The following is a 144,179-nucleotide window of genomic DNA, read 5'->3' as shown; positions in this document are numbered from 1 at the left end:
CTGCACATCCTGTCATGATGGGTCAAATTCATAACCACTGGACATTAAAATACAATTTCTGCACTGTCCCACTTTTTCTGTGGCTACTCCCCTAGACAAACCTGCCAGAGGACCTTGGCAGAAATTAATTTGAACACTGTCCTGATGAGTTGGAGGAGTTGTTGATATTATTTGGATACAAGATGATTTGCAACACTATTTTGAAATATAAGCTTAATAAAGAAAACAGTAATTGCATGCTTATAATTTCACTGATTACAGAACACAGCTTGCAGCCTTCCAAATTATAGTTTACAGAAATGGTATCCTGAATGTTTTAATCTGTGCTTCTTTCTAAGCATTTATTCATGTGACTTGTCCCCTACTGCAGAGCATGAATTTTCCAAAGCTGCTTTTTATACAGTCTGTAATGCCTGAAGAAAAAAAGAAAACTATTTTCCTTCAAAAGTCATATTCTCAGAGTAGATGACATTCTATGGGAGGATCAGCTAGTTGCAGTCCATCAGAGCCACATCCTGTTCTACCATCTTTGATTTAGCCAAGTAAACCTCATGAATCTAACAAGTAGCATCCAAAAATATTTGATGTTTGCAACAGCATAAATTTAGCAACAGTATTGTCTAATTATAGATTAAGAAGAAACTGGCAAAGAAGTGACTAGCCGCACATTTTTCCCCTTCAATAGTGGAGTTAAAAGCACAGTCAAGGAATCCAATCTGTTTCCTTGTTCAAAGCACAAAATAATTCTTGTTTTAAGGTTATTTAATGTATGCTCTTGGTACAAATATTCCTCTTCTACAAATCTATTTGCTTTATGAAGTGACAAGGCAGTAGTATTTTTAAAAAAGCCCATCTTTGTCTTTTATTTGGAACTACAATGTACAAATCAAAGCCAACACTTGGAGTTCCAACAGTTACATTTTTGTTTGTTTTTAAAATTGCATCCCTTCTCTTGGAAGGATGAAAGCCCTTTCCCTGCTTGGAATTACTTTTATCAGGAAATACAGACTAAATATTACATGCCTCACTCATCACTTGTAGCCAAATAAATTACAAAATGACATAAATCCATAGAGCTTACAAAATATGCATGCTTTGTTAGAAATTCTCTGTCTCTTAAGGTAATTTATTTCTTTCTTCTTAGTTTAAATAATTACACTAAATGCAGAGATTGCATTTTCCTTTCTTACAGTTACCAAATCCTACATTTTGGGTTCAGGCAGGTAGTCATCATCAACTCAGGCTCATCATCAACTAAAAACCTCCTGGAGATTAGCAGGAGAGTTTTTATAAGGTATAGCATCAAGAACTTTGTCACCATCTTTCTTGAAGTAGCAAATGAAACTTCACCATTCCTATTCTCTTCAGCACAATTTCCTCCTAAAATCTGGTCTACCAAAGCTCCCTGGATAACAAAGTTCAATTAAGATTCAATGTTTGATTCTTAATTGAAGGATTCTTAATTTTAAGGATCACTCCGTCTCTAGGCTCCATTCAATCCCCAGTCTTTCCATTGAGAATCCTTTTAGAATTTCCAAATTACTTTATCATAGTCTCCTAAATACATCCCCAAAGGATACTCATTACAACATGAAAACCAAAGAAGAATAGGATTCTTAATGAAACAATCAAAAAAACCTCCCATAAAGGTAAATTACTCAATCCAAAGTAATAGCAAGTACCAACATCACAATCAGCACCCACCACAGCCCTCCTACTCCCTGCCTTTCCTAGTCCTCTCTTTGTTTCACATGCAGAACCATTCCCACCACCCACCTGCTTACAAAACCATCCTCATTAACTCAGCATCTGTAGCTAATTGACAAAGCTCCTCCTACAACAGCAGAGCAAGTTCTTGTTCCAAACTATCCAGGATTTTAACTTTCTCATTTATTCCGTTATTGGCTCAAGCCAATTATTCAGGAAGAATATCAACAGACAGGAAATAAATAAAGTAATAAATTTTAAAATAAATTTTGAGGGAAAAAAAACAATGAATGAACAAAATGAGAGCTTTGTTTAGAAAATATCAAAAAAATATGTTATTAGGATTTCTTTGCAGGATTATTTTGGGCTGAAGCACCAAAAGCATTAATCTTTAAATAAAAGGATCAGCTAAAAATATGTGTATGTTCATTTCTGTGATGCAGAGTATTTATCTCATGAGAGAAAACTGAATTGACTGGCTTCACACATCATCTATGATAGTGAAATAATGTTAAACATTAACTTGGTTTCAACAAGCACCTCCTTCTGTTCTTCTGAGTGCAATCTCCAAACAAAATACAGGCACAGACTCCCTTTCTGGGGAGAAGTAACAGAAGCACTGCTGTACTCTCTGCTCATGTCATGGACATGAGCTCATCCAGATCTCAGTGTCTACAGATCATTCCTATTAGTACTGCTGAGTATTGGAAGCACCTCTGGAAGAGCAAGTGGCTCTTTCATTTCTGTTAGTCTATGAGACTTTTTCATTAATCAAATATCCAAACAGAGATGTACACAAATATTTTAATAGGCTATTTTATAGTTCTGAATTTTTGTTAAATAATAAATAGCTCATTATGTCCTAATGCACAGTGATAATCTGTTTGTGGCTGCTAATGAATTGTATCTATGGCATTTCAAACAATATCTACTTACAAGTAAATAATTAAATTAGCATAAGAAACTTAGAACTAATATACTGAGACACTACCCAGTGCTTTAGATGGATCCTTTAGGCCATGCAATACAATCAGAACTAGAAATACAGTGCTGCCAAATGCAGTGCTTTGCCCCAAGCCCTGTGGCTGCAATCCAGCCTGACAAGCACAGAGCAGGGGCACAGCCCCTGGACAAGCCCCTCATATGGATTTTGCCCTGAATCAGCTAATCCTTCCCCAAAAGGCCAGAATTTCTCATTGCATTACACCAGAAGAGTTCTTAACACAGAAATGTCCCCCAAAACTAGAAATATCAAGCAGTATTTACTGGACTGACATTGAAGCTATTCAAAGTCCTCTGTTGTGAGGGCAACCCTGCATCCACTGCTAAACAAGATTTTTGAATTTCATTCCCAGAATTCTAAGAGAAACAACATCCCATGCAGCATCATCTGACACCACAGGTTTAATTATTTGTCTTATGTATTTTATATTCTTGGACTTCTCTAGTGCTGTATTTTTTTCAATTTCCTTGTGTTTAAAATTCACCTTCTTTGTAAACAGAGTTGTGGCAGGCAGGCAGCTCTGTCTTCGGGGCTCTAACCAGGAATATCTGAAGTTCTGACAAGAAATGCTCACAGATGTCATCACAGAAGAAAAATACAGCTAAAAAATTTCTGGATCATATCATCTCATCTTAACATTGCAATACAGTTCAGTTTTTCTGCAGGTGAGGAAACTGCAGCTGCTGAATCATTTGCCCTGCAGTCCTTGCTCCAGGACTGTGCTCACCTGGCTGTCATTGGGATGATCCTGCAGGACTGAAAAGCAAAGATGGATAACAATCTCAGCAGGACCACTGCTGGCAATGAAGTGCACAGGACAGAGCCACAGCCAGGATGGCAAACAGAGAGGTGAAATTATAGGATTAGCTGTGCATAAGTTCTGGAGTCCTGTCCCACAATGTGCAGCTATGCTGAAACAAGGTTGTGAACTGATCAGGTAGAAAAGCAGATGATAAGTGATATGAATACATAAATAGAACTTGTTCAGGGCTACAACTGAGTTCACTGGTGTGAAAGAAGATCCTGTTCATACCTGAACAAGCATTTAATGATTGCTGTGAGCATATTATCTAAAGTACAAACAGGGGTAGAGAGATCAGTTAATCTGATGCTCTTGAGCAGACACTGCTGTGTTTGTACACATTCAAATCAGTATGAGCATGAACAGGACTCACACGAACAAGAAACCAACAGTGCCACAGGTTTGCCAGGAGTGTAAGCCTTTATTTTTAATATGTACACATCTATATAGTATTACCTATATTGTTACTTTCCTACATCATTACCAAGACAATTTATTACACTACGTTCTATTCTAGAGGCCTCAACAGTGTCATTTAAATGATGCAGCATTGTTGCATTTTAGAACTGTCCATGTACTGGATTAATTGCTAACAAAAAGCTCTGTGATTCCTCCTATAATCTATTTGATGTGGTAAAATAATGAATATGTAATTCTGTAGACACTTGTTACTGTTACAAGTCTAACTCAGCTGAATTGATACATTCTAATGGTTTCCTGCATGTGTCAGTAGAGCTTAGCCTGAAAAAAACATCATTATCTTTATTAACACTTGGTAAGATTTTGTGTGCAGGACAGATCTGCTGCAGCATTGGACAATGGGCTCTGAGCTGAAACTCCTGACTAATACATTTCAAGAAGCTATTAAATAAGCCATGTTGGCAGTCTGGGCATTCATCTTCATCAATTACAATTTTTCTTTTATGGTATTTTTAGGCTTAGTTTAGTCAGTATGACAACACAGAACACACATATAGATGCAACATAATTAATTGAAGACACACTGTTGTGCAAGAAGGATGTCAGTTGACCTAGCTTTAACCCCTCATGTCTTTGAAGACAAAATTAGTTCTGTGAAATTTATTGAAGGCACAGTATTGTAATCATGCTTGACTTGGAAATTAGCCAGATATCCACCACAAATTCAGAGGAGTTTAGAATAAAAGTGTGTCCCAGTTTCACATGACTGGACAGCAATACAGGGATTAGACATTTTGAAATCACTATTAAGGAGAATCACTGTCTCCTCCTTTAAGCAGAGGACATTTACATTATCCTTCTCACTAAAATGTTCTTGGCTCAAAAGAAAGCCCATCTATACTCTCTATTTAATATTTTTGATATATGAATAACACCTGTTATTGATTTTTTCAGGAAAAAAATTGACAAGGAAAATTGAAAGACTATCATCAGTTTCTACTAATGGTTCCTGACATCCGTCTGACATACTGACACCATGGATACTGCTTCAATATGCATCATTAGAAAATTTTTTAATTAATTATAAAAACAGTCTGATTTTAGCCACCATCACAGGAGCATGCTGCAACACTAGCTATCTGGAAAGGGACTTTAAAAAATACTCACCACAGAAACGTCAACACATGAAAATACTGGCAATGTGATTTTTGTCCAGGTAATATCATTAAACTGCATTTCAAATGCACTTGCTTAGTTCACCACTATGAGATGTGATGTTGTATCAACTGCTAAAACAGCAAATAACCTTGCCTACTATAACAGAAGATCTTCTGAAAAATAGATATATTTATTAGGGTCTAAAGCTCTTGCAATCCCTGTGGAACATCCACCGATCTGCAGCAGCTGCTAGGTTACAAAACCAAAACACTTTAGGCTACCATTATCTTTGCTAGAATTCTTTCATTTGACTACTCTTGGAGCTGAGAGGTTCATTACATTCCCAAGAAGACATTTATGATGATAAGGCATTAAATTGACCAGAACCTTCATGTGGACCTTTCACAATAAACATACAAAGACATTTTTTAGCTCAAAAGAAAGAAGATCTCTTGGATGCTATTAGACTGCTTTACAAAAATGTATTAATTTTGAAGCTGAGAAAGATGCTTTAGAAGGATGGTAAAGTATTCCTGGATATTTCCTCTAATGACATTCATAAACTAACAAAATACTTTGTAAAGACAGGTGCTGACTGAATAAACCACTGAACATCTGTTTCTGCAATAAGAAATTAAATACTCAATACACAAGCCCAATATGATAGTCCAAGAAATCAAATTTAATTTTATGGTTTTAAATCTGAAGGATGGTTAATTATTTTAGTCAGATGTTTAAAAAATTAAATGGATATCTGCAATAAGAAAATGAATAAATTTAAGGAAGTAAATAAAGCACTAAAAAGTGCTCAGAATGTATCACTTGCAAGGAGAGTAACAGGTAGAGAAGCAGCAATGCCATTGTACCTCTTGCTTTATTCCGCAGAGCACTGTAAGGCCCCTGTGCCCTCTCATGTTCTGGGCTGAGAAATCAACAGAAAGGAGCAAACCATGAGAGCAGCTGCCAAGTGACACTCAGGAGAATGTCTCAAAGACTGGCCACCTTCCTTCAGTTTCTAGTTTTATATCTTACTCTTTTCCTTTCTTCTGCCTTTCTTAGGTCTACAAACTCATCATATTTAAGAGGAAGCTGGTAGCTGGAGAAGGTGGAAAGAAGGGTAAAGCTTATTGTTCAGAAATTACTTAATCTAGCAAGAAAAATCTCATATATCCAAAAAAATGACTGAAGTACTGGACCTCGTGCTCTACTAACAAGATCCATTTCCATGTGCAGATCTCTATAAAGATGTGCCATTTATCTGCCAAGCTCAATGTTTAATCCGAGAACTTTATTTGGCCTACAGAGCCCCCACAAACTCTTTCACACAGTTGGTGATTTTCCAGCATCCTAAATGCCTGGGTACCTATTGGACAAATGCAGTGCTAGACCAGTGCCCACCAGTGTTTCCATGAGGTACCATTACAAAAGTTCCTACAGGTTCTCTCTGTTTTCCAACCCCTTAAACACACAGTTCTGATTTCTTTAAAAGATGAAAAATATTGTATTCATCTTCTCAATTCCTATTACTTGTGTTAGACCATTTACACTCTGTTTTCTGACATTACCTACAATATATGGGATTATAAAAGCTACACTAGACCCTCAAAATGCATTTTGGAAACATGAGGAAAATAGTCTTCCAGGTTGTGTTCATTATCAGAAACTGCAAAACCCTGATAAAGAAAATTGGGAAATAAATAATCATTATATGCAGTTTCTGTTTTCACCAGAGGAAGACGTTTGTCAAGAAGCACAGCCAGAAACAGTACCCAATTTATATGCAATGGTGAAGGGATTTAAGCAAGGCTTGACTTTTTTCAAATCCAAAGAAAAAGACTTTTATAACTTACAAGGTTTTCTGCTTTCTTCAACTATGTCCGTTAGTTCAATGAAAGATATCATGGCTGAAAACCTTAGTGAACCAGACAAGAGGAAAAGGAAAGGAAAGCTCTGGAATCCTTCTAGAAGCAAATTGGAAGCATGGTATATCTCAGGCAGTGCATGCCCTGCAAGCAGAGCACAGTCAGGAGGCAGCCTTAGCACAGCAGCCCTGACTGGCTCTACACACACGTTCCAGTGGGAGGCACTGAGTGCTGCCTAAGGCACCGAGACTGCCATGGTGGCACAAAATGTTCTTAAAGATTAAGAAAGTGAGGCTTAGGTTTGTTCATATGGAATCATTTTGTCATATATCCTTTTTATGGGATCTTACAACCATCCCTCAGCCACTTCAGTGTGCATACATTCCACTTTTGCCAGGGAAAGAAGTTTTATACTGATAAAAACAAAGTACAAAAATATGTGGTCGTTTGCCCAGAGCAGTAAGAAACATTTTCAGCCAAGCCATTCATACAAATATGCCTTAAATACAAATATCCCCTTGATCCTGAGCATGATTAAGAAGGAAAATGAAATGTCACTGCTTTATTGAAGTCACATCTTCATTTATAATTTTTAACTAATTTGTTGTAATTTACCCACATAGTACTTTCAGTAATATACAATAAATAAACTTTTATACAGTTAACAATGCTTTTTCCCCTGTCACATTCTGTTCCTTCACTGCAGTGATAAGTTGACCTGTGATGCCCAATAAAGAAAAACATAGCAAGCACATGTGGTTGTATTGTGCAGATCTGCTGAAGTCACAGAGGGTCTTAGACAGGCACATTATTAACAATTAGCCACTTACTGTAAATTCTAGCTGACACATCTCATTAAATATAGGCCAAAATAGACTTTGGTGATCGAACCTCATTTTTAATAGCTTTTCCCAGCATTCTGCCAATTGTTGTCAGGAAGCTGAAAATTACTCCTACCACTAGGATGCCCACTTTATTCTTGCTGACTGCTGAGAAATTTCAAAAGGCTGGCCTGCCTCCTCTGTGCCTGATAAAGGTAAAACCCAACCATGTGCCTATGATGGAGATAGGCTTTTAAAAACCCCTCAGCAGGCAGCATGAAGTAAAGAGAAGCAGGGGGTAAAAGGAAAAATATTTTCTTTTGTTGTTTCTTCTACATAAGAGCCCTGAGTGACTTATAACATTGACTGCCCCCTTCTAACACAATTTTGATGGGGGACTGAACAGCTGGTCTAGTGACCAGAATCTAAATGGCAACTTATTGTTGAAATATCTGCAATTACTTTCCACCCCCACAACCAATCAGAAAATAAAGTAAATTTTTCATAACTATCAAACTTAGCGAAAGATACTTTTTTTAGATTTTTTTTTCTTTTTTTTTTCTTTTTTCTTTCCCTCAAGCCAGTTTTACAAACTGAGCAGGGATTCTGTCTATGTTCAAAAGGAAGAAAGAAATTGCAGAAAAATTTAACTTATAGCAGAGTCCTCTGTGAGTATCTTAAGATCTCATTACCCAAAGATAATTATCTTAGCTCCACTAATCTCTTCAGTCTTAATGTTTTCCATCTTTGAACAAGTATCAGAACCAAACTTGTGTCCTCTGGCTTAGTACTGGGGTAGTTTCAGCAAATATTTTATAGACAACATTTCAACAAATCAAATGGTGTGGCAGAGCACAAAAATTCAAGAAAAAGCACTTGTTAAGCTCTCTACACAGGGAGATAAATGATAGCATCTTACCTGTCAAGATTTTGGAGTTTCTTCTTTGACCCTAATTGTTTTTATGCAAAGTACTCATGGCTAAGAATCTGCTTCACCATGAGCACAAGCAAAATATAAGATCACGTGTTTGTTCTGGCTGGAAGGAACTCACTGAAGGCCCCAAATCCAATCTCCTGCTGAAAGCAGGGTGAACTACAAGCTCAAACCAGGCTTTTTCCCAGCCAGGTTTTGAAAATCACAAGAAATCCACAGAATCTGGGACTACACAATCTTTCAGGAAGCCTGTCCCAAAGTTTGACTGCCCTCAAAATGAGAAGTGTTTTGTTTTTTTTTTTTTTTCTATCCAGTCAAAATCAATGTTTCAACTTCCAGCTTAGGCAGATGTGTATAGTTTACCCAAAATCAGCCAGAGAAGGCAGGTAAGTATCCAGCTTGTTCAGAGTGACCGAGCCACTGACTGAAATATAAAGGGTTATAGCCTTGATTTTACCCAATTACTGAACTCTTATAGAGCGCCAGTGCCCACCAGCTCCCATTCTTTACAGTTTGTAATTATGTCTGCATAAATCCCCCGTCAGACCAACAATGCACTGATCCCTGTCTTCCAAATATGTTATTCTGACTCATTTGGCAAATACATTCAGTGAGCACAGCTTTTTTAGTCCCAGTATTCTCCCATTTGTCTGTTTAAGAACACATTTTTGGCAAAAACTTCTGGATCTATAAAAAATAAATAAAAACACACACAAAAAAATAGAGAAATAGCTTAGTAAGCATGGGGAGTTTGTTTAGCTAGGTTGCTGCCACGTTTAAAAAACAATGATCTTGAGAGAGGAGTTAGTTATCTACCAACCAGCCCACTGAATGGAAAAATTAGGAATAAGGCTTCAGAAGCCTCCCACATCTTGCTTCATAAGTATTCAGGTGTGAATGTGAAGTCACTCACCTATGTTTCCCTAGCCTTGATTCAGCCAAGACCTTTTAATGATGTGTTTAATTTTAAGCATCACATAAATGTGACCTTCTCATGGGAAACTTCCTTTACAATCATTCTTCAGTGATCTTGTGAAACCATCTATCTAAATAGAAATGATCCTCATCAGGAAATCTGCAGCAGAAATTGGCTATTAAAGCATTTCCAAGTATCCTCTGGGATACATTTACAACAAGGGCAAGAAACCTTGTGAGAAATGGATCCCAGAGGAAATTTTACCCACAAGGGCTTCTGTCTTTTTACTGATAACTTGATGTTTCAGATCAAAGACTGCATCTTCACTCCATTTTCTGCTTATTCTCAAGATAGACAGGAGCAGATTTTGTTAAGTGATGCACTAAGGGAAAAAAAGGAGAATAATCACAGACAATATATACAATCATTAAAACAGTTTCCTGTAATGAATCTTGAGAAAACTGCCTTTTGGATTCTCAGCTTCAGAAACATAAGTGGTAAAACCAGCAAAGAAATTTTAAGTCACACACAAAGAATTCTAATGTTCTTTCAATATAAAATGTTTTTTTACTTGTCCAGTATTGTTTTTTCTATATCTACCTCAAAATAGAAAAAGATTAAAAAACTCTTCTACTTTCTTCTTCCACAATGTGTACTACAATGAAAAATGCCTCCTTCACTTAGCCTGTCTCCCAAGGGTCTTGCACCCTGTGTGGTTTAGTTGTCACTACCAACAACTCCCACCTGTGCACATGTGCAGGAGGCACAGCTGGGCTGCTGAGGAACACAACCAATCCATGCTCACAGCACCTGGGGAACCCTAACACTGTCTTAAAAGGAAGGAAAGTGAAGCAAAATAATAGTGTAAACTCAGGTTGATTTCCTGTATGCAGCTGGATTCTTGAATATAAGAATCATGAGGTGGGCCAGGAATATTGTTTTTAATTTTATTTTTTTTTTCAGAAAATGAAGCATTTAGAGAAAAACTGCCTAATCATACCAGAAAACAAACCCAGACATTCTGCCATATGGAAAGATTCTCAAATTCTCTAATCTGATTCACATGGGCTATTTAGGTAATTAACTTAAGCTGTTTAAAGAAAGGTGAAGAGGGAATATCAGAAAGGGAAGCCAAGCAGCTCACAGATAGAGCAGCTACATCCTGCAATCACCAAAGGAGACATTATGGTAATGATGATCAGGGTAGAAGCTGGGAGGAGCTCAGGGGCTGAAGGAATCTGGCTGTCTCCCCAGGATGGAAATCTCTGGAACAGAGGAAGGGCTGAATGACCTTCCCTGGAACAAGACCCATCTCTCCTTGCCTCTGCTGTAGAGGAGCTGAGGTAGCTCACCACCACAGCCCCCCCCCCCAGGCAATCTGGAAGTTGGATAAGGCAGAACGAACCCTTGTCCACAGCAGCCCATTTTTTCTATCATTTTTGCCACTGTGAAAAGCCACTTACTGCCTCAAAATGATTTCCTGGCCCCAGTTATGAAACAAACTATTGCCACTCGCAGCCAGAAACACTTAAGGACTGTTTGCCATCCACAGCCTTAAGAAATCTCAAAAGATAAGGAGTAACTGCTCTACTGAATTTGAAAATCAGAATCTTTAATGGCTGTACTTTTCTTGTGAGGGGGTGATGTTTGGGACCAGTTCAAGCTGAGTGAGCCATAAGGATCTTCAGCCCAAGCACTAATTAATAGAAGTCATGCACAATACTGTTTTCTTCAATAAAAAAAAAGGGCTTCCCAAAGCCTCCCAAAGCTCTGTCAGCAAAGCTCTACATGTGGCATTGTTCTCTGAACAAGGAAATGAACTAAGGCTTCTAATTTTTTGGCTAACTTCATTTAAAGAAAGAATGAGATTGGTGCCAAAAAGCAATCAATGGATTCCCACTCAAACAAAACACTTAAGACTGTGATTTGAATCCAGTTACTCATGTATTTAAAGTTATGAATGTGTGCAAGGGCCTCACTGGGTGAAGGTCTAATGACCTGGTTTTTTGGACTAAACTCCAGCTAAATCCAACAATTAAATGAACATGCACTTGAAAATTCAAAGTTTATTTAATGATAAACTCCAAAATACTGGTTTCCTCTTTCTTTGCAGCCACACACATCGTCTTGGAAACTGTTCTTCTTCCATAAAGATGTTTGAAAGAACTGTTTTAATCTGGGTTCACTAATCTAAAAATGGCCCAAAATGTTGTGATACTGGGAGATATGTCATCAAGAGTTCTAACAATAAGTCAATATCAAATTAGGGCTTGGGTAAAATAATTAAACTTTCTAAAATGTATAATGAAACAGGACGAAACAACTGTACCTCAGGAATCCAACCAAAGTGCTTTCCTTCAAATTTTCCCAAATAGATTATTAGATATTGCCAGAAAACTGTGACGAATTTTTTTCTACCACTTCTACAGCCGTTTAAGTATTTATCACCAAAACTCATTTAGCTATACTGACTGAGACTTTTTGGAACTTTCCTTAATATTTTTATTTATTTTTAATTGCTTTTAATAGCATCCTAAAAAAAAGTAAATTCTCTTAAGTTATATACTTGAAAATGGATTTACACCCATCCTAGTTTCACTCCAATGATCCTCATTAGCAATGTACATATGAATTACATATTTTCAAAAGAATTTTTTTTAATCATGTGGTTTTACTTTTTCCTCAAATAAGAGAAATTATGAACCATGTATTCAGATACTTTTAAGGCAACACCTCCACTGATATACACAAGAAGAACTTTTGCACTTAAAGTCTCCCATTAATTATCAAAGAACTATAATCAATGATAATTATCACTGCATCCATGATGCTAAGATCAATAAACTAACACATAGTCATAAGCCCTTTGAAAATTTCAAGTTATTCTGGCACCTAGTGTCCTGTAGGTTCAGGTTCTTTATGCTTCTGACAATGTCACCCCTTTTTTGTGTTTAGGCTAATGTTTAATGTCATGTCTTCAAAAGACCACATTTTAGGGAGGGATTAATCCCTTTTGAACAAGAGCAAGATTGAGAAACTATACTACATCTTGATATTTATATCAAGATAACTTGGCTAAACAACTCTGTTTAAACAGTCTTTGCATATGAAGGAGATTAAAAAACCAAAAATGCAATGCAGGCAGGCAAGTTATAATTATCTAGTAGCAACTGGTAATAGTTAATGAAATAAGACATCCATTTTTATTAAAAAAGTTTGAAACAAAAGGATCAGTTTCCCATGTTCCCAGGGGAAATAACTAAAATTCATCTCTTACTTATGGATGGTAATATTAGTTTGCTTAGTTTTTTTATTTATGAACTTCTTGTTGGTACAGGCACCATATAGGACTTTTTACTGCTGCTAGATGAAAGCAGGTTCAAAGTGAGATTTGACTTTGTATCTATCTTTCAAGATCTGCTGTGTATAATACACACTAAAAGCTTCACCTAGTTTGGCCTCATTAAATCTTCCTTAATTGAGTCTTAATAAAAAGACTGTGTTCTAGTGTGAAATTTATTAATTGGTTTTCAAGAAGAGAGGCTTGAAGCAATATAGACATCTCAATTAGGGATGCATTTCAACATAAATACAAAATTAATGCCTCCTGTGATTGCCAAAACGACTTAGAGCTAAACACAGAGAACTGACGCACCAAGTCTCTTGATATATTTTGTACCTGGGTAGGAAAAGCAAAGTATTTCTATAGTAGATTGATTTACTGCTGCTGAAGACTAAAGTAGGGCTACATCTTGAGTGTGTGAAAGGCTGTCACAGAGGGAAAGCTTAATTTATCAATTTGCCAGTTTCTCAGGGGAAGCCATTAATGACAACAGTATGAGGCTGCCTTTTAGCAAGATTCATTGGACTTATTTTCCTAACTTAAAAAAAATTATAACTTTTCTCCCCACAAAATACCAGACCTGTCAGACACACAAAAGGACAACAGGAAATGGTGCTCTAAGCACCAAGAGCACCATCTGTTCACCCCACAGCTTTCTGCTTAGATTCAGAACTCTGAGTGCCATAAAAACAGTATCTTTAAAAAGCAACAAAACAAAAAATCCAAACATTCCAACACCTACCTGACCCAGCCTATGAAATGTTACACACTCACTTTGCACATAATAAGTATGATTTGCTTACCCATTTAGCTGCCCAAGCCAAGGCAACTGCAACAACAGATCACAAATCAACCAGTAACTAATTCCTGTAAGTAGCATGGAGCATCCTAGTAGCAACTATTCAACTCACTTCGAACTTCTTAAAATAAGACAACTTTTGGTGCCAACCATGGAATCTGTGCAGCATGGCCACAAGCAAAATCTTACCTGTATATACAGTTTCAGGCCAGAAAAACACATATAAAAATAACCTGAGTCTGTGTCTCCCTGGCTCCAACTGAGTTTAAACCTATCTGCAGCTCTAACAAATAGATCTAGGAAATACACTAAACTTACACAGAGCACTACCACTAATCACCATGGGCTCTGCTTCATCAAAAACAAAGTCTAGAAAACATTTAATAAGTAATAGCATCTGAGAGAATAATTGTAATAATGATTTACACACAGATTTTTACCTCTAGATCAGAATTTGTAGCTTGTCAGATTAGTGTAATTTTAATAAAACCCCTGGTTAGGGGTTAGCTGCAATAGGTTTCAGCAGAGCTCCTAGTGAGAAAGGTGGAGAGCTGAGCCTCCTTCAAGGCACTCCAGTGCAAGCTCTCCTTTCAGCTTTGTACATCTGTGGCAGGGTCAAGTGGCTGACCTCACCTCAAAGAAGAAGGGTCACTGAGCACAGGGAACCTGTGCTACTCTGCTGCTTTTCCATTGCTGAGCTTGCACTGCAGCAGATCTCCCAACCAGTGACCCCTTCCTTTGATCTCACAACAGGTTCAGGGAAATTAAAAACTCACAATGGCTCAGTGGAAGAAGAAAAAGCAAAGGTTTGCTTTGCTTGCAAGGACAGGAGAGCTGACCAGGATAGGAGACAAGAGTGCACTTCCTGGCATTTCTGCCCTGCACAGGTGACAGGATGAAAATAAAGGAGCAAACTCATATTCGTATTCCTTACCTTTCAAAAGACTCTCTGTGTTGTCCTAAATGTTGTTAAAAGGGGAAGCAAAAGGGTACTGTCACTGTGAGAATGATCCTCTTTTAGCAAGAAACTGTCCTGTGGTTTTGGTGACAGTTGCTGTGTTTAACTCATGGACAGAGGTGACCTAAGTATGTTAGTCCCCAGCTATTTCTGTCTACTTCTGTTGGCTCCAATAAGGGTTCTTTCACCCTGTGCAATAAGCTGGTCCCCACACCAAGCTGAGGTATTTGATTTCATTTCACATCTGCAGAGATGGGTGTTAAATGGAGGCTCCAAAAAGCTAGCACACCTCCATTATGCCATGTGCTCATTTTTACAATACAAATTTGGTGTTTCCCATATGTGTAACAACCTAAAGCTCTGGTCATTGCCTCTGCAGCCTCATCTGTTTAAAAATACAATGCACACTTATTTTGCCACTCTCACTCAATGAGGAAGATGTTTATGTGAGTAAGGGCAACCTGTGGTTGGGTATTTTCACAGAATAAGCTGAGTTTGAATGGATCTTATGTTAACGAGCACAAATTTCAAGCAAATTTGTTCTTTGGATTTATAGTTTGATTTATCATGTTTTCCTATTCTTACTTCTTGGATCGTGGCTCTTGTTTCCTGCAGGTTTGGTGTTTCCTGCAGGTTTAGTTATTAATAAGTTCTTTTATTTGTCCTGCGCTATATTTCAGTCAATTATTAACCTTTTCATGGTACTTTATTTCAACACTTCCAGACTAGGCAAATGCTCCCCTGAACCACAAAACACTCTAAGATATTTTGAGGATTTACTAAAGGAACATCCCTGCAGGAACTCTAACTCCTGAATGCAAGGTGAACATACTGAGCCTAAAGAAAAATTCAGATATTTGCATTCACGTGCCTTCTCTTTCTTAACAGCCATCTAATCCCCTTCTTCCTTTTGCACATAATGGAAGAGGGGAAAAAAGGAGCTTTTTTGCAAGCTAGCTAGCAAATGCACATGTAAAGCCTGTTTGCCCAGTACAGAATGTGCCTGAATTCCATCTGTATCACACTGCTACATGCCAATTACTTTAATTAGGGTGAGATCCAAGATTCACAAGAGAAAGTTCATAGTGTAATTAAGAAATAGTTTTTCTCCTCAGTGCTCCCTTTTCATCTTCTTCTTTGCTCATTTTCCTGCTTCCCTCCCACTCCTTCTCCATTCAGGGACTTTTTCATTCTGATTCTTTAGTCATTTTGGCATTAGCATTGTTGCACTTACATCTTCAGACAGGCATGAAAGCCAAAAAGCTGGTTGCCTTTAATGCTTCCAAGATAAGGTGTAAAAAAATGAAAAGCAAAGAAATGAAAGTGAAAGGTTTTATGCTGTTTTCAAGTGATATTTGGTCTGGTGTGGCACAATGCTTTGAAGTGTATCTTATTAAAAGCAATGTCACATCCTGCCGAGAAATGGCACTGCTCAGCACTCAGGGAGCTGGGTAATCTCACAGAAACACAAAAAATGGACTTGCCAAGGAAGGAAAGAACTTATTAGGTTATGTAGATGTTGTGCAGGACCTATAATCAGCATGATAATACTGAATGAATCAATGAAATGAGTGTTGTCTTAATAACACCAGCAAAAGACATATGTCTGTCAAGGTTTGCCACAACAACAATTTTCATTTGAAGAGCTACCTAATCTCAATCTTTTTTGCAGCTGGCATGGATTAACACCAACAGTGGGCAACTTTCAACAATTCCTGAGTCACACAACAGCCAAGGCTATTTGTTCCCCTCTCTTGACACTTAACCAGAATACATCAGTCATTAAGAGCTTGACATTCATGCATCTTGTGGCAATAGGGATGTCATCACTGATTATAGAGATTAGTGTGGAAACATCTGGGTTTAGAATTATACAAAATAGTTTCTCAATAAACACTTGTTTGCATCTGTGCTAAACCAGAATACAATTTATTTGTTTTCCTGGAGAAAGTAGCTTAGTGGAATTTTAGAGCTGGTATTAAATAAGAAATAAGTTTATTCTTTAAACAAAAAGGGATTGATTCCTAGTCAGGATAAATTATTCAGAACCAGATTTATGTCAAATGAGAGCTAGCCCTTGCCTCATTAAAAGAATTATTCAAGCCCCTTGTAGCAGGTGGCAATATCTCACTGACCTCATCTCAACCCAGACCAGGTTATAGATGCTTTAAAGGCAAAATGTAGCAGTGTGAGCTCAGTGCACCTGAAGCATTGTATTTACAGTGTGAAAAGCTCTCAGTTGAACACTCATTAGTCACCTCTGAAGGGCTCTTTTGTTTTGATGAATTAAAACCTGTTTCCAGTTGATTTCAGGTAAGCTGAACAAAATAAGGATCTTCCACATTTGGATTTCTATCAGGTCAGTTTGGGAAGTTTACAGCCATACCTTGGTTTGCTGGAGCATCTTTCCCACAGGGGCTAAGCCCAGCCACTAAAGACAATGCAAAATCATAACTGCTGCCTTATAGCCCTTAGATATTCCTCTGAGAACATCTTTCATATTGACCAAGTTGTGTAGGCATACAATGAATTTGCAGGTTTTCAACTCCTTTTCCATTGATGTAAGTGAATGTGATATGGTGTTAGAGCAGGGCTACATTTTGGATTGACAACATAAATAATCCTGGAACATGTGCACATTTAAAATTCAGGAATGCTCATGTGCACATCCATTATGATGAGAGTCAACTTGTGATTAAATTGATCTTTGCCTCAATACAAAAGTAGTACAATAAGTGCAGCATATGTACTTCTAATTGAGTACTCAAGCATGCATATGAGAGAGTAAAGCCACACTTAGGATCAACAATGACATTATTTACATTTCCAGAAAAGTGTATGTCCAAAGTTTTTTCCACTGTACTGTAGCATAGGAATTACATCATTATGTCATTAAATGGAAATAAATAAAATGTCCAAGATTTTGTTTGAATTTTCTTCAATTCTCTAAGTTTTCTTTAGTGCAAGTTATTCTCCCAAAAAGTACATTTTGCTCCAGAAATATAAATATTAAAAAAAAATGATGCACTGTGGAACAGAAGTACTGACTTAATACTCAGTTTCAGGGTCCCACGTGCCCTATCATTAGTGGCAGACTGATTGTTTTCTACATTTCAGCAAAACACACTGGACTAATTATAATTTCACCAACACTGGAGTTGAAGAACGCAGATTAATGATCAGCAATTAAAACATCAACAACATCACAAACAATAATGCTTCATACTGTTAATTTCTGTTGCCTGAAGTCACGCTATTTCTCTTTGGGCATGAAATACATAATGCAGTCATTACTTCCAACATGAGTAAAATGCTATCACATTACATGCTGAGATTCATATACTGTAGCTAATTTACAGCACCTAGACAGGAATGTGCACTTGGTGGATTGTGCATATGAAATAAGAAGCTAAATCAGTGTTAAGATCTGAAATACCAGAACTCAGATTGCTCTATCCAAACATATGCAGCACCAAACTCAGATTTTAAACAACCATAAGCTCAATGTAAACAAAGTACATCAGACTGGAGTCTTTACCTTCAGAAGTTTTTCTGGCAGACCAATGCTGTCAGATTCAACTGACAGAGGTACAGCCTAGACTTTCGTGCTACATTTTCTTAGAAAACTAACATTACTGTAAACCTGTCTGGTGCAGCATTCAATTTAATCAAGTCTCTAGCACAAAGCTCATCTGATGTCATTTCTCATTTGCACCAGGAAATCAATGGCTGCAGCTGCAAGTCACTGCAGTAGGTAACTGCGGTTTGCCCTTGCCCTTTGAGCATTTGCCTGCAGAGTCTGGAGGCTGTCACCCTGCAGTCAGCATGGCTTGTGGTAGCACAACTAGGGCAGGACTTAAAACAGCCCTTTTGTCAGCATATCTGCAAGGGCATCCCATTAGCTATGGTACAAGTGATTGTGTGAACTCGCTGTAGCGCTGTTTCTCTTATGCTCAATATTCTCTGTTATCTTTTTCACCTACTGAAATTTATGTTGGGAGATGCATTCAGTAAACTGAAAAATAAACAAATGTACTATCTCTGTATTGAATGTCAGCACCTTTATGCGATCTGAAACACTAAAAAGCAAGCTGGGGACTGCTTTGTTATAAAAGAATGGTGAGCAGAGGCAGACACACAGAGGAAACGAAAGCAAACACACGAATCTCACTAGTCATTTTCAGATTGGAAATATTCTGTTCACTCAGATGCAGCCCTATTATGAAAATTGAAATGGATAATAAACCCAGAAAAGACAGGCATTAATTAATGTTTGCTACAATTAAAATTTTCTCTATATGATTCAACAGGATAAAGCAAGATGCCAGCAGCTGATGTGTTCTTTATTAATTGTTTATCAAGGACAGCTTGATAAACATGCCAGCTTGTTATTCATGACAGCTAAGTCATCTCTTACCACGGGTAGACACTCCTGATGACTATGGAAGTGCTAGACGGATATGGAGTAAAACTGCCCATCAAGAGGAAATATCAACACTAGTTATGTCCAAAACTGAAACAGGTGCAGAACTGTGAAAGGACATACAGATAAAGAGTTTGCCCATCAGTTCACAGGGATGATCTGCCTGGTATAGCAAATATCAGATCACTAGAAATGTCATGGAAGTGAAAGGCAAAGTCAGGTGTTTCATGTAATTGTAAAAACTTTCCGATTCATGTCTAACTTCAGACATTTCTTGTTCCTTTCTAAGCAGCTGGAATTAAAGTTGTTCTTGAGCTGCCACCCATGAATAAAGATTCTGCTACCCTGACTGTCTGCATCAATATCTCACAAGTGTCATTAAAACCAGCTGGTATGTTTATGAACAAAAATGTTACATTGTAGAAAGCTTGGCAGAATTTTTCCCTAATACATTAGGAGCCCTGGAGGCATTGTCACAGAGCTGCCAGAAAAAGGTTTGGTTTAACTTCCCAAATCCAATTCCCAGGAGCAGCAGGGATTACAGCAAGAAAGGTCTTTAGCAATTGAAAGAGACTTTCCTTATGCCACTTAATGGGATGCCCTCTGGCCAAATGAGCATACTCTGTGGGTTCTGAATTCAGCCAGGTTGAAATTCACGGTGTTTCTTGCTATGATACAGAGAAGTAAGGATGCTTCCACCTGACACCTCACACATGGCATATGGGCAACTATCACAAGTGATAAACAGAATGTCTGTTACCATTTCTCAAACATAAGCATGGATGGCTGAAGGCCCAATTGAAGAAAATTCCCCTTTTAGAGCCAAACAACAGGTGGAACAGAATTATCATCATTTTCTTACGATACTTTATCAGCATTGTCAGATGCTCAGACAACAGAGCTGATCTGCTCAGCTGCTCTGCTTGCAGACTAAGGAGTTGGGATATGGACTTTATATAATTTAAAAACAAAGAGCTATGATTCACAAATAATTTTGCCAACTGGTGGATAGCCAAAAACACAGCCAAAGAGCTATGCATGGGCTTTATATACCAACTCAGGGAAACAGTTGTAAAGCTTTTTCATTACCTTCTTCATTAACCTTTCCTTAAGCATTACAATACCTATTACCTTCTCTTGAGCAGCATGTTCACACACCATTATTTTTCATCATTCATGTTCCCAGTATGGTGGCACCCAGTTCAGATCATCTTCAAAATGGCAAACAAAGTGAGCCATTCTGGAGCTTAGTGTTGTCATTACAGTTTCAGACAATTTTGCTTCAAATGCTTATGTGGGAAGAGTCTTATATTAACCTTATATCCACCATAAGAGAAATTTTGCATAACAGTAGATGTTCTTAAACATATTTTCTTCATTTTGCTTTTTTCTCTTTACACAAACTTTTATAGGCCTTAAATTCTATACAAGGATCCTGGTAGAGGTGCTAAAATCACAGACATTGTGGTGCTGATGTTTCATCACCTCATTGTGCTGGCCTGCCCTGTCATAACCAACACTTCCTCCCTGAACACAACTGTAAGATACATCCAAATCCTGCAGAAAAGCCCAGACCATTCTGCAGTGCAACTCATAACCAAAACCACCTCTTTGTGGCAGTTCTACAAATTATATCTGGTGATACTGGTTAGAAGAGCACAGGCAAGCTACATTCATCATGGTAGCAGTGTTTTTTCTTTTAAATATTATCTTCCGCAATATGTAATTGGAAGAAATATCATGGTAAGAAGGAACTATTTCAGAGGCACTCTCTCAGGAGGCCTGTGTTTGAAAGGTTTAGAAGTACCTGTACAGCTTGACCTGATATCAATAGCATCAGCAAATGCTCAGTTCCACACCTGGATATAAAGGAGTCAAACAAGCCACTAACAACAGCCCCCCAACACACACCTCCCCCACCAGGCACTGACTTTTTTTTTTTTTGTCTTATGATGAAGCTAAACTCCAGCTCAACAAACCCACAAAATGAAATCACTTTCCATTGCATTATTCATTTTGGATGTAAACTTACTGTGGCAGATATCACCAAAGGATTTCAGAAATAGAGAGGTGTTCTTACATGGCTTTCAGCAGCAAATAATTAAGTATTTGCTCTCAGAATAATACAGTGAACCTTTTGAGAAATATGTAAGCAAAAAGGAGGTTTTATACAGCAGTTTCACAGTAAATCAAACACATCTTATCAAAATGTGACCTATTCAAACTGCAAGTGATGTAGTGAAGAAAGATCATCCCTTAGCTGAGTACATGTTAAGTTCAGCAAAACTGTCAAAGCCCTTTAAGGCAAACAGCCCATTACAGCCCATGAACGTTGTAAACTATTACCACTGCCGAGGTAATGTGGGATAATTTCTCCAGAACTGCAAAGCTGACATATTGTCATTTGACTTTTCCTCAGAACTCTACAGATAGATCATCTCTGCAGATAACATGCTTAGCAGCAGGAAGGTTTTCTCCCTTCTCAGAACAGCTAACAGAAGGGATGGGAAAGGCAAGTCTGCACAGGCTACAGTAGCTACAGCAGCCAGAAATAATATAGCAACAAATTCTCTTAATAATTGCATAATTATATATTGTTCTATGGCACAGAGCTTGGAAAAAATCAGCTGGCAGATAGGCAGAAATCAGGACTGATTTCTGTGTCAGGGATAGAGAAATATTGCAGCACTGACTCCCAGCAGTAGAATCCTCGGTCCACAAGTTTACATGATTAAGCTGCGGCCATTTAACTCACCAGGCATTTGATCGATATCTCTGTCACACAAGAAAGGACACAAATTGCTTTGGGAAATGCTAATGGACATCCTAAGGTGTAACTGCCTTCCAAAAGCGTTTTCCTATGTTTGTACACTAGGGGGATCTACAGCAGGAGCAGGGCTGCAGTTGCACGGAGAGCACACAGAGGAGACATAATTAAAAGATAGAGATAACAATGTAGAACATAATACTAACCATGAGGCAAAAAGGGTTTTCCAAACATATATGGCTGTTAAAAGCAAATACAAAACCTGAGGTTCTTTAATAAAAAGGGCAGCAGATTATCCACTCTCCCTACCAGAACAGGTCTTTTGGTACTTGTAACAGTGCAGTGTCAATGACACCTTTAGGATAATTAATGGTTTATTCTGAGGTCCTAAATACATAGTCACTTTATAACAGTTGCAAATAGATTACAAAATCCAAACAGGTATTCCATAGGAAACAAATAAAACACGAGCAACTAATGGAAAACCAATATTCATTTAGACCTTCAAATCACAGTTGTGATAGAAAATACTTCAAGAAATCAACTAATCTGGCACTTTCTACTCTCAGTGACTTTCTCACAAATTATCACACCTTATTGAACTCTCACTGATTTGATATCACAGCAGCCCTGATGAAAAATGGCTAAAGAGAACACAGAGAATTTGCTGTGTTCAAGTGGCTGAAAACAGATGGTTTGTCCCTCTGGAGTTTCAAAACAAATAGAAGTTTAAAAGAACATACACCACAAAGTTGGGTTAAATCACTTACTGAGTAAAAGGTCACAGGCCACTGCTTTTCAAACTGAAATGCAGAGATCTGTACTAGAAGTATGGATAATAGCCCTAGAAAAGGAGGAATTTTTTGGTAACTTTTATTATAAGCAGTATACCTGTCCCTCATATGCCAATCAACAAAAACTCAAATCATGTTTAGCTGCTGGAACTTGAGCTCATATCCTAAAGATGCACAGGTCTAGGTGCAAAAATTAGTCTCATTCAGACTTTAACCAATTTGGAAATAAACCCCACTCACTGGACAGGGATTAGACTGAAAAAGTGTGGCTCAGCCAAAACAAAAAGAAGGAAATATCAAAACCATGCTGAACTAATTTCTAACAATTCTAAGTACAAATTTTATTTTTACATGTATTATTTGTTCCAAAGAAAACATCTCATATTTCTATTTCTTTAAAGACCTGATCTTCACAAAAAAGTTGAATTTGTTTTTGTTTAAATTAAAAAATCCCCCCAAAACCCTGCATAATATCTGTCTGTTTCACATCTGCTTTTCAGTATTGCCAAATAACAAAGAATTTCACAATTCACACTGTTCATTTCCATCCTAGTGATTTCATTTAAATGCCATATTGCTCCTAAAATACTGATAGCCACAAAAATGCCAAAGGTTTCTGCATCAAGGTGCAATTCCATTAAGCCTCACTTTGAACTTTCTAGGATATCCTCTGGCTGAATTTTACACAGATCAAGTTGGCTTTGAGATTCAGATTGAACACTTATCATGACTTTGTTTAAAAATACACTATTCAAAGATTTTTCTGCCCCAAGGAGCCCCTTTAACCTTCAAGCTGTACTTACTGTAGGAATTCATGTGAGCCTTGAGTAGTCCCAGCTCTCTCTTCTCACAGCAGTATTGTTTATGTTCATTGATATCTGTTCTCCATATCTTGAAATTGTTCCCCAACTGAACTATGCCTCTGGAGGGTATTGATTCATCCATTTCCTGATTAACAATATGTTCTCCTTGGATTTCTAAGAGAGATGGCAAATACTGCAAAAGGAAAAAAGCAGAAGAAAGGATTTTAAATTTTGAATACATTTGAACTTTCAAAAAATTACTTGTTATTTTGTGTTTTGCTTAAATGAGTGTTCATTTTATTGAGTTTCATCAGCATGAAAGAACAGAGAAAGTGAATTCTTAATTTTCTTCTTTCAGGTATTCATACCAGCCACTAGACAGGTTAGACACCTATGCATAATGAGGAGAACCACAAGTTTATTAGTAAGACCTGAATAAAAATCATGCATCCTCATGCTTCAAAGCATTACAAAAATAAACCTAGAACTGATATCCCTTTGCTCTATAAATAGCATTTGATGGAGACGAAAGAGAAACTTTTCTTCCCCATATTAGTTCCATAATTGCCTGATAGTACTACATTCTGAAGCAATTTTATCAGAGAGACAATAGACACATACACACTTTGCTGAAGAGAAAACTAATTTGCATCACTTATTCTATGGTAATTGTGCATGTTTTCAGCTCATAAACAAGTGAGGGTGCTTATCTCTCAGTATAAAAAATGCCATTTATCTTGTTGGGTATACCAGGGTATGAACACACACAGGAAAGTTTCCCATGTCACAAACAAAGTGACAATTTCCTCAGAGGGCCTTGCCCACGAGCTCATACCCCAGGATAAAAGACCTTCCTGTCCTGCACAAACCAGCAGCTCAAAGCTCTGTGGCAATTTGTAAACTCAAACACCCACTTCAGAGCAGTGAGAGAGTGCCTGTACTCAGCTCAGAGCACACAAACACTTACAGAAAAAAACCTTCATCAGAAGAAGTAGCACATCTTACAATGTATTAGACTAAGAAAAAGTTGCAATTCATCAAGCAATTTTTTCACTGTCATTTATCAGCAGTAACCATTAATAGATGTCTGCAAAGTTGCAGATGGCTCCATTTCAGCAAGCTTATCGGGCCACTGTTTAGAATATCATGGCATTTAAGCAAAATGTTAGGAGGTGACATCTCAGGATGTTATTTGACATTGCATATGGATGGATAAACTCCCTTCCACCTGCCCATCAGCTGGCAGTTCCAAGCCAAAGAATCAGTCTGGAAGTTCAGAGTTATGAGTCCAGAATGAAAAACTCAGTGAGTAGAAGCAGTTCTCAATGGAAGAAGGAGGGGTGCTACAAACTTTACACGCTCCTTTTTCCATTGCCAGCTGTGGGAATTTGTGAATTTACACAGCATTTTATCTTCCAGGCATGTACTCATTTTTAATGTAAATTATATAGAAAAAAAATATTTATTGACCATAAACATCTCCAAAAATAGTTTTTGTGAATAATGGACTTTTTCCCAGATACTTTCATTTAGTATCTTTGAAATAGCAAAGGCCTCAATAAATGATTTAGTACAAGTAACTGCAAATAAATGATAGAAATATTTTATGTCTTTTCTTAAGGGGTAATTCACATAGCCATCCCAGACAAGTGTTACTACTCAGAAAAAATCATCTACAGCATAAGTAAGACAGCACTGTGTGACAGACCTTACTGAATCATACCACACTTTCCCAGGAGATCTGGAAATTTTCATCACAGCCACTTGCTATTAAAGCTCAAACAATTTTATAATGAGAGCTGACACATTTTAACAGTTGGTGCCATCGTGACATTAAATTATATGATGGACTGCCCCAAAATGATAAGCTTTAAATTATGAAAAAGTTTATGATGCATAAACTCCCCATCCTCTGTTAACATCTTTTACCAGTTCCAATTTCTTCCACTTACAGTAAGTGTCACCAAATCCTTTTATCCTTTTAGAAAACCACACTATAAAGTTGGAAAAAATTATAATAGAAAAAACTACATTTTCAGTCTCTTTCTTCCATTTATCGTGGTGTTAGGGTACATTTTGATAATAGCAAAACCCAGTATGCAGACAGAACAAAGCAGATCCTTTCATGAAGTAACAACTAATGAGCAGAGGAACAAACTTTTAGTAATAATTCTGGAGGACAAAATGCTACATTTAGGTACACAGAGAGCATAGAACAGACAAAGTTTGTGCATTGTCTTCAATATATAAACCCACCAAAAAGCTCAAAGATATGGACCCTGTGGGGAAGTGAGTCAGCTTCCACATCCTGTCATTGCTCTGTCTCAGTGAAACGTGGTGTCACTCAGTGCCAGGTGATCTGGTCCCCATGAGGTGGCTCTGCTCAAACTGCAGACCAGGAGCATCACCAAACTCACTCACTGTCAGCCATGCCTAAACACGAGGCTGTGTCCAGGAACAGATGCCCATGCATCCCATTGCCAAATCTTCAATCTGCACTTGTTACATAAAGGATTTTTCAGTCCTTCTTGTGCCTCCAAATTCTTTGTGCTTACTCTGGCTTTCTTGCTATTCCAAGTCCAAGGAAAGACAAATGAGGTTATATAGAAAAAAATTTAATTTATAACTGGGAGTTAAAAATCTATTGTATTTAATATCTTTCCATAAAAGTGTTTCAGATATTTCACAGAGGTAGTGGAGCACTGACTGTTTTGCACAGCCACACGTGGAACAGCACATGCCACACCAGCTTGCTGTACTCAGTTGTGTTCATTACAGTAGAAACAAGCTAATTTAAACATGTATACATACATATTTTCAATGCAACTGTATCTAGGAATGATTTCAAGTGTTCCTAGAGTGAAAGCAGAAATTCTGGACAAAGGTGCTATAAACAAATCTAAAATTCAGATTAAAAAAAAATCTTTTCCAATATGACCTTTAACATTTTCTAAAATAACTGATAAATAATGACAGTCACTTGGTTTTTAATGAAATATAGACAAGAGGACAAATTCTACCTTGAAAGAGACTGGGGAAAATGCAGTTCTTGGTTATATAGCACAGCATTTCACATCAATTTTGCTGGCTTGCAAATGTAAACAGTTTTACACAAAGCTTGGCAACCTAATAATCAAGCTGAGCTCCTCCCAGATAATAATAATTTTTACTTGAAAAGACTCCGATAACAAAGTTTCCTCTGCTGAGTTTCAAATGGAACTGTGAAAGTCAGACACAGTCAAGTGTTTCCATGTCATTGCTTGCTTACTGAAAGATGAAGAGAAAAACAAGATTTAAGGAACAGGTACTACAAGTAGAAGAATTAAGAAATAAACACCTGCAGAAAAAGACAGAAAAAAAACTTTCTCTGGCAGAATAGAATTCAGTGAAGGTTGACACAGTGTCCCTAGTAAAGACCCTGTTCTCAAGCACTTGCACCATTGAGAAAGCTGCAATCATCTGAGTGATGTGTCCCCCTAGCCTGAATTTCCCGGAAAATTTCAGTCAGAATACAGCAGCAGTTCCTGAGAAAAAGGCAATGGGAAATAGCATTTGCTTAGAAAGTTGAAAGAGTCTGAAGACCTTTCTTTAAAAAGTGCCATGCTTTAGAATAAGGACTTGCCAAGTTGGCAGAGATCTTGTGCCTTTTGCTCTCTCAATGAAAAGCCACTCAAAGTCCAACTTCAAGCCCTGTGGTCTGTGCACAGCCAGTACTTCCTGGACTTGTATTTCCAACCTTTCTGTCTGTACTGGACATGCTCCAGGGGCCTGAGAAGGCACTGAGAATTACAGCTCAGTGCCAAATCCGAGTTGAACAATCTGAGCTAAGGCAAGAGGTCTTTGCTGCTATTTCAATACTTTCCTTACTAAGTCCAAGCAACACTAAAGAGGCAGCTCTCAAACTCAAATATCCAGGGAGAGCACCAATCCTTCAGGGAACAGACTGGACAGAGGAGGAGCTGGAGGAATGAAAAAGAAACTGGGTAAACGTAGGGAAAAGAGAGATTGAGACTCAAAAATCTTGGATTAGAAGAAAGAAGGAGAACAAGTGGTGAGCAAGTAGACTGCTGGACAGAGAGACTTGAGTAAAATCCAGGATAAGGAAAAGAAAATTCTGTTGAAGAACAACTCCCAGCTAGGAGAGATATTTAGGAATGAGGCTGGAGGAGCAAGAAACACAGAAGCTGTGTCTCCTACTGTACCCCCTCCACTCCCCACCTAAACATCCTGCAACTTAATATCACTATGTAAAGTTAAAGCTTTTGTTCTAAGGTGATTTTTTCCTTCCTTTCTCCAGCTTCTGATCATATTCATTATGTATAAAGTCCTACTACCTTCCTCTGAGGCAAACAGCATTTGCATTTTTGGCTTACCTTTTAAGGATATAGGTATTTGAATATTTTCCAAAGTCTTTTACAGTTTCCTGACAATTTTTTTTACTATTTTTTTAAATGAAAATACAACATTCAAATTAAAAATAAGCTTTCAATAACATTTTTTACTTCCATGAGTGTACACAAACTCAGCTCAAAGGAACTTCCAAGAACACACCAAATCTTTTTTTTTTGTTTTCACCTTTATAGATCACCATTAATTTAACAGTAGATCTATTTAGCTCAAATGCAGTGTTTGAACTGCTTTGGGAGAGAAAATTCAACTGCTTCTACAGAGCCATTTGATACAGAGTAGTTATTTGCAAAACACTCCAATATTTCCATTCCTTTTTTATGATTCCTTAAGCATCATAGTAGGTATGGTGTAAATACATGTGATAACTAGTTGACTGAATTTTTATTTTCTATAGTTTGGTTATAACTAAAACAATTCCCAGCTTAACAGTATCTGACCCACCTAAGACAAATTCCACCGGGTTTGATGTGGAGTATTAAAGCACTCTGAAAAAAAATAGACATTAAAGTAATGAGGAGTGTTGCAAGTAGTTTGAATATCAATATAAATTTTGAGAGATTTTGTTCAACACTGAACAAAAATTCCAGTAAAAAATTAGCTGTAGAATCCTCATCTACCAATTCCCAGCACAAGAATACATCTACATCCAGGAATGGCTCACATGTCAAATGTTCTCAACTTAATCAACAGGATTTCCTCTAGGATTATTAGAATAAAATATTCCAATAAGGAAATGTTCTTCAAAATATAAAAAAAAGGCACAAAGCTTTCTCAAATATTTTTCATTCCATTCATTGCTTCTGGCAGTCATCAGAAGAGCTGACAGCTGCATTTCAATTTTCAGATTTCAATATTGCTTTTGATAGACATTATTCTTTGAATATATCTGAAATATTTCTGAGCCTTTTTCTTCTAAAAGTCCCCACGCAGTTGGATTTAGCTTTCACTGTCAGTGGCCTGAACAAGATGATCACTTAATGTGATAAGACCCATGAAGAAGCAAGAGAGAAGGACATGTAACAGTGTCAAATTCTGCAAGATTGTTCTGTATAACTTAAGTTCATGTGACTGAATCAGTGTCTGGAAAACTTAATTTTGGAACTCAGTACTAAGTTTTGGAAGGCAGTTCATAATTGAAAAGTTCGTTTCTAATGAAAATATGAGGTGATGAAAGGTTGGACTAGCAGACTAGATCATTTGAGTCTTTATTAATAATATGAGTTCATTTTAATTCAGCGAAGCACATAATTGGCATCAAGCTTTCCAAGATCAGCACTCTTTCCTGTGACTTGAATCTGTAATATTTTAAGACATTTTTAATGTTATGGTAGATGTTTTTATTATTTGCATTTCTAAATTAGGTTACTGTCAGATGGCTCAGAGGAATCATAAGCTCATTGATTTTATTGAGCCCAATGATATCCAGTGGCTAGTGACAAATCTTTGTAAGCCTAAACCCGAATTCCTTGCAATGACTGCAGTCATCTGGCACTGCGGGGCAGAGATGAACAGGTTCCCCTGAGATTACTCCACCTTGAACCACCAGAAAAGGGCAATGGGGTGAATTACTCTTGCAGTTTACCCCACAGCTGCTGCATATAAATCAGTTTTTCAGAAGCTCTTAAAGTGCTTTAACAACATTTACTTCAATGCCATTATCTCTGTAATTCCAGGCATTGTCAATGAACAACAATGAAATCCAGAAATAAAAATACACCAAACACAATGGAAATACTCTTGGCCATTTAGACTGAAATCACCTCTCTGAAAAGTACAGAAACTTTCTGACATTTGCCCTGCTATCATGCATTTTATTGAGCTACTTGTCTACAGGAAAGATATGCTTTAAATAACCTCATGTAATAAAAATCACTCAGTCACACCAGAAAGTCCCACTCTATTTGATATGAATTTTAATCAATAAGGTCCTTAGTACTTTTGCATTCTTAATGTTAGCAATGTCAGGAATCTCTGAATAACTGAAAATTTTTGCAAATCCATAATCTGATTTTTAGTTTAACTTTTCAAAAGAACCTGTGATTCACAAGTCTAAATTATATCACATTATTCTTTGAAGTATAACAAACTTAGGCCCAAAATGATTGACAACTAAATCTTCAGCTAAGTGATTACCAATGAAATTATTGATTGGCTTTTTTTTTCATAAACTGGTTATTTAAGTTTTTGGAAATTGAGAATCTGCAGGTATAGTTATAAAAAAAAAAAAAAAAAAGCTTAGAACTCAGATAAAGATAAAAGCAATCTCACAGGACCAGTGGGTGAGTTGAAATTTACCATTATGCATCTCTGCATAGGTTTACAGCCCTCATTACCCAAATCATCTCCTTTAAACAGGAGTAAGATATTGCAAAGTCTAATTAAATACTCTATGGTTTTTTTAGGTTTACAGAGGCAGAAATAAGAACTAGCTACCCATCTAGCAATAGAAAAGCACAAGTCTGAATTTTCAGAAAGCCTCAACTTGCCATGGTTGAGCAATAAGGTGAGATTTTTCATATTTTAGCTAGGCTGATAAAGCTGATGAAGGTGGCAAGCAGAAAGAGATGGGGTGTGGCTGATGCACGCAGCAAGTTCTGGCTTTCAGTTGTGCCAGGGCTGAACAGCAGCTCACATGGCTTTGCAGCATTTTCCTGACTCAAAATACAGATTTGGACCTCAAACATAGCAACAGAAGCTGAAGCCTACAGAACCTGTGGAATCATAAGGTCTTTCAAACCAAGATTTTCCTTTCTGGAGCAGCATCTCACCAGAGCAGGATCCGAGGTGGATCCCTTCTCATACACACTCTCTCTTTTGCAAGGGTGTATAAAAAGCATCAAACAGGCAACCTCACAGAACTTTCTTGAAATTAACATTCAGAATGAATTATTTTCCTTGTGTTTTTAAATAACTCCGGAATACAGAATATCTTAATAATATATATTAAGCTGGTATTCTTCAAAAGGAAGAAGACAGGAGGTGCCAAAAGGACAGACAGTATCTTGGCACAGAACTTAGCACAGAGGAGGATTCAGCCAGTCTCTCAGGTCCTCGAGGTTTGCAGCCATAACCTATCAAACTGCTCTAGGATGCTTTCTCACCCATTCAAAGCACTGCATAAGAAATTGATTGCAAAATCATAGCCCTGTATTTTAACACCATTTAAACAATGGAGATACATTTCTTTTATCTGTTCAAAAAAGTCAACTCTGAAAGAACCTGCAGAACAAATACCATACTGCTTTCTGCCACCCTTTTGAAAATATTATTTTAAAAGGGCTTACCCAGTGTTTTCCTTATAATAAATTAAAAAGCACCATTAAAAGTTTTCTACTAAATTGTTTTATTTGATGGATTTAGTCTAAATTCTGGATTCTCTTGCTGTGCCAGCAGCTATCATACTTCATGGCACTTCTTTAGAGAACATGTCTGCAGACCAGAACTCTGTAAAAAAGAACAAAACTAACTTTGCAGACTGTGTATTCCACATAAGAAGCAAATGGATGTCTGCTGAGGGCAATGCTCTCCACTGTGATAGTGAAAGCTTTGAAGCTTGGTCAAACTTCCAGGACACTGCAATCTGCTTCGAGTAGATGACAGCACAAGCTGCACTCTGGCAGAAGCAGATGAGGGACAGAACACACTGTCACCAATTATCTGAGCTTTTGACTGCTACAGATCAGCTTTGCTCCTTTGTACAAGAATCCCAGCCCCACCAGTACTGTTCACTACTCATTCATCTCTTTTGTAAAAGTCTCTAGAAAGAGCCCTTCAATCCTTCATTTCAAAACCTCAGCAGACCCCTGGGTGGCTGTTAAACACAGAGTACTATTATGAAGCACTGTCAGCTGATGCCACCTCTAAGGGCACAGCGGAAGGGACCAGTCCTGGATGCCCACCAGCTCCCTAGCAGCAGAGTGGGGGATGCAAGCACAGACATGAAGCCCCTCAGTCTTCATGGGATGGGAAGCTCTGTTTGAAGGCAGCTCACGAACCACGCAGCATCACAGATGCAGTAATTTTTTGATAAGCTCACTCTCACCTGTCCACCCCTATTTGTCTTTTAGAAGGAGACAATTTCTACATAATTGTGCTGAGGAGTTAAAAATGAACAAAACTTCAGATGTGAGGGACATGACATGGGCAAGCACACTGGTGGGCTGTGCACCTCTACTAAGGGAAACTCCCATTACAACTGCTGACTCCAACAGAGCTTAGGATCCTGCCAAAAAAGGCAGCGCACTGATAGTTATCTATACATACAATATTACTCCTAGATTCCAATTTTAAAATCCTAATTGAGCTATTATTTCAGCATCCCAAAAGAAAGTATTACCTGGGCACTTTGTGTGGGGATTTAGAGCCTAAAATAACTATTCAGATAAGTAAGTGATATTGGAAGTCATCCAAGAATTGGTGACAAATGACAGTATGGTTTGTGATGCTCTAGGATGTTCCTTTCCTACAAGGATAGGATATGCCAAGTTCAAAGGAATTCAAACACAAAAAGTAATGCTCTAGAAAACTGCATGCAAACTGACAGCATGCAAAGTGATATAAATAAAGAATATTTTTAATCAAGCCAATTATTTTTAAATTTAAACAAAACAACAACAACATTTACAAAACTTCCACTCAGACCAAAAGGCACAATAGTTCTCAGGAACCGTAACTTGCAATTTCCACAGAATTTTGCTTGTGTCTTGATTCAGGTCCCTTTATAATACAGAAGATTAATAAAGAAGATCAACAACAAAGTTACAAGGATAAGACAAAAAACCAGTAGCAGTTGCAGCTTCCTTATGTGATAACTGCTGATCAGGAAAACTTTAGATACTGCCTCTCATGCAGTGGGGCACATTTCTACTCTACCTGTGATTCTTAGCGGAGTTCATTCAATAAATCTGTGTCCTCAATTCTTGACAGCTGCACATTCTGCCTTCTCCCTTTTCCTCTGAATTGCCTTCACTCCTTCAGCACAGATTGAATGACTGATTAATTGTAACAATTTTAGCATTGCCTTTGTTGCTCACATTAGAGATGCCATTCATCTATGTGAGAAAGCAGAGATAAGCAGGGCTTGGTTCACCTTTCTGTCCTTGTACAGGGCCTAAAAAGGAGGAAGCTCTGAGTGTCTTCAGGGTAATTATGCTGGTATTTGTTACTGTGGGTAACTCTGAGTGCCTTGAGGTGGAAGAATCTTGTTACCACAGCATGACCACCAACAGAAACATTCAAAATGCATGCATGTCTTGCAGATAAAAACAAGCAGAGAATTTCCAGAAAGAACAGTTGGCAATTTTATGATAACTGGAAATTGAACATGTTTATGCTCCAATGGCAAAATATCTTTCTTCCTGCCTACAAACAAAGCTCAGAATTGCAGAAATGAAGCAGGGGAAAAAAGGGTTTTCAATACCTTTGTTATCATCCTGCCTTCCTGTATCCTGCCCCTCGTCCCTGGCTCTGCTGCATTAGCCTGTGGTCATGAATGAACAATTATAAAGATAAAACATTTTCATTAGCAGCTTTTATTTTGCATTTTGTATGACTTCAAGTGAGGGCAGATTTGTTTTAATTACATCTTGCATTTTAGTAGCATACATTCTCATCAGGCACTTTTGTCACTCGTGAGCAGAGTGTGTGATCTACATGAGCACATGGCTGCTCTGTACTCAGACTGAACAGGCATGAATGCAACAGAAAACCTTACATAGAGCAGGAAGACCAAAGACTTTTTTAATCCTACCATGACTTAACCATGGAGAAGCTGGCTGATTTTTATTCTCCTGTACCACCCAGTCCTGTCCAGATTCAGGACCAAAAGCTAAAACATTCAGATTTTCAGTCTTGTCAGCTAACACCAAAAGGTACTGACAGATGCCTCAGAAGATTCTCCATGTCATGGCCCTTGAAACTTCTCTACCCTCTGCATTATCACTCTGCTTGCTAGTCAGGAATTGAGAAATTATGCTTTGCTTCCTTTGCATCTAATTTACATCTCAGACAGGGCTGTCATTCTAAGACAAAAATGAACAATCAAGGAAAAAAAGAATGGCTGCAAGAACACCAGTAAAGTATACACCATTACTAATATAGCTGTTTTTAAATACACAAAAATTTTTGTAAGGCTTTGACGAAACCCCCTCACAAACTACCACCTCTAAAAACAACTTTCTGACCCTATGCTGATGGTAGGAAGAAAGATTGAAAAGCACCAGGAAACAATTCTGCAGTGTGAAATTCAGTGTGTAATGAGGGGTGCAGGTTCCCTCACCCTGGGCATGCTTTGGTCAACTTCATCAGGCAGCACTGCCATGGCTGAAGTACCACTGTGATTTGGGCAGTAAGGAACAACTCTGTTCACAGAAGCAACATCAAATTGAAACATGCTTGGAATACATAGAATCTGAATCATGCTGCCATTTAATGACTTTTACATCTTATGAAAGTGGGGTAGAAATCTCTTACATTCTTTTGTATCTGCAGTTCTTTGATACTATGAAAGACCTGCTGCATTTCTTCCACTCTTCTCCATCAACCTCTTCCCAGGCACACCAAACCTAGCACATCAGACATGGGAACCCCATTCCTTCTATTTAACTTCCCCAGTGCTGTTTAAGACCAGAACAAGAACTACTGGTTTCAGAAATTGCCAGGGGAGGATTCCATAATGTCTTTAGAAAAAAAATTAGATTGTTTGAGCCTGCATATAAATAGGTAAAGACTGGAATTATATCAGGAAAAGATACACAGGTAGATCCTAGCATCAGAAGGGCAAGAGCAAACATTTTTAATCTAGCAGATGAGATGTTAGATCACAAACCTAACATTCAGTTAATCAAATTCTCATGTGGTGAGAACTGACTTCCTAGACTGAACAGAATTATGTCAGTCAAGGATGATGTTCATTTCCAACTGCACTGGCTTTGTAAAATTTAGGGCCTGATTCATCAATATTCAAGGCACTTTGCAAAGGCCATCTTTTCTGTGAGCTTTTGTGGCAGAGATAGACTGATACATCCCAGTGGGTTTGTGATTCATAGTTGTAAGGTGGATTTGTTTTGGCATTAGCCTAGTCAATGATTAAATGAATTTCATTTATTAAATAAATTCTCTATCAAGTGCTACATTGTAAATAAGATGAGGGGGCTAGAAACTGCAAAAATATCAGAAAACAATCAAAATCTATGTCAAATATTAAGAAAACTACACAGAATGCACATTCCTTCTCTCTATGACAGGGGTGATTCTATTCTTTTCCTATCCTGTCTTCTCCTTCATCCAAGTTCCAACTTATTTCATACAGCTACAGTATTTAAAGCCATGTAACATACAACACATCCATTTATTATAGTCACTTGTTCACAAGATACAACCTAAAGAAGAATTTTCTTTCACTAGAATGCTGTTAACATCAGATTGTGTCATACATTCATGAGTTAAGGAAGGCATTTGAAATACTTCATAATTTTAGAGTAATGTTAGTAGGCAGCAAAGTTTGTTAACATGAATGTGTTAATGAATTCCCATCTCAGCAAGGAATGAGCTAACTACTCTTTGCTTTTAGATTATGATTGTCTTGAGCTTCAGACAACTACTTTGGTCATGGAAACAAGCACCTATTTGCAAAAGCACATAGAATAAGATTGCATTTAACTCTGTATCTCTTTGGTTCTTGATAAATTTAACTTTAGGAAAGAAAGAGCAGGGGCAGATTCTTTGGATTTAAATTAGTTTTATAATTTAATTTGAATAAAATAAAAATTAAAAGCTATTGGCCATCACATCAGATAAAAATACTGCAAACAGATACCAGACCATGAACACAAATCTACCCAAGGACAGTTCAATATAAATTCAGCAACCTCCATCCTCCAGTCTTTTCCAAACATCAGAATTATGTCTCCTGTTCCTCTACCAGGGCCAGTCACAAAGTTTTCTGTGAACTGCACTGACTGAAGTGAAGATCTCCAGCAGCTGACCAGGTTATTAGGTGACCAAATGTGGCAGCTCAAGCTGTGGGATATGAGCAAGCCCTGGGTCACCCCCAGCTGAAGGTCCCAGGCCTCCCAGCTGTCTCACCAACATGAAGGGCTGTCCATGTCATCCAACAGGAAGGTTTGATTCAGTCAATAGATCATCAGGCGGCCACACATGAATTTAAAATACTAGATTTTAGATTCCTACATGGTTATCAGTCTGAAGGAAACTGGAGATTTATAGATGATAACACAATAAAACTCACAGTTTGAGACTTATAGATCACCATTAAGGTCATTTAAGCATAGCTGTAAAATTCTGTTAACAGGTTGTAGGTTTTTCTCACCCTGGGCACCGTTCAAGATAAACAGAAATGTAGTTAAAAGCCAATAGAGTTTAGTAATTCATCCTAAAGTAAACATTTAAGAGTAGCTCAGATGGAACATTCCTTCAGTGTATCTATCAACACAGAGACTGATCAGATTTGAAGGATTTATCTGGAACACGAAGATTTGTGTCAAAGATTTTTGAACAAGGCAGAAATAACATGGTTTGGTTCCAGAGCCCGCAAATGATCATCCTAACTGAAAACTACAAGGTACCCTGACCTGCCACCTACCATCTCCCTCAGCTTCTCACCTACACTTGCACTGTGCCTTTAAGACATTCTTCTGAAAAACAGTTTAGGTTCTTACTATAAACCTTTGTTTAAAACAAACAGCATTTTTACTGTGATTTTTGAAACATAAAAAATTAATCATCTAAATATCAAGGCAGAGATTTGTTGTTACAAGATTTTTTTTGAGCCACAGGAAGAGAAGCCTGATTTTAGCATTCCCAGTGTTCTTATCAGTTGAAAAATCAACATGTCAAGTTAAGTAAATTGTCACAGCATTCATTTTACTGGACCAAAGCTGTCTTAACAAAAAAAGAAAACCCACGAAAAAAACAACCTGTATTTACTCAAATACAAATGGATCATCACATATGCATTTACTTTCCCTTTTCTAGTCCTTGGCCCAAAATAAACATTAGAGAATGTCTAAAAAGAAGAGATTGAAGCAAACAAAAAAACACAACAACAAAAAAAATATCTACATCAAACAAAACCAGCCAAGCAAAAAAACCCTTTCCTGACAGCTTTTCAACTTTTTCTTTGTCTCAAATTTGTGCTTGAAGTGCTAAGATTAAGTATTGGATAGAATATCATTTGAATTCACTTTTCATTAAAATATGCAGCATTTTTTTAGGTATTTCTAGCTTCAAAAACAAAAATGATTGTCCTCCTTTCCCCTGCAACTCTTAGTGTAAAGATGAGAATTAAGTAGTGAATTAGGAAAAAATGTCCAAATAGATCAAATAAGAACTAGAAAATGAGATGAAGCAGAAATTCAAAATTACATTAATCAAATTCCACTATTAAGAAAAAATGTACATTTTTCCTGGAGTTTATAAGTCTTTCATTACCAAAATCCTGGATTTACAGATTATATTTTACCATTTTTCAACATGAAATTTTATGCAATCTAAGCACATAAGCGCTTCTTAGTAAATATCAGTCTTATTTTATGAGTTGCATAGCAAATGCATGGATATGTCATAAATAAATAACATTTTTTATTAATAAATTATTATGGCAATAAATAAGTAATGTTTCAAATTACCCACTAGCAAAGCACAGATACTGAGCAATTTGCTTATTTTAAATTCAGATTTCCTAATACACTCCTTATTCCACAACAGCATTACAGAGTTCTGATCCGCAACTTTCCAAACTCTAAAGATTGTGTTAACTTTAACTGTCTCTCCAATTGACTGGATTATGAATTTATGGAATGAAGATATTTATGCAATGATAAACAAGAAAAAAACAGCAAAAGAAAAGACCCCCAAATCACACACAAAGATAAATCCAATGAAACAGAAATTGAAATTCTAAACAATATGTACCAAAAGTCAGTGGTTGTTTATACCTCAGATATTATCCCAAAGTACTAGAAATGAAACATTTTTAATTATAAGTAGGGGCATATAATATGAAACAATAAAATGGAAAAATATAATGAAAGCTTTGAATTATTAAGATGAACACAGGTCCACTCAGGTATTTACCACATATTCCTTGTGTGGCATTATTTTGACAGACTCATACTTTCAGTTTCCTTTTAATACTCTAGAAAGGAATAAAACTCTGCAGAGCAGAGCAGAAGAATTCCTGCTGCAGCCAGCAGTAAAACCCAATCTACACTTCAATGGATAATCCCTCCTCTGGCTAAATACTGAGATAGCAACTCATTGTAATATCAATATTCTTGGACTGCCCTGGGTGCTTTCTTCTGGGAGACAGCATTTTCCTGGAATGAACATGTCTGGAGGTGGAAAAACTGAACCAACCCAAATATGTGATGAAAAAAGGAAGAGCAAGGATGACTTTAAATATCATCTAAATTGTGAAATCGTTCTCTAGAAGGATTTGAGTCAAACCCAAAGTGGATTGAGTGAGGATTTTGTGCAGCTGCTTAAATCTGTATGGTGGCCCAGAAGTGCTGAACTAGAAAGAGGCACATTATCCTCTGTTTCATCCTCAGCCTCACACAAAGCTGCTATTGAGCAACACTGACTCTTCTCTGAGTCTTCCTGGCACAGGGAGAATGGTAAAGAGTTTTGGAGCTATGAACAATTTATCCTGAAACGTTTTGGGAGAGGAGGAAAAAAGCATTTCATAAATGCAGTATATGCCATTAACAATCATCAAAGCTATTTCAGCCATAAATAATTTCCTCTGTGAGGGAAAGCAACCTCAAGGGAAATAATGCCTTAGGAGGCAAAACTTGCATATCTGCAAAAATAAATGCTTAAGGAGAAAACCTGTCCAGTCAAAATGATCTGCTGGGCTGTGGGGATGAAGTGACCCAAGGGACAATCTCACACAGTGTTTAGGGTGCAAATATGTAGCTTAGTGTCTTTAATGCAGTAGAATCTGCATATTGAACAATAAGCAAATCACAGGCACTGTTTTCACAATCTCAGAATGTTCAGACCTCCATCCTTAATAATCTCAATGAAGATCAGTGTCACAACCCAGCAACAACAGGTATTTCTATGAGGACAGAGAAAAGGATGAAAGCCAAGCTCAAATGTTCACCACTGTTGGTTGAACAGCTAAAAGCATATGGCCCCTGTCAAGTGCCAGGCTGGCTCACACTGGGGAAGGGCAAGGAAATGGGCACAGGGAGGATGAACAGGATGATGGTTATTAGGCATTATCAGGTACTAAATACAGAACATACCCAGAGAAATATTTCTTCATACAACATAAAACTGAACTGAAAAATTGCATCTGTGCCACAGGTGTTGCAAGGGCTAAACTACAAATGTCTTAAAAAGGTTTAGGCAGCCTTGTATTTAAAATTAACAGAAATAGGGTATCAGAGGGAAATCTTCCTATGCTACATTTATAATCCCCATATTAAACAATATTAATATAAGATAACCCATGTACAATTAACATGAAGCTGTTACATATACGATACAGCTTAACTGCCTTCTCAAAATCTCTAGCCTTGACATTTCATGTACAGGGAGCTGACATGAAATGAAAACCCCAGGATCTTTTCCTTTTGGTAGTGTAGGGGGTATTATTCTGCAATTTTTTGGCTTTCCAAGTCTCCTACAAGGTTAGACAAACATTTCATGAGTTAACAGTGCCTCACTACACTGTGTGGCTATTTCCACAAAGACACCCTTCTATTGATCAAACTTATTAAAATGTTTGTTGACTGTCTCCATCTGCCAGATACATGACTGCTTCATGTGGAAGCCCAATACAAAGTAATTGCTAGGTAGCAATTAATTACACTTGCTAAATATAAACTAAATAAATCAGAAAACACACAGCACTGAGTAAGGACATTTGAAAATACCCTTGCTTTGGCCCATCTCTTTTAAGCCAGTGAGCTGTACTCCTGGGACTTTGAGGGCACAAACATGGCACTAATCCCTCAAAGCATCATCTGCAGTGGTGACACAATCCAGATGCTCAAGCAGAAACGGATTCAACATGAATGTGAATAATGCCACGGGAATTGCACTGAGCAGGGATCCATCCCTCTGCAGTACCCAATGCAGGCCTTGCACAAACCAGGCCTAATGGCTGAGCATCACTCTGGCAGCTTTACACACTCCTTGCCCTGGGGCTCCTCTTACTGTTTCGCTTCTCGGGTATCAATAAACATTAGAGAAATAGCATGCTGAACAAGAACAGAACTCTGGTTTTGCATGCCAAAACAGTAGTCAAAAGCATAAATACATTTGGTTAAGAACATTTATTCCAGGGTCTCCTTACATGGTTTATAGATTACTATAGAAGAAAAAAAAAAGGATGACATCAGTAGAAGAATGTAAAATTTGACCTTCAGCTAGGCAATGATTGGCATTGACTGTAATTCTTCATGAGATTTCACATAATCAACATGCTGATGCATGCAGGGAAAGTACATAATCAGCTGCTCTTGATCACAGGCCATTTTGCCTGAGAAAAAAAAAACAGCACTGGCTTTCAAGAGTGTAAGGTCTATGAAAATTCCAACTAGAAACTGAAGTTATGGGGAAAATAGCAAAGGAAAGTTGGAAAATATACTATTTGAATTTGAACAAAATAATACAATCCTACAAGGTTTATAAGCTTCAGACTGAGAAGAGATTATTGACTTAATCCAGGGGTTTGGTCTATAGGTGTTTGTGGCAAAATTGCAGAAGAGATTTATCATCTTTTACTTCTCCCAGCATACCAGACAGATGCAGTCCCATCCCAACCAACTCTTTGTTTTATTCAGCAGTTCTTGGGGATCCTACAAATACGTCAGACCTGAAGACAAACATCAGTTCCAGATGATAACAGTTAGAATGGGGAACAGTCCTGTTTTTACTCCATCAAACATTTGAAGAAGTATATCCCAGTTATAAATATATCTACTTATTAATCCTGTTTGATTAATGTTGATGATCTAGTTGGCTATTCTGCATTAGTTCATACATTCTCTCCTATGATGCACATCTAATGTTACCTACATAACCAAAAGCAGGGTATTTTACAATTGCACATGTAAATTCAAGGGTTGCACACAAGCAGTTAATAATTAATAATTGACTCTGCTCATTTTTTAATATTCATGTGAAGTTGCAATAACTTCACATGAATATTAAAGTTATTAATTCATTAATAATATGGCAATCACTGTGGTAAAATAGATATTTTTAGGACATAAGAACAAGAAGTGTCACCAGATTGAGACAACTCCCAATACAAATAAATGAGTTGTGCACCTTTTATGGCAACTAACAAAGTCCAAAGTTAATAGTTAAGGAAAAACAGATTTTTTTTTTTTTAAGTGCTGAGCAGTTACAATTAGAATTTCCCCTTCAACAGACAAGAGTCTCAGGAGGAAAAAGTACTAAAACCTTAGGTAAGGAGGAAAGTCTGTGCTTCTTCCAGCTGCATAAACAAACTTCCCACTCTAAGTTTTACAATGACCACAGATGCCATGCCACACAGTTCAACACTCACAGGCATAAGTTCAGGATCAGCATTATGAAAGCTTTACATTTGTATACTAAATTTTGTGACTATGTTAAATGTGAAATTCAGCTGAGCTCAAGATTCAATGCAAATGGTTGACAAATTGAGAAAAAGGTGTATAAATCAAAATAACTTTCCTCAATTACAATATATTCTTTGTAAAATGCTTGATATGAAGAAAGGGGAAGATGAAATTGTCTCCCTCACCACCCCGCAGTGTGCTGGATTTGTCAAAGAGTGGATCAGATAATCAAAAACTGTGTAGAATAGCTGTTTATAGAGCATTTAATCCAAACAGAAAGACAACTATCAGTTCAAATTCAAATAGGCTTTTTCTTCCTCTGGTCAACAAACAGGGGTTGACAATCAGAACTCCTTCACACCCATAACAGTTTCAACCAACTTACTCTCTGCTCTGATCACATATGTACATAGTGCATTTTAATAAGAAAAAGTGTCCCTGTTTCCTCCCTAGTATAGAGGGAATAGAATTTGACCCATGTTAAAAGGACTCCTAATCAAATAATCTTCCTCAAATAATTAAGAAGTACAAAAGTCAACAGAAACTTTCACTTAAATAACCCCCAGCTTACACCTCAGCATAAACTTAAAATTATCTGTTTTCTAGCCCAGAAGTACAATACCTTCACATTCCCCATGAGGAATTCCAAAAACAGCAGATATAACTGTATGGCAAAATAGCAAAACAGTTTGAATAAGAATTTCTGTGCTGAATATGTAAACAGAAGCAACTTAGAAAACATGGTGAAATTGTGCACCTTTGCAAGAAAAAACAACATTCTTCCTTGGTTATACACACGTATGTAAGGAAGGAGGGCATTTCAGCTGGCCCTTTTTTAAATTATTCATTGTTGCACACACATATTTTTAGTTCTATAAAAGGTCAGTCTTCTTCTGATTCCACAACACTTGCTTGTGGAGTAAAGAAGAGTCCCATGAATATGCAGACACACACCCCTGTAACACTTCAGTCACTGTGCATTAATGTGTGTTCTCTGTATATTTCAAAGTCAAACAAATAATACCTGTCATGAACATGAATTTCTAATATCTTCTATATTTCATTTTAAATGAAATGTCAAAATGATGGAAAATATTTTCTAGAAAGCTGCAAAGGGCAGTGTCTAGTAAGAAGCTGCAGTATGCAATTCTGCACTAGTGCAAAACATCATTAAAGGGACACTGCCACAAATTGAATCAGATTTTTAAATCATTATTTTACTTACCTTTGTCAATCCGTAACACAAACATTTTTAAGAATAGAAATCTGTAATCCTGATTTGTCATTCTTCAATTACAATAGCCAGCTAGATTTCCCTACAGCTGAGAAAATGGATGCCAGTATATTATTTTTCCTTTGTTATGCATTATCATGTTGACATAATATTCACAAAATGCACTGAGCTGGAAGCCAAGTTTGGATGGGTGATGTTTGCAAAAGATTGATTTTTCTGGCTCTGTCACCTGGCATGCATAGAAATGCTTTTATACATTTATTCCCCAATATTGGTTCAGCTGATTAAGCACCAAGGAAGTCTTAATCAGTTTATATGGATATTCCAGTCACTCACATTCAAAACCTAAGCTGCCTTTTACATCCACAAGCCAGGCCCAGCAGCTCTCCTCAGCTCATTGACATCTTTCTCCTGTCCTTGGCAGTCCCACCTTCCCCAGAGAACTCAGGTTGCATTTTCTGTAATCACCCCACACCCATATGTTTCCTCTTTCAGCTCACACACAGCACACTGTGCTCTGCCAGGGGATCCTTGTTAACACACTGAGTTCATCTTTCACTAGATTAGCTGTGTTCATAAAAAGAGAAGAAGTCATTAAGGCAAGTGACAATTTTACCATCAGCCACAGAATGTGGGAGAGTGGGGTTTGGTGGTTTTCCTGGGGGTAGGGTATTGGTTTTTTAATGTTGGCACAGTCCTAATTTCTTTCACCATTGTTATTTCAGACTTGTGAACCATCCAAACACAGTTCACAGAGATGAAAAGATAAATCTTAGGAAAAAGAGAAAGCATTGATTTTCAGGCAGCAAATGAATCTCTAATGTCCATACTACCTTCACTGTGATCTCTAGCAGATAAATTATTAATGCAAGTGTATGAACATCATTTTGTTGTGATTAGATTTCACTTAAATTTTAATTTAAAAAAAGTCACAGGGGATTGAAGAAGCAGTCACATAAGATAAGTGAGTCAGTCAAAGTTTTATTTTTCATGTTTGTGTGCTGGGATTATCTGGAATCTTATCATTCATGCAGCAAATTACCAAGAACTGCATTAAAAATGTGTATAGCCATTTTCATTTTTAAAAGATTCAAGACTATAAATAATTAAATGGGTGAGACATCTGTTATTTATGAGCTGAAATGACAGTTTTAATTTAGTTCTTCGTTTAGCTGAGCCTGACGTATTGAGACTAAGTAAGAGAAAACAGGAAATATTTTTAAATGACATCTCTCAGAGTTTAGAACTTCCAAGAGTGCAAATCACACACTTGGGGTTTTTGTTTGTTATGTTTTCCTTCCAGATCCATCAAAAAACACTCTTCATTTTTGACCTAGCATTGCATATCTATGAGGATTCTGATGACAAGGTAGAGCAACTACAGTGGCTTCACAAAATAAATCAGCCACGTTACATCTCTGTAAACATTCAGGAGACAAATTGTTTATTTAACACATGGATACCAGTCAGACATGTTGCTCAAACTACAACACTGTTATGAAGCAGATATTTCCCATACTTTTCCCCTTTATTTCTCTCCACTACCATACTAGTAGAACATTTACTGTTGTGAATCAAAATATTCCCTGTGAGAAAACAGAGGGCTCAGAAAACTCTACAGCAAGGTCTGCACAGAGCTGGTTAAGTCAGATAAAAATAAAAGGTGCTCATCTCCCCCTTGCCAACTTTGGTCTGGGGAGGAAAGCTTGGCTTGTTCTGAAACTTCTGCTATTCTCTCTCTTTTTTTTTTTTTTTGCTTGTTTTTGATTTTGCTTTTGTTTTAATAAAAAGTTTACATACCATGAAATCATTCTTTAGGAACAGACCTTTAATGATTCTCCCTCATCATCAATTGTTGAAACTACTATCTCATATGTCTACTAACTTTGAGAGACAAGGCAATGGGCACAAATTATAGATTTACTATGCAAAGGATTTTTGCAGGCTTCAGTGAACATAACAAAAAGCATCAAATGATTCAAATGTAAAAGTTGGGGGTTTTTTAGTATAATAATACTAAAAGAGAAAAATAAGTAAAAAATACTTTTTTGATTGCAGCTATTTTTCCATACTCCAGCTTTAAACAAGCCACACAGCCCCCAAAGCCAAAGGGCCCAGAAACAAGAACTCTGAAAATAGATGAAATTATTTGTATAAATCTCCAGATCTTGTTTACCTGGGAAATGACTGTCCCCATTCTCTTTCTGAAAAAAGCAGATTCATAGCTTGAGGGTCTCTCAGGGGCTGGGGAGGTGTGTGAAATTCTGCTGAGACAGAAGCTTTCCAACAGGAATGTCATAATTCTTCTCCAACTGAGGAGAATGAGCTCTTGGCTTCCATGTGATCACCCTGGGACAGAAGGGACAGAACTGCTTTTCAGAGGTTTTGGACATAAACAGCTTTCGCTGAAATTCATGGGAGTCATCACTGCTCTGAGAGAAAGGGTTCATGACACCTGCTGAATGACAGAGGCTGATGGAAAAAAGAAACTGGAAAAAGGCCTAAGCCTGGAGACTTGTAATAACAAGCCATCTTTTATTGGATCAGTCATTTGAGTCTGGAAAGGAGAATATTCTAGCTGATCTCATAAAAAACTTTATCTGTCCCCATGAACAGCAATTCTTAAATCCTAGGCCATCACTGACACAACATTACTGCCATGTCTAGAACCTGCAGTAACTTTCTTTTGATATCTTACTGTTGCACAGAGGAACAACTATATTTTCAGAATCTCAGGGTAGTATAACCTTCCTAATATTACACAACTGCATTGTTTATTTTTGGTGAAGCAGATAGAAAACCAAAGCCTCGAGGTTTTGTTTCTTCACCTGCTGCAATGCAAGGAAAAAGGCATTTCAAAAACCTGTATATTTTACATCTTATCTCCTAAACAAGAAAAGGCAAAACAAAGTAATACTGACATTTCATTCCTGCAGAAGAAAGTACAAGAGTCTTTCTCAGCATCTTTTCTTATTTCTCATTGGTCATTTCCCATTTATTTACTAGGATAAAATTGAAAACTGTTGGGGTTTTTTCCTTATACAGAGAGGAAAGAAAAAGAAGAAAAAACACCTAGCAAAAATGAGGTGGGGAAGGAATCCATTCTTTTTTCACTGGAAGATCAGCTTGTCCATTAAAAAAAAAATCACAACCAAATTTTCACACAACCTAAGAACAATTACCTTACTCTCCCCCCCCATATGTAGCAGTTGAGATATATATTAAAAGGGAATCAGCAAGAAGGCAGCAGGTGTTGAGGAGCATTCAGGCCAAAGACACCTGCTGTAGATGTCAAGAAAATTGAGAGAAATTAGGGACATCTAAGAGGACAAACACAAGTGAAAGCTTGAAAAGTAACAGGGTGCCAGGTGAAAAAAATAAACAGTGCTAATCAGACAGATGAAATTAAAGGCTTGCAGATAAGCACTGCTGAGCCGCCCACCCCATGAGTATAATCATTCGTAGCCACAGAAATAAACTTCAGAACTTGCAGGTTGATGTAAATATCATAATATACATCCTATAACTTCCTAAAAAGCTAGATGAGCTCATTTCAAATCCAACTTTTTTATTTTTTGTAAAAAGAAACCAATATATGTTCTGAAAACAGTGAATAAAAGATAAGAACATAAGCAGGACTGCACAAAATAGCCTGTTACAAGGCACCATTTAAGAGCATCTGGAAATCAGATGTCAAGTGGGTGGCTTTGAGTGATGAGAGAAACACCTGCTCCAGTGCCACCATGGGGCAGCTGTTTCAGCTGTAGAGCTGTGGACTCTGATCTGCAGAAATGTACTGCATCTGGAAAACACTTTCTGTTTAGGTGTACTTGAAATGGGGACTTCTTTGAAGGTCATACATTAATAAAGTACAATTTTACTTTTGTGAGTCAAATTTTACCAGGAAACTCTGAAAGATAGGAAGAGCAGGAATCACATATGAAACTGCCAATAGCAATGCATCTCATAGTTCTGAAGCAAAAGAAGGAGCACTCAAACTGAACCAAGAGCACTGTTATTTATAAGAGAGGGACTAATACCACACTTGTTCAGTGTGGGCAGGGCCCAGGGCTGGTCTGTACCATTGGGCAGCTTGGTGGAGGCACTGAGATGTGCCTTGCCAGTCAAGCACCCTTTGTGTCCCTCAGGGCTGCAGCAGCACCAAGGGAGGACAAGTCCTGCTCCCTCAGGAGCCCCAGCCGAGGCTCTGCAGAGCCAGCACCATCTGCTTGGGCCACTGGGCACATTCCCCAGCCAGTGTGGGGGAAACACTGCTGGCACTGAGGGAAGGACACACAGGGAATATTTGCTGTCATTTACCAGCCCAAGGACAGCAACTAATTGAGAGTTTAGGACACTGAAAATGAAGTGCAGGACCATGCTCAGATTAGTAAGAAAAATTGTCATCATAGAAGATATTGACTGACCATGACATAAAACAAAGAAAGAGGCAGCCAGGTGCTGAAAAGATCTGCTCTGCAAACAGGTCCAACAGTCAGCACCTGAAAGAGAGATCTCATTACCACTATCTGGAAAAAAGGTACATGTCATATGTTGCAGAGATTCACATTTCCTTCACTGTCTTGAATACCAGGCCATTTCTGCAGAAAAATGCTTGGGCACCATAGAAATCATTGCCAGATTTAAAAGCAGGTGCATTTGTTATTCAGGTATACATTGAATATTAAAATCATCAAAAAATGTTTAAGGTGAACTAAAAGTTTTAGAGTTTACAGCAAGCTCACTTTCTTAAAAAGTGTCCACACATACAATAATGTAAATAGCATTAATTTTAAAGCAGATAAATGGAATACCCCAGTATCATCAACACTGATCTCATATTAAAAAGGAAGGGAAAGTGTGTTAAAAAAATCAAAGGTAATCTACCTTTCACTTGTTGTCTTCCTAATGTACCACTGAAAGATCTTAAGTACTAGTGTGACCTTTGTAAAGTTCAAGGATTCTGTAGTTGTATTATGGTTAAAGTAATTAAAACCACCTACAGAATACCTTTTATCGACAGATTAGTGCTACAAAAAGAATTCATCAAAACTTGCCAACTTTGCTTCCCCACCTAAAGAAGAACTGAATAATTTTCCAAACAGAAGTCTGGAAAAAATATGCCACTTCCAAAATAATCTCAAAGCTTAATATGAATCATAGTCTTTTCAGAAAAAATTTTAAACAACCCAACAGTTTTCAAAAACATTAGATTATTATGAGCTAACACAAAGGTTTTGAAGACAGCTTTGCCTCTAGTTCTGTTTCTATTCCATCTTCAAATGTCAAAATATCAGATTTAGTCATTACAAACACAAATGTGAGATCTTGATTTTAATTACAGGATGTTGCTGTACAGTGAGTGCTAAGATGTAGATATCAGAAAATATAAATAAGTAAAACTTTAAAATACAATAGCTTGCCTTTTTCTTTGTCAGTAAATGGCAGCAAAAGGACATAATGTATCCCAGTGCAATATCCCAGGTGTATCTTCTTCTGTACCTATGCTACTGACATGTCAGGAAATCATGGAAAACATAACAAGATATATGATCTCCTGTCCCAATAATACTTAGTAGAATACCTTAAAAAATAAATTTAAATACACCAGAATGTCTTTCTAATCCACCCATACAATAGAAAGAACACATTTCCCATTCCATAACATTGTTTCTAAAATGGAGGAAAACAACTTGACAGGATTTTAGGTTAGTTTAGTTTTTAATTATTTGGATAGGAGGAAAGGAAATCCAACTATAAGCTTTGACAGGATGAACATCTCTGCACGTGTAAATCCTATTTCACCACAGTTGAAATACATATGTCCAAGTGATTGTGTGCAAAATAAAAGTAATAGAAATTTTCTATTCTCCCACTCACATAATAGCTGAGTGCATTTAATTGAAACCTCCTTTAAAACTTTTGAGCTGAGACTAATGATGGCAGTTTTGAGACAGTAGAATTTTTTTAAAATGTAGTTGATGGGATAAAGAGAGGGCTTTAATAAAAGACTGCTTGCAACATTAACTAGGGTGTTTACTGGTGCAGAAATACCAGAAATTATCAACATACATCTTTGTTCAGGTAGGCTGCAGATAAAACTTATGTGGCAAAAAAGGAAATTCTTCACTGGATTTCCACAAGTACAAGGAAGCCCAAAAGCTTAGTGTGAAAGGAAAAAAAAAAAAACAAAAAAAACAACTTTTTTTTTCCAAAAGCCACTTGCTAGAGTTCCCTGAAGCAGAGAAACTGCTTTTAGATGTACAACAAAAAGTCAAGGGCAAACCTTGAACAAGTTAGAACTGTGTTAGCATTTCTCATGTGAGTTGTCCCAGGCGTTGTTCAGGCATGAAATAAAGGGTTTGTTGAGCACAGTAACAAGAAGTGATACTTCATTACAGGGTACCAGAAACAAAAATTTCTATATCATTCAGATATTTACAGTTATAACTGGGAGGGAAAAAAAAACCACAACCAACAGATATTTGATGGAGAGACAACCTATCTCTGAAATAATTCAATAGTCTCTAAGTTAAGGTAAAAGGTACTGAAAATTAAGAAATTGTAACATGTCCCAGTGCATATAATATACTCTTTGCAGGAGATGGAGAGCTGGATGCAGTAAAGGCCCAGGGAAGTCAGAGCATGAGCTCTGCTGCCTGGTGGAAAACAGAGACACCAGCCAGGAGAGGAACTTTAACACACAACCAGCCCTTGCTGGCACACTGCAGGGAAGGCTGTGGGTCTCATAAACATCAAAAATGGCACCAAAAAAATTTGGCATTTTCTCCAATTTCCTACATCCGGCTTCTTACACTGATTCTGTTGCCTTTTAAATAACAACCTTCCTGACTTTCAATATATAAAGCATAAATAAACATATAGGAAATAAATAGAAATATCCAGGCTTTCCGTATTCTTAGAAAATACTTAATAAAAAATTAAAAAGTCCGACAAAAAGAACCACCAAAATCACCATCAAAAAAGAAAAAATACCCAAAACCTACAACTGCTTCATTGTCCACAAATAAACCACACAGAGAAAATATCTGTCATTTTCAAGCTCCTTCCCTTGGAGTTCTAGCACTGAGAACCCACTTTAGAGGTATATTTCTGTAGTGCAATGATGCTTATTCACCTATTAAGTTAATCAGTGGTATTTGTTCCCTCTGGATATGGTTTTGAAAAATTCTTTTAATCCAAGCTTTCTTTTCAGCATTGCAGTCAAGACTGGAGGCAAAACAAAATTAACTCTAATTGTACTTGATCTACCAAGTTACATGACTCAGCACTTCAGATACTAAAAATTCATCCATGGAAAAGCACAAAGCACTCCCAAATGCCTGACAAGACCTGCTTTTCTTACTTGACAAGCTGAGTCTGAAAAAGCTCTTAATGGATTCACAGCAGTGAGGACAGGGAGTTTAGGATACATTTGTATGGGAGCTGATCCAAGCAGCACTTCCACACAACACAGCAGTCCCAGCCTGCAGAACATCAGTGCAGTGCTGCACTCAGGGAAACAGGTCCTGCTAAGCTCTGCAAAAGGCACCACCTGCACAGCCCCCCACTGCAAGAGAAACTTGCTTCACACAGTCCAGAGGTATTTATCTAGCTTGGCTAAAAAGAATAAAAAACCCATCCAAAAGTGTTGCATCCCGGGTCTCGTGGGATATGGTAAACTACTGCAGCCGCCAGAATTTTGGTCATAATGCCCTTTCAATTTTGGCACACATGACCACAGAAAGATCAGTTCCTTAGGTGATGGACACTCAAAACGATGCAGGAAAAACTGTACCTGCAGTTGCCCACTACATCTATGATTACATGCAGCTGGCAACAGGCTGGTTTGGGGCATTTCAGGAGAGACCCTACAATGTCAGCCCTTCACTCTATCCAGATAATAAACTCTTTAATGCTAATCAGCTGAGTTTTGCTTTGTATTTATATATAACTTTGCACATGCAATCCCTTCATTTAAACTCTCAGTGCTACTGCATATAATAAGAACCAGTAATAACAACTAAAGACACAGCAACTTCAAAAAATGTTTTTTTAAAGAATATCTTGAAGATATTGAACCTTTCCTGCTTATGAAGAAAAATTAAGGAAAAGCCTCCAATATAAGACTGCTGATTTCATACCTCACAACTAACCAGGGAAATGGAGTGGAAAGGATGTGCATGCTATGATTCTTTAAAAAACATGATCCAGGTCATAAACCTGCCTAGCCAGATATGGGAATATACTGGACTCCATGACTCCAAGGAGCAGCTGCCTACATTTCAAATCTTCAAGTAACACAGGTATGAACAACAACTTCTGGAGCAAAACACCCCTCCATGACTGACTGAACAAACAGCAAAGCATTTCCACAGAGATGCTGAACTGCAGACTGCACAGGTCAGCCTGCTCCACTCCTGAGTTCTGTGACCTTACACAGCTGCTGTGGTATGGATGACTGCAAATCATTACAGCTTAATAGAGCTCCAATGGAAGGACCAGCTCTCTGCTTTGCTCCTTGCATCTCTGGAGAGAGTGAACTGACACCCAATAGAATGGTAATCAATACATACCTGACACAAGCAATGTACATAAATTATAGATGAAGGATCATTTAAATACATTCAAACAGCACAGTTAGCCCTTCAGATGCACTTGAAATGCAGATATTGTTATATGAAGATTGGTTTGTGATACATAATTGTACAGAGAACCTTTTTTCAACAGAATTAGGTCACATTACAGGCTCTGGGATGAGCAAAAGACCAGCTGCTTCAGAGATACAATACCATCAGACTAAGAACACTGCCAGGTATTTCCTGCAGTTCCAGCTCCTTTACATTAACTGTAATTTGCCTTAAGGTATTGATTGCCTTCACCAAAGTGTTTCTTGCTTAATGATTCTACCGTATTCATCGCCTCCTTCTATTTCCATCTTTCTGCTCTTTTGATCACTTGCATCATGCTGATGGCATAACTAAGAACATTATTCATCTGTTGTCCATACCTTAGTTCAAGGGCCTGATCTAAATAAAGGCACACACTATTTCCATCTTACACCACATATGAACCAGAATAATTCCTCCCAGAGCAGTTCCTCAGCCGCATCTCTCATCTTCAGCAGCACTATGCTGATTTACACTAGTAAGCATCCAGTCTGTGAGCTCTATATAAGCCCAAGAGAAAAATCAAGCCCCCAGGAGATCTGTTCTTTCTGAGATGCCAATGAACTGAAGCAGTCCATTTGTCATAATCAAACTTTGTGTTTCATCTTTATTCACCTCTATCACACATTTTTCCTTCACTTATCACTTGTTTCTCTTCTCTTCTTTGGATGCTCACTTAGGAATACAAGAAAGAGTAATCCAATTTGATTCAGAGCTACTCCCCCTCAGATAAACATGGAGTGGGCACTCTCAAGAATAGGAAACTATACAGGTTCATTTTGCACCAAGTACCAAGGAACAAGTTATTACTCCAGAGACAATTCAAGCTAAACCCCAATAGCTGTTACTTCAAACATAGATTAGTTTATCTTTATTTTGTCATACACAAGGTATGGACAACTTCACATGGTAACTAGTGAGCTATAAAGCCAATTAGCACTAATTTGGTCACTAATCAAGCGTTAAGTCCATGAGGGAAATACCAAAATAAAAATTTCTCATATCTTTAAATTTATCTGAAATATCTTTCTTTCTGTTCCATGTATATAATATATACAGTCACAAGCTGTGACTACAGCTTGTACAAAGAAACTGCAGAAAGAGGCAATCCAGCACACTGTGCTGCAAGAGTAACCAACAGAGAAAGTTTTGCACCAGCAAACACATTTTTATCACTGAGACCACACCTACATTTTCTCACAAAGTTAATCCTTTTCTCAAGGAATACAATTAGCCTGCCCCTAACATAGCTCTTGCAGTCAAAATTACTTCATTCATACTTTGCCACCTCCCAGCTTTTAATACCTATTCAGCCATATGCAAAAGTGAAATATCCCATTAAAAATACAATCAAGCAGTTCTACTGAAAAACTTACATCGCTCTTGCTGTAAAAATCTTGTCTACTTTGAATTTAAGCTAAGAAAAATTGCTCTGCTCACAACAATGTAACAATGAGAGCCCATGGGAACAAGACTCAATTGGTTCCAAGAGTTTTATCCAGTACAAAATGGCAAAAAGCAGCTAGAAATGTGTTCAACCTTCTCAACCCTGAGCATTCCTGTAGCACAGAGGAAATTCCCTAGCTGGCACAGAGCTCCTTCTACAGACAGCATGTATGGTAGCTTGGGAAATAGCTGGAGTGCAGTTTCTGCAGCTGCCAAGAGCACCAGTGCAAGGGCAGAATGAGTGCAAGAAAATGGGCTGTTAAACTGGCTACAGAGTGTGTAGCCTGCCTGGAGCTCTGTGCTGCCACATAGCTGTAACTGAGAATTCAGATAAATTAATAGACATTTCAGTCACCACAGCCATACACATACAAATTGGATCCTTTTAAGCCCAAGCACACACAAATACATGAAATCAGCTGTTTAATTGTTCAGAAGTCAATTTAGGCTAGCACATGGCTTGAGCTCTTTCCAGGTCATATGTGGTCCTGTCAAGAATCACTCAGCAGAGGAGAGCAGAGGATGAGGTCTAAATAAAATAATGTGGACTCCATGAGGTCTTCCAGCTCAGCATCTTTCCCAGAGGGAACAGGGGAGCATCTGCTCTAGCCAAGGACAGTCCACAAAATGCCTTTTCTCACTCCCAGCTGCCTTGGGTGGGGGTGTGGCAGCCCCTTCTGTCCAGCCACATTGGCCACAGGCACCATTCACATTTCCCCATTCTACACCCCTACCCTTCACTTCCCCTCTGGGAGAGCAGGAATGGAGACTAATAGAGGGGAAAACTGGTCCTGATTATTTACAGAATTACTATAGAACATGCATTTTTAAAAGGAGGTGCCTGTGGGAGCATTTCCTTTGTGCAAGATGAGAAATCAGTTACATAACAAAAACCCACAGAGCAGGGAAGGCACAAAGCATTAATAAAGCACGTTGAAGTTCACTTGAATTGAGGTGATGGGTTTGCACTGCCAGCTGGCAGTCAGACAGTCTGGCAATGTCAGAGGTCTTCGTGTCTCCTGATAACAGAGTCAGCAAGGGCTACATGTAACCTCTCTGGAGCAGTATTTGATGTGACTGGTGGACATTTAGCTAAATGTTCATTATGCCTTTTTAGCCAAGACTTCAGAATGCAAATGCCAGGTACTGTATCTCACAGCAGCTCAACCTGGAAATTGGATCTCTCCATTAATTAAACAGCCAAAAACCAGAAAAAATATTCTAGATCAGGCTACAGTGCAGATTTCTATGTACAGATGAAGCACACAAAACATGAAAACACATGCAGATGCTAACTAGAACAAAACTGCCAGAGTTTAATTGGTTGGCAGTCAGTGTGACTAGGCGGAAATAGCTGCAGATTGTTCTGTATTGTGCAAGAAATGAAAGCAGCAAAAAAAAGTAAAATATTTACAAAACGACAGAGCAGAAACATTCCCAGCCATAACTGCAAATCTGGATAGAGTAATTTATTAGGAACAGTAAAGAAACAAACTGAATGATAAGAATTTCAATACCAATAATAACAATGTACTGAAAATTCAGAGGAAAGCAGGTAAAGCCTTACAAAGAACAACAAAACCCTACCCTGACCTCAGTATTTTTCCCTCATGCAGCACACTAGAGTAAGAGAATGACAATGCAGTCACACCTTTACACACAACTTCCTGCCATGCATGCCAACGTTTGCAGCGCAGCCAGGATTTTATTCTAGGTTTAGTGGAGCTGTGTGTAAGGAAAGAGAGATTGTGAGATCAAATTATGAGCTCAGCAAGCCCTGGCATGAGTTCCTGGGCTTAAATAAAAGCTCGAAGGTCAGGCAAGAAAGAGAAGGAGTTTAGAGAGGCAGAGCTATCCATCTTCTTCAAGTACTACCAAGGCATTCAGGCCATTTCTGCTTCCAAATATTTAAGGAAGCACTAAGGATGCTAAAAAGTACATTTTTCCCTTACTTCCTTCCCTGGAATGATTGCTATTTCACTATTTTCACCTTTTGTTTTACTTTCCTTTTAAATTTACAGCAATGCAGATTGGTTCTGCTCTGCCTTGCCAAAGAGCATTCAGGCCAAACTTGACTCAGCATGAGTCTACCCTCTTGATAAGAAGGCTGAGTAAAATCAGAAAAAATGCTCATTGCATAAAGAAAGAAAATCACTGGTAAAGCCAGCTTTAAGTCAATCAAAACTACTCATGATTAGAGTAGTTTTTTGGCCAAAGAAAGAAAAATATTCTGCATGGACTAAGAATGAAAATACTATGTCAAATATTTAAATTGATCTGGTATTTTAAATAAGGTTCCAAACTTTAATTAAATAAAACACTGTCATTGACTAAAGCCATTTTAAGTTTTTCAGTTTACTTGTCCGCTAACAAAAACCTTCATTTCCTACAAATGAACATTGCAAGTCACTGTTGGAATAGTACACAGAAGACAAAAAGCTGTGCAATTTCTTTTGTCAACCATATGAGGTGCCCATTTACTGAGGGTGATGCTGTCATTAGAATTCAGTCAGCTGTTTCACTACATAAAACAATACAGGGATTTTTTTTCTGAAATAAGTTTGCAAATACTAAGAATTCAGAGAGAAAGGGATTTTGGTACTCTACATATTCTCTGGTTGCACTTCAAATATTGCTGGTCTGGTGCTACATTAATGTCTCCCTATGTTTTCCTCATCTTATCACAAGTTTGTTTTCCTATCATTTCTATCAAATAGAGTTTCTTTGAGATTAATAAGCAATATTTCCTACAATTACACCCCAATAACATCTACAAGGACACTTGGCTTTAATTTTTTAAGATCATGGTCTCGCCAAGAGAATCTTCAATCTAGTACCTAACTACTTCAAGTGGAAATAAACACATCCCAAAGAATTTAAAGTTGCTACTTATACCTGCACTTACTCTGAGCATTTTGCCAAAGGGTGTCACAGCAGCTTTCCTGCACAAATAGTTACAACAGTAATTCATGGATGACAAGACAATATAAAGAGACCTTGAGCATAGCAAGCTGTGCTCAGTAGGACCTTCTGAAAATCAAGATTATTGTTGAAGTGTTGCACTATCATTTCTTCCCAGTTTGGGGTTTGTGTATGTAGCCTCACTAGGGAAATTACTACCCAGGAAAATATTTCTGAAACACTGAGAAGCATGATGTTAGGTCTAGTCTGAGAATATATCTTGAAATAAGCTTCAAAAAGCCCAAATGATGCCATGCAACTAGAAGTAAGCACCAGACTGTTTTGCTTTATCAAGAACACTGAACACATGCATGACCAAGGATGCCTGAGAAATATGTTTTTTACTCACAAAAATGGTTTTTATCTGGGTTTCAAGCAGACTTTGAAACTGAGCTTGGGAGGAAAATGAGATTTTTTTCCTAAGGACCACAATTTATGACTGGACTTCTAAATCCTTTTATGTATCAAGATTTCTATCTACTTTTGCTCAATCCCAGCCCCCAATATAATTTTAGGAAATTTTTCAGTACCCTCTAACAGAGATCCAGTACCTGCTCAGTGCTACTATACTCAGTATCTGCCAACTCAAGATACCTCCCTGTAAAGGCCTGGAATTACCTAAACAGTTGTTACATGCAAATTCCCTGTAGAAGAGAGGCAGCAGGATATATTGCCATTTTTTATGAACAGGCAAGTTCATCTTACATAAACAAGAGCCTTACTAAAGAGCTGCAGTGTCCCCCAGACTCAAAAAGCAAAATATCTGCCATATTCATAAATCCCAAATAGCCTTTGAATCCCAAGAGCTACTCTGAAATGAGTTTCCACCTTCACAGGAACTACATTATTCAAAGGACCTTGCACTTCTAATTTGTCATTGTAATGTGTTCCTCAATACCTCGCACTGACATTGTGTAATTTGATGGTGTTACGTGAATTGCTCTCCGAGGACGAGTTATCCAGTAATATTCCCAGTGCCGTTAGTTTCACTGCTGAACATGGCCACTCTCACAAGAAGGACAGAACATGGAGTTATTGCAGAATAATTATTTCCATATTGGTTAATTTTGTTAGAGAGTAAAAGTGGCCTCACTGAAGCTTAAATAGCCTCCATCAGGCCCTCTCTCTCTGACCGTCCCTTAAAGCTGAAATTGCTGAGACAGCAGTGATCAAAATTTATCATGTTCTGCAACAGAATGTTCTATTGCTGAAAAGTCTTTGGTGGTGACACTACTCTTTCTCATAAAATAGCACCTAAAATGCTACATGCAGTTGCTCCACAGACTAAAATGCATCCTTTAAACCACACACTGCCAACAAATCACCAACCACCAGTAACAGAACATGGCTAAAGTGTTTCACAGAGCAAGCCCAGATCTGAGGCCACTGAGGGAAGCAGTGATGACAAAACAAATACACCAAGTCTGGCACATCCAGGGCCTTGCTCTCCATCTGAAACATGCTGTACTCTTCACCCACATCGCTCTTCCAATAACACACTGTTCTAACACAGCTCTGGTTTTGGTGGTTTGGGTTTTTTACAGCTGTTATCCATAGATTCCTCTGATAATGACTAGACAAACAATGTTATCACACATATGTCCCTTAATGCAGATTTTAACATAGTTTAATTAACAATTAAGAAACATCTATCACTGCAATCAGTGAGAAGTACAACTCATTAGGCCAGACTATCATGGATGTGGAAAAAATCCTTATAAAACAGGCATATAGCTATTCAGTTATGTTTTAAAAAATATCAAAACTATGATTATATAAAAATTACTGATAACGAATTTGGCAGAAAGATATATTGACATTTCAAAATAACAGCAGTCAGAACAAATAAGTATGTCTTCTAAGCAAAGTATTAGGATTTTTCATTAAACTAGAGGTTGCAAAATTCTAGCTCAGTTCCCAATAATACAGTATGGTTCTCCCTCTGCTGGAAAATGCATCTTACTACACAATCCAAAACCATATAAAGATGAAGTATTATTATAACATACTTCTCTGACTCCTCCTGCTGGGAGAGGTAAAGACTTTAATATAAACACAGGTCAGTGGTTTTATAATGAATGCTGCATTGCCTCAATAATTTATTTATTTGGGTAAGTGCTTCATTTTTGTGAATGACTTGCAATCTCAAGTTAAGGCATTGTAACTGTTACTACTCAAACTACTACTTGATGACAACTTTAAAAATTATCATGCTTGAATTTTCATGGTTAAATTGTCTCCTTCCAGACAGATTTTTTTTTTCAGAAAGAAGGGAAGGAATGTTGTATTTCAGCAAAGTTGTCTAAGCTCTTTTTTAATCACAGTGGTGAAAAAAATGAGTTGATATTCGATTACTTTCTAAGAGCTTACACACACAGACACATACTAGAAAAACTCATTTCAGCCTCTATAGATGCTGAAACAAATGCTTAGGCACTAGCTGATTTTTGGTGCGAGTAACAAGTGCAGCAAGTGATGAAACCAATTTGGAGAAACCTGTTAACTAAAACGAAGGATGGGTGGAATTAGTTGCTCTGTGGAAATACTTCACAGCTAGCATAACTCATGGCACTATTTAACACTGCAAAGAGGCTTCCCTAACTTACTCAAGTACAGAGGTTCTGGGTAAGCATGTGTAAGCAAATCTCTTAAGGAGGAAATGCATATGCATACATTAATTTTTCAAGACACATCTATGCTCTGGAAGTGTCTGCTGCCAAAATGCAGATATTGATGAATTTGAGTTGGATGCACATCCAGATTTCCAACCATTCCAATGCTTCCAAAAGCAATAACAATTTCTCTCAACTCATGAGAAGAAAAATCAGAGAAGGAAAAAACAACACATCAAAAGCAATTCCTTAAACATGCACTTACTTTGCTTAATAGCTACATAATACACTTTAGGATGACAGTCTTCAACTTAGTTATCTAAATTGCATCGTGATTGAACCTATTTTCTGAAAAGAACAAACTGCAATGAGCTTCACAAGAGTAGCCTACTTACAACTCAAAAAGATAAGTTTTTATTAAATGGAAGAGTAGTCCTCCATGAAATTCTGAGAATTGCTTTCAATTAGCAAGGCCCAATTCAGACACCCTCCTGTGTTATGTTGCCTCTGGGAAGACAAAAAAAAAAAAAAACAAAAACCAAAACAAACCCATACCAAAAAAAAAACCTAAGAGAAAAAAAATTATCATTCCAGCCCTTCAGTCCTTTAAACCCTTCAGTTAGCAGCCATGGGTCACTGGTATGCAGCCACCTGATACAGCCCACCTTCTACCAGGTCTCTTGCTGAGAAGTTAAAAGGGCAGGAGGACTTCAGCCCTAAGAGACAAACACTTTCAAATATTTTCATTTTTGGATCAACACAAGTCCTGTGACAATCCCAAGTCTCTGGTCCAGGGATAAACCTGCAAACCATTAATAAGACAAAACTGTCCCACTCAGGGAGCCCAAATCTCATTGTGCCCCCAAGCATTGCTCAGTCTGTGAAGCATCCAGCATGTATGAGGTGCTGGGCTCTTCAGCCCATGTCCATCCTGCAGGGCTCTGTCAGTGCTGCCCACTGGGGCTGGCACTCCCTGCCTGCCCCTGACCAGGGCTGGGTTCAGCTCCAGGGCCAGGGCAGCAAACAGCCTGACAGGATGGACTGACTGGGTGTGCCAGCCATTCTAACAGCTTTCTATTCCACACCACAGGGACCCTTCGGGAATGACAACCAGCATCTAGTGTAGAAACCCTGTTCAGCTGAAGTCAGGTAAAACATCTCATCTCTGCTCCAGAAGCCTTAAAAGGAAAAAGCTTCTATTCTAGCAATAGCCATTAAACACTACAAAATTGCATTTTAAACCTGTCTGAATCACTGATTTTCTCTTGCAAGTGGAAGATCCTCACAAGGTACACAAAGTAAGCAGTTCTGAAGACTGGCAAATATCTCCACCAGAACAAACACAGGCAATACCGGAGAAGTCCCTGAGAACACCCAAGAATATTGGCCCCTTTGCAATTAGTACTTTCTAGTCCAGGCAATGGCTCTTAAACATGTTTCAATCTGATGAGTATAGGATGTATGATAGACTGGAAACAGGAAACAAAACCAAATGAAAAAGTATTCACAAACTCATTCAACTCAGAAACAATAGGTAGGGGAACTTAAAAATTAACGAAGGAGATCTGAAAACTGAGATAACATCAACAGAAACATGCAAAGTAACCAAACCAGGGAGGAATAGGAAACAAATTACCCTGCAAGTCTCACACACAGCTGCACAGTGTTAAAAACAGACACCTCTGAGCAGAGGATACTTCTGTAGAGCTGTTTCAGAGCAAGTCCCAGCTATGAAATGCAGCAGCTTAGGGGTTAGAATTCAACAGATTTAATTTAAAGACTATAAGAAAATAAAGTATTTTCTGCCACTTTAAAATGCCAAAAGAAGTTTCCATAGCTGCTCTTCAGGGCAGTATCCTTTTTTCCAAATGACCTGAGATTTGCTCAAGTAAGGTGTTAGAACAGGAATCAAAACTCATTAAACAATGTTAGTGCTTTGGCAAAACTGCCATGGTTTTGACCAAAATGTGATTAAAAAACCCAAGAACAAAAAGGGTACTTTGAAACAGTACCTGAAAAACAGGACTGGCCTAGGCATTGCCTACATTTCCCTCTAAGTCACCACACAGGGTCTGTCAGCTACAGTGACCTAACAGATTTCACAAGAAAAAACCCAAACCCAAAAAGCTACTACTTCAAATGAACTACTCTGATGATTTTAATTTCTTTTTCATTGCTCACCTTGTTCCCCTATATTGCATCCAAGTTTTGTCATTTTTAAAAGGAAAATCAATTTTCCTTTAGACCAACCTTTTTCAGATTGCATAAATAGAACAGAGGTCCACCCAAGTAATCTGAACACTTCCTGCAGACAACCCTTTTTACAGGGTTTACCTTAAAGCATGGCCAAGAGACTTCCAAATTAAAAAGGGATGGTGACTTCAACTTGGGCTCTTTTTTCCAAGGATTCCTTTTTGGAGGACATAAAACAGCTATCAGTTATAAGAAGTTTAATCCATTTGGCAAACCTATATTAGCCCTCTATTGCAAGTACGATTCTTCTCCAGGGAATGTTATAGTGGCTGCCCTGCAATTCAAAGAAGTAATAATTCAAATGTGCATTTCAGTTACAGCTTTTGTGAAACAATATTTTTAGAGCTTTTAAAAAATTCTGGGGTGATGCCAAAAATTAAATCATAAAAGAGACCTATCAAATGATTAATCAATCTTTTTTATTTAAATAGTCTTTGGATTGAGGTCCAATATAAAAATAGCTGCTGAGCTTTTTCCTAATATCATTGTAAGATGTGATAGAATGTGCTATAAAAATACACCACATTAATAGATTTTGTTCTAACAATAAGTACTTTTCAAGAGTTTCAGTAAATATTTTAAAATACAATACACACAAAACAAATTATCTGCTGAATCTCAGTTACTTAATAGCAGAATAGCTATCAAAGTTACCTTAACTGTAATTCCCATCATTTTGGTTTCTATGTTACATTTTCACATCTGGAAATATTTTTCTCCATAAAAGTACCTGTGCACTCAGCTCCTACTCCTAGGCTGGGTAAATCTGTGACTATGCACTTGTCTAAATCTCATATATTTTCTTTTCATAACGTGCATAGAAGAAATTCAGAACAAGCAGTAGGGCTTATTGCATAATTATTAGCTCCTGTAGGAGATTGTGTATGGATGAACAGCTTCAGAATTCTTTTTTTTAAAGACTATTTCACATGTAAGTCTTGAGGTTGATTTTTATTTTTAATTTCATCACTGCATATTTATTTTGAAATGACTGCTGTGTTTTTTAAAAGTTAACATTTCTTTTAAAAATAGTAATTTTGTAACTTATCGTGCTGTAATTTGGTAACTCAGCACGCTTATTCACCTAGAGAAATGTGTGTTAAATGTAAATAAATACTTAAGAAATCTAACAGTGACTGTTACGCTGCAAAACAGTTTCTAATACATCAGAAATTAAGGATATTATTATTTGTAATGAAGAAATACTTGACTCAGTTTAAACCGTTTTTTCCTGAATTGTTCCCACTGAATATTATTGAACAACTATTAATTGTGAATAATGAATGAATATTTGAACGAATATGTGAGTCTAAAGATTGATCAAGAATTGTGTGCTTTTCATTCTTCTCCCTTTAATATGCTGTAATTGTTACCTAACTTGCCCCTTGGCAGTATGATTTATTTTTCTGAGTGCAGAGTGATAATAAGAAAAATAGTTTAAAATAAAGGCAACCAATCCATATTCCATGCACATGTGTGTTTCTTCTTCATACAATAAGGACTGGAATCTGGTGTATCTGAAGGCAGAAATAACAAATAGAAATGTCCTACGCAAGAGCAAGCAGCTATTTAAAATTCAAATTGAATAGACTCTGTTGCATTTGCTCCAACCCAGCAGAACAACTCCACCCATTTGATTTACATACCACATTTCTTATATGCGTAATATTCTTAAGCGTGGGGCTGAATTTTTTCAGAGATTCTCTATATCAAAAAATGAAGTCTGGCCAAAGGAAAAAACCCTCCTCACTGCCTCAGCCATTTTCTTTATCTGTCTGCTAGTGCCAAGAAATGCACACACCTCCCTACAGAGACTGCACTGCTTGAAAATTGGATCCTCAGTACCAGCTTCATCATCTCTGCTGGCTGTGCCTATGTCTGAATTGGACTACAAAAAAAGCAACAACACTTACAAATTATGTTCTGATTGCTCATTAGTTAAGACTTAAAATATTGGTAGAGATGAAAAAATTCTAGAAATAACCCATAAGCTCCTTATAAAAAGTTATTCAGACTACACCACTCAGATGTGTTTCTATTTTAAATAAAAACTGTTGCAGAGGTGCTGTTGAAGATGCCTGCTCCTCCTCACAGTTGTTCCTCTTCACACTCATGTTCCTGTATTTTTTACCACTGGCTTCTGTGAGTGTGGATTCAGTCATCAAAAGTCTCTTACCCACATTTCATCCATCCAGAGCACTGACACTAGCCAAGAATTTTAAATACATGTCAGCTGAAGGTTTTCCATGCAAAAGAAGAAATTCCTTTGTCAGTTTATTTAAATTTTTCTTATCAGTCATGATTTGAGAAGAGAAAGGCTCTTATTTAGAGGCATTAAAATCCAGTTTAAACTTAGAAATTGCACACACAATCAGCCAGAGCAAACCTGTTATTTCATTAATGGCAGTAAGTCTGTGCTGCCTGAAATGAAACCTGTGCTCCCATCCAAGCTCTGCCTTGATCCTTCTCAGCACAAACCTGCACTCAGCCATTGGATAAGGCAAAAACATTTAATCCCACAAAAGTGGGCCTCAACACATCCATACACTCTTCTGGTGACTTCAAGTGATCAACAGCAGGCAGATATTTAATTTATATTCCATAGAGAGGTCTCCCTTGAAAGATTTGGCAATCAGATGAAATTTGTACACAACGAAAGCACCGACTGTCTTTGTAACACCAAGAATTGTCACACTGAGTGACAGAGTCCTGTAGTGTCACTGCAGCACCATTGCTTTATCCAGCTGAGGTGCACAGCCACGCTGTAGCACTTGATCTTCCTCTCCCTCATCTCTTGTATTTAGGCCATCTCCCACACAGCACCATTTTTTTCACTAAAATTCCTGTTGTGCACAGGAGTCCTCACATTTGTAAGCTCCAGGCTGATAGCCTAAGGCTGTGTCTATGGCAAGGAAAGGCTCCATCACACCTGTGTGGATGCTGCCTCCCTGGAACACACTGACACATGTCACACCTTCACAAGTGCAGCTCATAGCAGCTTGATTTTACATGGCAGCAAAACAAAACACATTGTGCAACTATACCAAGAACTGCTAAAACACAGAATAGATTTAAGCTTGAGAGGTTTTAGAGGTTTGGAGCTGACAGACTGTGACTGTCCATCAGCTTTCATAGCCTAACTGAAGATATGCTCTTTCAAAGTGAAAGAGGATTAAATAACTCAGCCACCTTCAGAATATTCCTAATTCTAGTCTCCCTGACAAGGCTGGATCCCAGTATTGATAATATGTGAGATGTACCAGATATCACAAATAACTACAAGTTAAAAATTAAATTTTGCATTTCTAAATTTAATTAATAACAACAGATGGTGTTGCTTCTTTCTATTCATATCTCTGTTTGTGTTGTTTGGAAAGTATGGACTATGCTTACTGCTTTGTAAGTAACTATGACTCTGACCGCTTGTTTCCCAGCACAATTTTTCTTATTCCATGTTGACTGGCACTGTCAGAGCACTGCAATCTGCAGAGCAATCTCCATGCTCATGATTAAATAGCTCTTGGTATTATTCATTTCTCTGGGAGACATGATAAATATATTCATACTTAAAGGTATGAATCTGAAAAAAACATGATATTTGAATATTTCAGCTCAAGCCTTGATAAAGCTAGACAGATATAAGAAAAACCAATCCCCCACTGGTCTCATTTCAATTTCATGGATTCTCCTCTGCAATCATAAAGCAAGGTAGTAGCCTGTCTAAATGGAAATATTACTCGTTCTAAATTGATCAATATTATACAGAAATGGACAGTAAGGGTTATAGATACTATGTGCTTGAGAGACAAGCTTCGAGATTTGAGTGGCCTTCTACTTTGTGGCCAGTGCATTTTGCTGCCCATGCCAAGACTGAAATCACCCCCTTCATACCATCCTCTCTTGTGAAGCAGATGCTGAAAAATGCAGCCATGGTCTGTGAGATTGCCCTTAGCATCTCCTAAAAAGGGACTAGCATACTACTAGGCTAGTCTTCCCTAATAGGAGCATTTTATCCTGATGAAAATCAATGAAAACATTCTCTCTCTTCCATAAAGCCACTCCTTATCCCCCGTCACTAAAAGATTTATTTTCCTTTCTCAGTGAGAAAGAAGGCACAGCTTAGGTCCACCAAATCAAGCATGTGCACACTGCACTGCCCTGGCTCCACGCTGTCTCCAGGCTTTAATCTATTTATTCTCAATGCCTGGGAAACACTGATATCACCATGTTACACATGATGAGCAGATATATTTAGAACTATACAGGTTGCATTTAAAAGTAAGAAACTGAACCTGAACTTCCCTCATAAAACCTAAAGTTTAAATCATCCCCTGGCTGAACATAGTATCAGAAGCTAAATTTCAATATGAATTAGGTTACCTTCCAACTCACACTCCCACCCCAAATCATCCTTCCCTTTCTTCCTTCGACTTTCCAAAGTTCAGAAGAGTCCTGGTAAGAATATGTCATCTTGGTGTCACTGGGGTACAAAGTCCTGCTATCTGGCCTTTCTGTGTCCTCTGCTGGAATAACTGTCCTTGTGACCATCTGTATTTAGGACAGTAATTTTAAGGCTTTGTACAAATGCTCAGATCTCGTGCTACAGGATGAATAAAAATAATTAATCCTAAGGATGATGAAGATTAATAATCATTAAGACAGGCTTCAGGAACAGGTTTTGCTTGTGAATGAGGCAAAAGTTAACACATGAAGACAATTTATGAACTATAATTTCAAAACACATTGCAAACATTTATCAGTTGCTAAATGTATTTGCAAAACAACTAACCAAGTTCTAGCAAACCAATTAAGGGGGCAATAAAAATAGACTAAAACAGCAGTGAAGCTTTCTGTAAGGAGTTACCTAAGCCACAGCAGAAGAGAAGAATAAATCATACATTAATACAGTGTATTATTTTAAAATAATGTCAGATAAACAGAGGAGGTAGCAAAGAGAAAGTAAAAAAATTTTGCTGTGAGAAATGAAATAATTTTCCTTCTTTCTCCGTTGTCATTACCTCCCTGATAAAAAGAGAACCATTTCATGACAACTTTGAAGTGTACTTTTCCCCCTTCATTCCCATTATTTAAGCTTACTTAAACTTTGGAGCCTGAAGTAGAGCCAGCAGATATACCAGACAAAGACCCACAGACTCCAACAGTTTTCTCTTGTGTCCTCTGACCTCCAGTTTTTAAAGGATTTTTTCTAAGTTTATTCTAAACTTTTTAATGTGTATTAGTCCATGACCAAATAAAACCACTGGGTGTCACTAACGCTCTACAAAAAACGCAGCATGTTATTGAATTTCCCACGTATTTTCTCCTGGAATTACTGCCACATGCTTTGGCAATCCCCGAGCCTTCATAAAATACCCACATATTTAGGGCCATCATTAAATTTAAGCAGATGACTAAGTGGGAGTACAGACTCTCAGGAGGTCTGTGTTTTCCTGAGAATCAATACTATCTCTGCCTCAACTCTGACTGAAAAGGATTCAATTTAGCAAGCAACAAAATCCTGCCACAGAACAACAATACATGAAAGCAACTGTTTCTAGGCAGTCATTCTGAGAACAGAACAACCTAATTAATTGGTGTCAAATAGAACAACAAAGACCAATGTGCTCCTAGGGTGAAAATCAAGAGATCCTTTGTTATCATATTTTATCAACTGATACTAAAATCCAGCACTGACAAGAACTATTCATTGTGCTTTGTATTTCTGTAGAGTTGATCTGTAAATGAGGCTTAGAGGTGAGGTTCTATAAACTAGTTCTTTTTTTGCTGCCAGTAAATTAACTTTCCACTAGCAAAGCTCTATTTTAGTCTGAATAGAGCAAAGTAATTAAAAGGATTTCCTTTCATCAGGTTTAGGAAAGGGCTTTTTCAAGTGTCAGGTTGTCAGCTTTCTAATCACTTGACAAATGATAAATCACTCAGGACAAAAAAAATCAACCTTTTAAAATTGTTTCCACTATAAAAAAGGATATAGTTTCTGCCAGAGTAGAAATGTATTTAACATTCAGTTTTCCAAGTGCAATACTAAATAAATCCTTTGTTTCTGAATTGGAAGGATCAGCTGTGAAAACATCACTTCAAATATAAAACTACTGAGATCAAGTTTATCATTGCAGTTTAAGGACTTCCTTTTCTCATTAGTAATTCTGATTTTTATTCCCTTTGATCTGTTCAGTCTGAAAAAAGTAGAGCATCACCCATTTCCTTGATTCTTGAAAACTGATTATTATTTTAAATTAATCAATTTTTACTTATTTTTCACAATCATTCTAATGATACATTAAGCATAAGAAATAAAAAGAATGTTATGCTCACAACAATGCACCTCAGTGTAGTTTTATGTCATCACCAGCAGCTCCATTTGGCCCATACATCATTCCAAAGTAGTCCCATCCACATGAAAGCTACATGCTGACTGAGAGGAGACACAATGCTTCGTTCCCTTTCCTCTCCTATTCTGTGATTTCATTTTAACAGCTGATGGCAGACAAGCAACATGGTAGGGTCAGAGCAACACAAATGTAACGTATGTGTACACCAACCATTTCTGAATGTTACTGCTTCCCCTGCCACAGTGCCATGACACTGGAACATCCAGCACGTGTCCCTCACTCCAAGAAACCTTGCAAGATGACACAAACAGAAGCATCTGGTCAAAATAAAGCACAGATAAGTTAACAAAGTTATCCTGCAATTTTGTCCATACTTATGTTTTTCATTAGCCATTATAGTATGTTGGCTATGTTTCTATCAAAGAGGAAGAGATACATATGTATGTATAAAGAAAACAGAGATAGATATTTGAATGGCATTTCTAGGAGATGGGGAATGATCCCAAAGTGATGTAAGCAGAGCTCAATCAAATACAACAAAGTGGTACCACTGCACATCCACTAAGTCCTAAAATTCACTGTGGTACAGGTTCTTTACAAATACACTTTTCTTCATTAGTGTATGAAAAATGATCCTCTGGGATCAGAAAAAAGGCTTCAAAACTGAAGGCTCTCTGGCATCAGTCCATTCCAAAAGAGCAAAAAATCAGATACTTCTGGAAAGAAAGAGAGCTAAAAGCCTGACTTGTACTAATAGAGAACGCTGAAGATCTTGTCTCCCTCTTGAGAATAGTAAGTTTTCAATATAGGAAGCCCAATTCCTAAACAGTGATTCTGACTATTTAAGTTGCAAGACCCTTGTATATTCTATGGGTATCATACTCTTTCACTGTTATGGATGGGAGGGGAGAGGGTCTGCAGCCATCTATGTCCCTAGATATTTCCTTTAACTTAAAAAAGCTTATAAAATGTCTCAAAGGCTTCTGCTGTGTCTCTCTAGACATGCATTCTGTCAGTATAAGTCCTTCCTGAAACACAATGTTATGTGAGGTTGCCTCTGAGGATGCTTAGTCATTTTTCCAACAAAGCTACCAAAGCATTCCTTGGGAAGTTATTCTGATCTATTTTACAAGATTACTACTTACTAATTACTAGCAAGGAGAGGCAGATAAAAATTTTGGGACACTAATATAGAAATTAAAGAATAAATGTTTGAGAACAGAATAACTGAGAATTAAGCACACAAAAAGGCTGGTTTGTGGGTGTTTTGGCTAGCACAAATTGTCAGAATACCACCTTGCACATCTTGTTCTCTAAGAGTTAGTAGAGGAAAAGAATCCAGCATTTTTCCAGCCTCCACCCCTTCCTTTTTATTCTTCTAGTAGATATTCCATTCCTAGGCTAATCTTCCTGCTGCTTGTTCATTTATGGAGAGGGGAGGATTTAATGAAAGTTAAATTCTCCTTTGATCAGTTACCGTAAGATAAATAAGATAAAGAAAAATTTAGTGATTTTTTCTTTTAGGAGACATGTTAGGTATTTGAAATCAAAAACATAAGGTCTGCTGAACTCTGAGATGGAAATACAAGGGAAAAGAATTTTCAATTACATCTCACTGAGCAAAGTAACCAGCCTAAAAAGCTTCATGAGGTATTTCTTATGTCCAGCCTCACATCTGGTGAGACCAGTGGTGGTTTCTACCACTGACTGGACCAATGACTCAGAGGCTCCTCTGTTGCCATGACAAATATTTTACCAAATGAATCACAGAACTTACTCACAGCTAACGCCATCTGGCAGAGCTCTGAAACTCTGGTGGTTGTACTACCCTGTGGATACAACCCTTGCTAAATACAGTACCAAAGACTTTTTCCCTTCCCTCTACATCCAGGTAGCAACTGAAGAAGTTTCTGAGCTATGGAAAAACAACATTACAAACACACCTGCATATTTTTGCTGCTTTTTGCAATAAATGCACTGTCCTTGCAAATTAAAAAGAAAAATAAAAAATAAAAAACACCAAAACCTAACAAATTATTCACACTGTCTGCACTGGCTCGTCATTTTTTCTCCCACTCCCATCTGTTCAGTTTCACTCAGCTGGAAACAAGAGAAAAAGCCAACAACATTCAGCCACTCTGTTCCTTGGGAGCTGGAGCAGTCAAGAGACAGGAGTTTTAAAATGGAGTCCTATTGCAGATATGTTTTTAAAGTGCATTGACAAATTATACATACATTGGAAATATGTCTTTTACTACCAAAAAAATTACAAATTGTATTGTCAGGTGAACAGGCCTGTAAAATGACCACACAAAAATGCATATAACACCATAATTCCCTTAGGCCTTTGGGTTCTATAATGCAAAAGATATAAACCCATAAACATCTTTCATTAATTAAAAAAAATATTAGAGTTCATTTTAGTCACAGCAGTTGGAAGTGGAAAGTATTCCTGGTGTTTTTCCAGCATCAGATCCCAGGTTTCCTAAGTTACCCACTTTTTGGGGGTGGGAGGAAATTACATTTCAAATAGTTCAGCATCTAGTATTCAAAATAATAAAAATAATTATTATTTCACATTTCTTTGAGGTTTTGAATTCCTGTTCAATAGTTGTTCTGTTTTATTTCTCTATAAAATGTTTCCATTTTCTTCAGAAGAGAGATTCCACTCAACAGCCAGGTCTGTAAATTTACCTTCTTGCATTGGTACAACTGCACAAATGGAGAATTTACACTGGTGCTAGAGGTCTAAGCACCCAAGCATCAAATTAAGCTGTACAAACCATAATAAATAGACTGCAAAGTAGATGATTTATATCTACAGCCTTTCTTGGGGATGGCAAGACCAAACAATCCAATCATTTGTAGTGCTGATCCAACTCTCCTAAGCATCTCTCCTTTTCAACATTATACGCATTTATTTAGTACCAAGACATAATGGAAATAATTAATCTTTGTGTTGGAACCAGGCCCAGTACCAGAACAAAATGGAAACCACTTTGCTGCTTTTGAGCTTGTGAGCATTACTTTGCCACAAAGCAGGCCAAATCCAAGGTTTACCTAATCCACTGCTTTCAGGAGCAGAAGTTGAACCATGGTGTTTTCTTACCAGTAAAAAACTGTTGGAACAGACAGAAGTTCATCCTGGGTGTCTCCTGCTCCATGGATCCCCAGAAAGAACAGGCAGAAGGTCAGATATACCAACTATTCTTCTCATTGCCAGCAAAATACTGACAGATTCTCTAGCTAAGTGAAAGCTGATGACTTCAAAACAGATTAACAAGGCACAAAGAAGCGTCAGGATAGAGAAAAATCAGAGAGCATTTGAAAATCAGAATCTAATTCTTACAGATATCACACACTGTGCATGAGATCTTTTAGCACAGTTCAGTAGCCCAGCACAGCTGGTGCCCAAACAGCTCTTTGCAATAGTGTCTGACACCAAGTCTGAGACCCTCTACAAACAGACCACACCACAGACTTACTTGGGTTGCCCAGCCAGTACTCAAAATAAAAATGTTTTAAATAGGTTATTTGGCCAAGAATAACTGTAAACACCCATCACTAACAAACACAACAGTAATTGTAATTACTCTATTTGATTTGCTTAACACTAAAGATGAAAATATAGATTGATAACAATGACTACAAGGTTATTCTGAAATGATCCCTTGTGGTTACCTCATCAATAAGATATAAAAAGTACTCTATGATCCACATAAAGTGCTTGTCCTGCTGCTTTAATTACTGCAATCATGCATTTGCTGGAACTGAGGAAAAATTTTAAAAAACCAATGTTGATGAGATATAGAAAAAAGTATTATTTACTTAGCAGAAGCTCCTTCATCTAAATTTGCAATATCCATGGAATATGGATAAAGTACTGTGAATAAAGACACAACCTGAATTCAGAGATAATAAACATCCAGAGAAAAAACAAAATAAAGTTTTCCCACAAGTTTTAACATAAGCAAAATGATACCATTTTCTGCTTCTCTTAATGTAGCAAATCTCTGTGAACAGATGGTAGCAGATCTGTGTGATGCAGTGGGCAGCATTTCCATATCACGCTGCTGGCAAATATCACCACCATTTAACTCATTTATTCCTGTGCACACCCTCACAACACATGGACACATTGCTACCTGGCAGAGGTGCTCAGCACCTACCATTTGAGAGTACTTAGTGCTCAGGTCTGGCTTGTCTCTGTATCGTACGTGATGAACAGCCAGCTTTTTCATCACTCCTTCAACAATCACAAAATTAACACTGCCCTCTGCTTTTCAGGCAAAGCAGATAACCCAAATTCAGCCGGTCTAGGTTAGACAAAAAAACCCTGAGGTCAAAAAAACCAGCTGGTCTATGCTTTAGGCTGGTGGAACAAGAGGAGCCCCTTCTGTGAGATGTGAGTGCAGTGAATAAAGCCTGTCCATGGCTGCCACCTCCTTAGTCCCCTTCATACTGCCCTGCCACGGACCTTGTGACATCAACCTTCTCTTTAACAGCATCACTTCCACTAACTGCAGGCACTGACATCCATTCCTCTCCTGGGCCAGACTTTCACCACAGTTTTACCAACAGTGGGTGCCTAAATAAACTGTCTTCTTTATGCTGTCCAGAACTTCCTCAATATATACAAGGGACTTCAGCATTTGTTTAAACTGAGTTAGGGAATTCTGGAGCTTAGGAAGACAGAAAGGGGAAAAAGGGAAAGCAATGGAAGGGTGGGACATGAATCCGGAAAGCACAACAAAATCTCAAGGAAATATACATAAATTTAAGAAAACCCGTACTCTTCCCAGCAATCAATTAACTGGCAAAATTATTTGCTTATTTAGGCCCAGATTTCACCCTTTATTTTGCCCTAAGGTATATGACTGGATAGCAGAGAGCACTTGCAGTGTATTTGCTGCAGAACATAATTAACCATGGCCAGCATTACATTCACTTCTCGTATCCTGCGTGCAGCTGTAGGATGAAGAGAATGTCTTCCACAAGCACACATCTTTATTACAATCTCAGCATTGTCTGCAAGAGCAGAACACACAGTTCACATCCCAAAATAACCCTAGAGATTCTCAGTACTATACAATATGAAGAGTCACACAAATTTCTCTTTTACATGTACTGCAGCATCCTGCAGATCAGTTTGATCCAATGTGTTGACACAGGAACCAACAATCCTCAACTGCACTGAAAGGCTCCAGTTAGAAAACTCTACAGACCTCTCACATTCTCTGGAGAGAAGTTACATAAAACTTAGTTGTTGCACATATAATCATCTTCAGAAAATGTTTATGGTCAACAGTTACTTGCTTTTCATTATTTATTACAAGTAATACAAATCCCAAATAATTCAGTCACCAGTTTGAAACTATGAAGGCGATAGAGCTTTGCATATCACCTGTCAAACTTACTGCTACCTCTGAGAAACCTTACATGATTCATTATTTATTTTAGGAACTGAATACATAGATAGCACTTTGTTCTCAAGCTATCCTCCATAGATGCCATTTTTAGAATACAGCATATACCTTAAATATTAAGGTATTTTAAAATGCTCTTTATGTACTATTGCAAGAAATTTTCAAAGGCTTTTCTATGGACACAAATTATGAGCAGGTGTTAAACCAAGATCAGCTGCAAGGCTGTCAAATTGCAGTGGGGGGGTGTATGGAATTTTAAAAATATTTTTAATTTTCCATTTTCCAGAAGACACTGTATTTTCAACTTTTTACTCTGATTGGGAGGTGGAAGATGTGGAGGATATCAGACTTTCACACAGCCCCAGTTATTATTAACTATGTGGTCTGGTTTATATCCCCGGTCAATTTAGTCAATTAGCCATAAGAAACTCCCTCAACATCTCAAATTTCCACACTAAGAAAAGCTGAGGATATGCCTCAGAGTTATGATAGCGAGCTGGAATATTGATAACTACTTCACTTCAAGTGATTCATATCTGTCCTGACAGACTGCCTGGAAATGCATAAAGCAAATAAAATACTTGTGGTCTCCAAATTACCCACAGCAAACACATTCATATCGCCCAAGCCACAGCCCATAGAGATAAATTGCACTGCTGAGCTCAGCACAAGAAAATGCCATTGAGTTAATTAGCAATTGTTCAGCTTGAGAGTTTATGCAAGAGACAGGAGTACTTCAGAGTTAATGATTAGAGCCTCAAAATACCAAACTAAACCCAACAACCGGCACAGAGTGCTTCAGTTACACCTGTCACATGTTGCACAGGGGGCAAATTCAATCTTATTTTGCACACTTCTTTTTGTAATGCATTCCCTGCACAGACAGGAAAACAGTGAGACGTTCCAGGGGGCACTCTGGAAGACCTAGCTAAGTACTCAACATAAGGTGTTGATTTCCAAAGCCTCCACTGAGCATCTAAAGAACAAAACAAATAAACAGTGTGGATACTTTTTCCACTCTTCTTCCTTACCAAATGCAAACATACCTTTAAAGACAGCATTTATCGGGTTTTAATATTGCAAACAGAAGAATATAATAAGAGGCTCACAGTGACTTTCAGCAGCTAAATGCACATGATTGCACATGTTATTTGCATCATCAGTTCAAAGGAAACAAAACTGACAGCTATAATGTTACAAGCTTGGTTGGTTTTACTCCAATTAAAAAACCCATACTACAATCTTCACAACCATGGGTAACATTACAACAGCCTTAAGGTAGTTAAGGTCTTACCAAAAGTGAGTATTGAAAATGTTGGATTAGGATGCATTCAGGTACTTGCAGAAAATGTTAGGCAAAAAGCCCACAGCATGCAAACAAGTAGATCTGCATGTTGTGTCAAAAACAGCCTATATAGGTGCCAGGAAAACTCAAGAACAGTACCATATGGAAAGCTAAAAGAAAAGAGCAGAGGAGAAAAATCCCACCCTTACAGATTCCTAATAACACTTATAAAAGTGAGAAGGCATCCATAACAGGGCACCTTGAAGTTAAAGAAATGCCCAGTACAAGAGCTACCAAAAAAACCCACAAATCTGAACTCATAAGAAGCTTTTCACATGTCAGCCCAAAATATTTTGGCTAAAGTTTCTCACAAGGGGATTTAAATACAAGCCTTTTTCAGCAGCATTATTCCTGTGATGCTTGTGAAACTGCTGGTGTTGAAGACCTGAGTGTGCTTGAAAACAGTCATTAGAAATTTATAACTGGAATCATCTTTTGGGGTCCACCAGTTCCTGGATGGGAATTTGCTCTGTAAATTCATGCAACACCTTTTATTACCTCCTTAAGGACAGAAACATCTGCCTCTGAAATGAAGAATTGAAATCCTGAATAGAATATGACTCACAATGTATCTGGGATTTGTTTTGTGTTTTTTGTTCCCCAATGAAAGGGCCAGGGAAAATTCCCAAAATATCTTTTATAAATACCTAGTGCCATGAGAAAACTCAGTCTGAATGCTTGTTTATGTATTAGCAAAGTTATTAGTGTGTAATTGACAATAAAATTTGTCATTCTATTAAGTCATCTTTTAGAGTGGAGGATAAAGTACATGCTGCATGAGCTAATGCACTTGAATGAATTACATGTGGTCATTTGTGACTTCATTGGAGGGATTCTGTTTTCCAGTTGTTTGGAAGTCATATTGAAAGGCAGGATACACAAATGAAGAGAACTGAAAGGGAGCAGAGCACTAACTATTCTACTTGAAGAAAAATATTTACATTGAAATAACAGTGCCACCTACTATATATTAGGATCCCAATGCTCTGAAAATTATTCTGACCACATTTGTTCAATAAAAGGTTCATGAAATATCTCTATAGGACACATATTTAACAGCAAGCACATGAATAAATTCAGCCAACAAAACTAGTTAACACTTAATCCTGTCAATAAAATCCAGTCATACCATATATCACTATTAGAAGTAATTTATGTTTACTCCATCTCTATTTTCTTAACATCTAAGTAGTTACAACTGAAAAATTGCCAAGTAACTCAATTCTATTTTTTTTCTTCTTTAAAATTGTATTTGTGGGTGTTTGTGGAAATTTGTAGACAAGAAGGGTTCAGAGAGGGAAATATGTGCAAAATATGCACTGCCAAAAGTGTTCAGCATTTAGATACCCCTAGGGAAGCAAGACTATCTGTTACCACGAACTCTAACAAAAAGAAGAAGCAAAAGCTGTGTTGTAGCAAGGTCTTTCCAGAGTACAGTAGAAATGACCACCCCTCTCAGGTGAATGAATGCCTTTAAGGCCTTCTAGAGAAACACACAGAGAATGAACAACAGAAATAAACAACAGTTTACATATTAAGATCATTCTGGACACAATCTTGTTCAAGCAGTAATAACAAAGGTGGAGAAAAAGAACACATTGCAGCTGAAAAATTAATAGCAGAGAACAGATGTCACAACTTATAGATTTAAGTACAGGATTTTCTCCAGGCTAACACCTGAATTTGTGTTCTAGAGAAAAACCAACATGTAGCTATTAAAGAGAGAAAAATACACTTTGTTCAAGTCTATCCAGTGAAGATTTGAGATAACCATTAAGAATCATGAGGAATATATTCAGAGAATCATAAAAATATAGTGCTCAGAGTCTCTCTTGCTTGTGGAATGGTAAAGGCTTTCAGAACCACAAACCCAACTAAGGGGCTGAAACAGGGGATGTTCTTCAAATTTCAAGATACCAAGGCAGCACTTCACCTTTGCAATAAAAAGCAGTCTCACATACATATTTATCTGGCATAATGCCTCTTACGAGTGTTTTTGTTTTTTTTTCTCTAAGCTGACCTCACTGTGAAACCTTTTGAAATTTCTGCCTTCCCATTAAACATCCCACCTTTTGCCAAAAGCAAAACATTTCTCCTAGCTTTTACCCCTAAGCAAAACTAGAAAAGTTGTTAGATTTCTTTTTACGTAATAATGGCTTCTATATAGAAACATATTTACTTCTGATTACTTTCCTTAGCTAAGTGAAAATTCTGCTCCCTATAGCAAACAGAAGCAGTTATTTCTCCATAGCACCCATGTAGTTCAGAGTTTGCTCTCTAAATTTGGATTCCTTTCCTCTGCCTCCCTCTCTCTCTGGAAGCAGCAGAAAAGATGACTGAAGCCTCAGCCTTGTAACACCTCTAGACCTGGAGAAGCAACAGGCAAAGCTGACAGTCACCCACATTCCTGATGCAGACAGCCTCGAGAGGTCACCCAACTCATCCTGCCAGACCAAGGCAGGAACAAAGCACTCCCAGCATTCCTAACACCTGCTTAAAACACCACCTAAAGCAGCTCCAGCTGTACCTTATTAGCATGAATTAAACAGACCTGCTGATTGCATGCAGCTGACACTGTCCTGAGGCGCTGGAAGCTCTCTTCTCACAAAGTCAAGCCAAAATAGGGAATTCCTGGGCAAACAGACTCCAGCAGAAGGACTGCAGGAACTTTTGTTTAGAGCTAAAAAGAAAATAAAGTCATAGAATAAAGCAACAAGAATAAAGCAACAATAATTAAAGGGGAAATTAAAAGATTGAAGGCCCCTTACATATCTTTACTATTATTTTACATTTTATATATGCATATATATATATATATATATATATATATATGTGTGTGTACATGGGAGAGAGTGTTTCATGGTCTCAGGTATAGAAATCACAGTCACACAGACAAAAAATTACTTTAATGTGAGGCATTTAAGTCTCCAATAAGGAAGAATGATTTCAGGTGGGTAAAACATTCTGTCAGCAAAACTCAGATGAAAATATTTGCTTTCAGGAAGAATGTGGAGGCCTTATCTGCAGAGACTTGCAGATTGACTCTTGCTCAAAGTTCTGTGCACAGAGGTAGCCACATTTACTCAGCCACAAGAGCTGCAGTCAGTCTTACTCTCATCAGGAAAACTGAACTGAAAACCAAAAGTCTGCCTCATCATGTCTGTACCTAGCAAGACTGAACCAATCATGCAGGTACTCAGCTTTCTGTGAAGACTTCAGGCCACCACAACCAGGAAAACCCTTTCCTTTAGATCACGCTGTTCATTACAGCTGCCAATCCAAAAGCCAGCTGCCCTTTTTAGGCATTAGCTGGATTTCATTCTGCTCATTAAAACAAACAAACAAACAAACATCTTAAGCAAAAAAAAAAGCCACACCAAGGATTTTTTGCCTTTAAGTCCTGTTGCAGGAATTAAAAAAAAAATCTCACTCATAATAGAAATCAGTTGTAAATGACATATCTTATGTGGAAGAGCTTTCAATTAGAAAAGTTATGGAATAGTGAGATGAAGCACACGAACATTAGATAGTGTTTTCACATTTAACCAGGTCAACTGAAGATCTAAATGTTTTTTTTTCCTTTTTCCCTTTCACCTCAGCTAGAGAGACAGTGGCCTTTTTAAAGGGATTGCCTCTAACAAGCATGGAAGTAGACAAAATCTGAAGTGTTTTCTTAAGAATGTTTTTTCCATCCCAATGTAACTTGACTTCGTGTTTATTTACCTCTACACTTTGAGCAGCATTTCATTCATGTGGTATGGCATGTACACTTTTAAGAAGCAGTACAAGTAAGATGAATCTTGTAGTCTTGTCTCAGGCAATACTGCCATAGACTTTAAAGGAGTGGGAGCTTTGCAGCTTCAATTATTAACGACAGAGAGGCCACTCTATTGACCTAGGACTGAAAAACAGAGAATTTTCCTTATCTCATTACACACAACACACAGAGTATTTTTATTCTCTCAGTCAGAGTTTAGAATCCCTTCCAAGATGTTTCCAGGATCCAGTGTTCTCTACACCTCTGAGACAGAGAAGGACAGTCATACTCAAAGGCATACTCGTTTCCAAGAGTGTTTGGCGGTTATTACAAACAAAGCAGCAAAAGCCTGGCCGTGTTTTCTGTGAGGCGCACGAAATTCAACTGAACACGTTAACCAAAGTCCCCTCACTGCGGGCACGTCCCGGCCCCGCTGCGGGCAGTGCTGGAACGACGCTGGTGCATTCCCGAGAGCATCCCAAGCTCTCTGGGAAATGACCAAACGAGAGGATTCTCTAAGGAAACCAACCAATCCACTCTCAGAAGCACTATATATATACACAGATGTGTGTGTGTGTGTGTGTATGTGTACGTCTAACTACCGAGCGGCAGCCGTGCGAGCCGTGCGGCAGCGCGCCCGCACCTGCCGGGCTGAGGACAAGGCTTCCCCTGGGCGCCCCGCCCGCCGCGCTCCCGGGACACGCCTCCCGCCGCCCCGGGCCGTGCTCCGCATCTCCGCCGCCGCAGCCGTGCTGCCGTGCCTGCCGCCCGAGAGGCGAGTGGGGCCCGCTCACCTCCCGGCGCCGCCGCGTCCGTGCCCGCTCCGGGCCGGCCCTCGCTCCTCACGGCACCGACTCCTGCCCACCCCCCCCGTACCGGCCTCGCGCGCGCCCTTCACAACCCCCCCTCCAGTCCAGTCCGGCCCAGCCCCGCCCCGCCCCGCCCGCGGGCACGCGCACAGCCGGGCCCGCCCCCGCGCGCGCAGAGGGCGGTGCCCACGCGCGCGCGTCTCACCTGATCCGAGCGCTGCCCGGCGCGTGCGCCGCCGCGCGCGCCCCCCCTCCCGCTCCCCCCTTGCCGGCCCTCGCGCGCGCGCCCGCGGAGCCATCCGGGTCCCGGCGGCGCGGCGGGGCCGGGGCCGGGGCCGGGGCCGCGATGCATCTGCACCAGGTGCTGACCGGCGCCGTGAACCCCGGCGACAACGGCTACTCCGTAGGCAGCGTGCAGGACACCCCCTTCACGGTAACGGGCGCCGCGGCCGGCCTGGGCCCGGCGGGCGCGGGCCCGGGGCCAGCGGAGGGAGGGGATCCTGGCGGGCGGGGGGCGCTGCGGGACCGGCGGGTCTGGGGGCGGCCGGGGATCGCCTGGCAGCGCCCCGTGCTCTGTATCAACCGGGGAACCCCCCGGTGGGTGTGCTCGGATTTCGCTGGGCCCTTCTGTCTGTCTTTATTTTTTAATTTTTTATAATATATTTTTGTGTATGTTCATATCTTATCTGCACAGCGCACACAGTCAGTTGTACTGGGGCTCTGACGAAGCCCGCCCGCTACTGAGGAGCGTCTGCCTTCCATTACTGAGCCTTAACACATAAATTAAAAATTAAAACACCAATTTGTCAAATGCTCCTCTCAAACTGGAAAAGAAACAGGAAAAGATGATAAAGAGACACACTAAGTGAATTTCAAGAGCCCCGTAGTGTATAAAACAATCTGTTTCTCATTCACAGGCTATTTTTGTTTATTGTCAATTTCTAATGTTAGTTTCACTCCGTTAGGTTACGTGTGCTTGGTATGCTTTGATTTTGATCAGTGATCAGTTTCTGCAGTGTTTTCCTGCTGCCATATAATCGGTATCTTATTCTTTAGGTGTTACTTGTCTTACTGCATTTTATATTAACAAGATTATCCCAGGCACAAACCAGTTCCAAGCAAAATGATGCAGAACATCCTTTCTAGTGTAAGATGAATGTCAGCAGACTCGTGAAACATTTAAAGCTTGCAGTGAATTATCACCAATGTCTTATTTCAGTAATGAATGCTAGAGATCCTTAAGAAATAAAAGGTGCCATGTTTGTCTTTATTTTCCTCGTTCTGCTGCTATGCAGCCATACTGCTATTAAAGGGACCTCTTTTACTTTTGATTTTTATATAAGTCATTTACTCACATTCACATTCTAATGTGTTCCTTTTTACAATGGCAATTTGAAAAGTCAATCAAATAGTATTATGCAACATAACTTTATGCCCATTCTTGTCATAGCTTTGATAACATCAGTAATGAATTATAATGTTTATTGTGGTTTCTACAAGAATTTTCCAAGAGCAAAGGTAGCACCTTCCAAAATGATGCAGGATTGTTTGGTAGGATTTAAATTATGGAACTACAAATAACAGACCACACTGTTTTTCTGGCTGCTGTATCCAATATTTTTGTAATAGAGCAAACAAGGAGCTAAAGAGATAAGTATGCTTTAATAAATGTATCTTATGGACTTCCATAGCTGTAACTTTCTTCTGTGTTTTTTCTTCATTCTCTGTATTCATGGTACTATTTCCTGTTCTTTTAGGCCTTGATCCTAGAGTAAACTGTACAGGTAAAAACTACCTGCAAACAGGCAGTTTGAGGTCTTATATCCAGATTCTTAGGAAATTGGTTACCTGTGTGACTTAGTAGAACCATAATCTACCATTGACTGCAGGCAGTTCATTAGTGCCTAACCTCAAATTCTGTCAGTCAACATCACCTGTCTGGACAGAGCTTTGTGCCCCCAAACCACTGAGCTGTTTGGAGCCAGGACTTCAGCTCAGATCCCGAGGCAGGTTTTGCAGTTCAGGTGACAGAGCCTGACTCTGCAGACCTGCTCTGAAGCCCCAGCACCTGTCAGGCTCTGGCTCACAGCACCAGCAGGGCAGGGAGAGGGCAGGGGAGATGTACACAGCACGCTGTGGGAATCCATAGGTGTCTGCAGGAATACAGAGATATCTGTAGGAACCCATAGCTGTCTGGGAATCCATAGGTGTCTGTGGGAATCCACAGGGCTGTGGCACAGGAGCTGCTGTTTGTGTGCACATGTGCCCACTCACGTTTTGGTTGGTGTTGGGGCGTTGAGAATGCATGAGAATGGTTCAAAATTGCTACAACTGATTCATCGCAGGCACTTGAAAATACAGCTTTTTTGTGTGCAGAAATGAATCACTGCTGTTAAAAATACTCTGCTTAACAGCAGAATAATGGGTTGGGTACATATATATATGTACCCACTAGTTAATAGGTTTGGAACTATTTCCCTTTTTTCTTGAGGAGGAGTAGGAGAAGAAACTTCCTCTTAAGATGAATGTACTTTAGATGTCCAAGTCCAGCAATCTTAGGATTCCGAGAGAAGAAACACATTTTCTTCTAACCTGATTAGGGACATTGCAGTTCTCAGGTTCTTCATTCTTCCCTTCTTCTGTGGTTTGTCCTTGGCTTGTTTACATGACTCCTTGCTGGGGATAAAGGTAAGCTTTTAATTTCCAAGTCGGTGTAGCTAGAGGTAAGATGATAACACAGTCTGCCTCAACTTTTTTAAAGCTTTGGTTAAAGTCATCTAGTTATTCTGAGAATAAGAGAGGGAAATAAATAATTTTCCACTATTTTTCTCTCTGCCTGCTAAAACAAGTATTAGCAGCTGCGTAAAACCATAGAGATCCAAAGAAATAGAGAAGGCTGTCTGTAGGTTGGCTACAAAGGTTTTGTCAGTGCTTATTCTGGAATGTGCAGGGTCCTTTCCTCCCTCAGCTCCCACATCTGCCTGCAGCAATCCTGACACACATCCACCTTTCCCAAGGAAGAGCTGAGGCCCAGAGATGTGTGTACCTGCTGGATGGTCTGGTAGAGGGGGTGATACACAGGAAAAACTGTTGGAAGGGTGATTAGAAGCAAAATAGCCCCATAATGCTATCTTGTACCAGACTGTCTCCTCAGCCTCCTTCGTCTGAGCTCTGAAAAGACTCTGCTTAAGCGAAGGGTCAAAGTACTGAGTGACAGAAGTTCTGGGAATAATTCTGTGCACTTTTCAGCTTGCTGTTAGTTCATGTTCTCATTTTAGCAAATATTGCTAACTGTGTTCCACAAGTGAGTTTACAGAAGGTTGAAGGTTTAGCTTTAAGCAGAGGGCCTTACAGCACAGACCCTGCCCTGACAGAAGTGGTGTTTGTGCCTCACAGTCTAACTGGTAGCTAATAAGCTTTTAAAGGTAGTAAAATGCATTTTTCAAACCACAGCTGATTGTGTTTAGCTTTTGTTCAGAAAGAGCTGGTTAAGCAGCTACAACAGAATGGAACTGTTTCTAAGGTTAGTCTGGGTTTAAAAATGAATAGATAAAAATAGCTATGTCATTTACCTAGAGGCTGGATTCTGTAAGTATAAAAATTTCAAGTGTCAGACGAGCAGGAAATGATATTTACTTTTGCACTGATTGTGCAAAATACAAAACCATAAACATCGTTAATGAAATATCAGAAGGTCAGATTTTAGGGATATCTAAGAATTTTACTGATAAAAGTGAGAAAAATTCATTTGTTATTTCTCATTTTTGAAAAGGACAAGGTTCTTAATGTATTTCTTTCCAGTATTGACACTTTGCCTGGAGCTGCGTGGGGTGAATTCCAGAAGCTATTGCAGATAAGTTTCCCACACCCCTGTAAATTTGTTTACCTTGTTGAAACCAGCAAAACCTTCATTCACACAGTTGTCCACAAGATACAGCAATTGAAAATAGGTTTGCTCTGCTGTGTTGGGTTCTCCTACGTTTTCACTACTTCATCCTACTTATTTGCAAATCCCTCTCAGTTATTTATTACTATTTACATATATCTATATGTTCTGCACTGTTTTTATGTAAACTGGATTGGAGATGCTTAATATCTGAATCCTTACTAAGTTTTCTTATCTCTGTATTTTTAAGCATGTTGTAAAGTATTTAATCATGAATTTGTCTGAAATGTCAATTTAGGAAAGCCTGTTTCACAGGCCATGGGCTAGTAGTAAGTTAGGAGTTGTTTCTCAGTTATTTTGCTCGTTTGCATTAAGTGTATGTAATTCTAGAAGTACTTGGAAGGAGGAGGGGGAGGAAGTGCAAGTGATGTCCATTGATGAGAGCTTGGAAACAGTTCAGGATTCAGGTGTTTTCATTGCTAAGTGGAAGGTGGAGGAATTTCTGCCAGAAACGTAAAAATGAGTATTGTTTTACTAGAGGAGTCCTTTAAGCCCTGTACAGACTTTCAGGTTTCAATAGATGTTTTAATTCATGTAATTTTAGATGTTTATGAATTTCAGTTTTTTAATAACACCGATTGTTTTTCTTCCACATCATTTACCATCTTGAAATGCCTCTGCATCCCTGATAGTACACACAGGAGCTTGAGGACTTGTGTTTTATTATGCTTATGCCAAATTTGTAAAGAGTTGCAGGTTATAGAAAGAGATTTTTTTTGGCTTTTTTTATACAGAGAGAAGTATTTGTGTAAGGAAAAACCCAGATGAGACTGTGAAGGAATAATTGTTTCCCTGTCTCTTAGTTCCAGAAGCAAACTGGAAAACATGAGCAGCTGAAAAAGACAGAAGCATGTGCTGCTTTCATATTATCTGAAAACTGAGGATATAGGATAAACTGTTAGACTAGGACACAATGTCCTACTTCTGTGTGGTGCTCCTGCATTCAATTAAAGTTTTGTAATTGTTCATTTCAGTGGTCCCAGATCTTGACAGATAGAGCAAACATTGGCAAACTACAGCTTATTAATTGCTTATGGATCTTGCAAGTCATCCTTGCATTCTGGCGGTTTTGCAACTCCATTTAATTTTCTCCTTGAAGTTATCAGTGACATTAGAAATGGAGGTTGGCAGATACTCCATGTGGGTGGTTCTTACTGCACTTGTTTTGTTCAGTCACTGCTCATAATTCTGTTTATTTAAGAGCTCTGTGCTGCTCTCATCCATTACTGTATCTCGGTGCTGTATTTTTCATCTTTCCTGTCTGTATGGCTTACCAATTTTCCATTCCTTTTATCAGGCTAGGCAGATTGTCAGTCTGCTACCACCAATATTGTGGCCTCTGTTTCTCTGGCAGGAGAGACCTGTGGTGGCACAAATGACCTCATGATGTTGTTGTCAGCTGAATCCTTAAGGAACTACTGATGTTAAATATTGTGACACTTCCCTGTTCTTTGTCACTGTGGGGTGTTTCTGCTGCATTACCAGCTTAAGGACAAAAGAAAAGAGGATTTAACAGAAAAGTGTTCTCTTAAAGTATAAACATGTTAATATAATGAAGACATCAGAAAAGCTGCATAAAAGCAATCAAATGAAAAACTTGCATTTAGGCATATAACATGAAATATGAAAATGTCTTTCAATCATAAAACTATATGGACCTTTTTCAAATGTGTGTTCTAATGACTTTACTTCATAAAATTATTTTAAGATTTCATATACTTTCAAGAAAGAAGGCACATTCTTACAACAAATATCTACACTCAGAAAATTACCCCAGAGCCACGAGGTAGCAGCACTTGCTCTACCAGCCTAGAGCTGAAGGCTGGTGTCCTGCTGCTGGGAAGGGGCTCTGCCTGCCCCCCTAACCAAGGGGTCCCCACTGCTGGCACAGGGCACTCAGGCTGCTGAGTCACTTGTTGGTGCAGCAGGAAGCACAGGCAAAGAGTAGGATGCCTACAAGTGACAAGAAGATTTCACAAAGGAAAGAGATCTCTGTATCTTGATGAATAAGAACCACCTTTTCAGTTACCTGTGTAAAAATATGCTAAATAGTTCATAATTAGCTGAAAAGTTAATGCTTTGTTGGTGGAAGAAGTGTAGGTAGGGGACAGAAAAGATGAAAAACTGAAATGTTTGAAGAGAAACACTAAATTCTTTTGCTTCACAGAATAAACAGACATAGCCAAGGATAAATTATTTTCTGTTTCATGCATTATGAGCTGTGCAAACACATACAAATGGGCATGTTTAAGAACACTAAGCATAAGGAAATTGAAGTTGATAAGCCTTTTACTTTTACAATTTGACACACACATACATGTCTCTTGCTAATAAAAATGCGACTAATGATAAGTTATATATAATTTAGCTTGAAATTTGCTACTCAAGTTATGAATACCAACAGTGAATTGGGGATTTGAAAGGTTTAAGTCCTTGTTTTAAGTGGATCAACACCTCTTTTTATTTAGATAATTTAAGTCACATCTTTTAGTGGGTTTGTACTGGTAGTTATGGAGAAGACTGTTGAAAAGAAGATGACTCAATTCTTTTCTGTTTCAATGCTCACCCTTTGAAGTTTAAGTAGGAGAATAAATTTCTTGTGAATATTTGAATTCTGAATAAATTGTTGGAACAAGAGGATGTTTTATTTTCCTGTCTACTTCTGGGCATTCACATCCTGGTCTTAATCTTCTTCCTTCATACTAAGGAGCCCATACTGTTTCATCCAGTATTCAACACTGCTGGTGAAGCTTGTTTTGTAAAGAATACAGTATAAAAATAGGAAAGCAATGAAACAAAAGGACTTTCTGTTCAATGCCAGAATTTATTTCAGAATCTCATCTTTCTTTCTCTTATATCCTGGAAATAATCGTATTCAATTTTAATAATAACTTACTCCCTTCCAGACTGAGTCTAATAATCACATAGCCTAGTCATCAAGGAGCTGGGATATTCTGTTACACAGATAATCTCGCTCCAACAACCTTTTAGCAATGCTGCTTACATTGTGAATCACTCCAGTATCAGTTCCTCAGAGCTTCCCAGAACAGCAGTGTGGGTTATTGTGTCTCACACAACACTGTCGTTCTATTTTTGTGAGGTGACCTTGGAAATCTTTTAGACAATCTGTCTTATCTGCAATTTTCATTTTTGTGTGTGCAGTTGTGTGGTGTATTAATTTCTGGGGATTGAGTTTTTGCTTTGCTGCTTGTATTGCTGTTCCTTTCTGTTCCATGCAGTGACATACTTTCACTAAGTTAAACTCTTTTTTTCAGCATTTCTCACTTGTTGCTCCTTCCCAGGAGAATTAGAAGTAGACATAGAAAGTCGTGAGACCTAAACTGTCCATTCTGATTCCAATGGTGGTCTTACACCCTCATCTTAGTGCAGCCACTGAGGGGCACTGGTGGTAAATCAGTACAAATACAACTTTCATACATTTACAATAAAGTAGCCTTTACACTGATTGATCTCAAAGTAGAGGGCAAGGGCTGACTCAGTATTTTGGAAATTATTGTGAAAAATCCAGTGGACAAGTTAAAGTGACAAGTAATTTTGTACCATCTGAAATTCACTGTGGAGGACTTGCATTCTCTGCTTAACTCAGGTGTTATAAATTTCTGCCTACTGTATTGGAATCAGTGGAAAACTTGCTTTAAGGAAAGAAACTTCCAGCTTTAACTGGTTACTGTAAAAGGCTTAGTGGAGATTGATTCTAGGGAGAGATTTCTGTGCCTGAAGGTGGGAGCTCAATGGGACAGATAATCTGGAGTGATTAAACTTTTTAGAACAGGTGAAAGGTTGGCAGACAGGTATATATATATTTATCCTGCCAATAAAAAGTGCTGCAGGCTGTCACTGTTCTATAGCTACTATGTAGACAAATTCTTTAGAATATAGAGTGTATTGCACAACAGTATATCCAAAAGAAATCTTTGTTGTTTTACAGTCTTATAGTAATATGACTTCTTAAAACTCAGAAAAGCCCAGAAATTACATTACTATAGAAAAGAATCCCTTAACAATCTTGATTTAAAAAAATAATAAAGAAGGCAGATGGAGGTACAAGACACACCTATTGAAGAAAGGTACATGCAAATTCACTAAGAAATGCTCCTGGCTTGACTGCCTTGCTCTAAGTGTCAACAAGAGTTGGAGGGGAGAAAAAAAAAATCTACTAAAATTTAAAACAAACAAAAAGTAAATAGAGAGCTCAAGTTTCTTGATTTCAATTTGGGATTTGAGTTGTTTTTTTTTTTTTTTACTCTTTTCTGTTTGTTTTCATTTAAACCCTGATAGTGTTATGGTCTCCCTTGCTACTTTGTTTTTCCTTGTTGCTCATTGAATTAGTGAGGAGCAAACCCGCTACATTGTAACTTCCTGTTTAACTGGGATGTTCACAGCTTCCAAAAACATCAGTCCTGTAGCAAGTGTTTAGTTAGCTTTTAAAATAAACATTTAATTTTATTTCTTTTGAAAATTGTTTCAGGCATATGGCTCTGGTTGTGACATTGTTATTCTGGCAAATGACTTTGAATGTGTGCAGATTATTCCCGGTGCTAAACATGGAAATATCCAGGTCAGTTGCGTGGAGTGCTCCCAGCGACAAGGCAGGGTAAGGATTTCAATAAATCTGTATAGAAGTTTTAAAATTTGAGAACTCTAAATTAAATAATTAAACAGCAACATAATACATTAAGGGAATGAAAGAGTTAATTTCCCAACAAAGATCATGATTTATTGATCTGGGACTTCTGAGTAGCACCTCTTGTGTTAGTCTTATTCTTTCAATTTATTAGTAATTTGGGGGAGGGAGAAAGGTAGAGGAAGCAGGAGACATGTTGGAACAAAGGTTTTATTCCCTTTCTGGGACCTGCAATAAGAGGTGTGACAAAATGTGAACAGATGCATTAGTTACAGTACAATATCAGAACTGGGATGGTACTGAAATGATGGTTACTGGCTCCATTTTGTGTGCTTCCATCTAACAAAAGAAGAAATGGATAAATCATTTATCTATACATACGTATACACATATGTGTGTGTGTCCTGCAAAGTCATGAATTTGAAATACATTTAGAAAGGCTTCAGCGTGTTTAGTGTGTTTAGAAGTGCTACACCAAGAGCTGTCATAACTGCATGGCCCCTTGATTTGCTTAGTGGTTTCATTCTAAATCCCCAAACAATGCTAGAGAGACGGGTTAGAAAGAGGAAGGAAAAAAATTTTCTAGGAGTTCCAGTAGAGCACTGAGCAAATTTTGTTTGTCCGTTGTCACTGCTGACTAGAATTAAAAATTGGTACCAGTACTGAGGGAGCCCTAGTTAGGATTTGGGCAGATTTAGTTGGCAGAGCCCTTGAACGTCAGCAGCACAGTCCCAGTAAGAGTGGGAGAGAGATCCCAGCTTCAGAGATGGTCCCTGCAAGACCACCACAAACCCCTGGGTGGTTCTGCATTCAGGACTCTGAACACACAGTCTGTTCTCTGACTGACTCTGTTGTTGCAACCTTCTCTCCCCCTCCCCCTAAGGAAGAAATAAGATTTCGTAATAAATGCCATGAAACTTTTGCATCATTTCCGTTTTGAGGAAACCAGATCCTGGATGGGAAGGACTTAAACAGTTTTTCTTTAAAAATCTTCTAAAGAAGAAAGAGAAGTTTTAAAGATAGTTAGAAGTATTTAAAGGATATGAGTATTAGGAACAAGCCCAGATAAATACCTAAGGAATACTATTTTGTGTTTAGAGATTTCTGTGAAATAAGTGAATGAAAGAAACTGAAGGGTTCAATGGCATATGTACTTCAGTTTTTCTATTTACCATTTATATCCTCTCAAAATGTATTTGAATGCTAAAAATAGAGTTGCATTTCTTTCTGCTTTTTGTAACTATTATTTAGTGATACAAAATGTAATCTAGGGACACAGACACTAATAATTAATGCATTAGTTAGCTGTGAAGTACACAGAACACGAGCAGAAGCAGTGAAGGCATCAACTTTCTCTTGTGCATTAAGAGTAGTTGCTCTAGATGACTGTGACTGTGTTTGTGCCACTGAAAGAGATGTCTGCCCTGTTTAGAGTTAAAATGTGAAAGGTGGGTTTATTCAAGAGTGTTTTCCTCAATTGCCTTAAGAAAATATACCCATAACACAGTTAATTACATTTGTACTAATTTCACTTTTCAAGTGAAATTTCAACCCTGGCACATAGAAGAGGTACTGGAAATTCTTTAGCTAATTTGGAATACTAAGGAGCACTTACTCCGCTTGCCTCCTGACCTTACATTTTGAGTCTTCAACTTTTTTTTTTCTTTCCTTTCCCCAGATTGCTGCATCATATGGAAACGCTGTTTGCATTTTTGAACCACTTGGTATAAATTCTCATAAAAGAAATTGTGTAAGTGTGTATTTCATTATTTTAATTCTGTTAAGGCTCTTAGAAGAGGCAAAAGTCTGTCTGCCAGTTATTTTTATTATATTATGTTGGCACACAACAGAAAAATGGATAAACAGTTTCCACCAATCATAATACAACTGGATGGGTAGACTCTTTCAGTGAATGAGCTGTGGACTGCACTTCTCCTAAGTCCCCAACATTTTGTTCTTGAGTCTCATACTAGAATGACAAGCTGGTATTTCTTATTTGTGAGGTTATGAGAGGTGCAGGACAGACATACAGCACAGACTTGTTTAGTGCACCCAGACTTATTTTAACAGCACAGACATGGCTGAGCGCTTGACCACTGAGGATGTTCCCAAGCAGGTTTCACAATCTTTGTGGTATCTATACTGCCATCCCTTACGTTCCTCTAAATCTATGGTCACAGTAGTTCAAAAGTAATCTACAGAAATATTTGTATGTGGGACAAGTCCAGATAGATTTTACAAAACTATTTTAAAACATACTAAAACTTGATGTACCAATCTATCTCTTAATACTTTTGCAGCAGGCTTAATAGCAATTTCATATAGAAAGAAATACCAATATCTTTATTTTTTGCTGTTGATGTGAGACTTAATCCTTGACTCTTTTTACACTACAGCAGCTGAAGTGTCAGTGGCTAAAAACTGGGCAATTCTTCCTCAGTTCTATGACTTACAACCTGGCCTGGGATCCTCAAGGTAATGCATCATTTATGAAATATTTGGTCAACATTTGTAGTTAGAATGACTTGAACACAAAATATTATTAATATAATAAAATGAGAGCTTGAATATGCAGATTTTAAATTACCTCTTCTCAGGCAGTGTTGCATAAAATGTGAAGCCACAGTTAACATTTGTTAAGATGCTGTGCCAAGTGTTTGCCTCTCTTATGTAAGATTTTGGTTTGGGAATCACAGTGCTAAGTTGTTAACTGACTTAAATTGTCACTAATAATCATTTAAATGAAATTTTAGCACAAAAGTCAACAATGTACCTAGACACAAATCTTTATAAGATGTCTTTGTATTTATTTGCGATATGAATAGCTATTAAGCATCTGCAACATTTATTGGTAAATACAATTCTATGATTCAAAGTTCTCCTTTTAACAATGCAAAAAGAGGAACTAAATAAATAGCCTTGGTATTCTTTCTTGAAAGATACTATAAATTCAAAATGTTTTAATAAAACCAGCTGGGTGAGATGATGGAACACCTTATCATATTTAAAATGGACTAAAGTTTAGCATTCAACCTATTCTGGATAATTCACAACAAAATATGATGAGAGGCTTAATCTTTCAACATACCTTCATCATCCTGTTTCCATAGCTTTGGTATCACTCCCTTTCAGGTAACAGGTTATTGACAGCAACAGACTTTTTGCAATTGTGGGCCCCTCCATCTGATGACATTCTAGAGGAAGATGAAGATGATGATGCCAGCAGTCAGATCAAGGATGATAAAGTTCTCCCAGTTCTAAATGACTGGAAATGTGTCTGGCAGTGCAAGTGAGATAATTTTTGTTTTAAGACAAATTGCAATGCTACCTCACCTGTATTTTAAAATGTACTTTTAAATACCCTAAAATTCAAACAATATAAGTTATTTCAAATAAAAAATCCTCACCCCTATTGAATCTAACCTAGCTTGCTGTATTTAAACCAATTTTTTCAGCTGTCTTTTCAATAAAGTATGAAAATACTTCTTTGCTCCTACTATTCAAAAAGTATGCTTAAAGAAACAACTATAAAATACTTAATCTAATTTTTACTTAATTCAATATTAAATTTAAATAATTAACAGTAACACTGAATCAACTGAATACCTATGGACTAATATTTTAGAATAAATAGACCTTACTTAACTTGCTCTTTTGTTCTCTAGGACTGCAACATCAGTACATTTGATGTCATGGTCTCCTGATGGTGAATATTTTGCAACAGCTGGGAAGGTAAGGACAAAAAAGAATAATTGAGTTTTTGCAGTATTTTTCATTTGTCTGACAAAAGTAATATGTATAGACCTGAACCCTACATTCTATTGTAATCTTAGCAATGGTAAATTATGATCTCATGTAATGCTGTATTTTGTGTAATTCCATGGATTTTAGCAACAAGAAATTTGATTTATCTATGTATTCCTACTGAATACATGAGTAAATGACAGTGATACAGACTTGTATGTATGTATGTGTTATATTTTTTTAAAAAAATTTTTTTAGATGTAGTATACTTAGATGAATTTTCAGATATACATAAACAATCTTTTCTACTTCTGTTGAAAGTAATGAGATCATTATGATCTGGTATAATATGCACATATCTGGATAAATTAAAGAAGGTTTTTATTTAGTGAATTCTGGTTCAGTTATCAATTCTATTTCAGTTTGCAATACTTTTTGTCAAATCACTATTCAAGCTAAGTTTTCAATTAATAATTCTCTTTAATGTACCCTCTCATTTGAATGATTCCTTTTGGTTTACAAGTCTCAATAGGTAAGCACTTTTTACTGGCACCTACTGTTAGTTGAACAGCGAGATGAATTTTAGTTCTGAGCCAAATTTTCATGAACAATACCAGAACAGCAGTTGGTTATTGCTTGTGATTTTGTTCTTGTTACATTTTTAATTATAGCTACCTAAGCCCCTGGCTTTTTATTGGTTTACCTAGGATGACTGCCTCTTGAAGGTTTGGTATCCTATGACTGGTTGGAAGTCATCTCTCCTGCCCCAAGAGAATGAAGAAAAGAAAAAAGGCTCAGAGGATGTGCAGTTTTCCTTTGTTTATTTGGCGCATCCCCGAGCAGTGACAGGATTTTCCTGGCGGAACATCAGCAAGTACATGCCCAGGTTTGAAAGCTGCCTTTTTTCAAAAAGCAAGCAAGCCTTTGATCAGGTGTTTTTTTAACATTCTGCCTAATGTTTTGCCATCAAGAGCATGAGACTTCTCTTCTTATACTTTGAAGAAACAAGGCATGGCAATACCTTCCCATTAAGTTCTGTATCACCAGGTTTAAAAATGCTAATCATGTTAACCTTCAGTTAGGGGAGAAGCAGAAATTTGGATAAAACAGTAACTACTAAATTCTTGTACACTCCCCTAATTTCTGCTATGTCTATGTAACTGAGTTCCCCAGGCAGTAATTTTGCTGTCTCTGCCATCAGGGGGTTGGTCTGTAATGTGTTACTCACCTCATGCCTCGATGGCATCTGCCGGCTGTGGGCAGAGACGCTGCTGCCCGAAGATACTCTCCTGGGGGAGCAGATCTGTGAAACCACCACCTCCAGCATCAGCAGCACCATCTCTCAGTCTGGAAAGCAAAAGGACACTATACAACATGCACTAGAGGTACATGTAAATACTTAATTTGTGACATTTTTATTTCAGGATTCTCAAAACTTTAAATATTGAAGGATATAGAGCTCTAAGAATATGTATTATGTAATACCTATATGCATAACGGAATAACCTGAATTATTCCATATCAGGTTTTGAAGTCTATTACTAAACACTGAAAAAGTCAGAGACTCCAACTCTGCATTCATACACCATGTTTTTAAAATTCAATTTGCTTTTTTTATAGTTAGCTAACAGTGATGGGAAGAGACAATCTTTAATGTGGAATAGTAATGATGGTTTCATTGTGATTTGGTCTGAAAGTCTGCAATTATAAAGACAAAATAATAACTAAAATCTTAAATTTTAGTTACTTCATTAGATAATTTTGTTTCAGTGACAGTCTTATATTCTTAGTGAGTCTATAAAGTTTACAGTAAAAGAAAACCTGTCTGTAGAAGCAGCTACTCCTGATCAACCTTAACAAGCACCTTTTTCTCATGAGAAAGGGCATACCAAAGATCATCTGCAGCTACAAATGTGAGTGTGAGAATGTTTCAATTAACTGTGTGGGATGTGTGAGAGTGTCCAAGATAAAAGAGAAAGAAACATCTGTTCTTCCATTTAGTTGTCTGATTGGTCAGTCTTTAATCACTGGCTGTGTAGTTGATCCTTCTTGTGCACAGAAAAAACATATAAATACTCAAGTGTGTTTAATAAAGATGATCCTGCTAGATGACAAAGTGGTGGTCTGTTATCCTCAGCACTACACTATCAATATAAAACCAAGGAAAGATAAGAAAACAAAAAAACACCTCACCACTCATTTGTTGACCATTACAATCAGATGAAGGTTTTACTTCTTAAATATCATGGCCATCAATAAATAGGGAGCTTGGGAGCAATTACACTTCAGACTGTTAAATCACTTGTGCTCTTTATATGCTCAGAAATTTTCAGTCATACAAAAACAATTCATTATAAAATTATATTACAAAAGTTACTGCTTTTAGATTGTTTTAATTTTGTCCATTAATGTTGTGCAAAATCCTGTGTATTTTTTGTGGTGTTGTTGAGTAGATATTAAAGGAACTTTTAGAAGACTGTTAGAAGAGATTTACTTTTGGGTCGATCAGAAGTACATAATACATCTAATTACTAATTAGATGTATCATGTTACTAATCTGTGTTGAAATATATTTAAAATAATCCTTTTGAAATTAGTCTTCATTTTGTTAGTAGAAAGAAGCTTTATGTAAGTGTAACTTTTTATCTGACAATGTTTTTGGTATTTATTAATTTATTTTTTATAACTACAACAGACAATTCATCATTTGAAAAATATGAGAAAAGGACAAAGGAGATCTTCAGTTCTTGTTACCCACACAGATGTACTGCCAGATCAGCAGGGCATTCATGAAGTTCAGCGACACATTTCCCATCAAGCAAATGCACTTGGTCACTTCCACATAGCAGCAAGCATCAACCCTAATACAGGTGAAATACAAACATTGATTAGACTGCAATAATGTGTTTGCACAACATGGAAAAAATAAAGGAAGCTGAGCTTTGTTTCATTAAATAGAGAGAACTTGTAGGAAGTCTGTTATTTGGCATAGAGTTTTTTAAGACAAATGAAGCTGAATTTGTTCTGAATACCTTCAGCATCTTTATGAGCAAATGAAATTCATCTTTGCAGATGAGAAGGCAAAAGAAGCATAAATTTCCGATCTGGTTGGTGTTTGATTCTTGGGTTTGGAGGGCCATGGTATATGATGAATAGAGTAATTGCATCCTGCAGAATGTAGTGATTGAAAAAGACTATCAGAGTCTCTTGGTGGGAAAACAGCTGATTTTTATAGAATAATGCAGAATATTTTTAAAGAAGGAAAAGATTAAGGAGCAGTGACTTTCTTTACCTAAAATCCATACATGAAAGTCAACACTGCAACATATGAAATTGAGCAGTTAGAACCACTAAATATCATTTACCATTCACATAAGAATAAATTTTCATGTAAATGTATTGACCTTAAAATATCTTTGCTGTTTTCATTACAATTGGATGTAAAATCTTGATCTTTACCTTTTTAATCTTGCAGGCACAAATTATGTTATACCTAAAATAAGTGAAATGTGTATATGTACATATATATATATGAATAAAAAGATGAGTGGTTAATACATAGCTTTATATGGTTTAATACATAGGTTTTTTATTTGTTTCAAAATGTCCACAGATATTCCTTCAGTGTTGGCTGGAACTGCTTTTAATACAGATGAAGGAAGTGGAGGCTTTGTTGTCCACTGGCTGAATAATAAAGAATTTCATTTTACATCCTCTATTGAAGTATTCATGCAGCATCTAAGACAAATTTCGGAACAACAACTAGAACAAGATTTTGATATTGAAGCTGAAGAGGAAGAAGAAACAGAAGAAAAAGAAAAAGGCTTACATATGAAGTTAGATCATGGTTAGTAATCTGGTTAGTTCTGACCAGCTAGTACTACTAGCAGATTAAAAAATTCTGTGTTGAATGGAAACTGATAGGGATATCTTTGCAAAAAATGGCATATTTCTGTTGCAGATTTGTCTATAGACAGAGAATCAGAGACAGGGACTGGTACAGGCTCTTCAGAACATGAAGATGGAGAAAGAGAGGGAAGCCCCAAAACATCTCTGCTAGCAGGGCCTCGCCTGCCTCTGCCCACAGTTTTGTTGGACCGGAAAATCGACTTGCTCCTAACAGAATGGAACAGGAATCCAGATATGCTTTTCACTATCCATCCTGTTGATGGGACCTTTCTAGTGTGGCATGTGAAGTATTTAGATGAACACACTCCAGGCATCTTTCGACAAGTTCAGGTATGGCATATTTGAAATGGTTTTATTTTTAATGCTAACATTGTCCTTTGCTTTAGAGCTGAATATCAGTAGGAATTCTGTTTAAGTACTTCCTGTAAAATAGCTAACATTTATTCAGGCTGAAGCTGAGTTCATATATTCTGATTTTTTCTTTTTCCTTTTTTTTTAGGTTTCATTTTCTTCTAGGATTCCTGTTGCATTTCCATCTGGAGATGCTAGCTCCCTTAGCAAAAATATTATGATGTATGCCTGCCCCGTCTTTGTAAAAGACAGCAGCAGTGCTGCACAGCAGAAAACAATGGACTTTCCAGATAATACTCTAGCAAATAAAGGACCAAGCTTTGCCCGGGACAGTGCAAATGTGAATATAATTTCTCCTGTGGTAATGATGATTTCCAAACACATAGATGGCTCTCTAAACCAGTGGGCAGTTACTTTTGCTGATAAATCAGCTTTCACTACTGTGCTAACTGTATCCCATAAGTTCAGGTACTGTGGACACCGCTTTCACCTCAATGATCTGGCCTGCCATTCTGTTTTACCATTGCTGCTGACATCTTCTCATCACAATGCTCTGTTAACTCCTGAGTCAGACGCCTCCTGGGACTCCGACAGGATAAACAGGATGATGGATCCTATTAAGCATAAGAGAGGCTCTTCTAAGCAGCAGCTTAAGAATGCAGCAACCCGTACATTCCATGACCCAAATGCAATCTACAGTGAGCTGATTCTGTGGCGAGTAGACCCCATAGGACCTTTATCCTACACTGGAGGAGTGTCTGAGCTGGCTCGAATTAACTCTCTTCACACCTCTGCTTTCTCTAATGTAGCCTGGCTTCCAACACTCATTCCCAGCTATTGCCTTGGTGAGTGTACCCGGCATGTTTCCATATAAAGTTAACACTGTGTGTTGTAGAATTAATGTGTTACAATAAATTACTGTTTTATTTGGAGTGTATTTACATTTACTTTTCAAAAATTTCCTTTTACTATGCAAATTAAGCATTTTTACTTTGTTTTAAGCTACTGCAAATCACTTGCAGTGGTCTGAGTGTGTCTGCAGTCCCTGTGGATCAGCTGACACTCAGGAACTCCTTTGTGTGAGTAAGCACTCCTTGCTCCCACAGAGAACAGGATGCTGCCTTTCCCCAGTGCTTCAGGCAGCTTCCTTGAGTGCTCTCTGCATTGATGTGGTTTGCAAATGCAAGTGTGCTGATGGCTTAGGGTGCTGGCCACGTGCAGCTGCAGGGACATTGGCTTGAACAGAGCTAATAATTGGACCACCTGGACATCAGAACTATAGGGGAAGATTTTCAGCCAAAACTGGCATTAAATTGGCTCAAATCCCTTTAAAATGCTGGCTTAAAAGTGCTTAGGAGGTCCTGAAACAGTACTGAAGTTTTTCAGACCACCAGAAGCTTACAAAAGCCCAGTTAGAACCCAGGACATTTATAAATAAATAAAGTACATTAACTTTACAGAACTGCAAAGAACACTTTTTCAGGGGTCAGACTGTACAATGTCTGATGTATGATGCCCTTGGCCAATTCTTCAGTTTTTGTTTTTAATTTTAGAGCTTTCCATTGCAATTAAGAAAATTACTTCTACAAATGTTGCTCTATGAAGCCACACAGATACTTATTTTCTAATTGTCACAAAGATGTGTTGTAGTAGTTGTCATCTTTGTATACAGTACTAAAAGCCATTTGTACTGTGGGGTAGCATTAAATTTTATACTAATGCAAAGTTATAAATACATAATATATTTCATTTAAAATAAAACAAATTCTTTTTCTCTACTTACATAGTAACATTCTGGGCTGTCTGTATCCCACAAAGTGTTCTAAACACAAATAATGAGCTTCATTCTTGTAGTTTGGAGGAAAATGGATATCACAGTGTAAAGCCTGTTGTATGTACTGTTGAGAAACAAAAAAAGACACTCTTAAATTTTTCATATCTTGTTCAGAACTCTAGACATATCTATTTTTTCCTCCACTTTTATGTCTGCACTTCAACTGCAGGGCAGAAGGGAATATTCATAGAGATTAATTTTATGTAAAGAGCCTAGGGTCAATAAACAGGGAAGAAAGCTATGGCTGAATAGCTTCCCCTTACACTCCCAAGGTTCCCCTGACAACCTTGGGAATGTGGAGTTGGCTCTTCCAAGCAATGCCCTGGAGATGACAGCATATCAAATATCACCAGAGTAAAGAATGGCAGCCTTCCCTTAGGTGTACTACAGACTGGGGCTTGTGTGAATAGTGTTTGTAAACATACATGAGTTCAGCTTAGATTGCTGAACCTTTTTGAGGAGTTCTGGGTACATTCATGAACAGAAAGGGAATTATTTCAAAGTTCAAATGATGTATTAATGCACACATTTGCTTAGGTTTTTTGCTTCAATGCTTGATGAAAATTATGTTTGAAGCATATTCACATACTGAGGATTGTAATAGACTGCTTGGTACCATTGACTGCCATTTTTTTCTTCATGAATTTTTTTTGTATCTCCTATTAGGTACCTATTGCAACTCTGCTAGTGCTTGCTTTGTTGCATCAGATGGCAAAAACCTGAGGCTCTATCAAGCTGTTGTAGATGCACGAAAGCTTCTGGATGAATTATCTGACCCTGAATCATCTGTAAGTTCTACATGGTTTGGTTTGAAACTGTTAAAATACAACTAATGTAACTCACCTTTCCCCCCTTCCAGTGGTTTGTCTTTCTTTAGTTCTGTGTGATTTTTGTGCCATTCCATGTATAGATCTTATGCATTACATCTTGCATAGTTGCACATTTTGCAGCTCTCTTTAAGCATTTGCAGAAAAAATGCAGCTATTACTACTAAAAGTGTCTGCACTGAACCAAAATTTCCCATACAAGTTTCTCCAACCTGTGGCAGGCGGGAAAAGGAAAAATAGGATTTCTTAGTTTGTCCTCTCAGAAAAGGGGAGTCAAGAGCAAGAGGGAAAAGGAAAACAGAAGAGCAAGGCTGAGGTGTATCCACCTAAGTTACATCTGTATATGAGGAAGGGCAGAGATGGTGGGATATAAGGGAATCAGCTAAGGGTCATATTAGCTTTCTTTTTTCAATAACTAATTTTTTCATTCTTTTTATCTTTCATTTCTGTGACTTTAGGAAAAGTAAAGCCTGACCTTGTACTGTTATTGTATAAAGAAACACATCTTTAATTTTTTTCTCATTCTTCTGTTATTTTATAAACCATCTTGCAAGACAAGGCCTGTCAGTATTCAGATCAGTCTGAAGAATCTGTTCTAGGAGCAGTGACTCTGAACATTCCAGCAAAAATCAATAGAGCTTTCAGCTTATATATAAGCTGTACTGAAGGTGTTTTCTACATGTTGTGACAAAAGCTTGAAAGAGAAGTGAAAGGGTATATTGTTTCTCATTGCACAGACACATTATGTGGTGTTATGCAAGGATAAATCTTTAAATTAGCAATATTTAGCTTCCATAAAAACTGGTGTTTCATCCCCATGAAGAGCTACTGACTCACAACAGTGCACATGCTTTGATAAATACATTATTCATGAGTGTCAAAGTGACAACTGCAAGAAGTCTGTTACGGTTTGTGCCAACAAGAAAAAATTGAAGCATCAGTTTATCATAAGCAACTGCAATTTTCTTCTGTCCAAAGGAAAAATATACTAATTCTACTCATTTTTCTCTGTTTCAGAAACTTATTGGGGAGGTGTTTAATATTGTGAGCCAACAATCTACTGCTCGACCAGGATGTATCATTGAGCTTGATGCAATAACTAACAAAGTAAATAAATGGTTGACTCTCTAGGGTAAACATAAGGGTGTTTAATAACTTTGTTTGTTAATTAGCCTAATCTGTTGAAAAGACATAAAAGAGATTACATTTTTCTAGGGTTACAATGATTGCTTTGAATTTTTATGAATATTGAAGTACCTTGAGCATTTTACTAAGCCAACTTTTTGTTAGCTGCTAAGAGCTCAAAGTTCATTTTTAGAGTAAAGCTATATTTTCTAAGCATATTATTGAAGAAAACTAAACTTTACTAAAGAATTATTTCCATGGTATCATAATTTAAAGGAAATAATTACAATCCCCTCAAACACAAAAAAACCAAAAATAAATTTTAAATAACTTTTAAAAGCCCAAACCTAAAAATTAGATCTGACTATCCAAAACGTAAGAATGTAAGAATGATAGCCAGGTATGACTTCAAGCTTTTTGTATTGTAAAATAAATTTATTAATTAACACAGCTATACTTCTCAATCAATGAGCAGGTAGGATAACTGAACCTTCTTCTTAGTCACTTATTTTGATGATATATACTATATGTTCTCCAATGCTGTTTTCTGTTAGCAGCTTGCAAAAACAGTGAGTTTTACCAATTTTAATTAGAAAACTATGGAGTTTGGACATTTATAAATAAGTATTTCTATATTGTCAATAAATTCTGTGTCTTTCATGTATCAGTAACATAAAATCTTCAAATTTAAGTTCAGATTTACAAAACATTTTCCTATAATTTTTATAAATGAGTACAAAGAATACCATCTTGTTTCTCTGGGAAAAAAAAAAAGTGTTTTGCAGCATCACTTTGCCATCACTCTATTTTAAGGATATATTTTTCCTTACCAGCAGGGAAGGATTTCACCATGAGCAGCCTTCTCTGTAGCGAGGTGGAGTTACTGTGAAGAAATACATTGCTGTCAGAAAAGACAGATGTTAAGATATCTGAGAGAAGGAAAATCTGCAATTTGTTCCCTTTTTCAGATTTCCCAAGCAATTCGCTGCAGACATGTCCTTCCACTGAAGTTTTCAACACCAAAGAAATAAAAATGAATAGATGAAAATGAAAAATGAAATCAGATACTAATTCATCTGTCAATAACTGCAGCAGAAGTATTATTACAGAATTTGTCTGTCCTGGCAGCCCTTGGTGAAATTATTTCAATATACAAATGATGAGTTCAAGAACATGCTGTTCATAATATGAAAGGAAAATATTTGTTTTTTCTGATGATAACTTTAAACTTTATAAAAGAAAGTCTTCCTCATTGGTAGCTAGATTGCACTGAGGAAATAATTAATTGCATTAATACTAAATATTGCTGTACTGTTCTGGAAGCATAACAGTTGCTCAATGTTTCAGTGTGGCTCAAACACACAGTTGCTTCATGTCTTCCAAGAAGACTTCATTTTGGGATACAAACCACATAAGGAGGATGCAGAAGGGAAGGAAACTGAGATATTTTTCCAGCCATCACAAGGTATAGCATGAACTCTAACTAATATGAATTAAATTGGTAGCAAAAAATGTTTTTCAGGAATACTAAAATCTGGCTGGCATGTGGTAATTTACTTTTAAATGAGAATCTGTAAAATTTAGTGAAATGGCTGTCATGTATTGCTCATATGAATTGTTGCTAAATGGTGTTAAACAAAGAGTTTCTAATTGCCTGGAGTGAAACAGCTTGTATGACAAAGTACATTTTTCAAAGTGTTTATGTTGTATATAAAACGTGAACAGAATAGAAGCACATTTTCTGCATCAATAGGTAGGTGCAGGTAATGATGCCAATATATCTGGCTTTCAAGTTAACACAATGGAAAATCACTGGAAGGTTTGGTAGTAGATTTAAAACTTCAAAATAAAAAGGAAGACATGTAGAAGAGTCTTTATAATCTGGCAAAAAAGTTCAAACTGAATGGAAAGGCAAATATCTAATAAATTATATATGCCGTTAATACTCAGATTGTCTGTAAGTCAGTATCTATTTTGTAATTCTTCTGTTGTTATGAGTAATCAAAATGTCAATTAATGCATGCTGCTAATGATACTGTTTCAATATTTTGTTTTATAATCTAACCATTTATTTCAAAGATGAAAATGGGGATTTTATTTTCAGTTTTTAGGGCATCTTTTGCTACGGAAAAATTGTTTAGTTTAAATATAAATTTCATTACCCTATATCAATATATATGTTTAAATATTTTATATATGATGTGTGAATTACAGGATATCGTCCACCACCTTTCTCAGAGAAGTTCTACCTGGTTGTAATTGAAAAAGATAGTAGTGGCTGTTCTGTTCTTCAAATGTGGCATCTTCATCTCAAATCTGTCCAAGCCTGTTTAGGTGAGTGGGTGGTTGTAATTTTCTTAGACATTTCTATCATATTACTTAAGATAAAACAAATTTTGGTGGTTTATTATAAAACAAATTGTATCACCTTTGCCCAGCAGAAGCCTAGAAATCAAGAATCTTCAGAATAATATATCAGTGTAATAGAAGCAGTAAACTTCCTTACAAATATTGATGGCATTTTAAACTATGAACAAAATTAAAATGTGTTGATGGGATAAGTAATGTACTTAAGCAGTGGCTTCTTTATTTCAAACTATCAGTATTTCAGAATGTTATGGATGTCTTAAATGAATAGTCACAGCATGCAATAAAACTGACACAGCATGCACACATGGTATAATGATTTTGTGTGCAACTTGAGCTCTTGTAAAAACAAATAAATTTGATTATCAGATATTAATGCTTTGTCCCTATAAACAATTTTTTAACACTGCTGGCATTTTTTAATATAGCAAAATCAACTGAAGCATCTTCAGCAGATAATAAGCTTAGTGTACCTGAACAGAAGACTGTGGATTCTTCTCCAGATGTATCGCCTGGCATAAGTCCCATACCACGATCTTCATCAATTGCTAACCTTCAGACTGCCAGTAAACTCATTCTGAGCTCCAGACTTGTGTATAGCCAACCCCTGGATCTTCCTGTTGGTGTGGAAGTAGTAAGAGCAACTCCTTCAGCAGGTAACTTTTACAATTTTTGCTATACAGTTGGTCCACTGATTTATCTCCTGGTTTATAGCATTGTATCTCCCCAGCCCGTAAGACTGATTTACTGATACAGAAAACACAAAGGACTGAAAAGGTGCTTTCAAATCATCATACCCGTGTCATGTTACTCTTCTGTAAATGTATCAAGTCCCCACAGGAACGCTGTTCTGAAACTTACCACTTTAATAGTTGGAAATGTAAGTTTTAGTATTAATCTATTAATGAACAGTTTATACCCAGTTGCTCATTCGCCAGCATTCCTGTGTTTGATATATAGTGGGTTTTTTACCTGATGCACTAACACCTTCTTCTGTTTGTCTTTGTATTCCTCTCATTGTTCTAAGCGCTCTTCTCTGAATTAGTTCATTACCAGTTTATCTTTGAATAGTGACCAGAAATGCAGATAATAGGTAATGTTCAAGCTGCAAGACTGTTACCAGCTCTGATATTATTTGCCCTTATCCAAATCCAAATTTTAAAAATAACACCACGTTGTAAAGTTCTCTAGCAGTAGGTAGACAGTGTTATATCTGCCTTAATCATAAAGGCATTCTATTTTGTATTACTAAAAGCAAATGTTTGTTCTGACTTCAGGTCACTTGAGTTCCTCATCAATATACCCTGTCTGCCTCGCACCGTATTTGATAGTAACGTCCTGTTCGGACAACAGAGTGCGGTTCTGGAGATGCACTGTAGAGACTGACCTGAACAGCAGAGCTGAGGAGAAGGAGACCTACCACTGGAGAAAATGGCCTTTAATGAATGATGAAGGGGAAGACAACAGCAGTACAGTGAACATAATAGGAAGGCCGGTTGCTGTTAGCTGTTCTTACACAGGACGTCTTGCAGTAGCATACAAACAACCCATACAGCATAATGGGTTTGTTTCCAAAGAATTTTCCATGCATGTTTGTATTCTTGAATGTGAGTCTACTGGAGGATCAGAGTGGGTTTTGGAACAGACAATTCATCTGGATGATTTAGTAAAGGTTGGAAGTGTTCTTGACTCAAGGGTCAGCGTGGATAGTAATTTATTTGTTTACAGTAAGTCAGATGCTTTTTTGAATAAAGACAAATACCTGGTGCCCAGTATCAAGCATTTGGTGCATTTGGACTGGGTTTCAAAAGAAGATGGTTCACATATATTGACAGTTGGAGTGGGTGCCAACATCTTCATGTATGGAAGGCTTTCAGGGATTGTAACAGATCAAACCAGCAGCAAAGAGGGAGTAGCTGTCATCACCCTGCCTCTAGGAGGGAGCATAAAACAAGGTGTGAAGTCAAAGTGGGTGTTGCTGAGGTCCATTGATTTGGTTTCATCCGTGGATGGTACTCCTTCCCTGCCTGTGTCTCTATCCTGGGTGAGAGATGGAATACTGGTGGTGGGCATGGACTGTGAAATGCATGTTTATGCTCAGTGGAAACACGCAGTCAAGTTTGGTAATGGAGAAAGCGACGTTTTTCCTTCTGAAGACTCAACAACACAAGATCCATTCAAAACAAGCGCAGTGGTGAAGAAGACCAGTGTAATTGACGGGGCAGGTGTTGTGGATGATGTTTTTGGCACTCCAACTGTAATTCAGGATGGGGGCCTCTTTGAAGCTGCTCATGTTCTTTCACCTACTCTACCCCAGTATCATCCAACCCAGCTGTTAGAACTGATGGACCTGGGTAAAGTTCGCCGAGCCAAAGCCATTCTGTCGCATTTAGTTAAATGCATTGCAGGAGAAGTTGCAATAGTCAAAGACACAGAAGCTGGAGAAGGGACTGGTCCTAAACGCCATCTTTCTCGCACCATCAGTGTGAGTGGCAGCACTGCCAAGGACACCATTACTGCTGGGAAAGATGGGACCCGAGACTACACAGAGATAGACTCGATTCCCCCACTGCCGCTGTACGCACTGCTTGCTGCAGATCAGGATGCCACCTATGTTGCCGAAGAAACTTCTAAAGTACCTCAGGGCTCTGAAGACCATGCAAAGAGAAAAGCAGAGGATCAGTACTCAGATCTGTTCCAGGTTCAGCCTGTTACAACCGAAGACTTTATAGATTTTGAGCCTGAAAAGAGGGAGAGTAAATCCAAAGTTATTAATCTGTCACAGTATGGGCCAACTTACTTTGGCCGAGAACACGCCAGTGTCCTTTCAAGCCACCTGATGCACTCAAGTTTGCCAGGCCTCACTCGACTGGAGCAGATGTTCCTTGTAGCTTTGGCAGACACTGTGGCCACGACAAGCACTGAACTAGATGAGAACAGAGATAAGAATTACTCAGGTTAGTAACTGACATATTATTGAATTGACATTCTTATTCTTCTCAGCAAAGGTAAACTTAGTCCTTGGGTATTTTGGGATGACAAAGCTGAAAGCTAGCATCACTTATTCAGGTTAGATACAGCAGGAAAGAAAAACAGATGTAAGCAAGAACTTGTAGTTCATACATAATAAATAACTTGTAGTTCAGGTTCTCAGCAGCCTTGACATACATTCCTCACACAATATTATGATAAATTGTCTCCATGCCTACTGTAGTCAGCTGCATGTTTAAAAGTGTGTTTCCTGTGGCACAGGAAGAGATACCTTGGATGAATGTGGCCTCCGGTACCTGCTGGCCATGCGCCTGCACACCTGCCTGCTGACATCCCTGCCTCCCCTGTACCGTGTCCAGCTGCTCCACCAAGGTAACCCTCACAACATCTGCTTACCTTTCATTTATAATGTCATATTTCTATTCTCTGCATATTTTCAATTTCATTAAGGCCATTATCTTGCAAAGGCTTGATGTAGGCTTCCCTACATGCACTGTAAATAGCTCTAGAATAGAAGATTCTGGCCTATCCAGTTTGGGGCATGAATAAATTGCCCAACCAGATAAAACTCAGATTATAAAGGTAATTCATTATTTCCTTACATAAGCATGGGTTTATCTTAAAGAATATCTATTATTTTCATCACAGCTGGTTTTTTTTTTTTTTTGCTTAATCTGAGTAAATGTTGTGAAATAAAAAAAAGTTTCACAAAAAGCAAAGAAGTTACCACCTAAAGAGCAGAGAGAAGGGTTTCAGGGTTTCTAGCCCAAAATGGGTCTGCTTCTGGGATAACAGAATATTTTTCCTTCTGTCCTTCAGTATAAATCTTGTATAGTTTTGAATGGAGTACTGGAAAATTATGAAAGAAGTACAGAGTAGAGGACATCCCTAGCAAGCAAAAAGATACTTCAGCTGTTCCTTTAACAGCTCTACTTGCTTTTGAGGGAATCAGTGTCTCTCAGATGTACCCAGCTCTTGGGTTGGAGGCCCCACTTTGCATCCCTGAAATATTCCATTTACTTATTAGCAACTCTTAGTCTTCTGAATTGTACTGGTTTATGTTATTGTTTAGGCCTGTCAACTTGCCATTTTGCATGGGCTTTCCATTCTGAGGCCGAGGAGGAGTTGATCAATATGATTCCTGCTATCCAGAAGGGAGACCCACAGTGGTCTGAGCTGAGAGCGATGGGCATTGGTTGGTGGGTCAGGAATATCAACACTCTCCGAAGGTGCATTGAGAAGGTACTTTTTACTGGTTACAAACTTTAGCTCCATGCTGTTAGATGTGCCTACTATACTAAATTTCCTAGCCATCTAATGTAAAAATACGTTTTTAAATGTTACAGTTTATTCAAAGAATCCAGGAGCAAAACAATTATCTAGTACTCCAAATCCAATTACATGAGAGTCCTATATAAAACCCAAACAGTGTTCATTCAAGAAACACTGTTATTAGCTTAAGTATCTTTAAGTAATGGATTGCCAGAGGAATTTCACCTAATAGTATGAGTTACTGTAACAGTTTTAAAGAAAATATTTTTATTTGCACATTGCTAATGTCCCACTGTGCTTGAGAGGGGTTGCTATCTGCAGTGGTGCTGTATTTCTGACTCTTAAAAGCATTTGCAGTGTAGAGCTCTGTTACGTAGTAATAAAACATTCTCACAAATTACTTTGCTGCTTTGTAGAGATAACACAGTCTACCTTGCCATCCTCTGTGACAAAGAACACAGGTTATTTAGCTAACAGCAGCTTTTATATTTTCATCAATAATAGTAGGCTTTGTTCACTACAGGTTGCAAAAGCTTCATTCCAGAGGAACAATGATGCCTTAGATGCTGCACTTTTCTACCTTGCTATGAAGAAAAAGGCAGTGGTGTGGGGTCTGTTTAGGTGAGTTCTGCTAACTTGAAGTTTGATTAAATGTTAATTGAACCAGGAATGCAAAGCAGAATTCATTCAAGAGTAGAGTTTAATTTCAAGTAATGTTGTTCAAGTGATAGTATGCCAAGGTACATAATAAATAGCTCTATACATTGCATTTCTTTATGCAGGTCCCAGCATGATGAAAAGATGACTGCCTTTTTCAGCCACAACTTCAATGAAGACCGATGGCGTAAAGCTGCTTTAAAAAATGCTTTTGCTTTGTTGGGAAAACAACGGTTTGAGCAGTCAGCTGCATTTTTCTTGCTAGCAGGTTCACTAAAAGATGCTATAGAGGTATCTGCTTTTGAGAAATTAAGTTTCGGTTTCTAATTTGACCTATGTTACTGCATCCTTACAAGCTGTCTCTGATGAAGTTTTCACAATTTGTGGCAGCAGAAATGGGATGGTATGTCCACACAGGACTCCCTTTTGCCCTGCAGACATACCATTTACCTCCACACTACTGTGAAAAGCAACTGGGAAGCTGATTTGAAGGTCAGAATAATTATTCAGATACCATTTCTCAGTGGAAGTACTCTTGGGAGTACTTGGAACTATCATCACAGTTTGAACTGTGACCCTTCTGGCAAAACTTTGTTTGAACTGCACAGTTAAGTTGTAGCACTCTGTTCAGCCTCGAGCTATTCTGCATGACCTCTTGGTACAACATTAAGTAAAAAAAAGAAGTCAAGAGTTCTCTTGTGAAGCAGTGCTGGGGTCCCTTTTTAGTGGAGCTATGATTGCTGCTTGCCACAAGGGAGGTGGGAGCTGTGAGAAGGATCATAAGCTAAGGATCATCAGGAGAGGATGGGATTTAGAGAACCTTTAGACTATCTGCCTATTTATTTTCAGTGTGTTTGTCTTCACTTTAGAATGTATTTTCCTCAGAGATGTAATTCTACACAAGATGGTGGGAAAAATATCTTACCAGTGACATAATAACATGAAAGTTGGAGGGTGCAATTATTCTACTAGATGGACAAAAAATAGACATCCTTATCTTCTGCCACGTTAATTTTTTAATGCTATGTACTACTATGCATACTGAAATCCCTAAAATAGAGAAAAGTACACCTCTTTCCAAACAGAAGAAAATGTTACTTGGATATCTATCACTTACCACATTTTTGACCTGAAGATTAATTTATACTTCAAAGAACAGATAAGAGGAGAAAAAAATATCTGTTCTGTAAACATATATTGCTATTCACTTTATTTTATAGAACTCCCCTTATAAAACAGCCTTTTCCCCACTGCTTACCATAGGTGTGCCTTGAGAAAATGGAAGACATCCAATTGGCCATGGTCATTGCTCGTTTGTATGAATCGGAGTTTGAAACTTCTGTCACATACACCTCCATTCTCTATGAAAAGATTTTGGGTTGCCAGAAGGATGGAACTGGATTCAGCTGTACTAAGTTGCATTCTGATCCATTTCTGAGAAGCATTGCATACTGGATAATGAAAGATTACACACGAGCACTGGATACATTATTGGAACAAACACCCAAAGATGATGATGAAAACCCAGGTAAGGGAAAAAATATTAATCTGATAGGGCAAACGTGTTAAGAAAAAGAAGAGAGGCTCTTCAGCCCTCTAACACCAAACTTAGTTCCTGCTGTCAGCTAAGCTCAGGAGAACTGTCTTTGTTTGGCACTTCATACAATACTTTTCTAGTAATAAATGCTGGTTGGTCTTTTTTCTAATGGACTTAAATTCTTATTCTTACTTCTAGGAATTAGCAGTATTTCCTATGCCATCTATTCAAGGCTAATGTTAAGTGACAGGTGGCCACATAGGTTTCATATTCTCTACAGGAGTTTCCTTGGGGAAATCTCTACCTGGATGATCATCTCAGCTGCCTTATAGCTTAGCTGAGTGCAATGTAACCGTGAGGCAAATGATAGAATTTGTATATTGCTACTCATCCAGCTCATACTTCTTTTCTTTTTGTGGGGAATAAGTAGTTATTTCATTTTGTTTTGATAACTAGACCCAACATTTATCTTTGTGTGTTTTGATAAATCCCTAATGCAGGAAATAACTGCAAAACAGAATAATACCATCTAAAAAGCATTTTCAATGGATGTCATATCTGTTTAATTCCTCAGTTATTGTCAAGTCCTGCAATCCTGTGGTGTTCAGTTTCTACAACTACCTTCGGACCCACCCTTTGCTCATCCGAAGATACTTCAGCTCACCAGAAGGAACTCTCGCCACCTTAGGTCTAAAAACTGAGAAAAGCTTTGTTGATAAAATTAATCTTATAGAAAGAAAATTGTTCTTCACTACTGCAAATGCTCATTTTAAAGTAGGCTGCCCTGTACTAGCCCTTGAAGTCCTTTCCAAAATTCCAAAAATAAGAAAAAAGTCACCTCTAGCTGGAGAAAAAGATTCATCCAGTCCTTCAATCCAGGCTGATGTTTCAGATTCCAAAGCCCTACAGGATGGTGCTGGAAGTGGTGATATAGACTGGTCAAAACCCATTTCAACTTCCTTTGCTTTGGAGAGCACTGTTGAATCTTCAGCACAATTTGACTGGAGTCAACCAGCAGTAAAATTTGATGATGAGCCCCTTACTCTTGACTGGGGTGAAGACAAAAATGGATCAGATGAAGAAGACAAGGATGTTGGGATAATGATGAAAAAGTCTGATTCTAAGAGTGAAGATGAGAGGACCTCAGACACCAGCATGGCTCAAACACCACATGGGGAGGTTTCTGAGGCGGGAGACACTGAGGTTGATGTTATTGCTGAGCAACTGAAATTCAGAGCCTGTTTGAAAATCCTTATGACTGAACTGAGGACTTTGGCTACAGGTTATGAAGTGGATGGAGGAAAGCTCAGATTTCAGCTGTACAACTGGCTGGAAAAAGAGATTGCTGCTATGCATGAAATATGCAACCATGACACAGAGGACAAAGACTACTGTAAAACATATACCAAAGTAAATGGGGATCTGCTTGACCCCGAAGATATTATGGATAAGCCAGACATTGGCTCGTACGAACGGCACCAGATCGAAAGGCGCAGACTACAGGCAAAGCGAGAGCACGCTGAGAGACGCAAGTGGTGGCTGCAGAGGAACCAAGCTCTGCTCAGAGTTTTCCTCAGTTATTGTAGTCTCCATGGGGCACAAGGTGGAGGTTTAGCATCTGTAAGGATGGAGCTGAAGTTCTTGCTGCAGGAGTCACAGCAGGTAAAGCAAATTCAAAATTCATTTCTGCTGATGAATGTGAAGAGTTCTAGACTGTCAGTTATGTCAAGTGCATGAGTTTGTGCCTAGATAGATTCTGGTAATGTTCTCTAAGTCTAATGGTCATTATAATGTTCCTGGAGAAAGAGCTTGCTATTTAAGTGTGCTGCTTTTCCCAATATGTATTATTTGGTTCTGAAGAATCTGCTCTGTGACACTGAAGATCAGGCTACTTATGATTATGGAATAAAAATGTTGCTGGTTTATATTGTAGCTGCAGCAATGTATGTATTACTATGACATAATTTTAATCACAATTTCTAGGTACCTATATAATAAATTAAATTCACAGTTACTGAAATAAAACAAAATCTCATTCCTAGACCTCTGCAAATCATGCAAAGGAGCTACAAGGAATGAGATGTTAGCTTCAAGGCTCAACAAATAATATAAACTCAGACAGGTATTCTGTTATGGCATTTTCTGCATTTTGTACAAAAAGAGATTTTACAGCAAATGTTAACTACTACACTGAGCTACAGCAAATAATCTGATACTGGGCAAGTCTTTTCACATGCTCTAGTCCTAGATTTCTCCTGTTTAAAACAGGGCAACATACAGCTGTTTTGGTTAGAATGTACATTAAAGAATTTTTTAAAGTTCTGTTTGTTTCCCCTTGAGAAACTCAAATAAGTACAAATTAGGCTTTTTTCCTAAACTCAGACCAGTGACCAGTTGTACCAACTTGTGCTACTGCAAGTACATGTTTAGTTACTGTTTCTTAAGAGACAATGTCCACACTTCCTAATGAAATACATAAAAATACTCTTCCTGCATGAAATCAAAATGTACTCCAGCAAACATGGCTCTCAGGTCTGAACCTTATAGTAAATAATAACTTGCTTTTGACAGTAAAATCTTGTCTGTAGTGAGTAGACAACAGTGGAAGAGGATAAATAATCTGGGAAATATATTTAAGATGTAAAATAATCTCTATTTTTTTTCAAAGCAATAATTTTAAATACAATCTTTTCTTTTATAACAGGAAACTACTGTAAAGCAACTTCAGTCTCCACTTCCACTACCCACAACACTACCACTGCTGTCTGCAAGCATAGCATCCACAAAAACTGTGATAGCTAATCCTGTGCTGTACTTAAACAACCACATCCATGACATACTTTACACTATTGTGCAGATGAAATCACCACCACATCCTAATATTGAAGATGTCAAGGTAATTCATAGCTTTAATCTAAAGCCTAATGTTTGATGAAATGGACAGTATCATTTTCTTCACACTGCGAATTTCATTGAAATTTCCAAGAAATCCTTGCATTTCCTCTTTTTAAGAGCTGGACTGTTTCTGTTGCATTGTGAGGCAGAACCAGTTATTTTGTTATTCCTGGAGACTAAAGGAATTTATAAGCACATAATTGAGGTAAGAAAAGAGATTTTAGACAAAAATATTATATCATGACTACACAAACTTTTTATATTTTATGTGTATTGAGTAGCTGTTACTACTTTGAACTGCAGTGTTATATAGTACAGCTTCCAGGAACTATTCCATCAAATTCATTGTCATAACAGGACATGCTTAATCACTACTTCAGTATGCTCATTTTCTGTGGCTGTTCTGTATTCAAGAATCAAGTTAATTATCTTGAGATAATATTAGAAGGTGTTGACTGCCGTCAAATTATCTTGAACAAATAGTGTTGATTTTCTAAGCACTGTGCTGTAAACTCAAAGTAACATTCAGTTACTATTTCATGCACTTGCTTTAAAACTAGAACAGTCCTGCAGAACACATTTCCAATACCCTTTAGAAAGAAATGTATTTTACTCACCTTTTATATAAAACATATAGCTCATTGGTTCTCTTTATTTTAGGTGTACACACTTCATTCTTTAGCAGCTTCACTTTCTGCATCCATTTATCAAGCACTATGTGACAGCCACAGCTACAGGTAAAGAGGGAAGTTTTCATACAGTCCTACATTTGCAGTATACTTTGTGCATCCTAAATGGAAATTCTTCCTGCATGTGACCTAAAAAAGGGATTAAATGTTTGTTTATGGGTAAAGATACTTTTACACATTAAACATTGCTTACTTTGATATGCCCGATCAATTTTACACAGATAAAATAACACCATTCAGGGTTTTTCAGCAAACAGTAGGAAAATATGATGTCACTCTCACTTGGTGTACTCACTTTCTCATCAGAAAAAAAATTTATTTGTATGTAGCAGTCAAACAGAAGCAAATCAGTTTACTGGGATGGTCTATCAAGGACTGCTTCTGAGTGATCGACGCAGACTGAGGACAGAAAGCATCGAAGAGCACGCGACTCCAAACTCATCTCCTGCTCAGTGGCCTGGTGAGACTAAAATAAGGTTACTTTTAGCTCCACTGGACCAGCTCCATGTGCCAAAATTATTTCAGTGTCCTGTATGAGGGATGAAATAGTCGATAATCCACAACAGATGTTTCTAGCTTAATTCTCAAAATAGTAACAGCCTTTCACATTTTCACATATCAAAACAAATAAAAATAAATTTTGTACATGGCAAACATCTTGTCTGAAGAAGAGACCATGATCTTTAGGATAAACTTAATGACAATTTGTCACCACAAAATGTTTTCCTCCAGTCTGCCTAGCCCCTTAGCAATACTGCCTCTATTGTCTCCACAGCACTGTCCTACATGTATGCTGCACTTGGTATAGCTGTCAAAGCAGCTAATTCTGATGTACAACATAAATGGTGGAAATGGTGCAGGAATTTCACAGGCACACTGAACTGCCCATAGTATTTGCAGAGAAGTGCAATGCAAAAGTCCCAGACCCAAGAAGGCTTTTTATAATTTTGATCTTTATAATTTTAAGAAAACTGTTAATAGTATGTTTCATCTGAATAAAAGCATCATGTGGCTACTTGTGTTTACTATAAAATGTGGAAGTAAAACGTTTTCTTTTTGTCCATTTGTCCTCCTACTCATTTAACCCCAGAATTTCTCCTCTTTGCAGGCGTGAGTTCACTTATCAACCTGTTAAGTTCAGCTCAGGATGAAGACCAGCCAAAGCTGAACATCCTGCTGTGTGAAGCTGTTGTCGCCGTGTACCTGAGCCTGCTGATCCACGCCCTGGCCACCAACTCGTGCAACGAGCTGTTCCGGCTGGCGGCGCACCCGCTCAACAGCCGCATGTGGGCTGCTGTCTTCGGGGGGGGAGTCAAGCTGCTCGTGAAACCCCGCAGGCAGTCTGAGAACATCCCAGGTACACTGCTCCACAAAGGTCACCCCAACGGTGGGCATTTTGTGCCTCTTCTGGTAGGAAAGCCTGCCTTCCTTTAAAGAACAGAATTTAAGAAACTACCGGCAAGAAAACACATTAACTAAAAAGTTGAAACAAATAATAGCCTCACAGCTGTCCTTTGTAATGGTATACAGCACAGTTTGAATTGCATTAAAACTGTACAATTATTATAATAGTAATATTAGGTGCTTATTTATAATATTTTTCAGGAATTTCAGCCATTATTTTTAGAAAAAAAAAAGCATGGGTGATATAAATCAGTTAAATAATATAAATCAGTTATTAACACATCAATCAGTGTTAATACCTATGGGTTTTTTAATGGGAGATGAGTGTTGTTATTTAATGACTGCAATAAGTAGGAAACAATATTTCTGAAATCAGTTTATATTGCAAGGTAGGATTTTACCTAGCACGACACCACAGAGAAGAAATACCAACTTCGTTTGGCAGAAAAACAGCTCATGCATATGTAAGCTCCAACTAAACCCAGGATTTTTCAAAGATGAGCAAGTATTAATATGCTGTACGAGGAAAACCAAAAGTGGAGATTGAATTCAGACTCTGAAGACAAAGACAGATACAATCATTTGTTATAAACTTCAGCAATACTAAAAATCACATCACACAGACTTTTAAATCACCAATAGGCTTGAAACTTATGCAAAAATTAGACATTCTCTCTCCAGAATATAAAACCAAACAGTAATAAGGCATTGCACCATTACAACTATGCACAACAGATGTTTGTCATTCATGGAATAAGTTAAACTCATTTAGGGCAATTATTTTCATAAGATAATAGCATTAATAACTTCTGTAAGTTGTGTTCATTTGAGATGCATTCTGTTTTCCTTTAACCTTCAAGCTGCTACAGCTTCTGATGTTTCAGAGGATGGTAATGAAGGTTTGTAAAGACTTGCAGTGCAGATGAGTGTTAGTAGTGGCTTTTTTGGACAAACAGAATAGTTTTTAAATACCTAGCTCCCTTGTAATAAAGTAAGTGTAATATTTGATGTTGCCAGGCTAATAACACTTTAAAAAACAAATCCTCATTAATATTTTGATTACTATTAAGGCATTTTAAATCATAACCTTTAATTGTCAAAAAGCCTGTCTTTCTATTAAAATATTTTCTTTGCTGTCCTTAGAATTCCTTGGTTTATATTTGAGTAACTGCTAATTGTGCAGCATACTGTTTGGTGATATTTTACATATTACTTTATTTCTCAACCAATTATCTGAGTTTCCTTATTTCTTTCTTGAGAAATTTTTCAACTAAAAGACTTTTTAAAAGCTGCATCTCCTAAGAACTTAAACCAGTATGTAAAAACTATTTTTCAAAATATATTCAATGTCCAAATGCCACAGTTATTGAATTTATCATAATGAAACTTTTTTATGATTACACTTACTTTATTTAGGCTTTAATTCTAAATCAGTAGAAATTAGTACCAATAACAGTGGTGTTAGTTGCTTTAGCTATAAAATAGAGACATTTTAAAGATGCAATACTAATATCAGCTTTTTTAACTACCTGAATTTAGCACCTCCTCTTCCATCAGAAGAAATGGATAAACACCGCCGCCGGTTCAACATGAGAATGCTGGTGCCAGGCAGACCAGTAAAAGACAGCAATGTACCACCACCTGTACCTGCAGAAAGACCCTCTTATAAAGAAAAGTTTATTCCTCCAGAACTCAGCATGTGGGACTACTTTATGGCAAAGGTAATTGAAAATTCCATTAAGTTTTAAGGGACAAGAATAAAGTGAAAATTTTGAGCGCTCTTAGTAGTAAGACACAGAATATTATCCTGATAATAAAGGATAAAGAGCCTACAAGTCTATTACTTCACTTTCAAAACATGCCTCTTATCAGTAATAGTGATTAACACTTCCCCCCCTTGCTAATTAATTGTATTTCTAGGGACACTGACTTAAAGGTTAGGTTGCTATCATTTAAACTCTATGGGAGTCATAAGTGAAGTCAAAGAGATGAGAATATTGTTTTTATACAGACTTTTGCTTTGCCTTGCAGCCCTTTCTCCCTTTATCAGACAGTGGTGTTATATATGATTCTGATGAAAGCATTCACAGTGATGAGGAGGAGGATGATGCTTTCCTCTCTGATGTGCAGATCCAGGAGCACACAGATGCCAATTCTTACAGGTCAGCAGAAATTGTCACTATTGTAGAATAGTTATGTCATATGCTTACATTTGCTTCCAAATTTCAAAAAATGGATCTTCTGCACCATCCAACATAATTGAAGCAATTTTAGTACTGTGGGCAGACTTGTCTATGGCAATAGGATTACAGAAATTACAAATTTTCATCACAATAACAGTTCCCCATTTACTTGCCAGAAAAAAGGGATTAGGAAGTTAAAGTTGGTGTGGTTTGCAATTTTTTGGGGAGAGGAAAACAACTGAGAAACACCCATTTTCATTTTTAAGACTCAACATCATGAACCACAATGCCAGCTGTAGAATAATGGTTTAGACTGTTGATTCAAGCATGCAGCTTTTCAATGAGGTGGCGGGTTAAATACAACCTTTCTGCAGTGTTTTCTAAACTGTGTATTTGCTTGAAGAAGAAAAATACTTTGTAGATAACTCAATGTTTTTTTAACATGACCAAATCTATTCTTTTTATACAGCTGGGCTCTTCTACATCTGACAATGGTAAAATTAGTTCTGCACAACATTAAGAACTTCTTTCCCATTGCTGGTCTGGAATTCACCGGTATGCTAAATCCTGCTTTACATTTTATTTTTCTGTATATATTGCTTTCTGTCAGACTTTATATTTTAGTTCTAACTTTAAAATAATCAAATATCTTAAATATTACAATTGCCAACATGTACATTTCCTTTCAAGATTTTTTTTATGGTTATGTTATTATGGGGGTTTTATACTCGCTGTAGCTTAATTTCTTTTTCTCCGAGCCTTATTTCATTAATATTTCTGTTTAGATCTGCCTGTAATATCTCCATTGGGCATTGCTGTAATAAAAAATTTAGAACACTGGGAACAGATTCTTCAAGATAGAATGGACCAGTTTGAAGGCCCACCTCCAAACTACATCAATACTTACCCCAGTGACGTGGGTGTAGGGGCAGGACCAGCTCTTCTCCGCAATAAAGCAATGATTGAACCTGAGAACACACCTTTCAAGTAAGTGTTTTTTGCCTAGGATAAACACATTCTTTGATCACAGAAATTCTAAAGAGCATTTCCTCCTCACGTTAAACAGCCAAACAAAGATTGTCTAGCTCTTAGGTCTAGTAGCCAAAGTTTTACAGAAACCATTTACCCACATCCCTTTGTTCATTCTTATGCAGCTACCTGTCTCCTGCAGCAGCCTTTACTTCCTCTGCTGCACTTCTCACAGCTGCAACAAGAAAGGAAGATTAGAAAAGAGCAGAGGTTGTAGGAATAGAGGGCAGTGGCCGTTGCTGGGAACACCCTGTTCAACCTGTTTTACTATTCCTTCAGTAGCAGTTGTCTCTCACTCTATCCCAGCAGCAGAAGAGTTATATAATACATGCAGATGTCTGGGGGAGGAGGACGACAGTTGTACTAAGGTCCTTTTAAGGCTAATCCTCTTGTGTTTAGACAGTGTCATGCCTGGAGGTGTCTGTAAATGCAGATAGTGAACTGTGTTTTCAACTCAAAAATAGCTTTGCTCAATATATTAAACTACAACTGAGTCAAAACAGTGCTGGGGGCAATTTTGGGTGCCACAATACAATAAGGATATAGAACTATTAGAGAGCATCCAAAGGAGGGCAGTGAAGGTGGTGAGGGGTCTGGAGGTGAAGGTGGTGAGGGGTCTGGAGGTGAAGCCCTGTGAGGAGCAGCTAAGGGCCCTGGGTCTGTTCAGCCTGGAGGAGACTGAGGGCAGAGCCCACTGCAGGTACAGCTTCCTTGTGAGAGGAAGAGGATGGGCAGGCACTGATCTCTGATCCCTGGTGACAGTGACAGGACACAAGGGAATGAATGCCCTGAAGCTGTGTCAGTGGAGGCTTAGGTGTGTAATTAGAAAAAGCTTTTTCACCCAGGAGATGGTTGGGCGCTGGAACAGGCTCCGTCCCTCCAACTCAGGATACCCTGTGTTTCTTTCTCTCTTCTGTTTTATCCAGATCAAAGGATTACTCAGCTCTTCCAGCAAAAAGGCTCTGGCATTTTCTTGTGAAGCAAGAACTTCTTCAGGAGACTTTCATAAGATATATATTCACAAAGAAAAGAAAGCAGAGTGAGGTAAACAAAGAATGTAACTTTTTTTAAAAAAACAAAGCTCAATTATAACTGTTCTTCAGTCTCCTCAGTATTTAATTTTTCTTCTAATTTTTCATTGATATTTCAGTTTCTCTTATTTAACGATATTTGGATTTTTTTCAAAATCAACATGACTGTTGTTGATTGGGATATCAACTGAACCAAATATTTTTGAACAAGACATATCTCACCTTTATGTATTTGAATAATAAACAGAACATTTGCAGTAACAGTAATAAGCAAAGAAATTTGAAAAGTCTTTCTTTTTTTGGTGTGTCATACTGAAAAAGAAATTTAAATGTGCTATTCATTTGTGTATATGTATATATGCATGAGTAATATATACATATAAAGGTAATATTATATAGTAATATATAATATGGGGCTTTACAAATTGTGCTGGTTACAACTGCTGTGTTCTAACTGAAAATTTAAGCCAACACATAAATATCATGGGAAATAAGTATATAATTTAATATCTTTTAGAATTCCTGTAAGTATGGAGTTTGTGTGTGTATTACTCCTCCATTTATTTACTATATCATACATTTTGTGTTCATTTAGGAGGCATTACATTTTAAGTGAGTTTGTTTAGATTCCTGTCTTAGTTTCTGTGCCTTTTATAAAAAGTTAAAAATACATTTGTCATCATTTACTGACAGAGTGGCCTTTAAAATCTAGTTTGGAATGTTTCATTCTTTTTTTATATTTGTTTGTGCATGTGTTTTGTGTTTGTGACTGTGTGATGTTATGTAGTCTGTAGAAGATCGTGTGGAGCAGGTCAAACAAAACTGCGTAGCAGAAGATCACAAAAACAAGGTAGTATCCCTTCTCCCAAACCTCTAGCACATTCTTAAAAGTTCTGTGGAACTGGCTTTTCTTTTCTAATGTGACTAACAGAAGCTGTGTGTTCTGTGTAGTGTGTGTGACAGGCTTTTAATCCATGAACTAACTTCGGATGTCCTGATAATTGGGATGAGCGAACACCTTGTAAATAGTGTTGCACACACAACTTTGTGTTTCTTACACTCAAATATCACTTTTGGCTACTAGAACACCAAAGAGTATGAGAAGTCTAAAGTTTAGCTACTGAAACAATGCTAAGGCCACTGAACTTTTCTTGCATGAATTTTGCACTCTGAATGTATCACTAAAAAATGGATTTTCACACTAATTGAAGTTTTTTATAAATGTTTTGTAGGTTGAAGCAGATCTTGGATACCCTGGAGGAAAAGCAAAAATCATTCACAAAGAATCAGATATGATAATGGCATTTGCAGTTAACAAGGTAAGCCTCAAATACTACAAGAAATGTAATAAAAGATCTTAATTATAGTTAGTATAAATTCTGTATTTGTGCTGCATAGGCAAACAGCAATGAAATTGTTTTGGCATCTACACATGATGTTCAAGAACTTGATATTTCAGCTCTACTGGCTGCTCAGTCATTTATATGGATTGGGGAAGAATATGACAGAGAATCTAAAAGGTAGGATTGTTTCTTTGTGGTTATATTAATAAGAATATTGATTTTCTGTGAGGCTGTATCTATAGTACCTGTGCAAGCACGAATGGAGCATACAAAAAACATTAATTACTCTTCTTCAGTAGGTTTCAGATTGCTTTGCAAGTGAGGGAAGGCAAGAGAATAATTACAGTCTTTAGGAATGCATGCACTGCACAGTGAAGTGAAATCCCATGTGGTGCACAAGATAATGAAGGAAGCCCAACCTTGCACACCCTGCAGTTCCCTTGCATCAGTGCAGTGTGGGGGGCAGCTGTGGTAGCTGATGCTCGCTGTTCTGTCCCCTCCATTCCTGTGCTGAGAGCTGTCAATGCATCAGCTGCAGCGAGCACTCCTCAGTACCAGCTCCCTGCACACACAGGTCAGGGACAGCCCAACAATAAATATTCTTCTCAGGGAAGCTTAGATTCTTATACTGAGATCATCTCTTTAGATTAAATGTAGATAGATTTGGGGCTCATGGAAAGAATTTGTACTGCATAAGTGCAGGAATTACCAATTTATTGTCTCATTATTGTCACTTCCTCTACCCACTGCCATTTGGCTCTTGACAAATAATTAAAGATTATTAGGAGCAAAGAAGTTTTTGTTTAAAGCATAACTGTTCTTTTCCAGTTCTGATGACGTTGACTTCCGTGGTTCTACCACAACACTGGCTCCTTCAAGTGCACCATCATTTGGAGTGAGTCAGATCCAGCCATCTCCATCCATGCCCTGGCTAGGCACTGGGCAAACCAGCACTGGAGCTGGTGTGGTGAGTACTTCTGTGTGTGTGCAGCTCAGGAGAGGAGGTGTTTATCATCTGTTATTTACTAGAGAGACCTAGTGTGCATTATCATCATACTGTCAATCCAGTACTGACATAAAAGGCCAACAGCAACCAAGACCTGGCCAAAAAGAAGGCCAAACTAAGCATTTCCTTGTATACTGTGGCACAGAATTACTGTGATATAGAAAATAATGGGTCAGTCTGGGTGGCTTATTGTGGGAAATGGTAAAGGTAAGAAGACTTTCAGAAGGCTGCAGCTAGCCCTAATTGCTCTCTTTCTGTTTCTAAGGCCTGCAGCTGCAAAGTCTGAAAGTACAAAATTACAATAGTACAGCAAGCAAGGATATGAAACAATAATTTGAGTATTAGCCTTGGCCAAGATAGACCTTAAGACTGCAGAATATGCTTAGCAAGATAGTAGAATGTTTTAAGCTTAATAAAGAAGTAATGTGTATTGTTAATAGAAAGCATACAAGCAAGCATTGTGTGAAGCAGGTGTACATGTGCTTTTAGAGATTGGCTGGAACAGTTGTCTGTAAGCTTTAGCAATATACTATTGCCTGGAAAGTTTTAAAATGCTCTGTAACAAAGAAATCTTTGGCTGCTGCTGGCAAGATGTGAGCTGTTGCCATCTTCCAATTGTCTCAGCCATGTAATGACACTGGTGCTGCAATAAAGCTCAAGGAACATATCCCAGCAGTCCCATCCTGTTCAGGAAAAACCACCAACAGTTTTCTTTCTCATGGGAATTTTGATGTAGGACCATCCAAATAATGTTAGCTTAATAGATTATTTTTTTTAACTAGGGGACACTTACCATGTAATAGTATAAACAAAATTGAATAGTGTGTTTATTTTTCAAAATTATTTTAATTTTTCTTTGTTTCATATAAAGCTGATAAAAAGAAATCTGAATAACGTCAAGAGAATGGCTTCACATCCAGTCCATCAGTATTGTAAGTGAATCATTAGTATGAAATTTATAATTTTCTACAAAATACTGTACTATTAATTATCATCTTTTAATCTTAGATCTTACAGGAGCACAAGACGGAAGTGTCCGAATGTTTGAGTGGACAAGGCCACAGCAGCTGGTGTGCTTCCAGCAGGCTGGGAATGCCAGGGTGACAAGGATGTATTTCAATGCCCAGGGAAATAAGGTAAGGGATAATTCAGGCCATGAGTTGAAGGCTGTGAGTGTACTCCACTAGAGTGGAGAGCAGAAAGAGAGCAAAAAGACATGCTTTGGCCAGACCCTATAAGGGATATGAAATGCAGAAAGAAGAATAGAGAAAGAAATTGGGAGGAATACCCACCTCCTCAGTTTTTCATGTTGACAATTCTATTATTTTAACAGGTCTTGTCTGCATTCTTACTCACAAAATATTTCACTTCATTATAGTTAAAAACTATAAAAAGTGAATTAAAGGTGTTTGGGCATGACTGTACATAGCTATAAAACAGCAAAGGTGAAATAGCTGGAAATATAAAGTATCTCACAGCAAATCTATTTTCAGGTGGCATAGAATGTCATTTAAACTCATTCTAAAAATGTGTTTTGATTGTGCTTTGAAATATTGCAGTCTTACCATTATGTAGGAATCAATCTTAAGTCAGAAATTAAGATGTATTTGTTGCTGTGCTTCACATGGAGGTCATTCAGGCAGGACTTGTGAAGCCCAACTAAAAAGAGAAAATATAAAAAGTATTTCTCAATATTTCTAAAATTATTTTGTAAAATACTTACAGAATATGCTGCATAGAATATATTAAATGTTATTCCTTTTAGTTAATAAATATAGCTCACTCATTTTACCATTCATGACTACAATCTTTCCAAAATTGTTCTTATCATGCTTTTATGGCATGTTATCGTGCATCTGACTTTTTTAAAGCATTTTCAAGTAGAGTCATGGAGCAATTATGTCTTTGTTAGCTTTAGCATCTAACATTGAAAGATAAGCTTCCATGCATTCTCCATTTCCAGAAAAGAATTGGGTATGCAGGAGACCATCAATCATTAAATAATCATTAAACAATCAGCACTAAACTCACTTGGCTTCTAAACTAGTTTTTATTTTTTGTCTTGAAGATCATTGTTATTGATATTCAATTTGCAGGCGAAGGCTTGGTGGTTCAGGGGGGTTTTTCCCTGAAGTCAGCAGTTTACTATCATGAAGCATTCAGTAACTACCATGTCATGCTAATAAATGCAATTTATTCTTTATAGTGTGGTGTTGCTGATGGTGAAGGTTTTCTAAGTATTTGGCAAGTAAACCAAACCACCTCAAATCCTAAGCCCTACCTGGTAAGTAAACAGATTTTATTTTGTTGTTATTATTATTGTAGAGAAAAGCAAAGCCTTTGAAACTTGAGACAGGCCCAGAGAATAGGACTTAAATGAGACATATTTGGCTTTGCTGCTTTTTAATTGGCACACTTCATCAAAGCTGCAGAGTTTCAATGATACATCTTTGCTAAACCAATTGCACCATAACCATGAGCTATAAATGTGTAATTACAAATACTCCTTCAACATTGTCCATGTTTTAATTAATAATCAGAGCCACAACTAATAACTTTATAAGCCCAAAACTCAGTAAAAATACCCTCTTCAATACATTTTACTGCTTCTTGACATGATGACCATGCTTAATTTAAAACTCAGGCTGTTGTCATACACTATACTGCAGATTTGTTCTGTGTCAGTTATTGTAGTATCTTTTCATTTTGTACTGGATTTTAATCTATTGATCTATTCTCAGTTTCCAACTGTCAGTTTTTTAAGCTTTGTTTCAAAGGCTCTGTGTTTTACTATCACTGACATCAGACTGACAGTAATTACTTTTGATGCAAATAACAACTGGTAAGGTTGCACTTTTCTGTTTTGTTTTTAATAGAGTTGGCAGTGCCACAGTAAAACCACAAGTGACTTTGCATTTATAACCTCCTCAAGTCTAGTTGCTACATCGGGACAATCCAATGATAACAGGTGTGTTTAAAGAAACAATGAAGAATTTCAAAACTACTTTTTCATCACCCTTAACTTGCTAAGCTCTTGGGCATTAATCTGTGGTTGACATTTTAAGGCTCGTTGTTCTAAGTTTTGTTACAGCTTGAACTTACCAGATAATTTCTTTGAATATCATTTCTTCAATTGCTTGTTTCCAAGTTTTGTTTGTGTGAGGAGTGGTCAATAATTGACCCATTTTTTCAGATTGTATTCCCAATGCAACTACTTTGACGTGATGCTGTTGCTGGGGGTAGAAATCTGTTCAGCAGAGCAAGATAATTCTTTTTCTCTCAAAAGAATAACTTCTATAAATATTTGACACAACCTTTGGTCAGCGGACATTTTAAGGGTAGAAGGTATAGTTCCACTAAGAGGCATAAAAGAGCAAAGAAAATAATTAAAACTCTTAGTTCTTTGCAAATGCTCTCCAATGACTGCAGAGTGTTCAATTCTGCCTTCTGGACTGACATAAAATGTGAGCACTTTTGAAGTCATGTCACCCCATGAGTCACCTGGCAATAGGCCATAATGATTTTGGTTTTTTCTCCCTCAGAAATGTGTGCCTCTGGGACACCTTGGTTTCATCTAGTAACAGTCTTATACATGGTAAGTACTGTGGTGAAAATTAAACCTCTGCTTCTTACTGACTAAGGAAATACAGCTTGTGTGTGCATTTGGGGCAAGGGGAAAACCTTATCCTGGGGAACAGATCTAAGTTTGTGTTGCACATTAATACATGCACCTGGTTCTGCATGTTCTCTACAATGATGTTAATCTGCTCTATATGGAAAAGTATGAAGAAAGAACATCATAGAATGGTTTGGTTTGGAAGGGACCTTAAAAATCATCTCTTTCCACTCCCTTTGCCATGGGCAGGGACACCTTTCACTAGACCAGGTTACTCAAGATCAGCTATACTTTTTTCTAAATCAGGAATTTATCTCAACTTCATATAGTGAATTTTATATTTTCTGAAATTTTAAATTCAGGTATGACCCTCTATTCTAAAGTAGCTTAGACTGCATATCGTGCTTTCTTGTGCATTAGATCTAGGTATTTCTTATGAGAGCACTAAGCTGTCAGCTGATAAGACATTACCCATATGAAGGAATGTGTCTGCAAAGTTACAAAATATTCAGGTAGCAAGTTATAGAAGAAAGTCATTTTAAGATTGAGAGCTACTTACCGTTTCAAATCTATTAAATTCTGACATCCTTCTTCTTCAGCCTTCACTTGTCATGACCATGGTGCCACAGTACTTCAGTATGCACCCAAGCATCAACTGCTGATTTCTGGAGGTAGGAAGGGATATATCTGCATCTTTGACATCAGACAGAGGCAAATCCTTTTCACCTTCCAAGCACACGAGTCAGCTGTTAAGGCCCTTGCCCTGGATCCTTCCGAGGACTATTTTGTCACGGGCTCGGCCGAAGGCAACATGAAGGTAAGGCATGGAGGAGCTGGCTTCTGGGGGAGGGTGTTTGGCTGAAGGAGTGTATTGTCTTATGGAAATAGCCAGAGAAATGCAGTAACAAAACAAAAACAGTCCTCAAAACCCCAAACCTACACTTGATGTATAGCCTGCTTTACATTTACGCTGTAAATTGAAATGTACTGGTAGGCTTCTGAAGCAAGTAGGTCTTTTCCCCCCTCTAAAGGATAGTCTTCTTAAGGTTGTGAGACTGATTTTAAGTGGATAAAGCAAAGTGCACGGTTCTGAAATCTTACCTTTGTTTTTTTCTCACTTAAAAATATTCTGGCTTTGCTGTTGCACATTTCTTTGTAACACAGGGGGCGCTCAGTAACTTCAACATTGTGTTAAGTTTCTGTGTCACCAAGTTTTATTTTTTTTTCCTGATGCTGTAGCCCCAGACAGCTACTGAGAGGGCAGAGTAGCAAGAAACAAACACCAACATGAAAACAAATGAACAAAACAAACACCAAAAAAAAATACAAACCACCACAAAAATACAGTCCCTGTTGTAACGGCCATTTTACCTGAATACTAAGAGAAGGAAATACAATATGGTAAAGAGAAGGTGAATAGAGTTTCTTTCCTTTTCTGGATGATTGCTTTACAGGGGTTTTCGTGGCCTGGCCTTGCTGAGGCTCCTGCTGCTTAGGACACAATAGGCAGCTGTGCTTCCTACCACTCTGCACACTTACAAATTGTGCAGCTTACTCTCTGCAGCATTCCTTAGCAGGAAAGCATTTCCAGGTGCTGAAAAGCTGACAGTAGTCATCTTGAATGAAAATGCAACATTTCCATTTCTGCAGCTTTCCAGGGGGGCAGATGGGAGAAGGACTCTGATCAGGTAACACAAGAAACTTTACCCTGCCCAATACCCAGCTGGTCCACAGTAAGGCAGCCTTACACTGCATCAGCAGCCTCTCAAGACTCATGGACTTGTAGTAATTGTTGCAATGAGGCAACAAAAAAATATCCTTTATCTTTCTCAACAGAGTTTAGAACAGCCAGAAATCTGAAACACTGGGGGGAAAATACAAATCCTTTAATATTTATCTCCTTTTGTCATTCTTTTGATACAGGTGTGGAGACTCACCGGCTACAATTTAATTCATTCATTTAAAAATGAACATGCTAAGCAATCCCTTTTCAGAAATATTGGTGCTGGTGTCACCCAGATTGAGACTGTGCAAGGCAATCGTATCTTCTCCTGTGGAGCAGATGGCACACTGAAAATGAGGGTTCTTCCCAATGCTTTCAATGTACCTTCAGGCATTTTTGACATTCTGTAGCGTTCTGTGAGCTAATCCTGGTTCCTATAATGTCCCTGTGAGTAGCTAAAAACACAGTGATATGCACTGTGGAAAGAAAACATTGTGTTTCCTTTCAAATCAGTTACTGCAGCATTAAGTGTTATGGGGAGAAAACCAACACTTTACAGCAGGTATATTTTGAATATGCCCATAAGGATCACTGGGGAGGAAATGCATGTACTGGATTGTAAAAGCAAGGAATTCAACCCAGTATTGTTGGTCGTGGGGGGTTATTGCTCAGTAACCCACAAGCTGCATTTTGTGAGTGTTGTAAAGATCCTGAGAGTTGTCAGTCACTTCACAAGCACTGTGGCTCTACAAGTCAGTAAGCATTTCTGACGTGATTCTGATTACTTTTATTCCAGTTTTTCCCACTAAATGAAGCATGTATACAACTTCTCATTGTAAAATAGTTTAGTTCTAATTAAGGGTACTCAGTGTATTTGATTTCTGCAGGAAGTGTAATGGATGCAAACGCCGTGGAACATGTGCAATCAAGGATGTACTGTGAGAGATGTATCATTTTATGCTGAGATTCTTTTCCCAGTTAGTATTATTGCAGTTGATACTGTAACTTGCACATCAATACATTTTTAAATGCGATGGGGTTTAATTTGCACAGTGTTTTCCTTTCTTTCTGAGCTATGTTTTCTATTGGACACCTGCCTTTACTTTAGGAATGTATTGTAAGCACTAAATGTTTGTAGTGAAAACATCCAGCATTTTAGTCAGCTTTGAGTTTTGAAAATCATTTGTCCAGAAAATACTTCATTAAATGAAGCTGTTAAGAGAATACCAATGGAACATATAATGCCACATTTCAGATGAATGTCAGGCTTTATGTGGCCAGCTAGTAAATAGTGGATAAAACTGGTAATTAAATTATTACCAGAGTATATTGTATAAACTATGCAGAGTTCAATATTGTTTGCTTGTAATATAACTAGCTACTGTTGTCAGATGTATTTTTCTGTTGTAAACAAAAAACATGTTCTTCAAGGACTGGAATGGATGTCTGTGTATTTAAATGTTAACAAACTGTCTTATTCTTCCAATGAAATTTTGATGTCTGTGCTGTATTGTAAGATATACTAGAACAAAAAGCACCTTTCTCCAAAGGTGATTTTAAATTGCAGCTTGTGAAGTAGGAGAAAAGAAGGAAGGGTAAATGTCACTGTTTAGTTTTCCCTTTGTAAGTTAAATAAATTACTTTTATTTCATGAAACAGTCCATTCTAGAACTCTTCCTTATATTTAAACAGATTTATCTAAATCTCTAGTACATTGACTGGATACTTCCTGAGTTAGCTTTAATTTGACCTCAGACTGTACTGAAATAAAAAAGATTAGCTGTTTACATTTTGTTTTCAGCTGTTCTTGACAAGTGCAAGGTTAACAGAATTAAGTTCCACAGCTGCAAGAAGAAGAGAAAGGAGGTAGAATTTCCTGGCTATTCCTTCTCCAAGACATTGATCCAAGTGTTTTAACAATGTTATGCAGAAGTTTACCATGCTTTGACATAGGTATATTATCTAGAAAATATCACATCTGACTTGAACTGTATTTGCCCGAGTATATTGCTGACTTTAGGGGTATTTTAGCTGTATTGTGGTATTAGTACCACATTTCAATTTTTGAAAAAAATACCACAAACAAACATGAAAAAACTCCCAACCAAAACCTTCACACCCCCCCCCAAAAGTCACAAGCAGCCCACAGAACTGTAGCTCTGGAGTGTGTAGTGTCACACAGGTATAGATAGAATTTTTAGTTTGTGAGTTCTGGTGTATAAACTAGTTCAAAGCATTAATCATGATTTTTGTTCCCTTCTGCATCTCTCTCCTTAGCATGCAGGACCTTAGTGATAACAGCAAGTATCCTGAGAAGAGCCCAGCCATCCCTGTGCCACACACTGGAGCTTAGCTGCAGCAGAGGGATTCCTCCAGCACATTTGCTAAACAAGGTTCTGCAGGCACAGACATTCCCAAATTCATTAATCCCTTCAACAGGGCCTGGATCATACAGGTATTAAACAGCTCAGTGCAGTTCAGGATTTAAATAACACTTTGCTCCTAAGTATTTGAGTGCACTCCATGAACTTTAGCAATATGCACAGGCAGCTTAGAAATTCAGGCAGGGGTTTTCCAAGACCGTGATTTTGAATCTAGATAGATAAAACAACAGGAGAGGTTTTTGTTCCAACATTAAATTTAGAAATCTGAAATACCAGAACAAAATTAAAATTAAAAAGTTCCTATTATTTCTCACCTTCAACTCAAAAATTTGAATATGAATTGGCAGTCTCAGACTTACAGTTAACAACAGATTAAGTCACTAAGCAGCATGATGATTCTAAAAATAGCAGCAAAAAAGTACACCCTTCATTTTATGATTTCATTTGTGTGGATCAATGTGGGGACATTTTATTTTAGTAATATGCCTTATTAAATAGCTATAAGCAAGTTATACTGGTATAGTTTGCATGGCAGTGAGAGCCAAGGAAGAGTCTGCAGCAACACAAGAAACTCAAATACCATTAAAAATGAAATTTTAATCATAAAGGTTATGCCTTTAATTTTAAAGAAACACAATTCATGTCTATTCAGTTGTATTTAATGTCATTATTCCCATTTTCCTTTAGCTGGATTTTGCTTTTGATTATTAACATTTGATTTGACTTGTCAAATTTTAAGCTTTCTGCTTTTTTTTCTATTTAAACAAGTATTTCCATTCCCATTATTTTAAAAGTTTTAAAACTTTGTCCAGAAAAAGTGGTCACACAGAATCCATGGAAATTAAATGAAAGTGACAAAGGTATTTGTACACAAAAGTTCATTATTTAGGTGTTTATATTAGACTGTCATCACTGACTAGAAAATTATTGCAGAGAAGATGATGGTAAATAAAAGTTACAAATAGTCTCTGCTGATGGAATAATCAATGTACATTAGACACAATTATCAGCTGAGTAACAGGAAAAACAAAAGTATGTCTATGCTGTGTGCTATCCGCAATAGTGAACAAAAATTTTTTTAAAAGATGAGGATGGCCTATGTAATTGAAGTGTGTTTATACAAAGGCACCTGATCTCCCTTTCATACACACTTACACACCACCAGCAGCAAACAGAAAATTATTCCAAGTGAAGAGACCCCCATGTGTATGTCATAGAGTTTAAACAGATGCTTTAGTCAAAGGTGGCATGTGAAAATATATTCATGTGCCAAAACGGACTGGGTATACCATTAAGCTTCCGTTCTCCCACGTGTACAAATTCTTGTCTCGCAGACTGTACGACAGCATAGCAAGAATAGACTGTGAAGACCGTAACTTAAACCTTGCATCAATCTGCTTCCCTTTCAGTAAATCAAAAGCAAAACTTACTGTCGTGTCCTTAGTGTCAGTAACATACAGAATGCCACAGGCTATGAATGCATTACCAGCCTTGGATTTAGGATAGGTGGTATTGATGTGCCAATTGACTGAGAAGCTTTCTTCATCAATGTTGGCTACCATTATATTTTCATCAATGCTTGATGCATATATAATCCAAAGACCCTTCTCATCCACTGCTATGTTGAAATACGTCTTGGAGTTAGAGAAGAGGTAGTTCTTGCCCTGGTGTAAGGCCTTTTTGATGTGCAGGGTGTGCTGCGAGTCTTTATCGAGCCCGAACCTGAAATGAGATACAGGAAGGATTCAGTACAGGTGACCAGAGCTCAGCACACACACACACAGGGTGGTGAACCACTGATAGAGGTAGTGTTGAAAATATCTGTTCAAGGAGCATTCTGATGTCTTTTAAGACTAAGTTCTCAAAGGACCTTCCAAAACACTAGGAGAAAATTATAAAGTCATAACCAATCTGAAAGGTGTGCAAGAACATGGATTTGCTTTTGGTAGGTTTCACTTCATTTAGTCTGTGAGCTTTATTATCACCAAGATGAAAGAAGCAACTAAAAGGAACAGGTATGAAAAAGAATTGAATACCAGGTGAAGGCCCAAAATTGGGAAATGGAATCTGTACAAAAGTTTGCTTATGGACTAGGTGGGAGCTAAAGGAAGAAAATGTGATCGACCAAAGCAGCATGAATTCTGGGCAGCTTCACCTAGTCTTGGAGTTCCTCTGATGAAAACAGTCCAGATAATGTGGTGGTTTACTCAAGTAGACATCAAAGGAATTAAAATCCTACTTTTGCAGAGCCAAAATTGTGACCTTATACTGGCCTCAATGGGACAGTCTGAATTCTTCCATCTCTGATGTATAAAATTGTTTTTATTCCTTGAGATTCCTTAATAGGTTGATAATCTGAGGGCAGGAGCAGTGAGCGGCTAAATCATGTTCCTGTACTGGTTTAGGAGGATAATCAGCTCTTCCTGAGACACATCTGCTGTCAGCATTTAATAACCCAATAACACTGGGTTTCAGCAAAGGCAGGGAGAGCATGGCTTTATCTTTTTAAATAATGCCCTCTGCAAAGAAGCACATTTCAGTATCTGACTTCTCTCTCACTGTATAGCTCCATGCTTCAAAGAGAGGAGGGGAAAAATACTACTCAATAAAGGAATGTGCTACACTTGCAAGTATTTTTTCTGAAAAGATAGGCTTAATCACAGGAACAGTTCAGATCCAGGAACATGCAATACTGGAAGAATAATTTTTCTGTTTAAGCAGCATGGATAGCATATATTGGAAAAACCATGGTAAGAAAAGTCAAGAATACCCAACTTAGATCATTCCCCTCAGCTTTTGTAAAACTCACATCTGCAGCAACTCCATATTCCAGCAGCATGTGTGTGCAATAAAACAGCCAGTTAAAGGCTGGAAGAGATTTGAGAAATACATGTGTCAACCCTGTTAATCATGTTCATTGTTTCACATCTATAAATAACCTCATGCAAGGGCTAAAAGGACAGACCTTAACAGGACTAGTTGGTCAGAAATGCAGATTTTTTTTCAGGATTCTCTTCTACTAAAAGCCAACAAGATAGAAAGCACCTCAAGATTCACAAGTTCTGCAGTACATGACACCCTATCTTTTCCTGTTATTTACACATGAAAATCTGGAAGGGAGCAAAAAAGTGAAGTTTAATTCCCAGGTTCTTTTGGGCTCCCCCAGTCAGGGACAGTCCAGCCTGGAATTCCAAATGGTTCTGAAATTCTTTGATATTCTGACATCCTGGGGTAAATGACAAGATATAGTGTAATAGTTTCATCAACCACAAGAAATCAAGCTACAAACATTTTTCTGATCACTAATATCAACAAAGTCAATCAAAAATAACAGAGATAGTAACGCATGTTATGAACCAAAGTAAAAAGAATGAAACTATCACAGTGTTGGAGGTCTGACCATCATGAGAAAACCTGCCAAGGTTCAGACAAACCTAGTTTTGCCTGCTTTTAAATATGACAAGAAACTCTTTTTGAATGTTTTTACAACATTTGTGAAATGGACTAACCAGATCCTCACCTCTACTTTCCATTAAAACAATACAACAACTCCCAGAAGCTTTTATGGAGCCCAAATTCAAGGACTTCAATGTCACAGAATCCATACTGCCTCATTCTGTCTGTGCTGAAGGTAAATAATCTCAGAGTGAAGAACAGAACAGAAAGGCCATTTCTCAGCAGCTCGAGAGGATTTGAAAATTCCACCAACGGTTTGTGTTCATCTGTATATGAAGGCATTTCCTGATTAATGGTATGCAGGGTGAGGAATCTCTGCCCTATCACTGTGTATTGCTTAGACAGTGATGGTCTTTTACAGACTACCAGAGAAAAAGCCAAAATATGTTTAAAGGAGGCTGCCAAAAAGTGAGCTTGTGCTTGGCAGAATAAATATTATAGAATCCTTGCAGCTTGCTCACATTCCTTGGCATGCACATGAGTATAGGAAGGCAGCACTCACACCTGCTTGGGAACAGACATCAAAGTATAGTAAATGTTCTTGGCTCAGACATCAGAGTCGTGTAAGAACTTGAAAGAACAAGCAATCTTTCACTTGCCCTTGGACTGTCTTTGGCTCTTCCCACAAGGTGAGATTCTGGGGTTGATTTGTATTGTTTGTCTCTGTCTTCAGTAGAAAGTTAAATAAGAGATGTAATTCTCAGTTCTAGTTTGGGGAGATGTATCAGGAAAGTAGTAGAAACTTCTTATTATGAGGAAATCAAACACTGGAGCCCCTCCTCCCCAGTGGAATGTGCAAATTTCCAGGTTGCCCTGTCCTCAGCAGGTGCCTCAGTGCTCCCCCTCTGTGCCAGCAGCATTCCCTGCTGCTGCCAGCCAGAGCAGAGCACAGCAAGGGCTCTGCAAAGCCAAGTTTCATGAGTAGGCCATGGTCACAAAACCACCCACCTACACCTCCCACACTGCAGCTGAACCACTTCTGACTCAGATGCAGGTAGGTGCACAGCTTATTCTTCTAAATGCAATCCTTTCTTCTGGTACCCTAATTCCTTAGTCAGTTCTCATTTCTTTCTTGTGATTATGAACACAGCAAAGAATCTGAGCTGAAGAACACCCACAGCAATCTAATGTTCAATAGAACCTGTCTCTACCTGGTTGGATCCCAGGATAGCCAAGAGAATTTGTTGTCCTCTCTGCACATGGCATCTTGTTCATCCTGGGGACCTGTTGCTCTATGACATGGTAACTGCAGAAGTGAACCCCTGAGACACAGGGCTGAACAATGCCTAAAGAATTGTCACAGCAGAGTAGTGGCCCTGAGTTATTCTCCCAGTTTTCCTCTTCCCACAACATCTGCGCACACAAAGTGGAAGGCTGGTGGCCCATATTTTTGTTACAGATTGGAAAGAATGAGTTTTTCCGTCCTGGAAAAAGCTCTGAACCATTCCTCTGTTCTTCCTGTTTAGGTAGGACCAAAAAGAAATACAAAATGCCACAAGGAGAATTGTCTGCTTTTCTGAGGTTCAGCTCTGGCACTCCAACCCATTGCTCCTCCTTTCACAACTTCACTTGTCTTAGGCCAACTATCTTTGACTTACTTCTGAATGTAACTGGTTCCTCCCTGATGGTAGTAGAGATGATTGTTTTGTACTGCATGACCACATCCATAGAAAAGTCCTGTGATGTTAATGATCCTGTAGCTGCCATTCAGCAAGGCATCGAAATTTTCATATTCTTTAATATAGTTTCCTAAACAAAGAGGAAAACATGTTAAAAAAAGAACTATCATTTGGTTCATCTAATTTTGAGATCTCTATACTAAAGTTCAGTCTCTACTGAAAGTCCATCTCAATCAACTATCAGACAAACACAATTGTATTTGTGTTTTCAATAGTGATTCACATTGCTGGAATGCAAAAAAAGAATCCAGAGACACACAAGAGTAATTTATAGAAAAGATGATCAAGAGCCTGCTTCCCACAGACCTAATAGGTCCTCATTCTGAACACAGGTGATGTGTATGCAGAAATATTTCCTTTTCCCACTTAAGTCCTGAACATTTCCCTGCTCTAAATGTAGCTTTTGCAGCAGTTGCCTCATTTTCATGCCTAGCTAAACAAAAAGGCAAAACTCCGAGCTACAATTTAAGGAAGTAAAGCCATAGGAAACAGAAACTCTTGAAAGAAAAAGATAAAAGGCCACAAACAATAGACATTTAAACTTGGATTTAGTAAAAAAAAAAACCCCAAACATAAAGCTATTTTTAAAAATCTGATGTTGACTCTGAAAATGTCTAAAGATATGTCTAAAATGCCTACAGCCATATGTATAGTCAAGTATTAAACAGGTAATGTGGAAAATATTCTGAAAAAGAGGTAGGTAAAAACTCATCATTCTTACAAGTTTAGGTTGAAAGGATTAAGGAAGGAATGTCAGATAACAGATTTTTGGTCAGTGACTACTACTAAAAATACCTAAAAAATGCATGGTGAGCCAAATCCTTTCATCACTTATGTTGGCAGGTTCCCTCATCCAAGTTCCAAACGTTTGCTGTACACTGACATACTGATCAGGACTTCCTACAGACGTTATGACACATTCTGTGGGGAAAAAGCACATGTCCATGATCTGTGACACTGAGAGAAAGTAGCACTCCAGTCACACTTCGTAGCAGGTTACCAGCTTTTTTTGAAGGGGGTTCTGGGGTTCTGTCTTCAGCCTTTCCAGCGAGGGTATCATCATTTGGTACACCACATATCTCATCTAGGGTGGAGGGAGAAAGAGAAAAATTACTTGTTTTACCCTATTTGACATGATAGATGGACACATCAGTGACTCCACTAAAATAAAGGAATGATAACTGGGATTTTGCTTCATCTGGAAAAAAAAAATGCTTATGTTGGTGTGGTCAAAAATGAGATAAGAAAAAACTTGCTCTCACTTCTGCCAAGGAAATGAAGTGTTGAGGCTGACAGTCAACTTTGAGGAGTAACTAATTAAATCAACAGATTTAGTTCCTTAGCTGTGAATTTCTGAGTAGCCACTTAGGAAGAGAGAGTTGCCCTTTTCATGACATAACTTTGGGCAGCTGAGGAAGCTGGAAAATGGCTGATTCAGTAAGAGAAAAAGCATTTTGTTGGGAAGGAGTAGTTGTTAAACACAAAACCTTCATGCACAAATCCCCACAGACCAGAAGAGAGGGTTGATCCTGTTAGCAATAGAACATTTTGGTCGTGTTGTTAATGCCCAAGACAGTAATAAAACAGGTACACATGCTTTGAGTACATAATGCATGAGCTTGACATCCATGCCACTAAAGAAGCAGGATGAAATACTAAGGGAAATGACACATTATATTATTGACACACATAGAAATGGTTAGAATCACATTAGAATCAAACACCTGGAAATATTTTTCCCTGTCCCACAGCAATTTAAGGACTAGCTGGCTGGATTTGCTCTTAGAATTCACTTTTAAAATAATGCCTGAATTAAATTTTTTATGGACCATTTTCTTTAGAGCCAAGTATCACTTCTGCCCTTAAAACAATGTGACACATTTCGGTTTGCTTAGAGTGAATAACCACAGAGAACAGTTCTCATCTTTCTGCTTTTTTCATTGTAGCCTTGTTTTCTAATTCCATTCTTAACTTTTATCTCCAGCTTCTCAGACAGGCTGTGCTTTACACACAGGCTGCACATTTTTTAGACTTGCATTTTCATTGTTGCCTTCTAATATATTTCTAGGATTTACAGGTCTGTGATCAAGTTTAAGTGACAAAGATAGTTAAAAATAGGAAAAAAATATAAAGTAATGCTGAAAGGGTACCATGACATGCAGGAAAGAAAGGACAGATAATACTGCATTGTTGTTTTCTCCTTTAGGTCATATCCTCCTTTTGTTCCTGCAGAAGAAAACTACTCCAAGATGGAGCAAGAACAACATGTATTTCTCCCTTCCATTATCTAGGGCATTTGGTGAGATGACATTGAAAATTTGCAAGTGATCACAGTGTATCTCCAAGTAAGGGACAAACAGTCCACCCAGCCATGGTAAGCTGAATGCCTACAGATAGAATTTACCAATCCCTCGAGATCCCCTTCCAGCTTCTGATCCCAAAATACTTCCAGAATATTTCAAAAAACAAAATCACTCAGCAGCAATTATAAATTGCAATGCACAAGATGATTTTTCTTGGGCTGAGTCTAATAGATGAAGTTGACTGAAGGAGCAGTTCCCTGTACAGCAATTTATCTAAAACTATTGGATAGCCAAGGGCCAGCTCAGGGTTTGTAGCAGAGCTGAGTGCAGGATTTGCCTTTGAGAATATTTGCAGTATTTCCAGCTGCATGGATTAGAAAGCAACTAAAATTAAAGAGACAGTTTTCAATCAGAGATTCTTATGGGAAATTTTCACTACTTTCTTCCCATCAAAAACCAAGATAAATATCCCGCTGCTTCCCATCATAAAATATTCTGGGTGAGAGTTAATAGAGTTTAAAAGTCATTAAAACTATTCATTTGGTCTGTTGGGGGAAGGTGGGAAGGATGGAGCAGAGATGTTTTGTTTCTTCCAGAATTAACCAAAGTACCAGAGAGAAAAATTATACCTGCACTTCCAACTAATTATTCTCTTCTCTTGAAGAAACTAAGTTTTACCAGATTCAAAATTTATTTTGAAAAAGCCAGGCTTGTATTCTTATGCAATAAATTAATTACAATTGTAATTCAGCATAAGTATTTTCTTTCCTTGAAAGAGTAATGAATATTTAATTACAAAATCTGGATTATTCCTTGAAATTTAGTAATAAGATCTCATGGTTTGCTGAGTCATAAAACATAAAAGCTCATCGAGGAAGATCTCATCTTTGCAGAGTTATTTGAGTGTAACTCCCATTTTCCTGCTGCAATTTAAAATCCATCAGAAATCCATCAGAGAGCTTATCCTCCAAAGCATTTCAGTTTGTTTCAGGACTTGAAAAGAGGCCACCTGAGCAAATGGCCCAATTATCTCATACAACAGTTGATGCATTTCTGAATTTCAAATAGGATGAGATTTCTGCTCCAGCTCTCTCCTGTCCACTGTAAGGAGGCTCCCTGGGCTCTGTTCTGACACTTCAATGGTCCAGAATCAGGGGTTTATATTTACATCTAAAATTAAATATTCATTATCTAAAAGCCAACTCTTTCAGCTGCATTTCTCTTTCTTTCCAAATTTATCCCACCTAATAGAAGACACCATTTGTAAATACTTTGCCTGAGCATTACCAAAACACAATTAGAAGACCAACATGTGTAAGGCTGCTGCCTTACACAAACTGTATTTCAGCAAAGCACCTGAACACATGTTCAGCTTTAAGCTTATGCAGTTTTAGTGGTGCCAGCAAAACTAAACCCATGCTGACTGTTTTGAGCCTTGAAGCAATGGTTTAATCTTGGTTTAATGGCAAAGAACACTGGAAAGCACTAACCTGTGCATTTGCTGCTGTAGATGTTCTCCTGAAGCTCCACTTTGGCTTTACCTTTACGTTTACCTGGAGGCCCTGGGGGTCCAGGAGGTCCAGGGGGCCCAGGTGGTCCAGGCTCACCTTTTGCACCTGGGTACAAAATGCAGTGTCAGGACACAGCCCTTCCCCAGGCAGCAGGAAACCTGCAGAGAACTGTGCATGTCCACAGGACACCCACAGAACAGCCTCTCTCTTTCTTCAGAGGTTCCTGAGTACAGAATATGGTGCAATAAACTCTCTGAAATGCTGTTTGTTAGAAAGTGAACCAGATAGAGCTTCACAAGGAGTAGCACATCAATGCATTTTATCTGTCTGGATTACAGGCCCATTAGAGAGTTACCATTTCAGATGCTACACTGCTGTGATTTTACACAGTTTATATTTGGCTGCTTCACATATTCCTGAGTGAAATCTGCCCCTCATTTTCTAATAGAAAAATAAAACTACACTGGAGCAGGAGGAAGTCAAATGTATGAAATCATTCTGGAAAGGGTGATATTCACACACACTTCAACCCAAAGGCCAAGCAGAAATGTTTTTGTGAAGACTTGCCTTGCAAAGAGAACAATCTCCTGTGCATAGCAATACTCAGACTTCCCTGTGTATATAAACCCTATTTGGACAGGTTGGTCTTCCCCTTGCAGATCATATTCATGCTTCAGAAGTGAAGCATATCTTTTTCTGTCAAGTACACTGTTGCAAGAGAGCTCCCAAGAGCACTTTTCTCTACCTTCTAATATTACATCATTGTTTGCATCCCCCTTTTTTCTCTTGGATCCCCTTGCACCTTTTCCTCCTGGCATACCATCCTTGCCAGGCAAACCCATTTCTCCTGGTTCTCCTTTCTGTCCTTGATCACCTTTTGGTCCTGGCAAACCTAGAAATAAAAACCGTTTCAGTATCAAGAGCACTGCTCCAGTATTAAGCACCAATAAATAAATATTTTTTACTACAAACCATATCCACTCTAGTTATGGATGCACTTCACCTCTATTTAGCTGGATAGCTGTAATTTCTTTGGATTTCAAAGCAGTACTGTAACCTAATATGAAGGGAAGCTGTACCTATTTTTCCTCTTTTTCCATTTACTCCTGGTTCTCCCTTTTGTCCTGGAGTTCCTGGGATTCCATCTGATCCATTGTAGCCAGGCAGCCCAGGAGGCCCTGATCAAAGCAAACAGCATAAATTAATTTTCTCAGTTGAATGCAAGTTACCATGAAATCTACTATCTTTACATGCAGCATGTTTATTTATATATTTAAACCCCAGCAAAATATAACTCATACTTTTCTGATAAAGAGAATTTTTCCAAGCAGACCCACAGGTTAAGCAGCACAGATAGAAAACAAGTAACCATTCATAACATAGCCTTGCAACCACCTGAGAACTGAGACAGAATTCAGTAAGAAAGGAGGAAAAGTTATAGGGGAGGTGGGAAGGTGTAATCAGTAACCAATATTTTTTTAAAAGATCATTTTAGTGTTAAATTGTAATATCCATTTCCTTGGGACGTTAATATATAAGTTCATCTCTTCACCTAGATGCTACTTAAACAAAATCATAAACATGCTTTTGATTAAATGTTCTACTTCCTCCACTAGAAAATTAAAATGTCTAAAACCTCCCCTCTCTCAAAAGGGACATGAACTGACTTAAATACAAGCAGTATCAAGGCAGGCAGTCATTCAACCCTCCCTTTATCTAATTAGCAAGGGAAGACAATTTTGTGAAAGATGCATTTCTGCATTTCAATGTTTTGTACCAGCAACTGTTTCAATTACCCCCAAATGTTACTGAAATTGTCCAAGTGTCTTACCTGGGGGTCCTGGGGGGCCTATAACAAGAGAAAGAAAAAAAAAAAAAAAAAAACAACACAAGAAAGAAGAAATAGTGAGTTTAACCTAGCAAGAAAACAAAGCAATTCCAAACTGAACTGATGAGCACTAGATCCGAACAGTAAAAGGGTAAGAAAATCCCTCCAATTTCAAAATGAGCATTTATCTGTTTACCTGCTTTATATTATAAATAACTTTGAGCATTAGCAGTGACTGAGACTTGTCAAAAGAGTAACACCTTTACATAAACATGTTTTGTTTTTTTCAAATTTCAATTGACAAAAGTTTGGCAAAAACCTCTGCAATGTAACCTCACTGTCAGGGGCTTTGGTGCCTTCACAAAGCCATGGATGCAAGACACCTCACAGTCATATTTCCTTTATGTTCTTCAAAAACCTCTTCTAGTGGAAGAATATTGGCTTTACAACACTGATGAATGTCACAATTAAAAATCCTGTTGGATACACATTAAAAATACATGCCACACTTCCCTGTGTTTTACAGATTGCAATTCAGAACTAAGACTATTTAAGAAAGAAAAAAAAGTCTTGTCATTGATATAAACAGTCAGAGTTTTCACATGTGACTTATCCAGTCTGGATCAAGCTTCCCACAGAAACTGGTTGGTACATTTAGAAATTGGATTTGCTTCAGTCATTCAGCAACTTCTAATACAGAAAAATCTGCCTCACTCTTAGACAGCGTATATGTAGGGCCCTAAAGAGAAGCAAGCATAGCAGGCAAGAGTAAAGAAAGATTAACCAGAACAATGTCTGTGATTCCTCACCTGTGATCCCCAATACACATCAAAAATTTTTAAATGGAAAACCAATTGGAGAAGACAAAGGTGACAGTTGCAATTAAAGAACCAAGTTAACTCTCAACATTTTTATCCAGCCAAAGTACTGCCTTGTTTCAACCACTTTTTACAACAGAAAATAACAGTAATTACTAGATTTCCCTAAAGATAACAATTTCAGCATTAATTATGAAGCATTATGAGTAAAGTGAAAACCATTTTACAATACCATTACAGGAATCATCCCTTTTAATCAGTACAGGCAGTAATATCAGTTAACATCTTTCTGCCAGTAAATGGCTATTTCCTTCACACTATATTACATCCATTAGTGCATTGAATTCCTTCCTCATCCCTAGAGCTGAGGCTCCTTATAAAAGCATAAGATACATAAGAAAGGTGCTTGAAAAGCCACGAATGTCATTAAGGCCTACAGCAGAGAAAGCCACTCAAGTAATGGTGTTAAGAGAAAAAAAGGTGCAAAAGGCACCAAGTAACATGAATTTACAAGTCTGAAGCCCAAAAATACCAAAACTTAGATTGTCTGTGCTTCAGCCACTGTTGCAATCAGAACTGATGTATAGCTCCAGAAATATTATTTAACATCTGTGTGTACAATGGTAGTTCTCATTTATGTTTAATCAGTTGAGTCAAATGGACCTTATTGAAAATTCAAACTAGACAGCAAGTGAAGCATTTTCTTTAACTCATAAATCTGGCTTATTTCTAATCTTCTCATTTCCAAAAGGAACACAACTCATTCTGTGACAGACCTCCAAGCTGGACCATAGCTCTTAAATTGGCTGCTACCAGACACATCACCAAACCCCACAAAGCTTTCCACACCTTCTCGGGACTCAGCCATCAGCAGCTCCAGGTCCTCACTGGTGACATGAGACCTCACTAAGTGCCACTGCTCCGCTGCACTTGGAACAATGGGAGCGAGTCTCTACCCCCTGCCTGTTCATCCTGTGTTAGGCATGAAGTGTGACATATGCAAAAATATTGTGACTAAACCTCAGCTGGTATTTGAAACACCCAAGTCTAAAAGATTTGCTTATGAAAATGACATCAAAGAGAAATGGCTCCAAGTAGCATCAATTGAGTTCCTTGAATTCCAGCTTTTATATTCAGAGGATACAGATAAAAGTGGTACATATTAACCTTTTTTTAAAACTCTGATAAATAGCAGTATTTTGACATAGTTATTGATCTCAGGTTCTTTGAAAACACTGTTTCTGGGTTCCTGGAGGTAACATAGGTGTAATAATTAAGGCAGCAAACATACCTGTTAAACATATCCCCTTTGTGCTGTTACACAAATCCACCATCACTCGGACCTAATATTGCAAAGAAATTAAAGTTGAAAACAATGTATTTCATAAAAGTATCCGGTTCACTTTACCTACAGAAATAATTCCAAACCCAAAGATACTACTGGCCCTCTGTGCTTATTCAAATGAGCTATTCAGAATTCTGTAACACTGTTACACCATCCATCTCTTTGGGCAGTGGAACCTCAGTTTAATCCTTACTGAAAATATGAATAAAATATTGGGCAGACAACTCCACACATCACTTAGTCATTAAAATTCACACATTACTGGAACACATATGGTTGTCCAAGCATGGACTCTATCAGCAGAAGGTATTAAAATCCAATTATCAGCCAATAAAAACTACATTCAATTTTATTTTATGTTTGTATTAAGTGATGGGAACTTTTCTAATGAAGCATACCCAGGGAGGAAGATGACCTGTGTTCCAAGTAAGCAATTTCTTATCTTTGAATAACCAAGATGTGCAAATTTGAAATGGACCTTCATCCACTCAAAATAATTCAAACAAAAAGATGAGTCTTCATTAAATCAAGCTGGAAGACACGTTCATAAAGAGGCTTTTAATCTAGAGTAGACTAAAATTTATCAATAGAGGAGTCAAAATACACAGTTCTTGGCTGAGCAAACATTCACATTACATGTCCTGCATAATGAGAGTCAACACTAAAACATTTTGCGACTCATCAAAACAAACAGCAGAAATATTATGACCATGATCTCTGCAAGTCCCTGAGCTCTCTATGGGAAAGTCTAATGTTTACAGCCAGAAAAGAAAGGGTCACTATTTCAGGGCTGTGCAATGAGTGATAATTTATGAACCATTTACCCAGAGCTGCACATTTGTTGATCTTTGTGCAGTTACTCTATCTACAATTAATAGAAATTAATGGAATGCACTAGTCCCAAAAGACAGAAGGAACAAGTGCAAGGCAATCTGAAAGGCAGATTAAAGCTTAATCCTAGCAAGGTTATTTGCCACTGTCAATCATTATTTTTTAAATTAATCCATCATTAGTTTCAACTGTCAAATCTAACAGACTCAAATAGATGACAATTAGTTTAGTGGAAAATATCCTTTTGCTGCAAAACCAAACCATATTTGACAACGAGTTTCTGTTCTGTCTGATACCTGCTGAGAATGTACTGATTCCAGACTGTACTGGAACAGTACATTTAGAATTTCAGACTGTTTAAATTAGCTGAGAAGTGCTAACTGATTCTGAATATCAGAATATGCTTGTTTTCTTTCCCCTCACACTCCTCAAAAACACTTGGCTCCTACCCTGTAATTTGTAAAATACATGTTGTCCATATGCACTCTAATTCTAACAGCATTTTAATTTAAATAGTTCTGTTGAGGTTGTTGAAGTGATCACAGCTCGCTTTGGAGCCCTCCAATTATCTCAGCAGCACTACTTTTACCAGTCAGTGCAACTCAGGTGGCAATTAAAAAACAGGGCACTCAAGAAGTGCAAATAGCCTGTGACAGAACCTCCAGCTTAGCTATGAAAGATACCATTCACAACCAGCATCATCACTAAGAAAAGCTACGGATAAAAATATATAATTTAAATGCTAAAATCTTAGTTTCCTCATGGAGAAATGGTGGGATAATAAAAATAAAATAAACTCCTAAACTATGAAATATTACTCAGATAATTGGTAGCCATCATCTCTTGCACTGTCTCAAATCACACTTTGAATCTTGGCCTGTACCCTCCCATCAGCCTTTCTGCAGCAGCAGATTTGCCAGTTTGCTATTTTTACTCACTTGCAAAATAAATATACATATACTTAAATAAGAGGCCTTTAACAAAAAATGTGCTTGTTTTATTAGAGCTAACATGATTTAGCTCTGATCTAATCTCCAGAGAGAATCTGTTCAGACCAAGCCTCTGCTCAGGCCCACATTGAACAGGGGCCACCAGTGCCACAGGGGTCATCCCACCAACTCTGAGGAATTTTGTCTCACACTACAAAAGTAGCCAAGTCTTCAAATTACATTAGTGGGAGTTAGATTCAAAATACAGAAATGCGGGAGTGGGAGGAGGGGGTGCTTGAATATTTTTCTAAGAGCTCTTTTCCCCTTGAGCAAATGATTCTGCACGCAGTTACACACTGTGGCAGTGGCCAGAATGAAAAATGTTTGATGGGAGTAAGAATAAAAAGGCATCAAACCCTCCCAAGGAGCTCCCTGCAGGATACACAGGTTTAAATGAAGCACATCACACACAGCATAGTCACAGTGGACATTTAGAGGCACAAGTGCACAGTCTGGCCACGTGCTGTTCAAATATACACAATGTGCTCAGTCCTAGGTGGAGAGGGCAATAAAATTAATGTAATGTAATCATGGTACCTATTGACAGCAGAGTAGCACATTTAATGGCCACTGTCAAAATTATCCAGACACTCACCTGCAACTAATGATCCCAGTCTGAGCACCTAGCATAAATGGCATTGGCTGTCTTCAAGCCCTATCAGGATCAGAATCCTTTCCCCAATAATTTTATTTGTGGATCTTTTGGACTCAAAAGAGCAATTCGTATCAGATAGAGCAAAACAAACTGCACCTGCCAAATTCAGGGATGACTTCCTAAAATAAGTTCTTTAAAAGACAGTTTTGAGTACAAAATTATGTGACTTTACAGACTTTTACTTTTTGCAGAAGTCTTGTGCTGCAAATTCTAAACTTAAAGCACAACAACTTAGAAGGCCTAGCTTAAAAAAATATTACTCTAAAACCCAAACAAAGTCGTTATCATGACTCCATGCTTTGAACACCTGTGCTTGACACTCTCATTAGCTTTAATATTAGTGGAGATGTTATCAGTGTAAAATGAGGATTGCAATAGTTTATTAACAGAAATGCCATCAGAACATGACTGAAGAGGTATTTTCTCTAAACAGTTTTTTAAACCAGCAACATTAATACACGAGTTAGAGCCTGAGTTACACTTTTGTGCATGTAGACCTGCAGCCCTTACTGGGACAGTTTCCACCAAAGTTCTCTCAATAGTAATATTTTTCTTGCATTTCTTCTATCTCAAAATTCAAAAGCGCTTCAGTCTATTCAAAATTTGTCAGCTATACAGCCTGTGTAATTTTTCAGCTGCATGACATTAGTTCCTACTGAGCATCATCTTTTCACTGATGTGCAAAAAACTGTGCTGTTCTACCACAGAAAGGACATACAGTTCTCCTGATCCATCAAATACCACTTGAAATTTAGCACTTACTGGAAGGGCATGATCAGTTTCAAAGAGATGTCAGGTGATATCCTGTGCCTCATGCTGAGATGCTGAACAGCACAAAACACACGGGGGCTCTGTTAGTGGTGTTAGCTTTAAAAACTGGGAACGCTGGAAACTGGAAGGCTTGTTATTGCAATGAAATTTTGGAGTTTCACTAAACCACCAACTGTAGTTATGATATTTTCTGAAAAATCCTTTCTTTATGATTTTTTCTCCTGAGAAGCTGAGAGACCTCAAGACCAAAACGTAAACAATGACTATCTGCTGCTGTGGAATGCAACAGGCGGATCTGTGATTGGTCTCGTGTAATTGTTTCCAATTAATGGCCAATCACTGTGCAGCTGTCCGGACTGTCTCAGTCAGTCACAAGCTTTTGTTATTCATTCATTTTCTATTCTTAGCTAGCTTTCTGATGAAATTTTTTCTTCTATTCTTTTAGCATAGTTTTAATATATATCAAAAAACAATAAATCGAGCCTTCTGAAAAATAGAAACATAGAGTCCCATCCTAAGACCACTGCGAACCCCCATCACACCCAGCCTCCCTCCCTCTGTATAGGTCTGGTTTGCAAAGTTGGGTGGTACCCTGCGAGCCGAGCCCGGCATTCCCAGAGCAGGCAGGGGGCAGAGCCCCGCGCTCTCTCCAGGCAAAGCCGCCCCGCAGGAGCCAAGGCGGGTGCGCGCCCGCCCCGGGGCCGCAGTTGGGCCAAGCCCGGCTCTCCCGCCCCCGGCCCGCTGGCAGCCCCGGCGGGGCCGTACCGGCACCATGGAGTAGGTGAGCATCATCATCATCTCGTCGCCGTCGGCGCGCACGTGTGCGCGGGCGCGCTCCCCGCGGCGGCTGCGCTTGGTGCGGGCGGCGGGCGCGGGCGCGGGGGGCGGCCCCCGCTCGGAGCCGTTCCCCGCCGCCGCCTCCAGCTCCCGCAGCGCCGCGCCCAGCTCCCGCCACTGCGCCAGCAGGAACAGCGTGCCCGCGGCGCTCAGCGCCGACAGCAGCCCCACGGCGGCCAGCAGCGCCCGCCCGCCCGCCGCCTCCATCGCCCCGCCGCGCCCGCGGCGCCCCGCATTTATGGGCGCGGCCCGCGAGTGCGGGGGCACGGCGGGGCCGGGCCGG

At 37.9% G+C, this 144,179-nt stretch overlaps 2 protein-coding genes across 5 annotated transcripts; one reads left to right on the top strand and one right to left on the bottom strand.

Annotated features, from left to right (window-relative positions):
• Positions 1-78,617: 78,617 nt before the first annotated feature.
• On the top strand, positions 78,618-126,150 carry DMXL2 (Dmx like 2). Of its 2 annotated transcripts, XM_058811622.1 has the most exons (44): positions 78,618-78,798; positions 86,801-86,926; positions 88,635-88,706; positions 89,353-89,431; positions 90,089-90,245; positions 90,622-90,688; positions 91,408-91,586; positions 91,902-92,085; positions 93,396-93,570; positions 94,314-94,547; positions 94,662-94,939; positions 95,109-95,805; positions 97,461-97,582; positions 98,639-98,728; positions 100,094-100,211; positions 100,961-101,080; positions 101,542-101,769; positions 102,391-104,070; positions 104,366-104,476; positions 105,177-105,346; positions 105,900-105,997; positions 106,159-106,324; positions 107,297-107,561; positions 108,145-109,232; positions 110,275-110,466; positions 111,126-111,202; positions 111,484-111,614; positions 112,263-112,511; positions 114,098-114,279; positions 114,590-114,720; positions 115,211-115,296; positions 115,527-115,728; positions 116,697-116,814; positions 117,589-117,651; positions 118,034-118,120; positions 118,200-118,321; positions 118,973-119,111; positions 120,022-120,082; positions 120,159-120,286; positions 121,357-121,434; positions 122,027-122,118; positions 122,693-122,745; positions 123,366-123,583; positions 124,690-126,150. In XM_058811622.1, the coding sequence occupies exons 1-44, from the start codon at positions 78,712-78,714 to the stop codon at positions 124,897-124,899; spliced, it is 9,210 nt and encodes a 3,069-aa protein (XP_058667605.1). In that variant the 5' UTR covers positions 78,618-78,711; the 3' UTR covers positions 124,900-126,150. The 2 variants fall into 2 exon arrangements, with proteins under 2 accessions (XP_058667605.1, XP_058667606.1); XM_058811623.1 differs by lacking the exon at positions 117,589-117,651.
• A 1,331-nt stretch (positions 126,151-127,481) lies between these two features.
• On the bottom strand, positions 127,482-143,975 carry GLDN (gliomedin). Of its 3 annotated transcripts, none has more exons than XM_058811540.1 (10): positions 143,825-143,975; positions 139,760-139,811; positions 137,654-137,671; positions 136,902-137,000; positions 136,568-136,714; positions 135,802-135,927; positions 133,009-133,092; positions 132,804-132,929; positions 131,928-132,078; positions 127,482-128,595 (listed from the first exon to the last, which is right to left on the bottom strand). In XM_058811540.1, the coding sequence occupies exons 1-10, from the start codon at positions 143,855-143,857 to the stop codon at positions 128,136-128,138; spliced, it is 1,296 nt and encodes a 431-aa protein (XP_058667523.1). In that variant the 5' UTR covers positions 143,858-143,975; the 3' UTR covers positions 127,482-128,135. The 3 variants fall into 3 exon arrangements, with proteins under 3 accessions (XP_058667523.1, XP_058667524.1, XP_058667525.1); XM_058811541.1 differs by having other exon boundaries at positions 136,625-136,714; positions 143,825-143,961; XM_058811542.1 differs by having other exon boundaries at positions 136,643-136,714; positions 143,825-143,961.
• Positions 143,976-144,179: the final 204 nt, after the last annotated feature.

The sequence above is a fragment of the Ammospiza caudacuta genome, chromosome 10, assembly GCF_027887145.1.
Source record: "Ammospiza caudacuta isolate bAmmCau1 chromosome 10, bAmmCau1.pri, whole genome shotgun sequence".
NCBI lineage: Eukaryota > Metazoa > Chordata > Aves > Passeriformes > Passerellidae > Ammospiza > Ammospiza caudacuta.
This window is presented reverse-complemented; position numbering and strand designations above follow the sequence as displayed.

Bases quoted from the DNA above. Each gene is read 5' to 3' on its own strand.
- DMXL2 (XM_058811622.1), top strand. From the start codon at position 78,712: ATGCATCTGCACCAGGTGCTGACCGGCGCCGTGAACCCCGGCGACAAC. The intron at 95,806-97,460 runs GTGAGTGTACCC...ATCTCCTATTAG, and splicing joins CATTCCCAGCTATTGCCTTG to GTACCTATTGCAACTCTGCT. The intron at 121,435-122,026 runs GTAAGTAAACAG...TGTTTTTAATAG, and splicing joins CAAATCCTAAGCCCTACCTG to AGTTGGCAGTGCCACAGTAA.
- GLDN (XM_058811540.1), bottom strand. From the start codon at position 143,857: ATGATGATGATGCTCACCTACTCCATGGTGCCG. The intron at 136,715-136,901 runs GTACAGCTTCCC...TTTTATTTCTAG, and splicing joins TGGAAAAAGAGGAAAAATAG to GTTTGCCAGGACCAAAAGGT. The intron at 135,928-136,567 runs GTAGAGAAAAGT...TTTTGTACCCAG, and splicing joins CAATGATGTAATATTAGAAG to GTGCAAAAGGTGAGCCTGGA.